Source organism: Palaemon carinicauda, unplaced genomic scaffold (genome assembly GCF_036898095.1).
Source record: "Palaemon carinicauda isolate YSFRI2023 unplaced genomic scaffold, ASM3689809v2 scaffold248, whole genome shotgun sequence".
Lineage (NCBI taxonomy): Eukaryota > Metazoa > Arthropoda > Malacostraca > Decapoda > Palaemonidae > Palaemon > Palaemon carinicauda.
In genome coordinates this window covers 58238-202416 of record NW_027170117.1, presented here as the reverse complement: position 1 = coordinate 202416, position 144179 = coordinate 58238, and the positions used below count along the sequence as shown (strand labels likewise).

General features: G+C 41.0%; 2 protein-coding genes across 5 annotated transcripts in view; one reads left to right on the top strand and one right to left on the bottom strand.

The window, feature by feature from the left end:
- Positions 1–35017: 35017 nt before the first annotated feature.
- MRG15 (MORF-related gene 15) lies at positions 35018–117634 on the bottom strand. Of its 4 annotated transcripts, none has more exons than XM_068368601.1 (10): positions 117467–117634; positions 102680–102873; positions 94392–94506; positions 88137–88232; positions 74187–74421; positions 66795–66842; positions 48840–49033; positions 46317–46489; positions 42572–42677; positions 35019–36947 (listed from the first exon to the last, which is right to left on the bottom strand). In XM_068368601.1, exons 2-10 carry the CDS (start codon positions 102849–102851, stop codon positions 36863–36865), a joined length of 1224 nt encoding a protein of 407 aa, XP_068224702.1. In that variant the 5' UTR covers positions 102852–102873; positions 117467–117634; the 3' UTR covers positions 35019–36862. The 4 variants fall into 4 exon arrangements, with proteins under 4 accessions (XP_068224704.1, XP_068224705.1, XP_068224702.1 ...); XM_068368602.1 differs by having other exon boundaries at positions 42572–42656; XM_068368603.1 differs by lacking the exon at positions 66795–66842 and having other exon boundaries at positions 35018–36947.
- A 6378-nt stretch (positions 117635–124012) lies between these two features.
- The window catches only part of LOC137636192 (uncharacterized), a 36447-nt gene continuing 16280 nt past the window's right edge, over positions 124013–144179 (top strand). The window contains exons 1-2 of the mRNA XM_068368599.1: positions 124013–124076; positions 136253–136450. Coding sequence (XP_068224700.1) covers positions 136256–136450 — 195 coding nt within the window. The 5' untranslated portion in view covers positions 124013–124076; positions 136253–136255. The remainder of the gene's footprint in view (positions 124077–136252; positions 136451–144179) is intronic.

The following is a 144179-nucleotide window of genomic DNA, read 5'->3' as shown; positions in this document are numbered from 1 at the left end:
GTCAAAGGGGTTGCTTCAGAAGGTCTCCTTTGTCTCCAAAGATCCTAATTGTCTTCATCCCTTCATAGGTCAAAGGGGTTGCTTCAGAGATCCCCTTTGGCTCCAAAGATCCCAAAGATCCTAATTGTCATTCATCCAACTAATTGCCTGAATCTTTATGTACTGATGATAAAAATACTAATAGAAAATAAACTAATGACGTACTTTCTCTTCCATGTTCACTCGCTACCCAACCTGACGGTGCTAAGCCTTAGCGGCTGCAGTAAAATCACCCGACGACGGAGTGGAGCTCGTGGCGGAGAACCTCCGAAAACTGAGGTCCCTTGACCTCTCCTGGTGTCCGAGGATCACCGACGCGGCTCTGGGAGTACATCGCTTGCGACCTCAATCAGCTGGAGGAGCCACGCTCGACAGGTAAGGTCAAGGGTCAAGGGTCAAGATTGATACGTAAAATCTGAGACCATACGAGAGGTAGAGGTAAGGGTTTCTCTCAACATGTCAAATTGAGAGCCAATTGACAGGTAAATTCTAAGACCATATTAGTACAGGGTTTTTGCTTGACGTGTGAAATCAAGAGGCACTTGACTGGTGAGGTCCAAGGGTCAAGGATCAATCAAAATCTAAAAATCATATGGCAGGTAGATCAAAGGTATTGCTTGACATGTCAAATTGCTAGCCGCTTGACCGGTAAGGTCACAGGTTATAATTTGCGGTAAAGTTGAGAGTCCAAAATGTGAGTCAAATTGTATTTTTTTTTTATTTATGTTAATCATTTCTCTTCCCAGTATAGTATAATTTTCCGAAAATGGCCATTGATGACCAAAAAGACAATTATGATTATAAGAATGATGATGAATATGATAACAACAGTAGTTATAGCAATAATAATATCAATCACAATAAAATATAGCATTAAAAACAATAACTATCATTAAAACAATAACAGTTACAATAACAATAATAATCCTTTCGACAGATGCGTCCTCGTCACCGACATTGGCGTGGGCTACATCTCGACGATGCTGTCTCTCACACGCCCTGTTCCTGAGATGGTGCTCCCAGATAAGAGACTTCGGAGTCCAGCATCTCTGCTCCATGAGAAATATCCAGGTTCTCTCTTTGGCAGGTAAGCTATGGGCTAAGGACTTCCCACTCGTCCGTACAATCGACGTCTCTGCACAGTCGACGTATAAGGACGATCGATGTGTCCAGTCGATTGGCAAATCTAGAAGGTTGATATATCTGGACAATTAATGTATCCGGACAGTCATTGCATCTAGATGATTGATATATTTAGACAATCATATCCAGACAATTAATATATGCGGACAATTGACTTATCCGACAAGCATCGTATCGACCATTAGCGTATCCAGACAATTAATATATGCGGACAATTGATATATGCGGACAATTAACTTATCCCGACAAGCATCGTATCGACCATTAGCGTATCCAGACAATTATCGTATCTTTATCCATGCAATCATTGTATTGACAATTAATGTATCCAGACAATCATCATACTTGAACAATTAATGTACCTGGACAATTGATATATTTAGACAGTCATCTAATCTGGACAAGTAACATATCCGGACAATTGCCATACCCATACAATCAACATATTCTGACAATTTACAAACTGCACGGTCAGCATGTTAGGACACAAATAAAACTTTAAATGCAGAATGAGGAGTAACTGTTGTATTCATTCATTTAGGTTTAGAATTGCAGGTAAAGCAATAACTATAGGCATATTTCCACGTTTCCCATCCCTAAAGTCAGTCTCAGTACCAAGGTGGTTAAGAAACAGTAAGATGTGGCAACACTGCTAAAGAAAATGTGGCAAAGCTCTTAATCTCCCTCAAGTGCCATCCATCTATAAGTGATGGCGCATGTATTTTGTAACTGAAAGCTTCATCGTAATTAAAATAAGTAACGGTAATTACTTATTTCCAGGCTGTTCCCTCGTCACCTCGGCCGGCCTCTCCTCGCTGGTCCAACTACGCCATCTTCAGGAGCTGGAGCTCACCAACTGCCCTGGCGCCACCCCCGAGCTCTTTCATCACCTCCATCTCCACCTACCAAAGTGCCTCATCATAGAGTAGGGGTGGCACCAGCGGCAGAAATAATAATAATAAAAATAATAAATAATGATAATAAAGGAAAACGTCGATGAAAACAGACTCGACAAGTTAAAAAAAAAAAGAAAACGGGTGTGTCAATAAACTGAGAAATTCTCTGTTTTAAGTGAAAACTGTCGTGTTTCCCAGATGATCTTTCCCCAACCCCCACTCCCTTTGTAGATGGTTAGACTTGAGTGTTCGTCAAAAGGCCTGATGGAAATAACGTGGCGTTTGGACACTGGCAGGCACGGTCCTGCCCCCCAACCCCTTCTTCTCCCTCCTCCCCCCAAAAAGTGGTGGGGACAATAAGCTGTACATAATACAAAATCTGTGGTGTCACAAGTTGTTTCGTGAATCAAGAATCTAAGACACCTCTGTAAAGAAGAAGATGAAGTAATCGTTTGTTTACGATTTACCTTCAAGGTGTAAGTGAGAGTTTCTGAAGACTGTAGGTTATATGAAGATATAAGTAAGACTTTATAAAGTCTGAAGACTATATCACGATCACATTTGGCTTCTCTTTGCAGCCCAGTGGAATGAACTTCAGAAGACACCGTACTCCGGAATGGTGAAAAACGCGTGGAAACGAAAACGGACTTAAGAAACTACCGGATAGGGTTTGGAGGGAAATATTATTGGACCATATATATTATTTTTCGGTTTCACTTTGTTCATTTCGTGTTTCTTGAAACAAAAAAAGATATATTTACTTTCCTGTGCTTGAGCAATGTCTTTCAGTGTGAGTAATCTAATCACTTTCAATCTGTGTTTTGTGAATATATTTACTTCAATATTTTGTAGGATATTCACCTTGTAACATAAATCGAACCATTTGCAACTTTTTATCTCTGGATTAAAACTGTGCGGATGGAATAATCATATTTAAAAACACGCAAATGAATGATCGTACGCTTGCGTACGCGTGTGATCTGTGGTTTATGTGTGTATGATATCGTAACTATATCATAGTTTTGAAATTCATGTTGAAATTAGCACAACTGACTTGTCCCCCAGAAGTCTAACAAGATGTGAATATTTTGGATCTGTTGTGATCGTCAGGTACTTTAGAAATTAAGTATTGTTTGAATTTTTGGTTTTGTTAATAACAGGCTAAACGTTATCTTTGTCATTTGAGATATGAAGCGACTTGCACAACTCCGAGTCAGGAATGACTGTCATGTGTTTGTAGAGGAGAAGGAAGAAGACTTAAATCTTAACAGAATTTAACCTAACCTAATTTAGGGCTTTGAATGCTTCTTGAGACATAGAGATTGCCAATGATTACCAATTTATTGGTAAGCTATACGCAAGTGGTAGGATTTCTCTTGCATCCAACATAAGCTACCGATAAGTTTAAACGGCTACCAAGGATCACCAATCAATTGTTAAACTAAACACCAGTGGTTCGATTTCTCGTATGTCCAATGTAGGCTACCAATAAGTTTGAACAGCTAATATACACTTTAAAACTATTATAATTGCAGAGGGTTAAGTATATATATATATATATATATATATATATATATATATATATATATATATATATATATATATATATATATATATATACATATATATATATATATATATATATATATATATATATATATATATATATATATGTATATAAATGTGGGGCAAATTCAAAAGAGTTTTCGTAACGTCGTGAACCAGATTTTACTGTAAATTGGGCTACTTAAATCATTTCAGGAAAGAGGACTTATAAGTCAACTTTTCATTAAAGATGTCATTATTCTAATAAGATAACTTAATTACGAGTGACACGATATTTATATATATCTGCATAAGAGAAACCTAATATTATTAAGATGATTTTTGTAATCAAACTAAAAATTATCGAGAAAAGTAAAATAATTTTACGCCTGTAACCCACGTACAAATGAATCTAGGCCAGTAACCCATTTCTCCCAGGAAGATAACATCCCAGAAGGCTATAATCCTTGATGTCTGGAATCCGCTAGGTGTGGATTAGGTTAGGTTAGGTTAGGTTAGGTCTTCCTTTTCTCCTAATTCTGTTTTGAAATTATTACATTAATGGTAACTTGAACGACTAAAGTTTATGCTCAATTGTCTTATTATAATTCAATCATTGAAGGTACTTAAAATTTCATTCTATAATAAACAAGTTTTAGATTAGATCAGTATGTTTGCTGTTTTAAGATAATAATGAATCTAAGTATATGAGTTTTTTCATGTCAGTGGTCAAAGTTAAACTCATTAGAACTTTTGTGTGTAAATTTTTTTTTATGAATATGCAGTATTTGTACATTTCTATGATTTTCTTTTTCATCTTTGCATAACTGTAGAACTGAAAGCACATTACGTATGGAGAAAACTGCATGGCATAACTGAATCACATGTATACTATACACAGACTCAGTTCCCTTTCTAAAGGAGACGGTGTAGTATCTGGGCGCGCGTCAGCACGCGCGCGCGCACACTTTTGTCTCATCGTTGTACTTACTCACAACTTTGCAACGGAAGATTATTCCGTTGCTACGAGGTTAGTCCTTGAAGAAATCACTAGATCTTATTTCTTTTTAATTAACTTTTATAAGAATTTCAGGTTTTACGTGATCCCCCGATGAGCGAGTTCAGTTGATAAGCCACCAGTTTAAGCCCCCCCCCCCCTCCAGAACGTTTGCTAATCTGAAACAAAAATGTTTTGAGAATTTAACTCATAGGCCCAGACACTTTTTAGAATTTGAATCAGTTAGGTTTTTTGATCGGCCATCAAACATCAACAAACGAACTCTGCCAATGTTATTATTATTATTATTATTATTATTATTATTATTATTATTATTATTAGCTAAGCTACAAGCCTAGCTGGAAAAGCAGAATGATGAGGGAAGGAAATAAGGAAACAGATTGAATAATGTGCCCTGAGTGTACCCTCAAGCAAGAGAACTCTAAACCAAGACAGTGGAAGACCATGGGACAGAGGCTATTGCTCTACTCAAGACTAGAGAACAAGGGTTTGATTTTAGAGTGTCCTTCTCCTTGAAGAGATGCTTATGATAGACAGAAAACATATTGGTTCTGCTCGCAGTTTGCAACTAGTCAGGCAGCGTAGCCTACGCTTCTATCAAAAACTTCTAATTTCTCACGCACATCTTCCAAACTCCCTCACATTGTCTTCCTGTAAAACAACTATTGAAAATTGAATAGCTATTTAATTTCATAAATTTAAAAAGTATTGAGAAGAGTCTACTGGAACAAGATCTGAAATTGTATTGGGAAAAATAGTAGGCTGCTTGTCACGGCGGACCAATATTACCAACGCGACTCAGAATTCCATTCCTAAATATTGATCCTTGGATGTAAACGACAGGTTTAATACATGTTGCTGTATCAAATCTCCTTTAAACATATGCTAAGGGAATAATGATTACAATTTGAAATGCGGTCGAACGCTTTGACGGTTTTACAGCTTTTGCGTATAAAGAAAATTTTTTATTTCATTTTATAAATCTATGACTTTTAGGAATGATTAAGACTGCCAGTCTTCATATATGTTCTTACTTATATATTTTAATGAATTTTCCACCAGAGGCTAGAAAAAATAATCCTTGGAAACTACCAGTTTTGTATCTTTACTCTTTTATAATTTATAAAAAAATAATTTGCCATTGTTATAAAAAATATTATATAAGACATCACCTTTTTGATATTCAATGCTATTTATATCATATGCTAAAAGATGTATTTCATAATATGATAATCTTATTTTATATTAAAAACGATGAGGCCGTAATTTAATTTTTGACTTCAGTTGGTTACCCAGTTCTTAAGAATTAGACCCTCAATAATTATTGTTGGTATTTAAAGTTATATTTGTATTATTGTTAATATTATTATGATAAATAATATGACTAATAGTTAACCTAACCTAACCTAACCTAACCTTCCCAACCTAACCTAACCTAACCCCTACAAGGTGGAGCCTACCCTTAACCATCTATCTATATTCAATGTTGGCAGAGTTCTTTTGATGTCTGTTGGCAGCATATGGTACAAACCCCTCGTAGAATCACCACAGATAACCCGACGCGTTGCGTCTCGTTTACGGAACGTAAACGATAGAGATTTCAGTTTCCACCGTATAGGGATAGTTGGGAGGAACTTAGGCCAGGAGAACAACCTCCTCATTCTTAGAGAGAAGTTTAGCTTTGAGAATTAGCTTCAAAGAATTCTTAGATTTTCTTTGAATAGGAAACATGTATTTCGACGAGCCGCCTTGGCTATCCTGGAGTAAGCATGACTCGAATATATATATGTATATATATATATATATATATATATATATATAAATACACATCATATGACAGCAGAAGCAGGTTCTGTAGGACACTGGGACTCCTGGCACGCCACGCTCGGAGGGAGCGCGCCGTGTCTCGCCCCTACTGTGTGACAAGTAACCAAATGGATAAGTGAAGGGAGCGATGGCGTCGGTGGTCGGCGGGGCTATTCATAGGATCTCTCCACTCAGTAAGAGTGTGACAGGGTGCAGTTTCCCGTAGCTGATAACCGTCATGACTGAGATGGTGTGGTCACGTGTTGAGGGTGGATGGCAGGGAGGGAGTGAGATGGGCTTGGGAGGAAAATATTGGTTGGAGATCGAGAGGGAGGCAGAGAATTATATGGCGAGATAAGGTGAAGGATGACATGGAGAAAAGAGGTTTGGTGGAAGGGGATGCCTTTGATAGAAGGCATTGGAGAGGGCACAATGCAGGGATGACGGTGAGAAAGGAGCGCAGTTCGCCGGAGCGACTTGTGCCAGGAAATCTTGTGTCGAACTGTGCATCTGCTGTATCCTACTGTATTTCTTTCATTACAGTCAGTCTCACAATGACTAAACACTTTCTCGCACCTGTAATTAATCTTTTATCTAACTGTACAGTCTCTACCAGAATGTGAGGAGTTTGCGATGTGTATAGTTTTGCAAAGCGGGAGACGCAACAAGAAACGATTTTGGCACAATTGCAAATCCTGTATATTAAGACGTTCAATTTGGGTTGAATAGACTCTATCATTTCTTCATTTGAATGCTGAGCATTTATTCAACTCTCTCTCTCTCTCTCTCTCTCTCTCTCTCTCTCTCTCTCTCTCTCTCTCTCTCTCTCTCTCTCTCTCTCTCTCTCTCTCTCTCTCTCTCTCTCTCTCAATATACAAAAACATTCCAAAATATGTGCCTCTGATGATTTTAACTTGATAGGTTAGGTCCGTTATCCCTTAAGTTTAAAAAATTGCATGCTCGAAAATATTGATAATAATAATAATAATAGAAACTTGTACCTTAACATTTGCATGATGCTTTTTTTGGTCTAGCCGTTGCGCTGGCCAGGATAATATCTCCCGAAGCGAGGCTCCTCAAAGGACGTAGCGTCAGGTCCACGCCCTCTGTTGGTCCCTAGAGACACGGCCAACATCCTAGACGATTATTTTGGATCAACTAGAAATCCTTCTATATGGATCCTACAAAACGGATTTTGAGCGAAGCGAAAAATCTATTTTTGGGTGAGATAGCCATGACGTCCTGATTGTAGTTAAATATACTCAAGGAAGCTACCGAAGGAACCTTCCATCAGGACGTCATGGCTTGAGCCCAAAAATTACTATACAGCTTTCGATACCAGCGTCAGTCGCAGATGGTAAACGAGATTTTAAGTTTTAAGATGGAAGTGGATGATCCAACAATCAGACATGGTAGCATGACATTGTTTTTTTTTTTTATTAACAGTGATGGCACAACGGAAGTATAGAGTTATACATTAAAATACACAATTTTCCGTGTATTTATGATAAATAAAATAACCCACAATGTATGAAAAATAGAAGTTTATTTAGCTTTCGAAGGGACCATCTCCCTTCCTCTTCAGAATACAAATGGTTAAAAAATTTTGAAAAAGAGGTACAAAAAGGTTCTTAAGAGATAAAAAGCCCGTTACAGTCTTAGCGAATATTAACAGCATTTCACGGTGGTTTGTTAATATTCGCTAAGACTGTAACGGGCTTTTTATCTCTTAAGAACCTTTTTGTACCTCTTTTTCAAAAATTTGTAACCATTTGTATTCTGAAGAGGAAGGGAGATGGTCCCTTCGAAAGCTAAATAAACTTCTATTTTTAATACATTGTGGGTTATTTTATTTATAGAGTTATACCTCACACCTTTCTCTCTCTCCAGCAGGACTGGAATTAGCATTAAGAGTTAATTATTGCAATTACTGTTCATTAGATGAATGAAAAGATTTGAAAATAAACTGCAATAGAATAGAGCTGGTAAGATATTGACAACTGTGAGTCATATGTAGTTTTGATTTGAAACCCCCCTCAGTTTTTTTGTTATAGTATTTTGTTTATTCTCTCCTTAGAGTTCCTTTCAGACTCAAATTTGTCTGCTCCTTTTATCAATCATTGTCCTTCGTACAAGTTAAAAGAAAAATAGGAATGAATCAGTCTTGTTATTTATTGTATATATCTAAATTGTGTTTGTGTAAGCGTATACAAAAATAAACTTACTTATAGTTTTTTTGGATTAAAAGTGTCATAACTGGATCTTTTTAAGCTTTTCAATAAAGACTAAATGGGAGTTTATCTTTATAAATTGTATGCACAATCTTGTGTGTACAGGTGAATTTCGAAATAGACACATGGTGCTTGGAGTAGCCTACCTTTTGAGGGCTATTAGAGACGGTTTCTTCATCCCCCAAAAAGGTGATTAAAACCAGGAAAAACATTTTCGAAGAATTTTTTCAGCCACTTAAGAGGCTTGTTGGCAACTGATGGAAATTGAGGGAGAGTAATAGCCTTCTTCAGTTAGATCAGACAGAAGTAGAATAAGAATTGAGGAGCCTCTGGTGAACATTGCAGACAAATCTGGACGACAAGCATCCTAAGTTTGGGTAACGTCCCTGACTGGTGAACGCCAGACTGGGGTTTGAGTCCCGCTCAAACTCGATAATTTCTCTCGCGGGTATAAGGATTATTGTCTCTTGGTATGACTCATCTGAGATTGTGGCCTGCTGAACACTTATAGTAAGGAGACTCTCGTCAGAACTCTCATCAGAATAGACTAGACGGCACGTATCTTAGGTTCACCGGTAATGTCCTTTCATCTGCCTACAACTGAGCTTTAATGCTATTGACATGTTCAGCACTACCCAAACTGGGTTTCCTCTTCCTACCCTTGTTCTTCCTTCGTACCGTCTATTACCAGCCATGATATTTGATTCGCTTCTGTGTGTTGCGTGTCCCGCTAATCAAGGTTCGGCATTTGAATGCAAGCTCTCAGTGATTGTACTTTATCAAGTTTGAACGACACCTGCATCTTGCATGTGTATAATTCACTGTGAGAAAGCATCAGAAAATCCTCATAGGTGGTTGAATGTTGTTTACTGTCTTCGCGAAAGTGGTTCCCGTATCTTTTGCTGGTAAATAGACGGGGGCTTTAATACCAGGCTTCAGTAATCAATTGCTGGTTTCAATTATTTGCTGGTACCAAAATACCCATGAAATAGGAGGTATCTCTGTCGCTCTAGTGTTCTTTGGAAACCCCCAGCCTTTGAATCCTCATCCTCCTTCTACCCAAATTTGCAGCCCATCCATCAAAAGACGGGCTACTGAAGCTTCACTTTGGCTGAGGTCCCTCCATCCTTTCCCTGCTTTACTTCAGACTTGGTCACCCGCAGGATAGAACTGAGCACCCAGTTTCTGTCTCTATTCCTCGTAGCCTCTCGGGGAAAGTGAAATCGGCGTCGTATACGTCTCTAGGTTTGTCCGTTGGCTGCGAAGGCGGTTACACATATCAGGCACCCTCCTTGTGACGAGACATAGTATGAGGAATTGTAGGGTTTTTCATGTTAAGTTCTGAATAGACAAGATCTTCAAGAAAGGCATATTGCTGGAGTTAGAGCCTTGAGGACTTTGTGAGCTCCATTGTGTGGCTCGCTCTCTCTCTCTCTTTTGGATATCCCACACTAACCATCCATCAGATACTATGATTGTATTTACTCTTCTTGTGCACTACTTATACTACACTGAGAAGTGAAGACAGTAGTTAGGCTGGGGTTGGATATAAAAGCCAGAGTTTGACATCTCGATTTGGAGTTGACACCAGATGGATCAGACAACTTGTGTACTTACAAAAAAATTGAATTGTTTTTATAATGATGATGCAGGTTTTAGTCTATTTTAAACTTCTTGTTCATTGGTGCAGTGCTTATTAATCCTTCTAAAATTTCTAATGATATATGTTTTGTCCTCTTTCCTCGAGTATCTTTTGTTGTCGCATCGACCGATGGGATCACATCCTTAATTTTCATTCTCCTCACGATGAAACTTTAATCATATGCTAATGGATATAGCAGTGCAATAACTGTATGCAGGAGTCCCCAAAAGGATATTATGATGAAGAAGAGTTCAATATTAGGTTCAGAGATACAGTGACTCAACACACAAACCCTACGAAGCTAGGATACGACTGGTAACTAATCCCGGACTAATTTGTGCGGTTACAAACTGAATGACTTTGTCGTTGATGTACTACAGTTTGACCTCGTTAGTGTTACTCGCGTCTGTGTTGATGACCAGTTCGTTTATATTCTCAATAACCTCATTCGTGGGATTTTATATCATTCTTGATGTGTCTGCACGACTGAAATGAGACGGCATTTCTGAAATGCGGTCGTCGACTAGGAATGAGACGGCATTTCTGAAATGCGGTCGAAATCAGTGCGGTCGTCGACTAGGAATGAGACGGCATTTCTGAAATGCGGTCGAAATCAGTGCGGTCGTCGACTAGGAATGAGACGGCATTTCTGAAATGCGGTCGAAATCAGTGCGGTCGTCGACTAGGAATAAGACGGCATTTCTGAAATGCGGTCGAAATCAGTGCGGTCGTCGACTAGGAATGAGACGGCATTTCTGAAATGCGGTCGAAATCAGTGCGGTCGTCGACTAGGGCTACGTATATGGGGTGCCGTTTGCTGGAAAAGTAAGAAAAAAAAATAATAAAAAAATGTAGCTTTTTAGTCTAAGGTGATAAGGTATGTAATAAGATATGATGTATAAATGAATGTCATGATTTTGTTGGGTCTATTTAATCTTAGTCTTATGAATTAACGGAGAAAGCTGTAAATAATATTTTGTACCTTTATCTTCAAGAAAATATTAGATATATATATAAATATATATAGACATATAAATGTATATAAAGTAAACTTAAAACAATACTAGAACTCTGTACTCAACAATAAGAAAGCTAATGTCATTTATACTCAGTGAAGTAACAGGAAAAGCCCTTCTCTCGCTTGCAAGCAGAGGAGACCACACACCCCCACATCCTTCATCCTACTCCTCCTTGCCCTTCCTAGTGGGAGCAGTTCCCTGCTACTTTAGATAATGTTCCTTGGCAAAGATGTAATCTGTTAGTCCTAAAATATCCTTAATCTCGACTGAAATATCAAAGGAAAAAAGAAATTACTTTTCTGAAGCATAATTTATCAGTGGGTCTTTTAACCAATTCTTTTTTTCTCTCTCCCTTTCGTAGTTGTTATCAATTCTAGCCTATTATTTGAGTGATTCCTCGTTCAGTATGTGTACTTGAACATGAATATATACACAGACGCAAACATGTGTATACATAGATGAACAGACAGAGTTTTAAGACACTTGGATCATACAGAAATACATACAGTAGATGCATGGACACAGTTTTAAGACACTTGGATCATACAGAAATACATACAGTAGATGCATGCACACAGTTTTAAGACACTTGGATCATACAGAAATACAATCCAGTTTCTGTCTCCCCAGCCCCCCTAATCAAATTGTTAGTCTGTAGTGTGTCAGAGAATAATGATAGTTTCCAAACACCCCAACATCTTTGTTGTGTTATTGAATGTCTTCTCTCTCTCTCTGAAAATTTAAAAAAACAAAATACTGACAGATTGATGTGAAAGCTATCTTCTCACCAGCTCATTAAAAAGGGATATTTTGTATATGTATTATTTCTAATAATGTTCTGTTATTTCTTTTCCTTATGTGATCAATGTGCGATAAAGATAAAGATAAAAATGTTACCTGAATGAAAACCTTATGTCCAGACACCTTGACTACATGTGTATGCTCTTCAAATACAGAATTATTGCAGTAAATAAGCCTGGTTTTAATTATGAACCTTAAATTATTGAACTTTTACCTTTTTAGGGTCTTGTGGAATGGTCATATACTTATTGTAGACCCTTAAAGATATTATAAGATGATTTTTTAGAAAATATTTGTGCTCCAGTTTCCTTGACGAAAAAAGAGAGAAGAAGAAGCGTCGAAGGTTTGTTTACATTTTACAACTTGACAAGACGTAGTTCAAGTAGCCATCTTCGCTCGTGAATAACTTCGTAATTATTATTATTCCAAGGTGGAAAACGAGTTAATTGCGAGCAGTACACCTCTCAGGATGCAATGTAGGTATTGGTAAATGGTATATGCAGTGTCTTAGAGCTCTAATTATGCCATTCTCTTACTCTGTGTGTACTTAGTTGGTTATGACAGGCGTAAACTTGGTTATCGCCTGTCAAATCGAATTACTTTATTGTGAATATGTTTATCTTTGAATTATATTATGAAGCTATTTTTTTGCTATTTACTTATTATGACTTATATCACAGGGGTTGAGTTTAGCCTTTAGTTAAGCTAAGGCTTAAAGTAAGGCTTGTAGGTTATCTTAAGGGTAATATTTCGGTAGAGTCCCACCCAGCCGTTACTGCTTGCCAGTACATATGAGCTTGATGTTTTTCTTTTTATGCGAGCGAAGCAAGCGCTTTGGAGCAAAAACCATTAAGAACTTAATCGAAATATTGCCGAAATCTAATGGCTTTTGCTCTGCCGTGCACTCGTGAAAAAAGAAAAACATCAAGTTCCTATATACTGGCAAGCAGTAATGCCTGGGTGGTACTCAATCAAAATATTACCATGTTAGGTGGGGAACCTTAGGTTAGATGGCATTCTTGTGCTTGTTCAAATTTTAATTGGTTAATATATGGTGTACATTAATTTCCAGCAAAACTGGTATTCGCTATAAGAAATAACAGAGCTGGCTAGTTTGACATTTTTTCCTCTATGACTAATTGGGTCTGAGATATAATAACTTGGGTATTGATTGGTTAAAATGTGAACAGCATTTCATTGTCGTTCGTAGCCGTGTACATCGTACTTGAAAATCCTGGACCCAATTGACCATATTTACGTGTATATTGGTCCCCTAAATTAACACTATTTAATCACACAGGTTTTCGTTCGCCCGTGGCTCGCCTCCCTCGCAATTTAACATTATTTCGCTACTCTGTTCTGGCAAGCAGTACATGAATGTGCCCCTTAGGCTATTATTTTGGTGTTATTTTAACCCTTTTACCCCCAGGCTCTTTGGAAATTTCCAACCCTTAACCCCCAGGGGGTTATTTTTTTCCCAGCACATTTTGCAGTATATTTTTTTTTAAATTGCTCTAACAGCCTTAAATTTTTTCATAGAGTGGTCAGGTTGGTCTCATTCTCTTGGAAAATGCCTGAATTTTCTAAAAAAAAATCATCAAATATATGAAAAAAAAAATTTTATAGCATTTTTTTGCAAGGACGTACCGGTACGTCCATGGGGGTAAAGGGATAGCTTTTGTGAAACGTACCAGTACTTCCTTCGGGGTAAAAGGGTTAATTATCTAATTAATCTCTTTGTTCAACTGGTTTTTGCTTGGCCGTGGCTTGCTTCCCTTGCTATTTAACATTTCTCTTCCCCTCTGTTCTGGCAAGCTGTAGATGGATGTGCTGCATACGCCAGCCATTTAGGAGACTATTTTTCATGTTATTTTAATTACCTAAATCGCTCATTTCAATTTGGTATATATAGACATAAATTAATATGGTGGTACTTTACATTATTTGATGATTTGAACATTGCCAAAAGAACAATGGCTTGCCATTATATGTTGATCTTCTGTCGTAAATATACCGCAATTCACCACCACTGCACTTTGTACGTAGTCCATAAAAATCCCTCAAGAGTCCTATGTTATGTGAATAAGAAATAAACTCCCTTTCATGAGTAAAGCACATGAATATAACTATTAATTTTTTAAGTTAAAGTTATAAAATGAATCACTTTTATATAAAGGTTGAACTTAGGTCGCTCTCGGAGGTACTATATGTTGCCATCTTCACGTTTCGGCTGCTAAAAACGAGAACTGACGGCACCATGCTTGATGCTCCCATTATTCTATTTGAATTTTGGTGTTAATTCATTCTTATTTGATAAAATAAATTTCTCGCAGATCAAGCAGGCTCTGATCGTGTCGTTTAAAATTACTGAACCTGCCGATTAGTTCTGTGTTCTGTGTTCCAGTGCTAAATTGCTGTTGAATTGATTAAAATGTTATCATGAGTAATTTCTGGGAAGTACGGGAGTCAGAAAACGTGTCGGGAAAGAGTTCGGCCAACATAAATTTTAAGGCAATTTTGATGGTTTTCAAAAAAAATATATCTTCCTTGTAAATACTTACCCGGGTTTGTTATGGCAACAACTACAAACCTTTCAGCTCTATACTGTGTAGATATATTTCTGCTACAGCCGAAACTAGCCGTAAAATATTTAGCGAGGTGCTACTACCCTCCGCTAGTTACACACAGTATCCAACACAAACCACTTTGTATTTCAGCTCGGAAGAGAACGCACGTTGTCTGATCTCCACTTTACTTGGTTTAAACACTGATTGGAGAACCAACTGGCTTTCCCTGTCTCATGTATGAAAGTGTGTGTGCATTCTTGAAGAATGTGAATTTTTCCAGGCAGGGAAAGGCGCTGTTGTGGCACGTTCATGTGCAGAGGGCGTGCCTGTACGTTTGTCTCCATGTAACGTGTGCAGGGAGTGGCCTCCCTCCCAGTGGCAGCTATTTGGTAAACATAGGAAGAAGAAGGCTAAGGTTCATCCTCGAAGTCGAAGAAACTCGCTATCTTACTCCTGCGGCTCAATCCCATTACGCCGACACTGCCCGATCGGTGTCCTTTAGAGATTAATCGGGTAAGAGTGGAGGCGCCCTGATGTTATGACAGCCTTGCATTTCGCAAGGCTCGGTTACTTCCCCTAGAAAAGCAATACAGATTTCCTCCGCTGGGGAATCTCTCTCCACTGATACAGTACGTCAGCTGTGGCCATCTTTAGAACTACCAGGTTCTCCTTGTAGGGAACGCCATCTAGAAGGTCTCTGGCTAGGGACACGAGGTGAGAGTGAGGCTCCCTCACCCAGGATGTCAACCAATCCTTCCCCTAGACCTCTGATACAATCTCTTGTTTCTATAGCCGGAGTAACCTCAGCTCAGAACAAATACTCTTTGGAGTATCCCATCGGAGGACTCCTTTGTGGAAATTCCTCAAGGTGCACACCTAGCTTCAAACGCATGGGATAGATGCCCTTCACCTGCCATCGTGGGCCCATCTTTCCGTTCGAGGGATGATCAGCCCACATCAGCAACAGGTGTTGATCGTTTTTCCCACCCGAGAGAAAGAAGACGTTCACGTGAATGGTCCCCCCTGAGAGGGTTCCTAAAACATGTCCGAGATTTGTCAGTACATGTACTACGCTCAAGCTCTTCGGAGCATAGCTTGACAGAGCTAGATGATGGGGGAGCTAAACAGATGTTTACAGATCACGCCGTCGTTAAGGACACATCGTACCTCTTTGCAGGAGGACAGACCAAATTCTACCTTTGAGCCTAGGGCTTCTACTCCATTCGGTGAAGAACCACCATGATACGTCCGATTCAGCAACCCCCTTTCCCTTATGCTGGAAGAAGTGAATTTAAGCAATACTCCCCTGTATGTCGGATTTTTGGCACTGTGTTGGCGGAGGATCTCGCTGAGTTACATCAAAAGGAAGAGCATAACAGGAAGATGAATTGGGGAAAGGTTCAACTCTCACTCAGAGCTATGCACCTAGGCCATCACTCGCCACCTCAACTTTCGGATTCGACAATATACTGTTCCCACCCGACAACAATGGAGGGAGTTAATCGCTCACTCACACCTACGCACTTAACCCAACACTAGCTAACAGTAGATGGTATTCAGCACACTCGCCATCTGGCAAATCGAACACCTCGCTCACCTTTCCAGAATTAGTCTTGTTTTAAACAATTTCAGGGAAAAGAACATTTTTACGAAACAGTAACTATGCAGGTTTTAGCTCGCTATACAGAAGAGAGACAGTATGTAGACACTCAAGTTGCATGCACATGTAGACACACATACTGCCTTGTCTCTTCAGAGATCTTCGTTTCAGGGAGTTCCTGACCAGCGCTCGCTCGATGCGCATTTGCCCTGCCATCAGAGCGCACCTGTGCAACGCTTTCCATATGCTAGAGCTTTTATAGATCGTCCTGCCGAGCGATCACCCATGCAGAAGAAACAAGGAACATCCTGAGAGATAAGCCCTGATTCCAAGAACTTGCGCAGGCACTCAAGCAACTGGTCTCAGGACCAGCTTAAACTCCTCTACCAGCTCATAGGAACACTGATTATTCCTTTGGAGGCCACAAGTTCCTCAGTAAGGAGTTCCCCTCCTTCTGACCCACGACGAAGGAGTGAACAACAAACCCCTCCATCCCGCCATATGCCCCTCTCCCCCTCTGCTTAGACCGTCAAGATATGATCAATATCTATGCTCTAAGTCTTCTGTCACTGGCCAAGACCCGGCTTAGGAGAGATTGGGCATTACTCCAATTATTCCTTGAAAGAAGAGAAGGGGTTAACGAGTGGATACGCCTCCCCCGAGGGACTCTATTTATCCCAGAACCAGCAGGGGCCCCAGGTCTCCGAGGGAGATCCCTCCGACGGAGAGCTACAGATTGATCTCTATAGATCTGGACCCGGTAGTTCCGAGTTCTTCTGCACCTGAGGAGCCTCCTCTAAGTGGGGCTTCTCTCAAGGACACTAGGCCGACAGAAGAAGTAAGGAAGGAAACAACTTCGCTTCTCGTGAATTTTACCATCCACTCGAAGTAACGTAAAGATACCAAAACGAGCCCAAAGAACTGGGCCTCGACCTTAGGGCAACGACCTTCTGAGGAACCTCCTACAGGTTACAGACTGCCTCCCACACAACTGGAGCATAGCGGTCTACCTCCTAGGTCCCAACTATCACATCCGAATCCTGTTAACGATGTACACCCTCCCCGGGCTCCTATGGATGAAAGTTAGGACCATTCTGAGGGCAAGCTGTCTCTTTCCACCAGCCCTAAGATCAACCCCCTTGAACAGAGGGATGCTGATCACATCTTCCTCCAAATCCTAGCATCATCATCAATTACGGGGTGTTCGATGTCGAACGGCCGTGGCCCTCTGCACAAAACTTCTCCATTCATTCCAGTCTTGAGCCTTCCTTTCCAACTCCACCATCATTAGCCCGCACATCTCCTTGATATTGTCACTCAATCTAGTTTTAGGCCTTCCTCTCGTTCTTGTACCATAGACTGATCCAATTAGTAGCGTTCTTTCCAGAGTATTGTGTTTCCGAACCTGGTGTCCAATAAAAGTTAGTTTTCTTTCATCCAAAATGTCAAGTAATCTTTTTTCGGTATTGATCTTTTGTAGAACTTCCATGTTAGTCTTTTTCTCAATCCAGCTTATCCTTAGGACTCTTCTGTAACACCATAGTTCAAATCCTAGCATGCATAAGGAAAATCAATAACTCGGAGGAACCGGATCCCATCCCAGTCAAGGGAAAGGACACAGTCCTAGACCTCTTATGAAACTCCTAGGTCAACCAAGGCTAAGGTAGCTTTACCTTGCTTGAGGTGGGTTAGGGGTGCCAGGAAGAGAGCCTATGCTCAGGTGGCAGGGGGTTCTCGATCCCTACGAGCAGTAAACTCCTCTCGCCTCCACCTTATGTCAGGCAGAGGAAGTTTTAGGACATTGTGGACGATGCCCTGTCCCCTCTCCCTCTGGATCCGGCATTTCTAGCCCTGACGCAGAATTTACTGTCGGACAAACTTACCTCCTTGTCAATAGGATTCTCTGCAGCTGACGCAGTGAACGTGAAGTGGGTCGCAAAGTGTTCTTTGCAAGCTGCTTCATGGTTGGCCTACTGGTATGTCCTTGCAAAAAAACTGCATTTACATTTTTTTTTTTTGCATATTTTTGATAACTTTATGAGAAACTTCAGGCATTTTTTCAAAAGAATGAGACCAACCTGACCTATCTATGACAAAAATTAAGTCTGTTAGAGGAATTTAAAAAATATACTTTGCAAAAAGTGCTTGAAAAAAAAAAAAACCGCCTGGGTGTCAAGGGTTGGAAAGTTCCAAATAGCCTGGGGGTAAAAGGGTTAATAGCTTGTCCTCTGTAGGGTGGCGAATCGTTTGCAACTCTCTCGCGAACTGACCACAAGTCAATTTCATACAGTGGCTTTCTTCTCCTTCCCCTCTGAACGATTCCCAGCCATGTAGCTTCAAAATATTGTAAAAATTCTCCTAATGTTCCATCGGTTTTTTCATTAACTCCATTAACTTATTGAACAGAGCACAAACATCACAGGGAGGAACAAATACAAGGGCCTGTATTGCCTTTATAATAAAAGCATTATTGTGCTCGTTACACCAGGTCTGCAACCCTAGGGCTTGGATTTTTCTCCACAAACACTACCTTAACCCTTTTATCCCCAGGCTATTTGGAAATTTCCAACCCTTAACCCCCAAGGGGATATTTTTTTCCCAGCACATTTTGCAGTATATTTTTTTTAAATTGCTCTAACAGCCTTAATTTTGGTCATAGAGAGGTCAGGTTGGTCTCATTCTCTTGGAAAATGCCTGAATTTTCTCAAAAAATTATCAAAAATATGAAAAAAATTATTTTTATAGCATTTTTTTGCAAGGACGTACCGGTACGTACATGGGGGTAAAGGGATGGCTTTTGTGAAACGTACCAGTACGTCCTTTGGGGGTAAAAGGGTTAACTTATTGAACAGAGCACTAAAATCACAGGGAGGAACAAATGCAAGGGCCTGTATTGCCCTTATAATAAAAGCATTATTACGCTCGTTATACAAGGTCCGCAATCCTAGGGCTTGGATTTTTCTCCACAAACACTGCCTTAAGTGAAAGAAGCATCCATGTGGATGCTGGGAAAATTATCCTCATTTGGTTGATGGCTGAGCATTCAAAATCCGTAATGGAAACAGGATCTAATTGCTTTTCATACAAAAACTCAAAAATAATGGAATAAGTAGTCTCATCTTTGTTTTCGGTAATGCAGTACACTAGCGGACACGCAAGCAACAAGGGAAAGGTTAAGGAACACGAAGGGAACACGAAGGGAACACGTGGTGCACAAGGGATGAGGAACGCAAAGGAACACGTGGTGCACAAGGAAAAAGGAACACAAGGGAACATGTGGTGCACAAGGAAAAAGGAACACAAGGGAACACGTGGTGCACAAGGGATGAGGAACGCAAAGGAACACGTGGTACGCAAGGTGATCGGACGGGATAAGTGAGAGAGAGAGCGGCGAGATGATATCTACGCCGCGACCAGGCGCTTACTGACGACTCAGACCTAGCAGCGCTGCCTCGCGCTGACCTCAGGTCGGCCCGGGGCGAGTATCCTTCCGCACCGTACTGCCCCAACAAGGTAGCGGAGAGAGGGGGAACTACGCAGAATTCTTGGTCGGTTAATGAGATCCAAGATGCTCCTAAGAAAGTTCGAGGTAAGTACTGTTAGGAAAAATACAAATTACCAAAATTTGTGATTTTGATCAATAAGACCGTGAATGATATATAGTTGTTTTCCATTAGGGGCCGACTTGAAAGTTCCATCACAGAACCATCTTCTATTGGACCTCAAAGTATCTCAATATTTTTACACCATTTACATCAATTAACCCTTTCGCCCCCAAAGGATGTACAGGAACGTTCTTGCAAAACACTTATTTACATATTTTTGCATGTTTTTTATATAACTTTAGGATAAACTTCAGGCATTTTCCGAAAGAATGAGACCAACCTGACCTCTCTACGACAAAAATTAAGGCTGTTAGAGTAATTTGAAAAAAATATATAGCAAAATGTGCTCGAAATTTAACCTTATGGCGCGGGTAAAAAGGTTAATAAGAATGGCTCTCCCCTTGTCGTTACTCAAGTTTACACCGCTAAAAATTGAATTGTGAACTCTCCTTATTGTCCGAGGTAGAGATTCCTTTTTTGGAAGCTTTCCAACTATGGAAACTGGAACATGTGCACTGATTTATTATAGACGATAGAATTTCTTCAGAATGGTCAGAATATATTTTAATCTTTTCTATAACTTTTATAGCATCAATATGATAACTGTCTTGCTGATGCCCTGTAGTTATTGCTCTGCCGTTACAATGGCGTCGTTTTTCGCATTTCCAATAAATTCGTTCGTTGATCACTATCGCGTATGCATAGCCTTCGTATAGCAGTTTCTTTCCACCCATTTGAGTCTTGATTATTTCCATTATGATGGGTTTGGTATAATGGAAATTTGAATTGAAACTTTGGGATCTCGAAGGAAGTTTACCTATTTGGAACTTTTCAACCCTTAACCCCCAGGCGTTTTTTTTTTTTTTTTTAAGCACATTTTGCAATAACCTGTATATATTTTTTAAATTGCTCTAACAGCCTTAATTTTCATCATAGAGAGGTCAGGTTGGTCTCATTCTTTTGGAAAATGCCTGAAGTTTCTCGAAAAATTATCAAAAATATGCAAAAAAAATGTAAATAGCAGTTTTTTGCAAGAACGTACCGGTATGTCCATCGGGGTAAAGGGATGAGTTTTGGGGGTAAAAGGGTTTTCTGGGTCGACCTGTGACGTCCGGTGAAAAGGGTCCTTCCTTATACTTTTCTGATATAAACCCTTCCAAATATACCAGAGAAAGATAAAAGCATGGCATGCAGAGGTTACTACCCTCGCGCGAACACCCAGTGGGCGTCGTTTATAAAGCATGGGCGTGTGAAAACCACTATTCACAGGCTGTCTTCCATTTAGATAATTCCCTCATCAAAGGGAAAAAGGGTTAATTATGTTGAAAACACCGTCCGTTCATTACATAGCTATTGTTACTAATCCAAAAGCTAGAAATATTCCAGAAGTAATGACCCACATGATTGGTGTGCTCGGCTAATCCATGTACCGCTTGCCAGAACAGAGGAAGAGTGAGGTTATGTATCCAGGGTTGCTGTGGCCTGATTGGTAACGTCTCTGCCTGGGGTTTGCCGGTCGGGGGTTCGAGTCCCGCTCAGACTCGTTAGTGCCATTAGTGCCTGCAACCTTACCATCCTTGTGAGCTAAGGTTGGGGGGTTTGTGGGAGCCTATAGGTCTAACTGCCGAGTCATCAGCAGCCACTGCCTGGCCCTCCCTGGTCCTAGCTTGGGTGGAGAGGAGGTTCGGGCGCTGATCATATAATATATGGTCAGTCTCTAGGGCATTGTCCTGCTTGTTAGGGCAATGTCACTGTCCCTTGCCTCTGCCATTCATGAGCGACCTGTAAACCTGTAAGTGAATCTAGTCGTGGTGGTGTATAAATCATTTGAGGAACGTGATATAAATTTAAGGTGACTAGGATTTGTTCCGGCACAAATATAAACCATTTTCCTTTACATGTAGAATATCAGCGAAGCTGGAGAATACGGCAGTTAACCCTTTTACCCCCAAAGGACGTACTGGTACGTTTCACAAAAGCCATCCCTTTACCCCCATGGACGTACCGGTACGTCCTTGCAAAAAAATGCTATAAATTTTTTTTTTTCATATTTTTGATAATTGTTTGAGAAAATTCAGGCATTTTCCAAGAGAATGGGACCAACCTGACCTCTCTATGACAAATATTAAGGCTGTTAGAGCAATTTTAAAAAAAATATACTGCAAAATGTGCTGGGAAAAAAATAACCCCCTGGGGGTTAAGGGTTGGAAATTTCCAAATAGCCTGGGGGTAAGAGGGTTAAACTTTTATAACGAGGTGTAAACAGGTGGCAGGTAATTACCGGCTGGGAGCAGGAATCCCCCACACTATATCTTACCCACTGAGCACTTACTTTGAATTCAGCCATCAGTGGGAACAAATATTCTTCCACTGGCTGGAGATTTTCAGCAAAATTAATCTTTTCTCTTTCCTGCATGTTAGCGAGTCTGCTGTGGGGATGCTTGTGGACATGCAGTCTTGTCTTGGAGTGTCGGGATGTTGCGGCACATTTATGAGTGTCAGGAGAAAGATTCCTACCGGCAGAGGACACTCCTGTGGGTATAAATGTCCTTGTGACGGTTGCGGGAGTGGTCATCCTCCCAGTGGCTGGCGTATGGCAGGAGGAGGAAGAGGTCCAAAAGGGATTCTTCACCTTCGAGGTCATCCTGGAAGTCGAAGAAATCCCAACCTCTTCTTCCGACCCCGAGAATGCTTCACTCCGACCCTTTCCCGTCGGTTTCCTCCAGAAGCTGAATGGAGAAGTGGTGGTTCTCTAACATTAGGCCAAGTCTTGAGACTGGAAGACCTTCCTTTTTTCCCTAGAGGGGTGGAAGGGCTTCCCCCTTGGAAGACCTTCCTTTTTTCCCCAGAGGGGTGGAAGGGCTTCCCCCTTGGAAGACCTTCCTTTTTTTCCCTAAAGGGGTGGAAGGGCTTCTCCCTTGAAAGGAGGCCTCATCAGATTTACAGGTTGACGACGCCCTGCGAGTTTTATGGACATACTTGGGACGGCAAGGCCTCCCTTCCAAGGCGTTGATAGTGAGGGTGCGGGCTTCGAAGGAAGCACAAGAGAGTTTCTGCCCCTGTGCCAAAAATTTTCGGCTTGTACCCTTCGAGGGGAGAGAAGACTCTCTCCTTCTCGGGCTCCTCCCACCTCCACACCAGTCTCGGTATCACCTCGTAAGATTAGCAGCAGAGAGATGCTTAGTGTTATGTCTCCTGTGCGCCCTCCCTCTAGGACTTGTGTGCTCCTGTGTTGGCACACAACATCTCTCTTGATAGCTTTGCAATCATACGCGCTCACACACCTGAGCTTGCTAGCTCTTCTGAGTATGCTATTCCTCCTGAGTGCATGCATGGACTATCTGACCTGTCCCCACTGCGTGATCCTCCTCTCCCGAGTCTGTTGTAGCAGCGGGCGTAGCACCAGCGCTCGCTAAACCCTCACGTTGCCTCGCTGGAGAACGCTCACCCTGCGAGATATTATGAACAGGTGAGTTAACACACATACGCTTCAACTTTTCTCGAATCAGACACGCCTCACCATTGCATTTTAACCCAGACGTGCTTAACCTTTGCTCGCTCCGCATGATCCAAGACGCGCCCCTGCAGCAGCACGTTCGTTTATGATGGAGCAAACTGCAGAAATAAGAAGCCTAGGATATCAGTTGCAATGTTAGACATGAATAGGAGGTAGAGTGTCTGGCCCTTTTTCCTCCCTTCCTTTCTAGGATATCAGTTGCAATGTTAGACAAGAATAGGAGGTAGAGTGTCTGGCCCTTTTTCCTCCCTTCCTTTCTAGGATATCAGTTGCAATGTTAGACAAGAATAGGAGGTAGAGTGTCTGGCCCTTTTTCCTCCCTTCCTTTCCTCTCTCTTGAGGTGAAACAATCGTCCCATTATTTGCTGGATCAAACGTTGATGCCAGTAGGCCTTCGCTGTTCTGTAATGGTATAGAAGGATATGCCCCCAACCTTCTTTACAAGTATGGTTTGTATGTAGAACCCATTACAGTACAGTGCTTATATCGGCCCTAAATAGACAATATTCCATTACAGGGATCCCAGGTTCTTCCACGACTCTCTCCAAAGACAGAAACCTACCTTAACGTTTACTCCGAGATCCTTCTCAAGATAAAGGTGGCCGGAGTTGGCACCTCGCACCTCCTATGGGATTTTAAACCAGCCAATTTGGTCATAGGATCTTCATATTAAATGAGTGTTTGTAGTCATTTAGGAACAAATCAAAAATTTTTAAAAGTAATTTGTATTTTTCCTAACAATACAGACCTGTAAGTCTCACTTCCTGCTTCAACCACTCTGCCAGCTCCAAATAGAGGTCAAAGTAACCACTAAGACACCTCATTAAAATTCTAACTGCTGAATTCCAACCAAGCTGAAATCGTAACTTTTATTAACCCTTTTACCTCCAGGCTATTTGGAACTTTCCAACCCTTAACCCCCAGGGGTTATTTTTTTCCCAGCACATTTTGCAGTATATTTTTTTTTAAATTGCTCTAACAGCCTTAATTTTTTGTCATAGAGAGGTCAGGTTGGTCTCATTCTCTTGGAAAATGCCTGAATTTTCTCAAAAAATTATTAAAAATATGAAAAAAAAAAATTTCATGGCATTTTTTTGCAAGGACGTACCCGTACGTCCATGGGGGTAAAGGGATGGGTTTTGTGAAACGTACCAGTACGTCCTTTGGGGGTAAAAGGGTTAAAGCACTCATGTTTGTATAGTTAGGAAAGATACAAAGCATTTTCAAAATTTGTGATATTTGATCAGTCTCTAGGACATTACTCTGTCCTTTGCCTCTGCCATTCATGGAAGACCACTTTAGCATGCAATCATATAAAGGTTAAAGGTGACTGGTTTCAGTTCCGGTTCCATCAGAATAGATGCTCACCAGAACGTCAGCCGGGCAAGCCCAACCCCCCCACTGTGGTGCCCTACCACAGCAGTAGCCTCCCCAGTAAACAGCTTAAACTCACGGTCCTGGGCGGGGATCGATCTCTTGCCATGCAAAATGCTAGGCAAACACGTTACCACCGTTTAGTCTCCCGGACTTTGTCCTGTCCCTTGCCTCTGTAATTAACGGAAGCAAGTTTTTCTGTTTACCCATCAATTGGGTGCAGTTGTATACTTCTCCTCGACCTGGAACGTGATATTCTTGAAATTCAGATCGAGTATTCCGACTTGAGTCTTGAAATGCAGATCAAGTATTCAGACTCGAGTCCTCTCAAATGGAAGGCAGGAACCTTCCTGATGCTGCAGACAACTTACCAGTGGGGCTTTTGGTCCCGAAGGAACACGGGGGAGATGAACGCACTCGAAATCTTCCCGACAGTTCTCCAGGTCTTTACTGGTAATTCTTCCCATGTAGGAGACTGGAACAGGTCACAGACCTTCCCATGTAAGAGGCAGACGGCAAGTACCGTAAATTCTGCCTCAGGAAGAAGACGTCTCGCATTTCCTGTACCTGAAGGATACATACTTCTAGATACCCATTCGGTCTAACAGAAATTCGAACTATCATCCACAGTCGTTCACACTTTTCTGGTGCTTAACCATTTTGCCCCCAGGCTATTTGGAACTTTCCAACCCTTAACCCCCAGGGGTTATTTTTTTTCAAGCTCATTTTGCAGTATATTTTTTTTTAAATTGCTCTAACAGCCTTAATTTTCATCATAGAGAGGTCAAGTGAGTCTCATTCTCTTGGAAAATGCCTGAAGATTCTCAAAATAATTATAAAAAAATATGCAAAAAAAAATGTAAATAGCAGTTTTTTACAAGGACGTACCGGTACGTCCATGGGGGTAAAGGGATGAGTTTTGTGAAACGTACCAGTACGTCCTTTGGGGGTAAAAGGGTTAATCAGTCAAGATTTGCCTCGTGGGTACTCTTGACATTTGTCCTCTGTCTCCCTCCAGGACAATATTGGTTTGCGAATATCCTGATGACTCCCAAGTACCACACGCTTGGCGGTATCCAGGTTTGTTGATGCTCTTCCTCAGAATGCTGGTACAGTGAACCCTCGTTTATCGCGGTAGATAGGTTCCAGACCCGGCCGCGATAGGTGAAAATCCGCGAAGTAGTGACACCATATTTACGTATTTATTTAACATGTATATTCAGACTTAAAACCTTCCCTTGTACGTAGTACTGTTAACAAACTACCCTTTAATGTACAGAACACTTAATGCATGTACTACAGTACCCTAAACTAAAACAGGCACAAATATTAAAGGCGATTTTATATCATGCGTTTCCTAAACACGCCAAAAAGCACGATAAAAAATGGCAACCAATGTTTTGTTTACGTTTCTCTGATCATAATGAAGAAACAAACGCATTTACTGTACACATCTGTGTATAGGTTAGTTTTTGCATCGATTATATTGATTATTCAGTACAGTATGTTGATTTTGTTATTACCAATATGTATATGTATATGGGTTATGAAAAAAATCCGCGAAGTGGTGAATCCGCGATGGTCGAACCGCGAAGTAGCGAGGGTTCACTGTAGAACTATTCTTTTTCTGCCAGCGGTATTTAGAAGTGATTTTCACTAAAGTCTGTTTCATCCTAGCTGGCAAATGGAGCCGAACCACAGTTTGAAAGCTCGTCGCTGATTGGCTGTTGGTTCAGGCATTCTCGCCTCATGCTGACCGATGACGAAGCAAAACATTGCATTTGTCCGTAGTACATAATGTTCATTTTTGCTTAATGCCTCACTTAGTTTGCATAATATCTACCTGGTTCTCTGGTCTCACACAGATTAAAGGTAGATGACGAGCATTAATGTGAAAAAAAATGTCCATGTCTTGAAAAAACATACGAAAAAATACAAGTTGAAGTGAAACGAGCACTGAGAAAACTTATTACAACTTTTTGTACATGCTCTTTTTTCACCTACAAATGTTATGCAAACGTAAATATAGGTGAATTTTATAGAAAAAATCCTCTTAATGTCATGAACCTAAAATAATACAATAATGCAAGGAAGGAACATGAAAGGTTCTTCCATTATCGCGTACCAATCACCTGGTAGGGACCATCTACAGCACCTATATGCTCTGGTTGTTCAAGGGTTGACAGGAATCCTAACTTTCATTCCTTTGGTTAGTAAACCAATCTTTGCGGGCAAGTCCAAAACAGAAGGATGACCTGGAGAGCGCGAGTAGTAGGTGTCGGTGGCGTAGCCCAACTGTAATCTCTAGGGCCTGTCACGGCCCTCCCCTTTGATGAAGGGATTATCTAAATGGAAGACAGCCTGTGAATAGTGGTTTCCACACGCCCTTGATAAATACACGACACCAACAAGGTGTTCGCGCGAGGGCTGTAACCTCTGCATTCCATGCTTTATCTTTCTCTAGTATATTTGGAAGATTTATATTAGAAAAGTGTAAGAAGGACCCTTTTCACCGGGCGTCACAGGTCTCTCCCTAGAAATAGATTTTTCCTTCGTCAAAATCCCTTAATTATAGGGACTCCCTCCCACCTCAGGACAAGTCTCCTATTGAAGAATAAAGGTTAGTATCCGTGTAGGAACAAATCACAAACGTGAGTCTTTCGAGTGTGACTGCTTCAACCACCTTACAAGGTGAAAGCAAATGTTGCGGACTAAAGGATGTGCTTACCCTCCACCTGCCAGCAATATAACCACCTCATTAAGTTTAACCGGCTGTTTCCACTTTTGCCAAAATCATACATACATACATATACTAAGGCACTTCCCCCAATTTTGGGGGGTAGCCGACATCAACAAAGAAACAAAAACAAAAAGGGGCCCTCTACTCTCTACGTTCCTCTCAGCCTAACAAGGGACTCAACCGAGTTCAGCTGGTACTGCTAGGGTGCCACAGCCCACCCTCCCCCGTTATCCACCACAGATGAAGATTCATAATGCTGAATCCCCTACTGCTGCTACCTCCGCGGTCATCTAAGGCATCGGAGGCAGCAGCAGGGCCTACCCGAATCATACTCCTGTTTAAGGCCTCGTGTTTGTGTCATTAGGAAAACAAATTACATTAAAATTTGTGATATTGGTCAGGTATTTATCAACTTGTGTTGTCTTTAGTAAAGCGGTAGTAGTTATTATACAATTAATGGCCGGGAATATTTAGTACCTCTGCCTCATCTGTTTTGCCCCATTTTGAATAATGTCCTGTTTGGTCCCCAACACCTTTCCTGTAAAAGGCTAGATCAGCGAATCTAATACGGCATAAAATACTAAAGAAATATTGTCTCTCCTGCTCTAGGGCCACTGTTTCAGCATGCCGGACACAGACTGGGTGTGTATAAGAGAGACCCACATGGTCAGAGTCTGTTTAACCTACCACAGCACCTTCAATGCTGAAAATCATCTGGCAACATATGATACATCGTCACCGAGAACCAATACTGTACGGGAGGCAAAGCTATTTGCGTACTAAGGCGTTCCAAGCAGGCACAATCGGTAACCACAATCCGGAAGAACGTAAGGAACCTTACGATTGGAACTTAAGCTTGTTCTTAACCCTTTTACCCCCAGGCTCTTTGGAAATTTCCAACCCTCAATCCCCAGGGGGTTATTTTTTTCCCAGCACATTTTGCAGTATATATTTTTTAAATTGCTCTAACAGCCTTAATTTTTGTCATAGAGAGGTCAGGTTGGTCTCATTCTCTTGGAAAATGCCTGAATTTTCTCAAAAATTTATCAAAAATAGAAAAAAAATTTTTATTGCATTTTTTTGCAAGGATGTACCAGTACGTCCATGGGGGTAAAGGGATGGGTTTTGTGAAACGTACCAGTACGTCCTTTGGGGGTAAAAGGGTTAAGGTGAATGTTACTGTACTCAAAGTAACTAGTTCACCATTTCCTACCCAGCTCTTATGCTACCAAACCCAACTCGCTGGAAGGTTTAAAGTATGAGGTACAGGAAGCATTTCTTTACCAAGAGAATTTAATCCTTCAGAAATTCGTGGAACAAAAGGGTGTTAAATGGCAAGCTGTATTCAATATTTTATTTAAACAATAGTTGTTCCCAACACGGAGTACTTACCTCGAACTACTTTCTTAGGAGTATCTGGGATCTCCTTCCAACCGACCAGTTTTGTGTAGTTTACCCTACTCCCGTTTTCTATGCGGGGTAACCTCTGGCGGAGTGATACGCGCCCCGAGGCGACCCCGGGTCAGAGAGCATGCTTGCTCAGGTCTCGATCCCCAGTAAGTTCTCTGGTCGCGTCGCGATAACATCTCGATGCTCTCTCCTTACCCAGTGCGACCCTGTGTCCCCGACCCCCCTTTGTGTCTCACGCGGTCCCCACGTGGTTCTACTGTGTTCATTCTTTACCCTTTCCCTCTGTGTTCGTCATGTAGGGCAGCTCAATATTTTATTTGAACAATAGATTTACATCTTCTCTGGTTATTCATTTTCAATGATTGATAAACTTGAAGCAGGTTTTGAAACTCAGATTGTGGTCTCTTTTGCCTGCTCGTTTAAACCCTCCAGATTTCCTTTGATAGTCTCCATACCAAAGCGTTGATTCTTTTATTATCAAATCCCAGGCGTTGCAGAAACTGGAAAGTCCTACCATGGATCAGCTGAGCAGCTTCTTGTTTAACTTTTGGTTGAGTGCAGTCTTATACTTCACCTCGACCGGAACTCGACATTCCCAAAGAATAAGAAGTCAAGAACCTTTTTCCTGCAGCCAGCTTACCAACAGGCCTTTGGATTCCGAAGGAACACAAGGGAGAGGAATGCACTCCAAGTCTTCCTGATTGTTCGCCAGTCTTTACAGCCAGCTCTTCAGATGGAAAACTTGATGGGGCCCGATGATCGAACATCTTCCTGTTCAAAAAGGAAGACTGTAAGTACTGTATTGTCTGCCATCTGGAAGCTGGCAAATCAATCTGCCATCATTATGAAGACTTTTTGCACTCTGTGAACCTAAAATACATGTATGTCTAGACAACTTTACCTACCCTTTTGTCCCTAAGAAATTTTTTCCCCCTTTCGTTCAAGACTCGCTCTTTTTGGTTTTTTGACAATTGACTTCTCCTGTCTCCTTCCACAACCCAATACTCCAAGACTGAATAAGTTTACCTCGTTTTGTCACGATCTGAGAATCGTATTCAATCGGTAACCAGCCGCTTGGCCAGGCAGGAAAGAGTGGAAGAGATTATGCAGACAACATTCGTTTCAGCCCTCGTCATTGGGGAACTCTTTTTCTACACGGGCTCCCACACTAGTGATTGCTCCCAGATTGTTGGAAGTATCATTTGTAAGTAGCCAGCAATTTCCCTTCCATAAGATTTCAGTCGAATAGGAAATGTGTGATAGATGGTCTTGGAGGCTGACTGACGATATGCTCTGTAGAAGAGTTCCACTTAAACCACACCTCTGGGGATCCTGCCGTTCATAGATAAATTCAAGGAGGTAGGAGCACACCTGAAGTACATGAGAACTTCAGGTAAGTGGTTTTCATAAGTAAAGCTCTTGCTTTTAACCTCCTTAAGGTCCAAGCAATGCTATTGCAATCTTCCCAGGCCTTCTCCATCACGAGGCTCAATACTACGCAGTACTCTAGAAGTTTTATTCCAGCTGTGACCAAGTTGTGGAATGATCTTCCTAATCAGGTGGTTGAATCAGTAGAACCTCAAAAGTTCAAAGTTGGAGCAAATGCTTTTTTGTTGACCAGGCGGACATGAGTCTTTTTATAGTTTATTTATGACATATTTGTTTTTGATGTTGTTAATAGTTTATATATGACATGTCTGTTTTGACGTTGTTACTTATTTTAGAATGATTTATTGTTAATTTGTTCTCTTCATTTCCTTATTTCCTTTCCTCACTGGGCTATTTTTCCCTGTTGGAGCCCCTGGACTTATAGCATCTTGCTTTTCCAAATAGGGTTGTAGCTTGGATAGTAATAATAATAATAATAATAATAGCATTTGAAGAACAACTATACAGTATCTTCATGAACTACTTCTACAAATGAAGGGATACGGCTTCAGGTCCTTTGCAATAGGGCAATCAAGTACGCACCCAGGCCACCAACAACATGATAGAGGTGTACATAAGATCCATTACAAGGAAGAGGAATGTTTTAGCAGACACGATCACCAAGAACACAGAGTAGGATCAGTGACTCCTCAATTTTGTGCATGGCAGAAAGGTTTCTTTACACTTTGGCGTATCACATCGAAAGAGCCATTCACCTCCCGGGTGATACACAACTTCCAGTATACTGTACTGCTCTGCTTTCCAGTTGTAGAATATCTTCCAGTCATCTTTTTTTTTGTGTCAGAGATTCTGGACACCTTTCAATACACTGATTACGCCTTAAACTTTCCACCCATTTACTTGATTTACCGATTACTGTACTCCACAATCTGTGGACAATATCCCGACGGCTCACAAATGCCACGCTTATTTGTTATCTTGAATAGCTGGTGCTCCTCAGAATACCGAGAGAACTACTATTGGCATCGTACAAGGGATACTTCATCGATAGTAGTCTGTGCAATGAATTGCAGTTCTCAGCTTCCTTGTTGAGGAAGCTTCCCACAGTGTCTGTAGTAAAAGGCTATTACTCAGACCTTTTCCTTCTTCAAAGGATCCCCCTGGGCTCAGGCACAGATTCGAGTGGTCCTCACTCTCCGTGAACTCAAGCCTATTTTTGACATCATTAGAGTTCTCAGGTTTCTTAAGCAGACCCTCCTGTACTCTTAACCGGATACCAAATAAAATTTGACCCTTTAACCTACTCACGAGCCTGAGCCTCGACATTATAACCCTTTTACCCCCAAAGGACGTACTGGTACGTTTCACAAAAGCCATCCCTTTACCCCCATGGACGTAACGGTACGTCCTTGCAAAAAAATGCTATAAATTTTTTTTTTTTTCATATTTTTTATAATTTTTTGAGAAAATTCAGGCATTTTCCAAGAGAATGAGACCAACCTGACCTCTCTATGACAAAAATTAAGGCTGTTAGAGCAATTTAAAAAAAATATACTGCAAAATGTGCTGGGAAAAAAATAACCCCCTGGGGGTTAAGGGTTGGAAATTTCCAAATAGCCTGGGGGTAAAAGGGTTAAAGGGCGTACCGTGTTATTTCGTATGTCACAGTATCCTCAATGTTGTTCTGGAGTTTGTGTCCAAGAGCCAACTTCTAGTTTGGCACAACTCCAGTCTCCTGACTTTTTCCAACTCTTCTCTGTCCTGTGAAGACACGGCGATAGTTCTCAGATCTCCTTGTGGAGCGAAAGAATTTTTCCCGGACTGAAAGATAAAGATATCCAAGAGCATTGCTGCTTCTGACAAATGAACCTTCAATAATGCTGATCCAATGAGATAGCCGGAAGTACCGAACCAGTTCATGTGAATGAAGTCAGGGGTATCAGATCTACCCTAACCTTAAGGAAGAACCTGTCACTGGTGCCAAGTCCCGAAGGTACTAGTCTGGTGCGACAGACATTTGCTGTCCACTACCGAAAGTAGTTTGCCCACAAGTCCATAGATGACATTATTCTTGGTCATGAGGTAGTTACTTTACAAATCATGTTGCGAACCTATTTTCCTCCCGGGATAAGTAGCATCTAAGATAGCAGATGCGACATATGTTTTGGAGAGGTAGAATGTCTGGCCGTTCTTATCCTTATCCCCCTCTTGCGGGTAAGTAGTCGCTCGGTTACGTACTATAGTCAATTCTTTTTAGCGAGGCAGATTTGCACCGATTCAATGGGGTGCCCTTTTAGCTCGGGAAAGTTTCCTGGTCCCTGATTGGCTGGACAAGATCATTCTAACCAATCAGATAGAAAGAAAATTTTCTGAGCTAAAAGGCCACCGCTGCGAGTCGGTGCAAATGTGCCTCATTAAAATAATTTTACTATAGATCGGATGCTTGGATGCAGGCGAGCCATACAACTGATTAACTATTCTTTACAGACAAGTTTTGTATTAAAGTAACTCTTCCATACTCCCAGACGAGGGTAACCTATTTCTCATAATGACCATACATTTAGACAGCATATCCTTTCAGATAAAGGCTCTTCTCTAAGACTAAAGTGCATTGATATTTCCAGGGTCATTAGCCTAAACCAGCCAGATTAGTTTTAGGAACTTCCTATCTTAGTTTAAGTTTCTGAATAGAGGTCGAAGGTTTGCATTACATGTCGGAACAAAAAAAAACATTTAATCTAATTGTATTTTTCCTAACTCCGTCTGCTCCCTCCTTGTCCCAGCCGGTGGACTCAGCGGTGCCTGTAACTTCAGGTTCAGGAAATAACTCCGACTCTCCCGGGTTTGGTGACAGTGGGGAGCAAGTCCTGGTTTTTTTTTTTTTTTCTTTTTCTTCTGGTCCACCTTTTCGAAAATAGGAAACTTAAGCCATTAGAAATTTTGTCATGAAAATCTAACTTCTCCAGTCTGTCTCTTACGGTTGCTGGCACCGTTATAGACGTCTGTCTTTTGTGGTTGCTGGCACGGTTGGAGACATCTGTCTTTTATGGTTGCTGGTACTGTTATAGACGTCCGTCTTTTATTGTTGCTGGCACCGTTATAGACGTCTGTCTACCATGCTTGTGTCACCAGCATAAACTTCTGTCTTTATGGTTGCTGGCACTGTTATAGATGTCTGTCTACCATGGTTGTGGTACCAGTATAAACTTTTGTCTTTTATGGTTGCTGGCACGGTTATGGACGTCTGTCTTTTAAGGTTGCTGGCATCATTATAGACGTCCATCTTTTATGGTTGCTGGCACAGTTATAGACATCGGTCTTTTATGGTGGCTGGGACCATTATAGACATCTGTCTTTTATGGTTGCTGGCACCGTTATAAACGTCTCTTATGGTTGCTGGCACCATTATAGATGTCTGTCTTTTATGGTTGCTGGCACAGTTATAAACGTCTCTTATGGTTGCTGGCACCATTATAGATGTCTGTCTTTTATGGTTGCTGGCACCGTTATAAACGTCTTATGGTTGCTGGCACCATTATAGATGTCTGTCTTTTATGGTTGCTGGCACCGTTATAAACGTCTCTTATGGTTGCTGGCACCATTATAGATGTCTGTCTTTTATGGTTGCTGGCACCGTTATAAACGTCTCTTATGGTTGCTGGCACCATTATAGATGTCTGTCTTTTATGGTTGCTGGCACCGTTATAAACGTCTTATGGTTGCTGGCACCATTATAGATGTCTGTCTTTTATGGTTGCTGGCACCGTTATAAACGTCTCTTATGGTTGCTGGCTCGGTTATAGACATCGGTCTTTAATGGTGGCTGGGACCATTATAGACATCTGTCTTTTATGGTTGCTGGCACCGTTATAGACGTCTGTGTTTTACGGTACACGAGTCGATTTGGTTGTTGCTCTGGTATTAGTCCTAGGGGGAGAAAACCACACATTAACCCCAAATAGGAGTTTTGATGAAGGAAAAAAGATTGGGGAGGTGATATGTGGTCTGCAAGACCTTCCCTCCTCCCTAACCTAGTGTAGGGAAGGGGACATTGAAGTCTCGGTGCAATTTAGGTCTCCCCTTTACCCACCGATTCTGTGCCTGGCATGTTGAAACACTGGGAGACAATATCTCTTTGGTATTTATAGGCCGTTGGGAGACAATATCTCTCTGGTATTCATAGGCCGTTGGGAGACAATATCTCTTTGGTATTTATAGGCCGTTGGGAGACAATATCTCTTTGGTATTTATAGGCCGTTGGGAGACAATATCTCTTTGGTATTTATAGGCCGTTGGGAGACAATATCTCTTTGCTATTTATAGGCCGTATTGGATACCCTTTTTTATTCTTATACTTATGACCATCTCAGTGGGATGTCTACTTGTTATTACATTTGTTTTGTTTGATAACAAATTCATCTGGAAGGGAATTCTCCAGCTTCTTGGTGAATCAACTCAGGAAGTTTTCTTAGCTTCTTAAAGTTGGTAACAATGACAGATTTATGCGCTATTCCTCAACTTGCGTCATATCTGTTGTAGCTCTGCAATTTAAGTACAGATAATTCTTTTATCTCACTACCTTATCAAAAGAAATTATTTTATTTGGTATAAATATAAGCAAACATATCCCAATTTTAAATACAATTAATGACAAAATTCATGAAAAATATATTCAAAACACTTATGTGTGATTTTATTATCCATTTTATTGTAAAAGTTTCATATAAAGATACATCATATAATGTAATACTCATAGAAATGTCCCCTTTTACACTATCGTGGAATTCGGTATTTCAAGGCTAAACAAAAAAAATGCTCGTGCCTAACTATGCCTCGGCAAACTCGTCGTAACTTTCTCGGTGTGCCGTGGCCACTGATGATTCGGTTTTGTGTCGTCACTTCATTGGTTTATCCTTTTGATGTAAAGATCAGTTGCGTTCTTTAGACAACACTTACGGAGAAATTAGTTCTTTAATTTCTATATAAATTCTTAAAAAGAGATTAGTTCTTCAAAATCTATATAAAATCTATGCTTTACATTTTTTTTTTTTTTTTTTTGTGAAAAATCTCTTGACACTTCCATCACCTGCACATTTCATGACGAGAGTAATCATTACTTTTCGCTGGTGTTATCGGCAGCGTTTACCTCCTTAACCCTTTTACCCCCAAAGGACGTACTGGTACGTTTCACAAAAGCCATCCCTTTACCCCCATGGACGTACCGGTACGTCCTTGCAAAAAAATGTTATAAATTTTTTTTTTTTCATATTTTTGATAATTTTTTGAGAAAATTCAGGCATTTTTCAAGAGAATGTGACCAACATGACCTCTCTATGACAAAAATTAAGGCTGTTAGAACAATTTTAAAAAAATATACTGCAAAATGTGCTGGGAAAAAAATAACCCCCGGGGGGGTTAAGGGTTGGAAATTTCCAAATAGCCTGGGGGTAAAAGGGTTAACGTGAAATCCAAGATAAGTGACGAATCACATACAATCAAAACCCCATTACGTAGCGTACCTTTACAACCACGCCGACCAAATCATTCGCCCTTCAGGCCTTCAGGGATATTACTCTCAGGCCATTGTTAACCTAATACATAACTAGTCCCAATGTTAAGAGTACCGCCGATACAAACCACGTCACGTACTTGTTAAAAACAGCGTACGGGATGCCACCTTCGACTCCGGCCGACATTTCTCTAGCTCCTAAAAACAACACTGACTGAAACATCAAGTTCCTAGATATACGATTAAAAAATATGATACACTATCACAGCAGAGAAGTCACAGGAAAAATAAAAAAAAAAAGGAAAATTTCTTGGAAAAATAATGATGTCTGCTCTTACAGATTTCATTTTCACAGTTCTAAATAAATACATTTCAGTCAAATGACCTTACGGTGCTCAAACCACAAACGTGTATTCTCTCGGCATTTAAAAGATTGAATTGGAAATAAATAGTTTAGTAATAGTACATGATGATGACTTTAGTGACATAAAATAGTGTATTTATAAAATGCTAATATCAGCAAAGTTTCAAAAAAATATATCCCTTTAAAGAGTATAAAACTTAGAACAGAGAACTTAAATTTGCTCGTCTTACAATAAAAAAAAAGGTTTACGCCAAGAACTTACTCGAGTCAGATATGGAAAACGTACGTCTTGGCAATGAAAAAAAAAAAATATGAAAAAATGAAACGTCTCCTTTTCATAACGCAAACTGGTTTTGGCGGCCACTCGTGACCGCGTCGTTTAAAATGGTAATGGCCCAAGACTTGCGGTTTAGAACACCTACTAAACTATTGAGCATCTTTCTCCTTCCTCGGGAATCGATCGTCACTCACGACACGATACTTGGAACAAACCATTCAATCATTTAAACACAGACATGACTTCCTTCATATTCCTCAGTTGAAACGGAAATCCCGGGATAAAGTTCCGGGAAGTCACGGTATAATCGTCATCGTTCCGTCGCTATTAACGGTAATGGAGGCTCCGCCTCCATCACGATCGCTCAATATTACAAAGCCCGGCGATGGTACTCGGGCGGGGCGACGCCGTAGTCTTGGATGGTGTAGTAGGTTTCCATATTCTTCACTGTGAATCTGGAAAATAAAGTATTTATTAATGTCATCATTTGATCCATCCATATACCAAGGCACTTCCCCCAATTTTGGGGGGTAGCCGACACCAACAATGAAACAAAACAAAAAAGGGGACCTCTACTCTATCATCATTTGATAAAATAGAAAAATTACATCTTGATTTAAATACAATTAGTAGAAAAAATTTAGATTTAGAATTCATTATTAATTTTTTTAATTTGTTCATAACATCTACATAGAAAAATGCTACCATTGCTGCTGTTAATCTTATCCAAACAAACCCCAGCTTCAGACTACGAGGGAAGGATTGGATCTTTTGCCCATAAAACGGGGAACTGGGCCTCCATTCTTTATGTCTCATGTAAGTATTGTACACTGTACGAGATATTTAACGTGTACTTTTTGTTACGTACTATACACTACAGTAGTAAGACCAGTATTATTGTGTGGTTCGGAAACATGGGCTGTAAGGTGAATAAATTAAACAATAGATTGAGAGAAGAGAGAATGCTGATGTGGATTATGGAAATATCACTGCTTGAAAAATTACAGAGGGATAAAGAGTGTCACGACTGAGATGGTGCGGACACGTGTTGAGAATGGATTATAAATAGGGAGTGAGGAGGGCTTGGGAGGATCCTGTTAGAGGGATAAGATCAAGCGGGAGGCAAAGAATTAGATGCCGAGATAAGGGGAAGGATGATATGGAGAACAACGGTTTGGAAGAGGATGCCTTTGATAGGAAGCAATGGAGAGGACGCATCCGGCAACCGACCCCTTAGTGTAGGGATAACAGTGGGAAAGAAGAATTCATAATGTCCACGGAAGAAAATGCGGAACTTTAAAAACTGCAAGTATCAAGTCACACTAGACAGTAATGGGTGTGAATAACTTTATTAATTTGCCCCAGATTACAGTTATGTTTAAATGATAAAGTAACTAATTGTGAAATATTAACATCATCTACAAATGTATACTGTACAAACCAATGAATAGACAATAAATACAGTTAAATTGACCAATTTTGTCTCACTAGAACATATAAACCTATAAAACTCAAGTACTATACTTTAGAATGTACCAACATGTAAAAAATTATATCTGAAAATGAAAATGGCAAAGCTACTGGGAATTATTTTTTTTCTTTGTCAGAAATTAAGTCCTTATAAACTTGTTATACAGATGAATACTTTTTTTATAACAAACTCATCAATCATATTGTTCCTGCATTCACAGTCTCAAATGCCCCGAGACGAGATGCATCTTGTATTTCAAATATTGTTGATTAACTCTCCGGTGGTCTCGGTTATGAGAAAATCACTGTAGTGTGTCAACTACTATACTAAAGGTTTGTATAGCTAAGAAAACTAACAAAATTACTTTTAAAATTTGTGATATCACCCTGCCTTTCTACGAGCACAACTAAACGGAAAGCGACAGTGGTGTTTTAATTGTCCTTCTCAATCGAGTTATGTCTCACAAAAGGGTCAATGATGACAGCATCCAACAGCTGGTTAATTATGCTGATGTTTTGAGACATAAATAACAGAGGAACAAAGATATGAATGTTTTTTTATATAGCCACATGAACGGATGATATACCAAGTGGCTCGTCACATCCTGAGAGGGTTAAGCATGAACCCATTATCAAGCATTAACTACACATTCTCTCAGAGAATGTGTAGTAGGTTGTATGGGAAACAGAAAGCAGGTGGGGGGCACTTCCACCAATCACAGTAAAGATACAAGGATGTGGAAGGGGGAACCTGTGAGGTTGGAGCTTGGAGGAAAAATGACTGGAGATGCCCTGACCCGGATTAAGGGAAGCCAGGTTTTTACCCTTCGAACTGTCAGTTCATGATCCTTCAAGTTAATCTCTGTCACAGTATTGGAATTTGTAGTCAGTTCTATTCAGACCTTTGTTTAGAGACGGTAACCCTTATTATGCTTTCATTAGCGATGGCTCCTTCCTATGCTGCTCTTGGTTGTACGAAAAATATAAGTTGCCTGCCTTTTGGCAAAGTCAGTAACAACAGTTGTGAGATTATCACAAGCTGTGTTCAATGTCATCCAAAGACGGCTATAAAGGTCAACGACTTTACTGTAGTTCATTATTCCAAGGAGTTTGTAACTGATTCACCAATAAGTTGAGCAACAAGTTTAACATTATTTTTTTTTTTTTTAATAAAGTATTACAGGAAGGGACCAACGCTAATAAAATAGCACAAGTAAATAGTTATCAGCTAAAAATAAAGGTCTGAGTAAAACAGACTTAAGTACCAGTACGCTGTCGGAGGATTAACTTGGGATTGAGATTTGACAGTTTGAAGGGGTGAATCTGGCCAAACCCTGCCCTCACGGGTTCAGGAAAGAATTCTGAGTCAGGGCATCTCCAGTAGTATTAATCCTCCTAGGGTTGGAGCCACCCCACCAATCACAATACTGTACCAGAATCGTTGATCTGGCTCCTATCATGGCTCCTATATAGATAGGAGCCAGATGAACAAAATCGAGACGCCCAGCTTTTTTGTAATGGTAAAATGGATCCAATAAAACATGTGGATTAATCAGAGGATAATTTAGATTTATAAATTTGGTTCAGTGTTCAAGTCTGTGAAGTCATTCACATGCTATTTCTTAACCCTTTTACCCCCAGGCTCTTTGGAAATTTCCAACCCTTAACCCCCAGGGGGTTATTTTTTCCCAGCACATTTTGCAGTATATTTTTTTTAAATTGCTCTAATAGCCTTAATTTTTGTCATAGAGAGGTCAGGTTGGTCTCATTCTCTTGGAAAGTGCCTGAATTTTCTCAAAAAAATATAAAAAATATGAAAAAAATAATTTTATAGCATCTTTTTGCAAGGACGTACCCGTACGTCCATGGGGGTAAAGGGATGGCTTTTGTGAAACGTACCAGTACGTCCTTTGGAGGTAAAAGGGTTAATAAACACTTCCAACCTCATATGACTACCATAATTAAAAATGAAATTAGGTTGCTTCCCACATAACTTAACGGACAAAAAGAGAAACTGATAAAAAACTTCAGGCCGGTGAGAGAGCGGTGAGAAAGTCTGCGCAGCTCGAGAGCCAGAATCAGAATGGGGGCTCTGAGCGCTGTCAGACCAAGACTACAAGTGGATACTAGGTGGTGGCCGGCTAAACCTCGATAACTCATTGGCCGTTACCGACTGTCGCCAGGATCTACCCCACCTTTTAAGATTTTCCCTTCTCCATCCAGGTAAGTCTCGCATAGGGGTCAGCTGACTGAAGCCACAGCAAATAGCTGATCGATCTTCCACAGGCAATACCGAGACAGATACATATAGTGATATTTGGCTGCAACAGTTACCAACAGTCGTCGTCGGCGCCCACTCGTGTCCAAGTATTGGGTTCTGTCGTTAGCCATCAGCCTCCTAGCTATGGGGTGGGTGCTTATACAAACGACAGAATGCCAGTAGCTGGGTATATTGTTTTGGGTGGTCGTGGCTTTGCAACGGCCACGCACACACACTTAGCCCACACCGTTTTCACCGCGGCTCAAGACATATGAGACAGGCGGCTTCTCCGATGTTGGTTGCATCGGGCTGCCGGGTTCTTGTTATGTCAAGGCCCGCCTTGTTGCCTGTCCGACAGGCATTGCCCTCTTCCGCCGGTGCTGGGAAGCTCCGCCGTTGGGGTCTTGTTTGGTTTGATTTTGGAGTTTTCCTTCTCCTAGCCTTTGCCTATCTTAAATAAAGGAGAAGGCCTATAGGGGGGTCCAGTCTTGGTTTGGTCTCTCAGAACTGGCCTTAGCGGTATGGTTGAGCCTGCCAGGGTGGATAAACTACCCCACCGCCATTGCCCAGCCCATCATTGAGACACTCAAGCCCCTCTACTGCAGCAAAGTGTTGGACCAACAGTCATGTATAAAGAAGCACCATCATTGTAACTAGTGGGGGTCACTGTTGGCATATTTCAAGGTCTTTCCAGTGTCCCTCTATTTCTTTCTGGTACCTTTTCTTTCATCTTGCCATCCCATTGTTTTCCAACTTTGATTTCCCAGTGCAATTGCATCGATCGTTAGCTTGTTAGCCCCCTACACCAGGCTACAACTGTATGCCTCTAATTCCACACGTCATCAAAATAATTGCAAACATGGATGACTAACCTTTGCATCTCCCTCCCCCCTCGAAATGAAAGATGTTGAATATCATCATCAGCAGTAGCAGATTTCCATCCAACAGAATCTGTATGTATTGCTGGGTGATGTCAAATCAGTAGTTATTCAAAAACATTCAAGTGATATAGAGAAACTATTGGGTTTTACCATGCAGCAACACTGTATATTCCATACTCATCGATATACAGGCAGCCAATAAATTTATTCGTCCTTTAGATTATTTTCATAATGCTTTGTAGCAATATGTGTGAGCACTGAATTTCATAACTACAGGAACTTCCATAATTAATCATATTTTCAAAGTGCAGTGTGGTCTCCTAGGACTTTCCTGTAAAAGGCTAGAACAGGGAATCCAATGTAATAATAATACCAAAGAAATATCGATTCGCCTTCTCAAGGACCAGCGTATAACCTTACAAGGCACAGATTCGGTGTGTATATAAGACCTCGCAAGTTCAAGCTAATTTGAACTTGCCACAATAGTTAACCCTTTTACCCCCAGGCTCTTTGGAAATTTCCAACCCTTAACCCCCAAGGGGTTATTTTTTTCCCAGCTCATTTTGCAGTATATTTTTTTTTTTTAATTGCTCTAACAGTCTTAATTTTTGTCATAGAGAGGTCAGGTTGGTCTCATTCTCTTGGAAAATGCCTGAATGTTTTAAAAAAATTATCAAAAATATGAAAAAAAAAAAATATATAATAGCATTTTTTTGCAAGGACGTACCGGTACGTCCATGGGGGGTAAAGGGATGGGTTTTGTGAAAAGTACCAGTACGTCCTTTGGGGGTAAAAGGGGTTAAAAGTTATCAGCTATGAGTGATGTCATACAGTACACAGCGGTCCCAGAAAGGAACCATCGTACCAGTCCTTGCCGGCATAGCTAGGTCACAACAACACCCCCAACAACCATTATTTCTTTCCGTACTTCTTCCAGGAACTTTTAACCCTTTTACCCCCAAAAGGACGTACTGGTACGTTTCACAAAAGCCATCCCTTTACCCCCATGGACGTACCGGTACGTCCTTGCAAAATAATGCCATGAAATTTTTTTTTTCATAATTCTAATAATTTTTTTGAGAAAATTCAGGCATTTTCCAAGAGAATGAGACCAACCTGACCTCTCTATGATGAAAATTAAGTCTGTTAGAGCAATTTAAAAAAAATATACTGCAAAATGTGCTGGGGAAAAAATAACCCCTTGGGGGTTAAGGGTTGGAAAATTCCAAATAGCCCGGGGGTAAAAGGGTTAACTATTGTGGCAAGTTCAAATTAGCCTGAACTTGCGAGGTCTCTCGTATACACACCGAATCATTGCCTTCCCCTTCTCAAGGACCCCTCATAGAAAATGGGTTTAGGGTAAACTACACAAAACTCTGGTCGGATGGGAGGAGAACCCAGATACTCCTAAGAAAGTAGTTCGAGGTAAGTACTTCGTGTTGGAACAAATAACTTTGGAGAGACTCACCTCAAAAAATCCTGCAGATGAAAATTCAACAACGCCACGCTTTTCGAGTCCAGCTGCGTGTAGGCTAGCATCTGACCCAGTCTCACTGGAAGGAAAAGTTGGGACACTGTATAGCGACCTAATTGGTCCTATTGCCTATAATTATACGACCAATTTAATAGTTTCTAATTAATTATATAATTTCATGAAATGACTAACTCAATAATAAGTACTGAACCTACAAGCTTGTGAGCTGGTAAAACCAAAGCCTTGGAAAATATAGGAACAATACATTATTATTATTATAATATTTATCATTATTATTATTATTATTATTATAATAATAATAATTATTATTATTATTATTATTATTACTAAGCTAAGCTACTACACTAGTTATAACAGGAAACTATAAGCCCAAGGGCTCCAACATGGAAAAATAGCCCAGCAAAGAAGAGAAATAAGTAAACTATATAAGTAATAAATAATGAATATAAAAATTCTTAAGCCAACACTGTAACAATATTAAAATAAATATATCATTATTATTATTATTATTATTATTACTAACTAAGCTACTGCACTAGTTATAACAGGAAACTATAAGCCCAAGGGCTCCAACATGGAAAAATAGCCCAGCAAAGAAGAGAAATAAGTAAACTATATAAGTAATAAATAATGAATATAAAAATTCTTAAGCCAACACTGTAACAATATTAAAATAAATATATCATTATTATTATTATTATTATTATTATTATTATTATTATTATTACTAGTTAAGCTACAACCCTAGTTATAACAGGAAGCTATAAGCCCAAGGGCTCCAACAGGAAAAATCCCAGTGAGGAAAGGAAATATATGAGGTGTAATGAATAATATAAATTATTTATTGTTTAATTTGTTCTCTTCATTTATTTATTTCCTTATTTCCTTTCCTCACTGGGCTATTTTTCGCTGTTGGTGCCCCTGGGCTTATAGCATCTTGCTTTTCCAACTAGGGTTGTAGCTTGGATAGTAATAATAATAATAATAATAATAATTAATCAACTGACAGAAGTTAAACTATTATGAAAGAGGCAATCAATATTATTGCGCACGTATCGAGACTTTTAAAGACTTGTGGTTAAAGCTATATCTTAAAAGCCATTTACAAACTTCTATCTCTAAATCCATCCATATACCAAAGGCACTTCCCCCAATTTTGGGGGGTAGCCGACATCAACAAAGAAACAAAACAAAAAGGGGACCTCTACTCTCTACGTTCCTCCCAGCCTAACAAGGGACTCAACCGAGTTCAGCTGGTACTGCTAGGGTGTCACAGCCCACCCTCCCACATTATCCACCACAGATGAAGCTTCATAATACTGAATCCCCTACTGCTGCTACCTCCGCGGTCATCTAAGGCACCGGAGGAAGCAGCAGGGCCTACCGGAACTGCGTCACAATCGCTCGCCATTCATTCCTATTTCTAGCACGCTCTCTTGCCTCTCTCACATCTATCCTCCTATCACCCAAAGCTTTCTTCACACCATCCATCCACCCAAACCTTGGCCTTCCTCTTGTACTTCTCCCATCAACTCTTGCATTCATCACCTTCTTTAGCAGACAGCCATTTTCCATTCTCTCAACATGGCCAAACCACCTCAACACATTCATATCCACTCTAGCCGCTAACTCATTTCTTACACCCGTTCTCACCCTCACCACTTCGTTCCTATCTCTAAATCACAGCCACATATTGGACCAATTCTCCGCCAGTAGAAAATTAGAGTCAAAGCCTTATAAAAGTATGAATGTAAAATGCATATCTACACCTAAAATTATTTCTTATTCATCACCTTAAAAAGAAGAAACTTAATTTTAGAAGTTCAAACTTGGTGCTATAAAATTTTTGTTGTTGACGTAAGTTGATTTGAAATACAGTAGCTATCTCGTTTCTTTTCCATTGCTTTCTTTTTTTACATAGTTCATTATTTTCCTTGGAGCCTTTGTAGGGTGACGGCCAGATCCCGTAGAAAACGGGAATATTCTGAACTGTGGCCGTCATTCTAAAAACGATTTTGGCGGGAGAAGCTAACTTAAAAAACCCACCTAACCTATGCTAAAAGCCGTGTCCTTACCCAGGGGGGCTGCGCCCCCCCGGACCCCCCCTTACACAACATATTTAAGATCCGTAGACCATCTCCAAACGTTTTTATTCTATACAAGATAACAGTCGGAGCGATAATAAACAAATTAGGACGCTTGGCCGTAGCGCTACAAACTACCCTCTTCCTTTTTTATAATGGGCTATATTCATTACTTTGGGCCCTTGGGACTGTAGCATTCTGGGTTACCTATTAGGGTTGTAGCTTGGCTTGCAATAATAATAATAATGATATTATCTTGTACCAAATATTTAGCAAACAGCATTTATCTTATTATTATTACTGGTCAAGCTACAACCCTAGATAGAAATGCAGGATGCTATAAGACCTAAATGGGCTCCCCAACAGGGAAAAATAGCCCAGTGAGGAAAGGAAACAGATAGAATAGTGTGCCCGAGCGTACCCTCAAGCAAGAGAACTCTACCCCAAGACAGTGGAAGACCATGGTACAAAAGCTATGGCACCACCCAAGACTAGAGAACAATGTTTTGATTTTGGAGTGTCCTTCTCCTTGAAGAGCTACTTACCATAGCTAAAGTCTCTATTCTACCCTTACCAAGAGGAAAGTAGCCACTGAACAATTAACCCTTTAACCCCCAGGCTATTTGGAAATTTCCAACCCTTAACCCCCAGGGGGTTATTTTTTTCCCAGCACATTTTTTAGTATATTTTTTTTTAATTGCTCTAACAGGCTTAATTTTTGTCATAGAGAGGTCAGGTTGGTCTCATTCTCTTGGACAATGCCTGAATTTTCTCAAAAAATTATCAAAAATATGAGAAATTTTTTTTTAGAGCATTTTTTTGCAAGGACGTACCGGTACGTCCATGGGGGTAAAGGGATGAGTTTTGTGAAGCGTACCAGTACGTCCTTTGGGGGTAAAAGGGTTAATAGTTCTTGATACATAATTCCCAATATATTATTAGAAGTAACAAAAACTACTTTCCTGATATTGACTCAAAAGACAAAAATAATATTTTACTGGTACTTTTTTTTATTAAATAGTGCATCATATTTTTTCCTACCATGTATTAATTTCAAGTTTTTTTTTTAGTTTAAATTCTTCAGAGGTCTTGATCAATTTTATACTTCATAATATACTACGTGAATGATATGTCTCTGTAGTATATATATGATATATTTATTTTAACGTTGTTATAATCTTAAAATATTTTATATTAATTATTCATTACTTATGTAGTTTATTTATTTTCTTTCCTCACAGGGCTATTTTTTCCCTGTTGGAGCCCTTGGGGTTATAGCATCTTGCTTTTCCAGCTAGGGTTGTAGCTTAGCTAGTAATAATACTAATAATAAGTAATTATTAATCTCAAACGATAAAAAAAAGTCCTTAAAATCCCAACAAACTTAGGAGACGGATTCAAGCAGCAATGAATTAAATTGAGACGGAGAAGTCAATGGGGCGGATGTTAAATCTGACTACCTTTCTTATAGTTTATTACTAAATATCCTTTCCTCACTAGGCTATTTTTCTCTAATGGAGCCCTTGGGCTTATAACATACTGCTTTTCTCAATTGGGTTGTAGTTTAGCTAGTAATAATAATAATAACAATAATAATAATAATAAAAGAATAAAGACAAGCAACGTAATCTTACCAAACAGTCTAATCAGGTGAATAAATCCGTATATACTGCTAACTTGTTTATCTTTATGCTCCTGGAGGATGTCGGCGTACTGCGGTCTCTCGAATTTGTACAGGAGTTGCGTGCCCAACATGACATTGAAGTATTCACGCAAGCCAGCGACCACTTCTTGAACTGCGCTTTCTCTGCAAGGAAGCGAATGCGTCAGCCGAGATAAAATTACGAAGGTACATTTCAAAGGTTTAAAGGTTTAAATGAACGGCAGAGGCAAGGGACAATGATAATACCCTGGAGACTGACCATAGACCTCTCTCCCTCAAACCAGGGTGGGCCAGGCAATGGCTCCCCAGACCCCGAATCCGTAGCTCACAAGGATGGTGTGGTTGCAGACACTACTAGAAAATATCAGGCTTGGGTAGAACCCCCGTCCAACATATCGCCAGCCAGGGACTTTCCAAATAGGCTAACATAACCCTAAACACTAATTCTTTTAAAAACCGTAGCTCACAAGGATGGTGTGGTTGCAGACACTACTAGAAAATATCAGGCTTGGGCAGAACCCCCGTCCAACATATCGCCAGCCAGGGACTTTCCAAATAGGCTAACATAACCCTAAACACTAATTCTTTTAAAAACTATAATTCTCTTAATTATCTTAGGGTTGCGATGGCCAATGTGGTACCATCCCTGACTGACGAATACCAGACTGGGGTTCGATTCCTGCTTAAACTCGTTAGTTTCTTTGGTCGCTGCAACTTCACCATCTTTGTGAGCTAAGGATGGGGGGTTTGCGAGAGCTTATAGGTCCATCTGCTGAGTCATCAGCAGCCATTGCCATGCCCTCCTTAGTCATAGCTTAGGTAGAGAGGGGGTTTGCACGCTCATCATATGTATTTATATATATGGTCAGTCTCTATGGCATTGTCCTGCTTGATAGGGCCATGTCACTGTCCCTTGTCTCTGCCATTCATGAGTAGCCTTTAAACCTTTAAACCAAGAATACAAATTTAGTCAGGAAGCAAACTGTCTCTTCGCATCTACCCTGACAATTGAGTCTTATTTGGCTGTATAAAAGAATGCAGGTTATAAGGTAAAATGAAATTCAGTTTAATAACTGCATATTAACCCTTTACCCCCAGGCTATTTGGAACTTTCCAACCCTTAACCCCCAGGGGGTTATTTTTTTCAAGCACATTTTGCAATATATATTGCTTAAATTGGTTTAACAGCCTTAATTTTTGTCATAGAGAGGTCAGGTTGGTCTCATTCTCTTGGAAAATGCCTGAATTTTCTCAAAAAATTATCAAAAATATGAAGAAAAAAAATTTTATAGCATTTTTTTGCAAGGACGTACCGGTATGTCCATGGGGGTAAAGGGATGAGTTTTGTGAAACATACCAGTACGTCCTTTGGGGGTGAAAGGGTTAAAATTATTGAGTTTTCCTATAAAATAATTATCGCAGATTTTGTGTATGAATTATGGCAATTATTATGGGAATGTGAACAACTCAATTTCAGATACGGGAATGTGAATAACTCAATTTCAGATACGGGAATGTGAACAACTCAATTTCCAGAGACGGGAATGTGAACAACTCAATTTCAGATATGGGAATGTGAACGACTCAAGGTCAGATACGGGAATGTGAACAACTCAATAAAAATATTCTTATTAGTGTACTCTACAGTATTCAATACTTATAAGTTAAGAAGAGAAATTGAATACACAGAATTAACATTAATATCAAATCTGGAAAAAAGTTAAAAAGTATTAATGGTAAACTACTGCTAAACATATAAACAAAACTAATAAATAAAACAGAATTAAGATCCTATATTGTTTATCATTCAGCCTTTTAAACTGTGTTTTATACTATAATTTTGCTGGTTTATCATGTATGTATATATAGGCTAGGAACAGGACAATGCCCTATACTCAATTTTTTTTAATGAGCCGCATTTGCACGGACTCGCAGCGGTGCCCTTTTCGCTCGGAAAAGTTTCCTGCTACCTGATTGGTTAGAATTATCTCGTCCAACCAATCAGCGATCAGGAATCTTTTCCGAGCGAAAAGGGCACCGCTGCGAGTCGGTGCAAATCTGCCTCGCTAAAAAGAATTGACTATAGAGACTGACCATATTAATATATATATATATATATATATATATATATATATATATATATATATATATATATATATATATATATATATATATATATATATATACACAGTGTATATATATATATATATATATATATATATATATATATATATATATATATATATATGTGTGTGTGTGTGATCAGCGCCCAGGCCTGGTCTCCATCTACGCTAGGATCAAGGAGGACCAGGCAATGGCTGCTGGTCTCCAACTACGCTAGGACCAAGGAGGGCCAGGCAATGGCTGCTGATAAATCAGCAGGAAGCCTTATAGGCTCTCCCAAACCACTTATCCTTAGCATAAAAGGATGGTGAGGTCACAGACACCACAAAAAACTATCCGACTTGAGCGGGTCGCCAGGGACTCGACTCACTTATTAGGCGTATTGCTTTTGGTGCTCGTCTTGGCCCGGATGTAATCGGCCAGTATGACGTCGACCGTGACGCGGGCTGGAATGATCGGGAGTTTGCGCTGGCGGTTAATGAGGTCCCAGTCGTCGACCAGCGCCGGCTTCAGCTCGTCGGGCAGCTTCACCCGGACTTCGACCGTCGTCATAAACTGTTCTTCCTGAAATAGGAATGAAGTTGTAACTTTTTTTAACGTCCCGCAAATATATCTATAACGCAAATGAGTAGAAAGAAACTTGGGGGGTAAAATGCTACTTGCCAATATATAAGACATAAATACAAGTTCTCAAAAGTTAATTTATTAAAATATTTTTGATGTACAGTTAGTATTCATCATAAAACATCTATTTATCCCAAAATAACGTTATTATAAAGACCATCTAAATTACTGTACGTAAAAATCACCACACAGTCTTAGGTTTGCTAACCTGATCAAGATGAAAAATGATATAAGATACTACATGTTTTGAAACATTGATCTGATGACAAAATGATAAAAAGCATCACTGCCTTCCTGTAAAACAAAATGTCTGCTAGCAACTATAAGGGTCCCATTCGAGATTTGCTTTTTGTTAGTCTACTGGATATACAAGGGTTATAAAATATTACTGAGATGGTTATATATATTAACCCTTTTACCCCCACCATAAGGTTAAATTTCGAGCACATTTTGCTATATAATTTTTTAAAATTGCTCTAACAAGCTTAATTTTTGTCATAGAGAGGTCAGGTTGGTCTCATTCTCTTGGAAAATGCCTGAATTTTTTCAAAAATTATAAAAAATATGAAAAAAAAAAATTTAATAGCATTTTTTTGCAAGGACGTACCGGTACGTCCATGGGGGTAAAGGGATGAGTTTTGTGGAAAATACCAGTACGTCCTTTAGGGGTAAAAGGGTTAATAAATAACATTATAAATAATTAGCACAATACAAAAATAAACTATTGGTTAAAGCCACAAACCTGACCAGTACACCGATGCAAAAATATAAATTTGGATAAAAAGAACCATGCCAAAACTACTACGGGAAAATATAATCAAGTTTGGACGTTTGACGTCAAAAAATAATAAATATAAAAAAAATGATAGCACAATACAAAAATAAACTATTGGTTAATGCCACAAACCTGACCAGTACACCGATGCAAAAGATAAATTTGGATAAAATGAACCATGCCAAAACTACTACAGGAAAATATAATCAAGTTTGGAAGTTTAACGTCGACAAAAGATATAAAAAAATGAAGCTGATATATATCTGTAAAGTTACTTTGGTAAAACTACCTAATACATTACTGCTTCCTTACCTTTCCGTACAAATTTTTACATTAGTCTGGCTACACTAAGGAAGGTCCTCAACTTTCAACCATTCGGAAAATTATAAAGATCCAACCGTCTATTTACCAATTTTGGGGTTTAGATGACATCAAACAAAGGAACAAAAGGGGACCTTTCCTTTCTCCACTTCCCCCCAGCCTGAAGAGGGACTCAGCCGAGTTTGGCTGGTACTGCTAGGGTGCCACAGCCCACCCTCCCCCATTATCCACCACAAGTGAAGTTTCATAATGCTGAATCCCTTACTTCATTTGTGATGGATAACGGGGCAGGGTGGGCTATGGCACCCTAGCAGTACCAGCCAAACTCGGCTGCGTCCCTCGTCAGGCTGGGAGGAACGTAGAGAGAAGACGTCCCCTTTCGTTTCTTTGATGTCAGCTACCCTCCAAAATTGGGGGAAGTGCCTTAGTAAATAAATACATAGATCTTTACTGTGATAAAACAATATTGTATCATTTAACACAATAAGCAAATTGAGGATATTCTGAACTTAAAAGACAATCCCAGGTGTATTTACACTTAATAAGGCTGGTTACACTACTTAAAAGATAATCCTATCTGTAACTACACTTATATGATGAAAAACCTATCAAAATTAATCTCTGATACTAAATGCATACTTGAACAGAAGTCTTAAGCCTTTCACCCCCAGTGGATGTACCGGTACGTCCTTGCAAAACACTGTTATTTACATGTTTTTGCATATTTTTGATAACTTTATGAGAAACTTCAGGCATTTTCCAAGAGAATGAGACCAACCTGACCTCTCTATGACAAAAAAGGGATTTTGACGAAGGAAAAATCTATTTCTGGGGAGAGACCTGCGACGCCCGGTGAAAATGTCCTTCTTTACACTTTTTCTGATATAAATCTTCCAAATATACCAGAGAAAGATAAAAGCATGGAATGCAGAGGTTACTACCCTCGCGCGAGAACCTTGTGGGTGTCGTGTATACATCAGGGGCGTGTGAAAACCACTATTCACAGGCTGTCTTCCATTTAGATAATTCCTTCATCAAAGGGAAGGGCCGTAACGAGGCCCTAGAAACCACACTAAATTTTGCTGTTAGAGCGATTCAATTCAAGATATAGCAAATTGTGCTTGAAAGTTCAATATACCTTGGGGGTAAAAGGGATACTACTTGCAAAAACACAATCCAAAATACATACATACATATACTAAGGCACTTCCCCCAATTTAGGTGGGTAGCCGACATCAACAAATGAAACAAAAACAAAAAGGGGACCTCTACTCTCTACGTTCCTCCCAGCCTGACAAGGGACTCAACCGAAATAAAATATGATAAGCAAAATGTTAGAAAAACAAGATTGAAATCTCACTGATCTAGACTAAAGTTCCTACTACACAACACGGATGACAATGTACTCCAACGAAAATAAATCACACCAAGCTAGAAGTCGACAGCAATATTTCCTATACAGTGAACCCTCGCTACTTCGCGGTTCGACCATCGCGGATTCACCACTTCGCTAATTTTTTTCATAACCCATATATATATACATATTGGTAATAACAAAATCAACTTACTGTACTGAATAATCAATATAATCGATGCAAAAACTAACCTATACACAGATGTGTACAGTAAATGCGTTTGTTTCTTCATTATGATCAGAGAAACGTAAACAAAACATTGGTTGCCATTTTTTATCGTGCTTTTTGGCGTGTTTAGGAAACGCATGATATAAAATCGCCTTTAATATTTGTGCCTGTTTTAGTTTAGGGTACTGTAGTACATGCATTAAGTATTCTGTACATAAAAGGGTAGTTTGTTAACAGTACTACGTACAAGGGAAGGTTTTAAAAGTCTGAATATACATGTTAAATAAATAGGTAAATATGGTGTCACTACTTCGCGGATTTTCACCTATCGCGGCCGCGTCTGGAACCTATCTACCGCGATAAACGAGGGTTCACTGTAGCCTAAACTATGAAAAGAATCGCTTGAAAAAATCAGGTCCACTAACAATTTGAAGCTTTCAAAGCACGCTTTGTAAATCATTCCACGGTGTACATTCAATTGCATGCGAAGGAATATATATAAAGGACATAGAACTCGGCCTGAGAAAGTGAAAAATTAAGGCAGTACGACAATAAAGCAAATTCTAATAAATGTAAACAAAATATACATTCCATTTGGTCTTTTTCCTAAATTGACGTCAAACTGAATTATTCTTATTTCCGTATAATTTAGAGCAGTGGTTCCCAAACTGGGGGGCGCGCCCCACTAGGGGGGCGTGAGGACGATACAAGGGGGGCGTGAAGTCATCTGCTCAAAATTACTTAAAAGAACAAATATCTGTCATTACATACATGCATCCATCTCACTAAATTTGACCAGAAATTGGGCCTTAGTCTCATAAGTATTTCCAAATATTATATGCCATGTTTTCAAATTATCTATTCTTCAAATTGCAACTCAATTTTACCAATTTGCTAATATTCAAACTTTTTTTCGCTCACTTTGAACCAAATGTTTCGTTTTTAGTTACTGGAATGTACTATTATTTGTTTGAGTGGCTTTTATTATTTAAATGTAATACACACACAAATCTTTTTTCCTGTAAAATGCTAAGAAATAAATGTAAGAATCATTTCATAAAAAAGAAAAGAGAGGAGTGGGGGCGTACGGGTATACTGGAAGCAAAAAGGGGGCGTCATGTAAGGTAGTTTGGGAACCACTGATTTAGAGTAATATTATACCTGACAACCTTAACGACAGCTACTCTTCGAGGGAGGAAAATGTTTTCTAACACTGTTTAATGAGTTTAAATATTTCTAAGCAACAAAATCTATCATAAAACAGAGATACTACATAATCCAATACAGTCTAGATTGAGTACTATAACTAGCCCTTGACTATACAAGTTCTAAGCTTTCCTTAATATATAGATATGTAGCTACTGAACAAGGGACATTATCAAGCACCTTGAGTAACATCTATGTCCCACCACCGAAAAATGTCACAGTGTATTGTACGGTTAGACACAAGAATTCGTGGTACGTCTCGCTCTGAAGCGCGCTCAGACATACCCTTACTGCGCGGTAAGTTCCAGTGTTTGACCCCGCCCACTACCTTGGCCATTTCTCCCTAAACTATCTGTTTGGTTATTCGCCACAAGGTTCGCCACAAGGTAAGGGTGCGACATAGTACACATTATTATTATTATTATTATTAGCTAGGCTATAACCCTAGTTGGAAAAGCAAGGAACATCTGTGCCCACCTGTACTTCCTCCTACAGTTGTAAATTACCTAATTCTAAAGGGAATTATCTAATACATAAACTTAACCCTTTTACCCCCAAAGGACGTACTGGTACGTTTCACAAAACACATCCCTTTACCCCCATGGACGTACCGGTACGTCCCTGCAAAAAAATGCATTTTACATTTTTTTTTTCTTTTTTTTTTTTTTTTTTTTTTGGATGTTTTGAGAAAATTCAGGCATTTTCCAAGAGAATGAAACCAACCTGACCTCTCTATGACAAAAATTAAGGCTGTTAGAGCAATTTGAAAAATATATACATGCAAAATGTGCTTGAATAAAAAATAACCCCTGGGGGTTAAGGGTTGGAAATTTCCAAATAGCCTGGGGGTAAAAGGGTTAACATGTTTTCAAGATCTGAATACTTTATACGGCTTATATAGTCTCTTCCGTCAAATCAAAATTCTAAACTTCTGGACGAAAAATTATTCCTCAGGACTGAAAAAACTCTGCGTCAAATCAAAATACAGTGAACCCTCGTTTATCGCGGTAGATAGGTTCCAGACGCGGGCGCGATAGGTGAAAATCCGCGAAGTAGTGACACCATATTTACCTATTTATTTAACATGTATATTCGGACTTTTAAAACCTTCCCTTGTACGTAGTACTGTTAACAAACCACCCTTTACACCCTGTAATGTACAGAACACTTAATGCATGTACTACAGCACCCTAAACTAAAACAGGCACAAATATTAAAGGCGATTTTATATCATGTGTTTCCTAAACACCTAAAAAGCACGATAAAAAATGGCAACCAATGTTTTGTTTACGTTCATCTCTGATCATAATGAAGAAACAAACTCATTTAGTGTACACATATATGTACGTATGGTTAGTTTTTGCATCGATTATATTGATTATACAGTACTGTATGTTGATTTTTTTATTACCAATGTTTTAGTTTACGTATTTTTCTTAGGACTTCCAAATGAAATCTTTTTCTTTATGACGCCGCCTGAAACGACGGCGTGTACGCTCAGTAAACAACCACGCTCAGAACAAACAAGGCATTTAACACGCATGATGATAGTGATAAATAATGATACAGTACATACAGTATTTACAGTACAAAGCATTTACAAAATATGTTACCTTACAAATATAAATTATACAGTACTTGTACGTAGCAAAGCAGGAAAACAATTTGAGAGAGAGAGAGAGAGAGAGAGAGAGAGAGAGAGAGAGAGAGAGAGAGAGAGAGAGAGAGAGAGAGAGAGAGAGAGAGAGAGAGAGAGAGAGATTGTTTTACGTACGTAAATGTAAATTTTAAACAAAAAAAATATGATAGGTTACAACATGTAGACTTTTAAAACCTTCCCTTTAACTTAATGCATACAGTACGTACATTACTAAACTATAAAACAGGTTAAAGTAAAAAATAAAGATTGTTACTGTACTCACCACGAAAGAAGTTCAAGAAAAACTTGAATGACGATGGCGATGAATTTGCTGCACAGTAGAAATGATGATGATGAAGCTGATGATGTGTTCTACTGTGCAGTCAATGATAGTATTTTACGTCTCTTCAGACGGAGGTGTCTTTTCCTGGGACACCTCTTCAACTTCTTCAATTTCTTCCGAAGGCGTACTAGCAGGAGGAACTGGCTCTTTTTTGCGAGGCTGAAAAAACATTGTGATCGGAAGTTGTTGCCGCTGCTTCTTTTTTCGATCCAAGAGCATCCTGTAGGGAGTCGTGATGTCATCGACCTTGTTGCAGAATTGCATCGAGCGAACCATATCCTCGTCCCACTCTTGCAACATTTCTTTCGCCTCCTTCATATGGTTGCAGAACTTGGCGAGCCGTTCTAATGTTAAGCCCGTTTCTTCTACATTTTCTTGGGTCTCTTCCTGGGTACCCTCACTCTCTTCCTCACTTGCCGATTTCGTCAGGTCTTCGAGGTCTGCGTCAGTTAGGGGCTGGGAATGGCAGTCCAACAACTCGTCGACGTCTTCAGTCGTCATGTCGCCAAACCCGTCACCCCCAATTATGGCAGCCAACTGCACAGATTTCCATATTGCAGAGTGTTGGATTTCCGACGGAGTAAATCCCTTGTCGTCGTAAACAATATCGGGCCACAGCTTCTTCCAGCTCGCATTTACGGTTGCAGGTTTCATCTCTTGAAGTGCCTTTTGAATATTCTGCAGGCACGTGGCTATGGTGTACTGCCGCCAGTACGCCTTCAAGTTGAAGTCTTCATCCTCGTCATCTTGGGCAGCATCCACACACGCAACGAGGTCCGCCAAGGTATTCTTCGTGTAGAGGGCCTTGAACGCCCTGATAACCCCCTGGTCCATTGGTTGAATTAATGACGTGGTGTTGGGTGGCAGGAACTCAACCTGAACGCCCTCACGCGACAGGTCAGTTGCGTGTCCACCAGCGTTATCCATAAGGAGAAGGATCTTGAATGGCAAGCCCTTCTCTAAGAGATATTCATGGACTTGCGGGATGAAACACTGGTGGAACCAGTTGGAGGTCAGCATCTTCGTAATCCATGCTTTTTGATTATGCATCCAGTACACGGGAAGGAGATTCTTATTTTTGTTTTTCAAAGCGCGAGGATTTTTCGACTTATAAATAAGCCCCGGCTTTAACAAAAATCCAGCAGCATTGCCACACATCACGAGGGTAACGCGATCCTTGAATGCCTTAAAGCCAGAGGCTTTGGCTTCCTCTTTGAACAGGAAAGTTCGCGACGGCATTCTCTTCCAAAACAAGCCGGTTTCATCCATATTAAACACTTGTTCCGGCTTGTATCCACCTTCAGCAATAATGTTCTTGAAAGTCTGGTTCACGTAAGTTTCAGCAGCGGCAGTGTCAGCGGAAGCAGACTCCCCATGCAGGGAAACGCTTTTCAGGGCGAAGCGTTTCTGAAACTTCGCGAACCATCCTTTGCTGGCGGAAAAACGTTGTTTCTGACGCTGGGAATCAGTGGAGGTCCCTGGTTGAGGATCATCTACATCATCATCTTCTTCAGCATGGTCGCCATCGTCGTCATGAGGTTCCTTTGCCGCAAAATTCTCATACAAGCTCAAAGCCTTTGTTCGGATGGTGTTCGTATCCAACGCTATGTTCTTCTTCCGACAGTCGGCAATCCACACAGCTAAAGCACCTTCCATGCGTACGATCGTTTTATTACGCGTTGTAACGACTCGCTTCGCTGATCTGCTAAAGGTGATTGCAGCAGTCTTTCTAATGTTCGCCTCGTCCTTCCTGATGTAGCGAACGGTGGATTCGTTGATGCCAAAATGGCGGCCGGCGGCCGCGTAACTTCTACCATCTTTTAACATGTCGAGAAGCGTAACCTTCTCAGCTATCGTCATCATTCTTCGGTGGCGTTTAGGCTCACTACCAGCCTTACTAGAAGCAGAACGCTTGGGAGCCATTGTAACAGAAAGTTCAACAAAAAGTTCAACTTAAAACAGTCGCACACAGCACAGATTAAACTTCACAAAGTTAAGAACGTCTACTCAGCAATACGCGGAAAGAGAAAGTGAACGATGCAGACCCGCGAGAACTGTGATGCTGGAAGTTGAAGATGCGGGCAAAACACCAATCACAGGCTAGATAACAAAACTTGAGTTTTGATTCGTCATCTGTCAGCGCTTGAACCAATCACAACCCGTCTTACAGTACATGGTGCGTTGGTTACTCATAGAAGATGCCCCGCGCATACTGAACGTACGTAGATTAAGTACAAGGGTACCGTAATAATAATAAATAATGATAATAATACTGTACAGTACAGTAATAATAATAATAATAATGATTAATAATAATAACAATAATAATTTTATTAACAACAACAACAATAATAATAATAATAACAATAATAATAAAAATTTACGTACGTACGCTATTTTACGCTCTCTCTCTCTCTCTCTCTCTCTCTCTCTCTCTCTCTCTCTCTCTCTCTCTCTCTCTCTCTCTCTCGTACGCTTACAGTACTTATTCGAAATGTGATTTTTGCAACAAAGAATATTATTGGATGCAGTACTGTACTACGTACGTATACATACAAAAGATTCATGGAAAAGAAGCACATCCATTACAGTACACACCATTCTAATATGGTATGACTGCATCTGATTTGCGTTTCATGTTCGATTTAATTTTACTACGTACTGAATTATCGTATGATCACATTCTCTTTTCGTGTTTTATTTCTTTCTGTGCTGAATTATATATCATATGTAATGCAATGAACAATCAGTAAGAGCAGATATTACTAATTACAGTATTAATGGAATTACAGGTAACAAAATATCGTATTTGGTTATCTTCAGATTTCGCGGTATTTTCGAATTTTCCGGAAAATCCGCGATATGTATATATATATGGGTTATGGGAAAACCCCGCTAAGTGGTGAATCCGCGATTGTCGAACCGCGAAGTAGCGAGGGTTCACTGTATGTTATTTTCCTTAGTAAAATAAATTTTTGAATATACTTACCCGATGATCATATAGCTGCATCCCTGCTGCCCGACAGAAAAAAAAAAACCTACGGGAGGAATACGCCAGCGATCGCTATACAGGTGGGGGTGTACATCAACAGCGCCATCTGTCAAGTAGGTACTCAAGTACACGATGTCAACAACGAACCAATTTTCTCCTCTGTCCCACTGGTTCTCTATTGGGGAGGAAGGGTGGGTCCTTTAATTTATGATCATCGGGTAAGTATATTCAAAAATTTATTTTACTAAGGAAAATAACATTTTTCAATATCAAACTTACCCGATGATCATATAGCTGATTCACACCCAGGGGGGTGGGTAGAGACCAGCATAACAAGTTGACATTATGAGCTAAGTATTCCGTATTTCATTTTAGCAGTTATTCAAAATAACAAGCATAAAATAAATAAGTACCTGGTAAGGAAGACGACTTGAATAATTACTCTGCCTTTTTTAAGTACGTCTTCCTTACTGAGCCTCGCGATCCTCATAGGATGCTGAGCGACTCCTAGGAGCTGAAGTATGAAGGGTTGCAACCCATACTAAAGGTCCTCATCAAAACCTTTAATCTAGGCGCTTCTCAAGAAATGATTTTGACCACCCGCCAAATCAAGTAGGATGCGAAAGGCTTCTTAGCCTTCCGGGCAACCCAAAAATATTTCAAGAGAAAGATTAAAAAGGTTCTGGAATTAGGGAATTGTAGTGGTGGAGCCCCCACCACTACTGCACTCGTTGCTACGAATGGTCCCAGAGTGTAGCAGTTCTCGTAAAGAGACTGGACATTCTTAAGTTAAAAGACGCGAACACTGATTTGCTTTTCCAATAGGTTGCGTCGAATATATTTTGCAGAGATCTATTTTGTTTAAAGGCCACGGAAGTTGTGACAGCTCTAACTTCGTGTGTCCTTACCTTCAGCCAAGCTTGGTCTTCCTCATTCAGAAGGGAATGAGCTTCTCGTATTAACAGTCTGATAAAAAAAAGGATAAAGAATTCTCTGACATAGGCAAAGATGAATTCTTAACTGAACACCATAAAGCTTCAGACGGGCCTCGTAATGGTTTTAAAATAGAACTTAAGAGCTCTTACAGGACATAATACTCTTTCTAGTTCATTTCCAACCATACGAAAAGTTTGGAATATCGAACGATATTGGTCAAGGCCGAGAAGGCAGCTCGTGTTTAGCTAGAAAACCAAGATGTAGAACATGTAGCCGTTTCGGATGAGAATCCGATGTTCTTGCTGAAGGCATGAATCTCACTGACTCTTTTAGCTGTGGTTAAGCATATCAGGAAAAGAGTCTTAAAGGTGAGATCTTTCAGGGAGGCTGATTGAAGTGGTTCGAACCTGTCTAACATAAGGAATCTTAGAACCACGTCTAAATTCCAACCAGGTGTAACCAAACGACGCTCCTTCGTGGTCTCAAAAGACTTAAGGAGGTCCTGTAGATCTTTATTGTTGGAAAGATCTAAGCCTCTGTGACGGAAGACTGATGCCAACATGCTTCTGTAACCCTTGATAGTGGGAGCTGAAAGAGATCGCTCTTTCCTCAGATATAAGAGGAAGTCAGCTATTTGAGTTACAGAGGTACTGGTCGAGGATACGGATACTGACTTGCACCAGTTTCGAAAGATTTCCCACTTCGATTGGTAGACTCTAAGGGTGGATGTTCTCCTTGCTCTAGCAATCGCTCTGGTTACCTCCTTCGAAAAACCTCTAGTTCTCGAAAGTCTTTCGATACTCTGAAGGCAGTGAGACGAAGAGCGTGGAGGCCTTAGAGTACCTTCTTTACGCGTGGCAGACGTAGCAGGTCCACCCTTAGGGGAAGAGTTCTGGGAACGTCTACTAGCCATCGAAGTACCTCGGTAAGTTATTCTCTCGCGGGCCAGAGGGAAGCAATTAGCGTCCACTTGTCCCTTCGTGAGAGGTGAACTTCTGCAGTACCTTGTTGACAATCTAGAACGGAGGGAATGCATATAGATCTAGATGAGACCAATCTAGTTGAAATGCATCTAAAAGAACTACTGCTGGGTCCGGGATAGGTGAGCAAAGTATTGAGAGCCTCTTGGACATCGAGGTTGCGAAGAGATCTATGGTTGGCTGGCCCCAGGTGACCCAAAGTCTCTTGCATACATCCTAGTGGAGGGTCCAATATGTTGGAATTATTGTCCCTTCCTACTGAGACAATCTGCTAAGACATTCAAGTTGCCTTGGAAGAAACTTGTTACTAGTGAAAAGTCTAGACCTGTTGAACAGGAGAGGAGGTCACTTGCGAACTCGTACCATGTCAGAGAGTAGGTCCCTCCTTGCTAGGTGATGTACATCAAAGCAGGGAGTTGACTGTGTTCACCTCCACTACTTTGCCTTGAAGGAGAGACCTGAAGCTTTTCCAGGTCAGACGTACTGCCAGAAGCTTCTTGGAGTTGAAATGCATTGTCCTTTGACTCGAGTTCCATAATCCCGAGCATTCCCTACCGCCTAAGGTCGCACCCCAGCCTACGTCCGATGCGTCTGAAAAGAGAACGTGGTTGGGAGTCTGAACAGTCAGGGGAAGACCCTAACAAAGGTTGATAAAGTCCTTTCATCCAGTCAGACCAGACTTATCTTCCGGAAACCGGGATCGAGACCGCTTCTAGCGTCTTGTCCTTTTCCAGTGAAGAGCTAGATGAAACCGAAGAGGACGGAGGTGTAGTCTTCCAAGTGACACCAATTGAACCACGGATGACAGTGTCCTAACCCGACTCATCCACAGCCTGACAGGGCCGTGTTCCTTCTTCAGCATCTTCTGGATGGATAGCAGGGCTGGGGGTTGATCGTCTTGTTCAGCCATGTCCTCATCAGAGGGTTCCTCATCCGAAACTGATGAGGAAACGGCAACGGAGTGGGCAACGTCTGACTCGCTGAATCCGGTCGCAATGGTGGATGCGTGACGGAGCCGGACACAAGATCATGGTACTGCTGCACAGTCTGTGAACTGTCAACCATGGGGAAGCGAGGAAGTACAGCGACAACCCGAAACTGTCTAGACTGTCTGGGTTGTGCAGACAACCCCTTATCGGGTTGCTGAGGTTGCCGCACTGAGTCACAACAAGCCACCTCTGCTGGTTGTTGAACGTCTTCCTAGTGACACACTGAACGTCCACAACCACCTCCGAGAGTCGTTTAATGTCACCGTGCGACTGGCAACCCACACTGGGTCGCACCGGAGGAGGAACCATCTCAACTGGCGGACGTGAGTAGGATATCTCAGCGTCAACAGGGCGTACAACCAACCGGTAGGAAGGTTGTTGGCAAGAAGGTTCTTCTCCGTAAAAAATCCTCTAGCAAGGACTAAGCTTGGACTGCATGTCTTGCAACAAAGCCCAAGGTCTATGGGAGCAGGTGTGGCAACAGACTGGGTTAGCGACTGAAGCGGAACCATTTACCCTCCCTGGAAGCATGTTATGCTTTAATTAAAGTCCATAGGAGGCTAAGCAGTTTAAGGCTCCTCTCCAAATGACAGAGTCCTCAAGGGAATATCAGAAGGAGGGAGAACAGCACTTTCTCATCTACAGGAACCATGTCCGAGAAAAGCTAGGTTATCTCAGTGAGGGTTTCACTGGTGCATAAGCAGCAGACCAGAAGGCAACGTTATGAAACTGCTTGACAGTCTGTGAACTGTCAAAAACTGAACTGTCAACCACAACAGGTGCGTGAGGACATACAGCACTGGTGTATTAGTAGCAGACCAGAAGGCAACGCCATGTAACTGTTTGACAGTCTGTGAGTTGGCAACAACCAAAGCTGTGTGGGGAAGCCTCAACTCCTGACTGACTAGTTTGCTGCGGGCGAGTGGAGGTAACCACAGTGTGTTGCGGAGGCTGACACACCGTGTCAAAACACGGCAGCTTGTGGTAGCTCACGCACGGCAACGGAGAGCTCCGTGTGTCTGTGGGAGTCAGCATACGTCTGGCAGGGTCGACTGCGCATGGGTGGAGGAGCTCCCACAACAAGAGTGTGGGAGCAGGCAGCCATGCCGGGCGCACAACCGTGGTAGGCTGTAGGCCAACGGGTGCATCGTCAACCTTCTCCGCAGTCGGAGTGGGAGCTGGCAACAACAAAAGCGGAGTGCTGGTGCGTGGGAGGGACTGCCGTGGGTTGCGGAGCATGCCGCATTGCGTCAAAACACGGCAGCTTGACAGCACCTTCCCACTGCTGATGCGGTAGCTCACGCATGTCAACGGAGGGTGCAGCATGAACATGCGTCTGGCAGGGTCGACTGCGCATCGGTGGTGGAGCTCTCACAGGTGGAGTGTGGGAGCTGGCGGCCGCAGTATCTGCTGAGCGCACAACCGTGGCAGGTTGTAGGTTAACAGGTGCAGTGTCAACCTTCTCAGCAGGATACTCCTGCATGAAGGAAGCAAGCTGAGACTGCAAAGTCTGCCGCATGGACCACTAGGGTCTACCAAAGACGGCAACAAACGGAGCTACTGTCCGTTGTGACTGAGGGTCTAAAACAGCTGGTGCGGCAACAGACGGAGTTACTGCCTGTTGCGGTACCACCTTGCCTCTCTTGGGAGGTGTGCAGTCGTCGGATGACTGCAGCGAGTCCGAACTGACCCAGTGGCTACACCTAGGCCGTTGGACTTGCGCGGAAGGGACCGACTTGCACTTAAAGCTGCAAGATTTGGTCCATGGTTTCTGCGAGAAACCTCTTCCGCAGACGAGGAATAAAAGGGCTCTCTCGTCTTTATGTGGGTGGGGCGATCACGTCGGCAACGTGTGTAGATACACCCGAAACCACCGAGGGAAACGTCTGTTCGTATATCAAGGCCTGTGGAACCCATAAGTCCTTCGACATTACTTCTCCCCTGGGCTTGGGAGCTTGTAAGAGGTATCGGACTAGGTGAACAACTGGCACGAACAGACGAACCCTCGAACGCAACATTGTAACACTTTGCGCATATCACTTTTGATTTTCTGTTTGCACTTATTTCACTGAAATCGAAACTTTAAGTGATTTGTACCTGAAACAAGCAATCCTATCCTTCATTAAAAGGTAGTAATTGCGAAAACAGTTTTACAATGCAACAGAAAAACATAATGAAAGATAAAGAATTCAGTGGCTGGAAAAGAGACTAAACACTAGATCAAATAAACTACGTTTAAAATCTCTCACCGCATAAAGCCTGGGAACAAGAATAAAACTCTAGAAACGTTTTACCTTCTTCCCCTACAGCGACTAGGGAGAAGAGTAAAAAACGAGAACAACGTTACCCGCTTGAACGAAACGTTTATTCTCCTCTCTCTCCCTCCGTCTCTATCTCTCTCTCTCTTCTCTCTTGACTTAGAACCTGAGAGAAGAGCCCAATATATATCGTTAAAACATATTATTTGCTAAAGGAAAAAACTGAAAGGTTTCCCAAATAAAAAGTTCCTTTATTAGAATTAAAACCATTTAAGCTAAGAAAGAATGAACGAAACGCTAGAATCGGTTTACTCTCACTGCAACGTGAAACCGTGAAATACTCTCTCTCTATCGTAACGATAGAGCGCATGTTGAACGTTCTGAACGTCAACAACTGCGGAGACTAAACTAAACGTTAGATCATCTTTGAAAACAGTACGAGACTATCAAAGAAATTCTTTCAAAAACATTAAAATTAAAAAAGTATAAATTCTTAAAAGGAAAATATGATATGACGGGCTCAATGTTAATTAACTTCGGTTCCAAGTAAGGACCGCCTACTATTAGGAAAGGTCGCATATAAACAAACATAAAAATTAATTTTATAAGTTTATAATAAATGGAAAGTTAATCGAAGAGGCCTATAAAGGCGGAGAGATATAAAATAAATAGATCTATAATTTGTTAAGCAAAATTACCAAAAACCTAAACACACTTCCGTCTAAGGGAAGGGTCGGCCATTTAAAAGTGAAAGAGAGTCCATACTCTCTTCGTCACCAAAATTAAATCTATCCAAAACGAGTTCAAGGTTTGAAATGAAGATAAAACCCCTGCATAGCGAAAGCTCAAAACTGGAATAGTGTACTTCACCAAAACGTTGTGAAAACAAATCCAGTTAGGGACGGCGTATTTAGTAGGTCTTGCCTGTGGCACGACAGAGGGAAAATTGGTTCGTTGTTGACATCGTGTACTTGAGTACCTACTTGACAGATGGCGCTGTTGATGTACACCCCCCACCTGTATAGCGATCGCTGGCGTATTCCTCCCGTAGGTTTTTTTTTTTCTGTCGGGCAGCAGGGATGCAGCTATATGATCATCGGGTAAGTTTGATATTGAAAATCTAAACTTCAAACTTCTGGACGAAAAATTATTCCTCGGGACTGAAAAAACTCTGTGTCAAATCAAAATTCTAAACTTCTGGACGAAAAATTATTCCTCAGGACTGAAAAAACTCTGCGTCAAATCAAAATTCTAAACTTCAAACTTCTGGACGAAAAATTATTCCTCAGGACTGAAAAAACTCTGCGTCAAATCAAAATTCTAAACTTCAAACTTCTGGACGAAAAATTATTCCTCTGGACTGAAAAAACTGCAACGCTATACAAAAATTTGACGTCCTAAGGAGTACTATTGCACGACAACTTTACTGACCCTTCTTAAACTAGAGCAGTGATTCCCAAAGTAGGCGGTGGATGGATATTGGTTGGACAGTGAGGCAAAAGGTGTATTAAGACCATTTTAGAAATAATATCTGCAGATTTCTACTGAATAATCACTTGTGTGTGTTTGCTTCATATAGCAGCACAAACACTAATGCAAAGAAATATAGTTATGCGATTTATAGGTCATAAAATTGACCTCCATCTGTTAGTGGAGTAGCTAATGATTTTAGCCTTCTAAAAGTCTGGCTGGGAGGAACGTAGAGAGTAGAGGTCCCCTTTTTTGTTTTGTTTCATTTGTTGATGTCGGCTAACCCCCCAAAATTGGGGGAAGTGCCTTGGTATATGTATGTATGTATGTAAAAGTGTTGTAAATGCTGTAGAAGCCATTCAGTAAGTGGAAGTCGTGGTTTAGCCCATGATCACTGGCAGTTCTATCCTCCGAGAGCCATATCATCGCTTACAACCCTTCCAGAAGGTTAATAGCTACATCACCACTTACTCTCACTGCACAGTCTCTATGTTAAAAAACACTTCCAGAATTCTCAAATCACTGGCCAAGGGGGCACCAGCCTTAACCACTTTAGGAACCACTGTCGTGAATGCAAGCTTCTATTTTTAACTATCTACATTTCAATTCTAACAAGGCATAGACTAAATCCTAATAACAGATATGGTTAGTCATACTACAAAATATATGAAGGAAAAAACCACAAATTCCCAATTAAACTCCCAAATAGAAAAAAAATCTATATAAGCACCTGAACATTGTTAACATGCAAGAATCAGGATACGATCTTAAATATTAGCATTTGTCTCGACAGTTAACTATTATGTCAACAAGACATTTGAATACATATCTTAATTTTGATAGCTATGAATCCTTTCTAAATTTGTATCAGCCAAAACATATTCATATATGTAATTTAATTTTTAGTTTTTCAACCATCCTCTTACGAATCAAGATGCTGGTATTTCTCTAGAGAACACACTGTGAGAAATACATTTACTATTCAATTTGTAGATCTAATTAATGTGACATATAAAAGCTTGTAAATGAATTCAGTACTGCCATCTACAGAACTCTTGGACTCTAGCTTGTACTTAAGGTTTGCAGCCGATGATGCTCACAGTTCCGTGATAGGATTCAACTTTCTAGAATAAGTCGAAATTGCCATGAAATGAATACGACATACAGACAACCATTACGTCTTTTACTACAAAATCATGTATAAGGATAAAATAAAACCTTTTAGAATAAGTCGAAATTGGCATGAAATGAATAAGACATACAGACAACCATTACGTCTTTTTCTACGTAATAAAATAAAATTAATTTACTCTTTATGAATATTTCCCTGGGCGATGCCTCCAAACTTCAATATAATTAAAATATTACCAAATGCCATTCAACTAAAACAAAAACCACAAGAGCTATTTAAAGTATCGACTTTACTATCATCCTATCATTTGTCGTACTGTCAATATTAACCCTTTTACCCCCAAGGGACGTACTGGTACGTTTCACAAAAGCCATCCCTTTACCCCCATGGACGTACCGGTAGGTCCTTGCAAAAAAATGCTATAAATATTTTTTTTTCATATTTTGTGATAATTTTTTGAGAAAATTCAGGCATTTTCCAAGAGAATGAGACCAACCTGACCTCTCTAAGACAAAAATTAAGGTTTTTAAAGCAATATAAAAAATATATATTGCAAAATGTGCTGGGAAAAAAATAACCCCCAGGGGGTTAAGGGTTGGAAATTTCCAAATAGCCTGGGGGTAAAAGGGTTAAAGTACCGACTTTACTATCATCCTATCATCTGTCGTACTGTCAATATTAACGTGATAATCTACTGCGATGGAGATGACTGAAGGTGACTAAACAAACACATCATCCTCTGAAGTTTTCCACTTCACAACCCACCATACCAAAGCATTTCAATCATTGAAGAAAACCCTTTATACAATATGGGAAGACTGTACAGTATTAAACAAAAGTATCCCTTTTATTTTTGGCTTTAGAGAGAGTAAAAGTTGCTCCTGATATTGAAAATAAAAAGCAAAAATATTTCCTGCATCATTCCTGAGGTCACTCGAAACTATAGACTAATTCTACGGACATGAGGAATCCCCTGCCTCAGAGGGACGGTTAGCTATCTACGACAGTCACGGGCTAGACACAGGACACGCAATGCACTTAGGAAGTAGAGTCAATGAGAGGAGAAGACATAGTTACATTATCTACAGTCCGGGAAACGACGTCTCTGTCCTGAGGTGCTCCAGTCTGCAAAAACAACAAGAGGGAAATTTGTGGTAGTATTATCAGTTTCAGTGTTAGGAAAATGGTCTGGTTAATTCTTAAATCAATATGAGAAAGTAAGAGTTGGCTGAATTAATGCCCGTACACTTCGCAAGGATATGAGATGTCCGACAGCCGCACAATGCAGCAGGCAACGGTGTGCTTAGCAAAAGCGAAACTGTTGGTAACAACGGCAGTAAAAAAAAATGTTGCCGAACGTATAAACACACGATCAAAAGCTTTTTTATTAATTTTTCATAGGGCAGTATAGCAAAATATTGCTTTTTGCTTGTTGGCACTTCGTAAAATTAATAAAAAATGCTTCTGATTGCGTGTTTACAATCTCAGCGACCTTGTTTTACAGCCAGCCGAGACAATAGTTCCTCTTTCGCTAAACAGCATTACCTACTAAAATGCCCAACATTCGGACATCATTCGGACATCTCCTTAGCTTGCTGTTGAGTGCACAGGATTTACTGACGCCAACTGTACTACCTTAAGTCTAAAAGACACCATTCAAGTCAGCAGTAGCCGCCTGTCTGTGCTCTTCTTGAGGTTACTCACTGCATCTGGTTCCCGTAGGAGGAAAATTGCAAAACAGTCTGCTACAAATATCTATTTAACCTGTAACTATTTTTAATAAAAAAACAAAAGGAAAATCTGCATACTCTAGTCACCTGAAACTATTTTATTGAATAGAAATGTAATTATTAATTAATATTTTTAGTAAGGAGACCTATTTAACTGTTAAGCATAATGGTAATAAAGAGTTTTCTCAGAGACACTTAATAACTTCATAGTGTGCTCAAAATTTTGCTTGGAAACAATAATATAATCAACATTTGTAGAGAAAATTTCTGAATTTCTGCATCTACTGTACAATACGTATTTAAATTTTCCACAACTTAAAAAGTACGTCATTCAATTCCTAATAGCATATCAGAAGTAACGTTTACAAACTGGAATTGAAAAAGATACAAGACTTAGTATATATCAATACATGCAAAGGATATTCTTAAGAGAGACGTGGACATGCGCCATTTATTCAACAACAGATGGCGATGAAAGAAAATAGATTCCACAATAAGATCCATCCATATACCAAAGGCACTTCCCCCAATTTTGGGGGGTAGCCGACATCAACAAGAAACAAAACAAAAAAGGGGACCTCTACTCTCTACGTTCCTCCAGCCTAACCAGGGACTCAGCCGAGTTCAGCTGGTACTGCTAGGGTGCCACAGACCAGATATGAACATACAGTAATCTACCAAGCTTTTCAAGTCTCAAAGAACATACCTAATACAACATGTGTAATGTGTATAAAATTACATGATTAAATCCATGACCCACGAGGTCAATGTAGAAGTTTGGAGCGAGTGTGAGAACGCCAAATCAGTCGTAAGCAGGATGCGAAAGTCAAGACCAATGTAACATTTTCCATGAAGAGTAAACAAAACAAACCGTGAGAAGAGTTGTCTCTCAATCGGATACAGGTGCCTTCCGGTATCAATGTTGTGTTTACATATATCATTAAATGCTGAGATAACTAACTAGACGATATCATCAATATGGATATTTTAGTTAGTTCTGAGCAAGCTGTCATACGGAATGGTCATCCGACCAAACCATCTATACTCCTGTGATGGAGATGTTAATAAACTGTTTTAAAGTTATGTTAACTTAGACTTATTCAGAAGAAGTAACCTACAAAGTCTAAACAAATAACACATTGAAGGGAATTTGATTGGAACAATTATGTGTGTTTATAACAGTACCACACCAACACATAGAGATGACATGTTTCACTGTTTGACAGCAGTAAAGACATGAACTATATCTCCACTCTCCCCACAATCTAATCCACGAGACTCAGAGAGACAGAAAAGGAGGTTAATGCATGGCAGAGCTACATATTTGAGAAGAATAATCTAAAAGCCCAAGAAGCCTTTGAGAATGGGGAACTTTGAAGGTACTCCTTAATACTTGACCCTTTGCCATTTTGCAAAACAAAACTTTTGACGAAGAAAATAGAATTTCTTACAAACTTCTGATGTGAGCATTTAAAAATGCAATCTGATTTTGCTAGTAAAAAAATAAGGTTGTGTTGGCTGATGTGGTAACGTCCCTGACTGGTGAATGCCAGACAGGGGTTCGAGTTCCGCTCATACTTCCTTAGTTCCCTTGGTTGCTGCAACCTCACCATCCTTTTCACCTAAGGATAGGGGTTTGCATGAGCCTATAGCTCTATCTGCGGCGTCATAAGCAGCCATTGCCTGGCCCTCCTTGGTCCTAGCTTGGGTGGGGAGGGAGCTTGCGCGCTGATCATATGTATATATGGTCAGTCTCTAGGGCATTGTCCTGCTTAATAGGGCAATGTCAATGTCCCTTACCTTCGGCATTCATGAGCGATCTTTAAACCTTTAAGTGGAAGAACCAAACAAGTTGCCTGAACTTCCAAAGACAAACAGTAATGACTCCTGTACTTTATACGAGTTACAGTTAAGATGACATTAACTTTGGTTCACAAGTTTCTTTTACCCCTTTTACCCCCAGGCTCTTTGGAAATTTCCAACCCTTAACCCCCAAGGGGTTATTCTTTCCCCAGCACATTTTGCAGTATATATTTTTTAAATTGCTCTAACAGCCTTAATTTTTGTCATAGAGAGGTCAGGTTGGTCTCATTCTCTTGGAAAAAGCCTGAATTTTCTCAAAAAATTATTAGAATTATGAAAAAAAAAAATTTTATAGCATTTTTTTGCAAGGACGTACCGGTACGTCCATGGGGGTAAAGGGGTGGCTTTTGTGAAACGTACCAGTACGTCCTTTGGGGGTAAAAGGGTTAAACTGCTATGAGTCAAATACGACAACTTACCGTCAAAGATAACGGTAACCCATCCATGAAAACTCCGGAATAATTAAATTTTAACAATACAGAGGAGAATTCAGCTAGTACCCAATTTCAAGATGAGAAAAAGTCCAAGTTACCGATATGACCAAATCGAACAGGGAAAATAAGCCAGTTAGGAAAGGAAACAGATAGAACAGTGCGACTGAGTGTACTCTCAAGCAAGAGAACTCTAACCCAAGACAGTAGAACACCATGGTACACAGGCAATGGCACTACCCAAGACTAGAGAACAATGGTTGGATTTTGGAGAGTCCTTCTCCAGATCTGACAGAAACAAATGACAAAACATGGGTAGCCTCTACAAGGATCTTCAACTGTTCTTCAGGAAGATAAGTTCCTAAGACTGCTAATTGAAAGGAAGAAAAAGTACACAAAAGAGTGCAAATGAAGAATAAACTTTTCATAACTTTATAAAATATTATTGTGAATCTACCACAGTGATTACTGAATACTGGTTACTAAGACAAAATAATAAGAATTATTTGTTACCCAGTCTTGGATTCCTTTCCACAATTGATGACCACAGATAAAAACAATAATCTCCAGCCGAGAAGTATACCGTCAACCGTCTCATTCCAATCAGGAACGACGAACGTCAACCCAAATGAAGTTCTACCCGTAGTTCTAAGAGGATTTAAATTCTCAAGAACGAGAAAAGGTAATAGTAGTCTTAAGAAAAGAACCAACGAAATCTTGTCAAGGAAACAACCAAAAGGTTCTTTTTACTGATTGAGCAAGTTTTGGAGCTATAAGTTTGTTATACCAGAATTTCACAAAATAAAACCTTAAATTTTGAGAGGGAGTTGAAAGTATCATGCTGAAGCAATCTTGAATACCTGAGAGATCATTAAAAAAGGGAATAATTCTTTCAACTTTGAACTAAGAGAAAATTTTATAAAAACAAATTTTTGCAATGTATTCACACATGCACAGAGATAATATCGACAAATCAAACTTTTAAATAATTTGTATTTTTCTTAACTATACATACCCAAGTCCTTTATTAGGAGAAAGATGGCTGATAGGAATTCAATCAAGTGCAAACAGCTTCGGAGACTGGAGGAATCTCTAAAGGTTTCAACTGACAGAGAAGTGTTATAAGGGGGAGTTTTCTAGGGAGCTCGAAAAACGTGCTAACGGATCTGGGTCCCACTCGTCTCGTGGTAAGACGGAGTGATCAATGCTCGGTGAATATACCAGAAAAATGATTGGATAATCCGCGAGCAAAACGCTCGGATAAATTGCCAGCAAAGTGCTCGGATAATCAGTGAGCAAAATGCTCGGATAATCAGCCACCAAAATGCTTGGATAATCTACCAGCAAAATGCTCGGATAATCAGCCACCAAAATGCTTGGATAATTTACCAGCAAAATGCTCGGAAAATCAGCCACCAAAATGCTTGGATAATCTGCCACCAAAGTGCTCGGATAATCTGCCACCAAAGTGCTCGGATAATCTGCCACCAAAGTGCTCGGATAATCTGCCACCAAAGTGCTCGGATAATCTGCCACCAAAGTGCTCGGATAATCAGCCACCAAAGTGCTCGGATAATCTGCCACCAAAGTGCTCGGATAATCTGCCACCAAAGTGCTCGGATAATCTGCCACCAAAGTGCTCGGATAATCAGCCACCAAAGTGCTCGGATAATCTGCCACTAAAGTGCTCGGATAATCAGCCACCAAAGTGCTTGGATAATCAGCCACCAAAGTGCTCGGATAATCTACCAGCAAAATGCCTGGATAATCTACCAGCAAAATGCCTGGATAATCTGCCAGCAAAACACTCATATAATCTGCTTGGATAATCTACCAGCAAAATGCTCGGATAATCAGCCACCAAAATGCTTGGATAATCTACCAGCAAAATGCTCGGATAATCTACCAGCAAAATGCTTGGTTAATCTTCCAACAAAATGTTCAGTTAATTTGCCAAAATAGTCAGGTTGAACAAGGGGACAGGTGAAGGAAGTGCCGATGAAGCCACGGGTGTTGGAAAGCGTCCTCAAACACCAGGAAATTCCTGTTTAGCCATGCGGACAACAGAGATCACAGGGGATCTTCAGACAAAGAGGCCTTTCTGTCGTACAAGGGGGCCGCTCTCAAATTACAACCTGAACCTAGCAACCAAATGTTTCTGATAGAGAATATCTCTTGCTGACAGCTTTACAGCGTTCTCCAAAGCCCACATGTTCACCTGCTTTGCAGTCAAGCAGAAACCTAGCATAGGTGTGACTTAGGTATGTTTACAATTTTTCCCAAAAGGTTAAAAGGCATTAAAATTGACTGGGGAATGAAATTCAATGTCAAACCAAGGAAATAAAAGTGACACTTCTATAAATCGTCGTCGTCGGCGGCGCCCACTCGTGTCCGAGTATTGGGTTCTGTCGTTAGCCATCAGCCTCCTATGAGAAAGAGATGAAGAAGGGTGGAGGAAACGACAGAATGCCAGTAGCTGGGTATATTGTTTTGGGTGGTCGTGGCTTTGCAACGGCCACGCACACACACTTGGCCCACACCGTTTTCACCGCGGCTCAAGACATATGAGACAGGCGGCTTCTCCGATGTCGGTTGCATCGGGCTGCCGGGTTCTTGTTATGTCAAGGCCCGCCTTGTTGCCTGCCCGACAGGCATTGCCCTCTTCTATAAACATGTGAAAAACAAAAGGTGGGGGGGCAACTCAGAAGCACAAGAAGTGTCAGTGAGAATACTTGACAGCTTAATACAATGAGGACAGTTTTAAGTTCACTTCAAAGCGTAATATTCCTGCCGTGTCACGTTCATCACTGAAACTTGAAGAAGCAAGCCCAGCTGATCTTGCATCTATTCATATAATGGTAAGGATAAGAGATGATCCCTCCAGAATATGGAATTCCATAGAAATGCATGACTTGCATCAAGAGTATTTGTACTTGGATTTCCTGTCATATCTACTTCCAGGTCTGAAGACTCAACTTCCACTGCTTCTGAAGTGCCTCGGGGGTGATATATCCTGCTACAATCAAAAAGAAAGAGCTACACAAATGCATATATTAGAGGAACACTATGGGAATATCACTGTTTGAAAAATTGGAAAAAGATGAAATGAGAATAGAGAGAATAGAAGGCTTAGTGGAAATGACAGAGAGGGAAGCAGAGATGCGGGTGTTGGGACCGAGATGGTGTGGGTACATGATGAGGATGGATAGTGGGGAGGGAATGAAGAGGCTTTGGGAGGAACCTGTTAGAACATCGAGAGGGAAGCAGAAAATTAGATGGCGAGATAAGGTAAAGGATGATATGGAGAGAAGAGGTTTGATGGAAGAGGATGACATTGATAGAAGGCATTGGAGAGGGCCGCATCACCGACCCCTTAATGAAGCGGTAGTAGTTTGTATTTGCGAAGGAACAAGTTCACACAGATGTAGATGGTATCAAGTCTTACAATATCCATTTGGACAACAATCAACATTAATATTTCAATTTTCATCTAGGCACTTGTCTGCCCAACTTATTCAAGACAGTCCTACAACCATACTGTCCAATTAGATTATTTTACATTACTTGACTAAATATATTCAAAGTAAAGTTTCATTTTCATCTTCACACAACCAAGCAACCCATTAACTATCAAGCATGACTTTGACCTACGAACATTCAAGGTTATTTTCAATAGATTTTATCTAGTGAACCCAGATGCAACGACAATACCTCCAGAAAAGTAATGGGAAAATGTAAAAGTGATACATGAGGTGCCTTCGTTAATATCTAACTTATTACTTCAGTAAAATATGAAAAGGAATACTCAAATACTGTACAGTCATCCCTATTGTATCTTGACACCATAATGTGATCAATATGCAATCTAGCCATGAAGTGACTACATCAATATGGCAGGTTCAAATACTTTGTAGAACAATTGCTTTGAAGGCAGGATGATGAAGTTTATTCCGAGGGTAACGTAAAAATCTTAACCCTTTTACCCCTAGGCTCTTTGGAAATTTCCAACCCTTAACCCCCAAGGGGTTATTTTTTCCCAGCACATTTTACAGTATATTCTTTTTAAATTGCTCTAACAGCCTTAATTTTTGACATAGAGAGGTCAGCTTGGTCTCATTCTCTTGGAAAATGCCTGAATTTTCTCAAAAAATTATTAAAATTATGAAAAAAAAATTTTTTATAGCATTTCTTTGCAAGGACGTACCAGTACGTCCACGGGGGTAAAGGGATGAGTTTTGTGAAACGTACCAGTACGTCCTTTGGGGGTAAAAGGGTTAATGTCTGCGGGACTTTTGAAAACAAGACTCTCCATGTATACCATTCCCCTTTTTCCACAACTGTTTCATTTACTACAAAACTACACAGAAAATATGAAATAGAAATCTATAATAAAAGAATAAAATATCCATTTAGAAAACGGGACGGACTGAAACACCCGAGCTTACGGCTTCAACGGACGGATCCAACTTGGCCCTCTTCCTCCTCGCCTCCGACTCGTCGCGGACGGGGCCAGAGTTGGTCGGCGTCGACGCGGCCGACCGCTTCCCCGGCCCGCTGCTGGACGGCGTGGAGGACCTCGAGTCGTCTCCTCCGCCGCTGCTCGTGTTTCCCGACCCGGCGCCGGGAGGCCCGCCCTGTCCTTTTTTCCTCTCTAAGGCTTTCTTGGTTTTCTTGTTTTTCCTGTGGGGGAAAAATCGGCGGATTTAACTTAAAATTATAACATCTAATGCAAATTTCTTTTTTCGTATAACAATTACAAAATGTACAATTTATAAAATATTTGGGAACAATTGTTAATTTATACATTGTTGACAGGAACAACTACTTTTCTAACGACTGTTTTTGTACAATAGTTTACGAACAATTGTTTGAACAAATGTTTTTTGAACAACTGTTCCCGAACAATTGTTTTTAAATAACTTGTTGAAGAAATGTTTTCAAAAAATTATTTTTGAACAAAAAAACTTGTTGAACAAATGTTTTCAAACAATTATTTTTGAACAAAATAAATTGTTGAACAAATGTTTTCAAACAATTATTTTTGAACAAAAAAAACTTGTTGAACAAATGTTTTCAAACAATCATTTTTTAACAAAAAAAAAAACTTGTTGAACAAATGTTTTCAAACAATCATTTTTGAACAACTGTTATTGAACAAATTTTGACGGACAATTGTTTTCGAATAACTGTCCGGATACGAGGAAAAAGATCCGTAACTTTCAATAAAGATTTGATGTAAAACTCTCAAGATATTTTTATCATTTTGTATGAAAAATCAATAGAAATTCTTTTGAATAACTAAAAAGAACAAAGATATTTACATTAACAAATCACATTTAAAAAGCCAAGCCGACTATAGCCATATTTATCATGGGTCTTATCTAAAAAGCTTGTCTCATAAAAAGGCCAAGGTTTGGGTGGATGGATGGAGTGAAGGAAGCTCTGGGTGATAGGAGGATAGATGTGAGAGAGGCAAGAGAGCATGCTAGAAATAGGAATGAATGGTGAGCGATTGTGACGCAGTTCCGGTAGGCCCTGCTGCTGCCTCCGATGCCTTAGATGACCGCGGAGGTAGCAGCAGTAGGGGATTCAGCATTATGAAGCTTCATCTGTGGTGGATAATGGGGGAGGGTTGGCTGTGACACCCTAGCAGTACCAGCTGAACTCGGTTGAGTCCCTTGTTAGGCTGGGAGGAACGTAGAGAGTAGAGGTCCCCTTTTTGTTTTTGTTTCTTTGTTGATGTCGGCTACCCCCCAAAATTGGGGGAAGTGCCATGGTATATGTATGTATGTATGTATAAAAAAATTGATTCAGGAAGGATTTTTGTATATCGTAAAATCTTTGAATAAAATTCACGTTAATTAAATTTGAAAGGAAGTTTCTATTTACAGAACATTATACAGTTTAAGTCACTTCAAATATTACTCAGAGATTTAAAACTGAAAGATATAAAATGATATCCAAAGCTAGTAATTTACAAATACAAAATTGATAATGTAATGATACAAGCACCTTCAAATATGAACACTGAACTTTGCAAGGATGAAAATTTCACATATAGAAAATAATAAAATTCCGCTAGGACTAAACAGTACTGACTTAATATTCAAAATACTATTTCTCTTATATTTTTCTTTAAAAATTCTGTTTACCACCTAACAAAAAATACACATACATACATACATATACCAAAGCACTTCCCCCAATTTTGGGGGGTAGCCGACATCAACAAAGAAACAAAAACAAAAAGGGGACCTCTACTCTCTACGTTCCTCCCAGCCTGACAAGGGACTCAATCGAAATAAAATATGAAAAACAAAATAATGCTGAATCCCCTACTGCTGCTACCTCCGCGGTCATCTAAGGCATCGGAGGCAGCAGCAGGGCCTACCGGAACTGCGTCACAATCGCTCGCCATTCATTCCTATTTCTAGCACGCTCTCTTGCCTCGCTCACATCTAACACAATAAACATCTATTTCCTTAATCTAAATCTAATTCCTTTCCTCAATGGGCTTACTTCATGTACTGTATATGTGATGTTCATACAGAAACATACGCACATTTCGTGCCTGACGACACAATGTTAAACTATTGTAGCAGCAGTAGGGGATTCAGCATCATGAAGCTTCATCTGTGGTGGATAATGTGGGAGGGTGGGCTGTGGCACCCTAGCAGTACCAGCTGAACTCGGCTGAGTCCCTTGTTAGGCTGGGAGGAACGTAGAGAGGAAAGGTCCCCCCCTTTTTGTTTTTGTTTCTTTGTTGATGTCGGCTACCCCCCAAAATTGGGGGAAGTGCCTTGGTATATGTATGTCTGTATGTACCTATATATCTAGATTATAAAGAGTAGAAAAAAGGTATGACAGTATAGGTTACACGCCAGAATTGATTAAATTTACTTAAATATCTAGAATATAAAGAGTAAAAAAAAAGTAAGTGGAAATAATGGTTTTAGATGGTGGGACAACAGGGATATAACTTGGCTAGCAGTAGTAGGACTAATAAGAATAGTAATAATTCAATGACTTATTTCCTTTCCTCACTGGGCTATTTTTCCTTTTCGGAGCCCTTAGGCTTATGGCATCCTGCTTTTCCAACTAGGGTTGTAACTTAGCTAGTAAAAATATTAATAATAATAATATTTCATTCATTTATTGCCTTCCCTCACTGGGCTATGTTTTTTTCTTTTTGGAGCCCTTGGGCTTATAGCATCCTGCTTTTCCAACTAGGGTTGTAGCTTAGCTAATAATAATAATAATAATCTATTGACTTATTTCCTTTCCTCACTGGGCTATTTTTCCTTTTTTGGAGCCCTTGGGCTTATAGCATCCTGCTTTTCCAACTAGGGTTGTAGCTTAGCTAATAATAATAATAATAATCTATTGACTTATTTCCTTTCCTCACTGGGCTATTTTTCCTTTTTTGGAGCCCTTGGGCTTATAGCATCCTGCTTTTCCAACTAGGGTTGTAGCTTAGCTAATAATAATACTAATCTATTGACTTATTTCCTTTCCTCACTGGGCTATTTTTCCTTTTTTGAAGCCCTTGGGCTTATAGCATCCTGCCTTTCCAACTAGGGTTGTAGCTTAGCTAATAATAATAATAATAATCTATTGACTTATTTCCTTTCCTCACTGGGCTATTTTTCCTTTTTTGAAGCCCTTGGGCTTATAGCATCCTGCTTTTCCAACTAGGGTTGTAGCTTAGCTAATAATAATAAGAATCAATTGACTTATTTCCTTTCCTCACTGGGCTATTTTTCCTTTTTTGAAGCCCTTGGGCTTATAGCATCCTGCCTTTCCAACTAGGGTTGTAGCTTGGCTAATAATAATAATAATAATCTATTGACTTATTTCCTTTCCTCACTGGGCTATTTTTCCTTTTTTGGAGCCCTTGGGCTTATAGCATCCTGCTTTTCCAACTAGGGTTGTAGCTTAGCTAATAATAATAATAATAATCTATTGACTTATTTCCTTTCCTCACTGGGCTATTTTTCCTTTTTTGGAGCCCTTGGGCTTATACCATCCTGCTTTACCAACTAGGGTTGTAGCTTAGCTAATAATAATAATAATAATCTATTGACTTATTTCCTTTCCTCACTGGGCTATTTTTCCTTTTTTGGAGCCCTTGGGCTTAAAGCATCCTGCTTTTCCAAGTAGGGTTGTAGCTTAGCTAATAATAATAATAATAATCTATTGACTTATTTCCTTTCCTCACTGGGCTATTTTTCCTTTTTTGAAGCCCTTGGGCTTAAAGCATCCTGCTTTTCCAAGTAGGGTTGTAGCTTAGCTAATAATAATAATAATAATCTATTGACTTATTTCCTTTCCTCACTGGGCTATTTTTCCTTTTTTGGAGCCCTTGGGCTTAAAGCATCCTGCTTTTCCAAGTAGGGTTGTAGCTTAGCTAGTAATAATAATAATAATCTATTGACTTATTTCCTTTCCTCACTGGGCTATTTTTCCTTTTTTGGAGCCCTTGGGCTTAAAGCATCCTGCTTTTCCAAGTAGGGTTGTAGCTTAGCTAATAATAATAATAATAATCTATTGACTTATTTCCTTTCCTCACTGGGCTATTTTTCCTTTTTTGGAGCCCTTGGGCTTATAGCATCCTGCTTTTCCAACTAGGGTTGTAGCTTAGCTAATAATAATAATAATAATCTATTGACTTATTTCCTTTCCTCACTGGGCTATTTTTCCTTTTTTGGAGCCCTTGGGCTTATAGCATCCTGCTTTTCCAACTAGGGTTGTAGCTTAGCTAATAATAATACTAATCTATTGACTTATTTCCTTTCCTCACTGGGCTATTTTTCCTTTTTTGAAGCCCTTGGGCTTAAAGCATCCTGCTTTTCCAAGTAGGGTTGTAGCTTAGCTAATAATAATAATAATAATCTATTGACTTATTTCCTTTCCTCACTGGGCTATTTTTCCTTTTTTGGAGCCCTTGGGCTTATAGCATCCTGCTTTTCCAACTAGGGTTGTAGCTTAGCTAATAATAATAATAATAATCTATTGACTTATTTCCTTTCCTCACTGGGCTATTTTTCCTTTTTTGGAGCCCTTGGGCTTATAGCATCCTGCTTTTCCAAGTAGGGTTGTAGCTTAGCTAATAATAATAATAATAATCTATTGACTTATTTCCTTTCCTCACTGGGCTATTTTTCCTTTTTTGGAGCCCTTGGGCTTATAGCATCCTGCTTTTCCAAGTAGGGTTGTAGCTTAGCTAATAATAATAATAATAATCTATTGACTTATTTCCTTTCCTCACTGGGCTATTTTTCCTTTTTTGGAGCCCTTGGGCTTATAGCATCCTGCTTTTCCAACTAGGGTTGTAGCTTAGCTAATAATAATAATAATAATCTATTGACTTATTTCCTTTCCTCACTGGGCTATTTTTCCTTTTTTGGAGCCCTTGGGCTTATACCATCCTGCTTTACCAACTAGGGTTGTAGCTTAGCTAATAATAATAATAATAATCTATTGACTTATTTCCTTTCCTCACTGGGCTATTTTTCCTTTTTTGGAGCCCTTGGGCTTATACCATCCTGCTTTACCAACTAGGGTTGTAGCTTAGCTAATAATAATAATAATAATCTATTGACTTATTTCCTTTCCTCACTGGGCTATTTTTCCTTTTTTGGAGCCCTTGGGCTTATACCATCCTGCTTTTCCAACTAGGGTTGTAGCTTAGCTAATAATAATAATAATAATCTATTGACTTATTTCCTTTCCTCACTGGGCTATTTTTCCTTTTTTGGAGCCCTTGGGCTTATAGCATCCTGCTTTTCCAACTAGGGTTGTAGCTTAGCTAATAATAATAATAATAATCTATTGACTTATTTCCTTTCCTCACTGGGCTATTTTTCCTTTTTTGGAGCCCTTGGGCTTATACCATCCTGCTTTACCAACTAGGGTTGTAGCTTAGCTAATAATAATAATAATAATCTATTGACTTATTTCCTTTCCTCACTGGGCTATTTTTCCTTTTTTGGAGCCCTTGGGCTTATACCATCCTGCTTTACCAACTAGGGTTGTAGCTTAGCTAATAATAATAATAATAATCTATTGACTTATTTCCTTTCCTCACTGGGCTATTTTTCCTTTTTTGGAGCCCTTGGGCTTATACCATCCTGCTTTACCAACTAGGGTTGTAGCTTAGCTAATAATAATAATAATAATCTATTGACTTATTTCCTTTCCTCACTGGGCTATTTTTCCTTTTTTGGAGCCCTTGGGCTTATAGCATCCTGCTTTTCCAACTAGGGTTGTAGCTTAGCTAATAATAATAATAATAATCTATTGACTTATTTCCTTTCCTCACTGGGCTATTTTTCCTTTTTTGGAGCCCTTGGGCTTATACCATCCTGCTTTACCAACTAGGGTTGTAGCTTAGCTAATAATAATAATAATAATCTATTGACTTATTTCCTTTCCTCACTGGGCTATTTTTCCTTTTTTGGAGCCCTTGGGCTTATACCATCCTGCTTTACCAACTAGGGTTGTAGCTTAGCTAATAATAATAATAATAATCTATTGACTTATTTCCTTTCCTCACTGGGCTATTTTTCCTTTTTTGGAGCCCTTGGGCTTATAGCATCCTGCTTTTCCAACTAGGGTTGTAGCTTAGCTAATAATAATAATAATAATCTATTGACTTATTTCCTTTCCTCACTGGGCTATTTTTCCTTTTTTGGAGCCCTTGGGCTTATACCATCCTGCTTTACCAACTAGGGTTGTAGCTTAGCTAATAATAATAATAATAATCTATTGACTTATTTCCTTTCCTCACTGGGCTATTTTTCCTTTTTTGGAGCCCTTGGGCTTATACCATCCTGCTTTTCCAACTAGGGTTGTAGCTTAGCTAATAATAATAATAATAATCTATTGACTTATTTCCTTTCCTCACTGGGCTATTTTTCCTTTTTTGGAGCCCTTGGGCTTATAGCATCCTGCTTTTCCAAGTAGGGTTGTAGCTTAGCTAGTAATAATAATAATAATCTATTGACTTATTTCCTTTCCTCACTGGGCTATTTTTCCTTTTTTGGAGCCCTTGGGCTTAAAGCATCCTGCTTTACCAAGTAGGGTTGTAGCTTAGCTAGTAATAATAATAATAATCTATTGACTTATTTCCTTTCCTCACTGGGCTATTTTTCCTTTTTTGGAGCCCTTGGGCTTAAAGCATCCTGCTTTTCCAAGTAGGGTTGTAGCTTAGCTAGTAATAATAATAATAATCTATTGACTTATTTCCTTTCCTCACTGGGCTATTTTTCCTTTTTTGGAGCCCTTGGGCTTATAGCATCCTGCTTTTCCAACTAGGGTTGTAGCTTAGCTAATAATAATAATAATAATCTATTGACTTATTTCCTTTCCTCACTGGGCTATTTTTCCTTTTTTGGAGCCCTTGGGCTTATACCATCCTGCTTTTCCAACTAGGGTTGTAGCTTAGCTAATAATAATAATAATAATCTATTGACTTATTTCCTTTCCTCACTGGGCTATTTTTCCTTTTTTGGAGCCCTTGGGCTTAAAGCATCCTGCTTTTCCAACTAGGGTTGTAGCTTAGCTAATAATAATAATAATAATCTATTGACTTATTTCCTTTCCTCACTGGGCTATTTTTCCTTTTTTGGAGCCCTTGGGCTTATAGCATCCTGCTTTTCCAACTAGGGTTGTAGCTTAGCTAATAATAATAATAATAATCTATTGACTTATTTCCTTTCCTCACTGGGCTATTTTTCCTTTTTTGGAGCCCTTGGGCTTATACCATCCTGCTTTACCAACTAGGGTTGTAGCTTAGCTAATAATAATAATAATAATCTATTGACTTATTTCCTTTCCTCACTGGGCTATTTTTCCTTTTTTGGAGCCCTTGGGCTTATACCATCCTGCTTTACCAACTAGGGTTGTAGCTTAGCTAATAATAATAATAATAATCTATTGACTTATTTCCTTTCCTCACTGGGCTATTTTTCCTTTTTTGGAGCCCTTGGGCTTATACCATCCTGCTTTACCAACTAGGGTTGTAGCTTAGCTAATAATAATAATAATAATCTATTGACTTATTTCCTTTCCTCACTGGGCTATTTTTCCTTTTTTGGAGCCCTTGGGCTTAAAGCATCCTGCTTTTCCAAGTAGGGTTGTAGCTTAGCTAATAATAATAATAATAATCTATTGACTTATTTCCTTTCCTCATTGGGCTATTTTTCCTTTTTTGGAGCCCTTGGGCTTAAAGCATCCTGCTTTTCCAAGTAGGGTTGTAGCTTAGCTAGTAATAATAATAATAATCTATTGACTTATTTCCTTTCCTCACTGGGCTATTTTTCCTTTTTTGGAGCCCTTGGGCTTAAAGCATCCTGCTTTTCCAAGTAGGGTTGTAGCTTAGCTAGTAATAATAATAATAATCTATTGACTTATTTCCTTTCCTCACTGGGCTATTTTTCCTTTTTTGGAGCCCTTGGGCTTAAAGCATCCTGCTTTTCCAAGTAGGGTTGTAGCTTAGCTAGTAATAATAATAATAATCTATTGACTTATTTCCTTTCCTCACTGGGCTATTTTTCCTTTTTTGGAGCCCTTGGGCTTAAAGCATCCTGCTTTTCCAAGTAGGGTTGTAGCTTAGCTAGTAATAATAATAATAATCTATTGACTTATTTCCTTCCCTCACTGGGCTATTTTTCCTTTTTTGGAGCCCTTGGGCTTATAGCATCCTGCCTTTCCAACTAGGGTTGTAGCTTAGCTAGTAATAATAATAATAATCAATTGACTTATTTCCTTTCCTCACTGGGCTATTTTTCCTTTTTTGGAGCCCTTGGGCTTATAGCATCCTGCTTTTCCAACTAGGGTTGTAGCTTAGCTAATAATAATAATAATAATCTATTGACTTATTTCCTTTCCTCACTGGGCTATTTTTCCTTTTTTGGAGCCCTTGGGCTTATAGCATCCTGCCTTTCCAACTAGGGTTGTAGCTTAGCTAGTAATAATAATAATAATCTATTGACTTATTTCCTTTCCTCACTGGGCTATTTTTCCTTTTTTGGAGCCCTTGGGCTTATAGCATCCTGCCTTTCCAACTAGGGTTGTAGCTTGGCTAATAATAATAATAATAATCAATTGACTTATTTCCTTTCCTCACTGGGCTATTTTTCCTTTTTTGGAGCCCTTGGGCTTATAGCATCCTGCCTTTCCAACTAGGGTTGTAGCTTAGCTAGTAATAATAATAATAATCTATTGACTTATTTCCTTTCCTCACTGGGCTATTTTTCCTTTTTTGGAGCCCTTGGGCTTATAGCATCCTGCCTTTCCAACTAGGGTTGTAGCTTAGCTAGTAATAATAATAATAATCTATTGACTTATTTCCTTTCCTCACTGGGCTATTTTTCCTTTTTTGGAGCCCTTGGGCTTATAGCATCCTGCCTTTCCAACTAGGGTTGTAGCTTAGCTAGTAATAATAATAATAATCAATTGACTTATTTCCTTTCCTCACTGGGCTATTTTTCCTTTTTTGGAGCCCTTGGGCTTATAGCATCCTGCCTTTCCAACTAGGGTTGTAGCTTAGCTAATAATAATAATAATAATCTATTGACTTATTTCCTTTCCTCACTGGGCTATTTTTCCTTTTTTGGAGCCCTTGGGCTTATAGCATCCTGCTTTTCCAACTAGGGTTGTAGCTTAGCTAATAATAATAATAATAATCTATTGACTTATTTCCTTTCCTCACTGGGCTATTTTTCCTTTTTTGGAGCCCTTGGGCTTATAGCATCCTGCCTTTCCAACTAGGGTTGTAGCTTAGCTAATAATAATAATAATAATCTATTGACTTATTTCCTTTCCTCACTGGGCTATTTTTCCTTTTTTGGAGCCCTTGGGCTTATAGCATCCTGCTTTTCCAACTAGGGTTGTAGCTTAGCTAATAATAACAATAATAATCAATTGACTTATTTCCTTTCCTCACTGGGCTATTTTTCCTTTTTTGGAGCCCTTGGGCTTATAGCATCCTGCCTTTCCAACTAGGGTTGTAGCTTAGCTAGTAATAATAATAATAATCAATTGACTTATTTCCTTTCCTCACTGGGCTATTTTTCCTTTTTTGGAGCCCTTGGGCTTATAGCATCCTGCTTTTCCAACTAGGGTTGTAGCTTAGCTAATAATAACAATAATAATCAATTGACTTATTTCCTTTCCTCACTGGGCTATTTTTCCTTTTTTGGAGCCCTTGGGCTTATAGCATCCTGCCTTTCCAACTAGGGTTGTAGCTTAGCTAATAATAATAATAATAATCTATTGACTTATTTCCTTTCCTCACTGGGCTATTTTTCCTTTTTTGGAGCCCTTGGGCTTATAGCATCCTGCCTTTCCAACTAGGGTTGTAGCTTAGCTAATAATAATAATAATAATCTATTGACTTATTTCCTTTCCTCACTGGGCTATTTTTCCTTTTTTGGAGCCCTTGGGCTTATAGCATCCTGCCTTTCCAACTAGGGTTGTAGCTTAGCTAATAATAATAATAATAATCTATTGACTTATTTCCTTTCCTCACTGGGCTATTTTTCCTTTTTTGGAGCCCTTGGGCTTATAGCATCCTGCTTTTCCAACTAGGGTTGTAGCTTAGCTAATAATAACAATAATAATCAATTGACTTATTTCCTTTCCTCACTGGGCTATTTTTCCTTTTTTGGAGCCCTTGGGCTTATAGCATCCTGCCTTTCCAACTAGGGTTGTAGCTTAGCTAGTAATAATAATAATAATCAATTGACTTATTTCCTTTCCTCACTGGGCTATTTTTCCTTTTTTGGAGCCCTTGGGCTTATAGCATCCTGCTTTTCCAACTAGGGTTGTAGCTTGGCTAATAATAATAATAATAATCAATTGACTTATTTCCTTTCCTCACTGGGCTATTTTTCCTTTTTTGGAGCCCTTGGGCTTATAGCATCCTGCTTTTCCAACTAGGGTTGTAGCTTGGCTAATAATAATAATAATAATCAATTGACTTATTTCCTTTCCTCACTGGGCTATTTTTCCTTTTTTGGAGCCCTTGGGCTTATAGCATCCTGCTTTTCCAACTAGGGTTGTAGCTTGGCTAATAATAATAATAATAATCAATTGACTTATTTCCTTTCCTCACTGGGCTATTTTTCCTTTTTTGGAGCCCTTGGGCTTATAGCATCCTGCTTTTCCAACTAGGGTTGTAGCTTAGCTAGTAATAATAATAATAATCAATTGACTTATTTCCTTTCCTCACTGGGCTATTTTTCCTTTTTTGGAGCCCTTGGGCTTATAGCATCCTGCTTTTCCAACTAGGGTTGTAGCTTAGCTAATAATAATAATAATAATCAATTGACTTATTTCCTTTCCTCACTGGGCTATTTTTCCTTTTTTGGAGCCCTTGGGCTTATAGCATCCTGCTTTTCCAACTAGGGTTGTAGCTTGGCTAATAATAATAATAATAATCAATTGACTTATTTCCTTTCCTCACTGGGCTATTTTTCCTTTTTTGGAGCCCTTGGGCTTATAGCATCCTGCTTTTCCAACTAGGGTTGTAGCTTAGCTAATAATAATAATAATAATCAATTGACTTATTTCCTTTCCTCACTGGGCTATTTTTCCTTTTTTGGAGCCCTTGGGCTTATAGCATCCTGCTTTTCCAACTAGGGTTGTAGCTTGGCTAATAATAATAATAATAATCAATTGACTTATTTCCTTTCCTCACTGGGCTATTTTTCCTTTTTTGGAGCCCTTGGGCTTATAGCATCCTGCTTTTCCAACTAGGGTTGTAGCTTGGCTAATAATAATAATAATAATCAATTGACTTATTTCCTTTCCTCACTGGGCTATTTTTCCTTTTTTGGAGCCCTTGGGCTTATAGCATCCTGCTTTTCCAACTAGGGTTGTAGCTTAGCTAGTAATAATAATAATAATCAATTGACTTATTTCCTTTCCTCACTGGGCTATTTTTCCTTTTTTGGAGCCCTTGGGCTTATAGCATCCTGCCTTTCCAACTAGGGTTGTAGCTTAGCTAGTAATAATAATAATAATCAATTGACTTATTTCCTTTCCTCACTGGGCTATTTTTCCTTTTTTGGAGCCCTTGGGCTTATAGCATCCTGCCTTTCCAACTAGGGTTGTAGCTTAGCTAGTAATAATAATAATAATCAATTGACTTATTTCCTTTCCTCACTGGGCTATTTTTCCTTTTTTGGAGCCCTTGGGCTTATAGCATCCTGCTTTTCCAACTAGGGTTGTAGCTTGGCTAATAATAATAATAATAATCAATTGACTTATTTCCTTTCCTCACTGGGCTATTTTTCCTTTTTTAAAGCCCTTGGGCTTATAGCATCCTGCTTTTCCAACTAGGGTTGTAGCTTAGCTAATAATAACAATAATAATCAATTGACTTATTTCCTTTCCTCACTGGGCTATTTTTCCTTTTTTGGAGCCCTTGGGCTTATAGCATCCTGCTTTTCCAACTAGGGTTGTAGCTTAGCTAGTAATAATAATAATAATCAATTGACTTATTTCCTTTCCTCACTGGGCTATTTTTCCTTTTTTGGAGCCCTTGGGCTTATAGCATCCTGCCTTTCCAACTAGGGTTGTAGCTTAGCTAGTAATAATAATAATAATCTATTGACTTATTTCCTTTCCTCACTGGGCTATTTTTCCTTTTTTGGAGCCCTTGGGCTTATAGCATCCTGCCTTTCCAACTAGGGTTGTAGCTTAGCTAGTAATAATAATAATAATCTATTGACTTATTTCCTTTCCTCACTGGGCTATTTTTCCTTTTTTAAAGCCCTTGGGCTTATAGCATCCTGCTTTTCCAACTAGGGTTGTAGCTTAGCTAATAATAATAATAATAATCTATTGACTTATTTCCTTTCCTCACTGGGCTATTTTTCCTTTTTTGGAGCCCTTGGGCTTATAGCATCCTGCTTTTCCAACTAGGGTTGTAGCTTAGCTAATAATAACAATAATAATCAATTGACTTATTTCCTTTCCTCACTGGGCTATTTTTCCTTTTTTGGAGCCCTTGGGCTTATAGCATCCTGCCTTTCCAACTAGGGTTGTAGCTTAGCTAGTAATAATAATAATAATCAATTGACTTATTTCCTTTCCTCACTGGGCTATTTTTCCTTTTTTGGAGCCCTTGGGCTTATAGCATCCTGCTTTTCCAACTAGGGTTGTAGCTTAGCTAGTAATAATAATAATAATCAATTGACTTATTTCCTTTCCTCACTGGGCTATTTTTCCTTTTTTGGAGCCCTTGGGCTTATAGCATCCTGCCTTTTCAACTAGGGTTGTAGCTTAGCTAGTAATAATAATAATAATCTATTGACTTATTTCCTTTCCTCACTGGGCTATTTTTCCTTTTTTGGAGCCCTTGGACTTAATAGCATCCTGCTTTACCAACTAGGGTTGTAGCTTAGCTAATAATAACAATAATAATCTATTGACTTATTTCCTTTCCTCACTGGGCTATTTTTCCTTTTTTGGAGCCCTTGGGCTTATAGCATCCTGCCTTTCCAACTAGGGTTGTAGCTTGGCTAATAATAATAATCTATTGACTTATTTACTTTCCTCACTGGGCTATTTTTCCTTTTTTGGAGCCCTTGGGCTTATAGCATCCTGCTTTTCCAACTAGGGTTGTAGCTTGGCTAATAATAATAATAATAATAATCTATTGACTTATTTCCTTCCCTCACTGGGCTATTTTTCCTTTTTTGAAGCCCTTGGGCTAATAGCATCCTGCTTTTCCAAGTAGGGTTGTAGCTTAGCTAGTAATAATAATAATAATCTATTGACTTATTTCCTTTCCTCACTGGGCTATTTTTCCTTTTTTGAAGCCCTTGGGCTTATAGCATTGTTGCTTTTCCAAATAGGGTTGTAGCTTAGCTGATATTAATAATAATAATCTATTGACTTATTTCCTTTCCTCACTGGGCTATTTTTCCTTTTTTGGAGCCCTTGGGCTTAAACCATCCTGCTTTTCCAACTAGGGTTGTAGCTTAGCTGATAATAATAATAATAATCAATTGACTTATTTCCTTCCCTCACTGGACTATTTTTCCTTTTTTGGAGCCCTTGGGCTTATAGCATCCTGCTTTTCCAACTAGGGTTGTAGCTTAGCTGATAATAATAATAATAATCTATTGACTTATTTCCTTTCCTCACTGGGCTATTTTTCCTTTTTTGGAGCCCTTGGGCTTATAGCATTGTTGCTTTACCAACTAGGGTTGTAGCTTGGCTAGTAATAATAATAATAATAATAAAAAGCAAAAACATGAAAAATAATAAGCAAACAACTAAATCAACATAGTACTAAAAATTTCTAAAAATTTCTGCTTAAGAATGAAAACCTCGCACCCTCCAGCAGGGAGAGCCGAAGACGCCGTCGAAGCCGTACTTACAAGGATGCCTCGTGTGCTTTCTGTAGATCCTTCTGTCGGCTGATGTTGGCGTCGTTGAGCTTCAGGACGCGGCTCTCAGGAACCCACTCGTCCCAGCTGCAACGGAAGAGAAGCTTAATAAAGGCAAGTTACAGATACAGAAAGATCCTCCACTCAAAAACAATCGGAAATATAAACTCAGGTCCCACTTAAAATAGCAAAGATACGATAAAGAAAACAATGTTATATAATTCAACCCTTTTACCCCCAAAGGACATATTGGTACGTTTCACAAAATTCATCCCTTTACCCCCAAAAGGACGTACTGGTACGTTTCACAAAACTCATCCCTTTACCCCCATGGACGTACCGTACATCCTTGCATTTTTTTTTCCATATTTCTGATAATTCTTTGAGAAACTTCAGGCATTTTCCAAGAGAATGAGACCAACCTGACCTCTCTATGACGAAAATTAAGGCTGTTAGAGCAATTAAAAAAAAATATACTGCAAAATGTGCTTGAAAGAAAAATAACCCCTGGGGGTTAAGGGTTGGAAAGTTCCAAATAGCCTGGGGGTAAAAGGGTTAATATAGTAAGCAAAACAAATTTGTAATAACCTGATATTTATTTCATATGAAATCTGACTATTTCTTGATTTTCGTAGCTGGAAAACATAGGCATGAAATTTAGGTTAGGCTACCCTAGGACAAAATTGGATTTACAAATACTGTATCTTCTTAGAACCAATTAAAAGTTGAGGACCAGTAAATTAAGAACCAAATAAACTACATCCTGGTAAAAATAACAATGATGTCTCCCTATTCCTAACAGGGAGTTGGGAAGATCGTTTCATAATCGGTAACATCCATCCATATACCAAGGCACTTCCCCCAATTTTGTGGGGTAGCCGACATCAACAAGAAACAAAACAAAAAAGGGGACCCCTACTCTCTACGTTCCTCCAGCCTAACCAGGGACTCAGCCGAGTTCAGCTGGTACTGCCAGGGTGCCACAGCCCAACCTCCCACATTTTCCACCACAGATGAAGCTCCATACTGCTGAGTCCCCTACTGCTGCTACCTCCGCGGTCATCTAAGGCATCGGAGGAAGCATACTCCATCAATTTGACGTCCAAACTCGCAATACCGGTAATGATGTTACCCAAATGTAATTAGTTTTCGTCTGGATATTCCCATTTATTTCTAGAGATTCGTCTTCAAGAACAACAGCCGTAGCGATACGTAAGAGTCGCAAGGTTATGATTACAGTGAACCCTCGCTACTTCGCGGTTCGACCATCGCGGATTCACCACTTCGCGGATTTTTTTCATAACCCATATATATATATACATATTGGTAATAACAAAATCAACATACTGTACTGAATAATCAATATAATCGATGCAAAAACTAACCTATACACAGATGTGTACAGTAAATGCGTTTGTTTCTTCATTATGATCAGAGAAACGTAAACAAAACATTGGTTGCCATTTTTTATCGTGCTTTTTGGCGTGTTTAGGAAACGCTTTTTCAATTAGGGTTGTAGCTTAGCAAGTAATAATAATAATGATAATAATAATAATAATTATTATCATATTAATAATATAATTACTGAATACCAATATCACTTCTCATCCAAATAAAAATCCAAACTTAAAACTATATTACAATATGTCAAACATGATCAAAAGAACCTCATGTTTGCAGACATTTCTATGATAATGTTGAAATATTTTCCCAATTCCAACAACTTTTTTTTTTAAAATATCTTCTAGAGGAAGAGCTATAAGAAGAAGAGTTCTTCCCTTTGCCTGCCAGTCTTCCTCGGAGACGAATTTGGTCACCCAACACCGATGTCCTCCCGGAGGAAGAAACTACATGGGCTTCCTCAACGGGGAGTGACGACTGATTCCATGAGGGACCTCGCACCTTATGCTTATATTACAAGTCTAACGAGCCCCTCTCCCTCCGAAGGGGAACGATTATATCCTTACCTTCGATCGTCTCAGGAGTCGGGTGTCCCAATTGGGATGGACTGTTCATAGAGCAGGTGCAAATAGCTACTTGTCATACCAGTATCACCTTCCACTGACTGACCCCGAAGATACCAATAGTAGAGGTAAAAACTCAAAAGTGAATTGAGAAGTATCGATCTATATTCACCCGGCCACCATTAGATTCAACGAGGCACACAACTAACAGATCCCCTAGGTACCAATCAGAAATGAGATCAGAATGAAGAAGCACATCATGGGAACAGAATAATCTTCCCTTGTCACGACAGGATATCAGGAAGGCGAGCATAACGACCAACCTTCCCCTGGTCTCTGTACTTTGATCCACTCGACTGACCCTAAAGGTACCAGTTAGCAGGAGAGCAATGTCTCAACCCTTCCCAAATGAAAAAGATGATTGTCAAGTCTGAATGAACTAAGCAAAAGGCCTTCCTAAGTGACCACCCACTTCGTGAACAACTTTCCAATGAAGAGAAAGCGGAGGGAGAAAACACTGCCACTCCACACTGTCCCATTCGTCAACTTCCCCGGAGAAAGCGGACAAGGAAGAGAAATTGGATGGCGAGAACACTGCCACTCCACGAGGTTCACACTCGGGGGTACATCCGACATGACCAACAGAAGATCATTAACGGAGCACGTAGGAAAGAGCAAGCGTTAAGGTCGCAACGGGATATTTCCTCCTGTGGAAGAGAAATTCTGAACAGACGTGTAACATTTCAATAAAAGTTCATAGTCTCCCTGATCAGCAGTGCGATATTTTCAACAGGGAAACTGCGTACCCTTCAGGAGGGAAACGACCGATGAATTATTTGGAAGATAGTTCAGTTATGACAGTGTGTAAGGGGGATCCACTCATCCCTTTCTGACTGAGGAAGACAATTTTGTCTAAGAACAGAGGGACAGTTAAGCGAGATGAAATTGATCAAAATTATTAATTCCTATACAAATAAAAACCTTTAGTCTTTCTAAGTAGGATTGTGAGTGATTGTGACGCAGTTCCAGTAGGCCCTGCTGCTGCCTCCGGTGCCTTAGATGACCGCGGAGGTAGCAGCAGTAGGGGATTCAGCATTATGAAGTTCCATCTGTGGTGGATAATGTGGGAGGGTGGGCTGTGGCACCCTAGCAGTACCAACTGAACTCGGTTGAGTCCTTTGTTAGGCTGGAGGAACGTAGAGAGTAGAGGTCCCCTTTTTTTGTTTTGTTTCATTTGTTGATGTCGGCTACCCCCCAAAATTGGGGGACGTGCCTTGGTATATGTATGTATGTATGTGTATGTACAAACAAGTCGAGGAGATGAAGTAACCGTTGGGGCCTGGTCCAGTATTACAAGCAGGTTTTAACTAGGTCCCAGAAGAACATAATCTCCCGGCAGTCCAACCATGGCTTATATGAAGCAATGAGTTTAGTATGCACTCTTCCAACCACTCACTTATAAATGGATAGGGGAGGGGCTTCTAAAATACCTGTTCTGTTTGAACCTTTATTCAAAGCAGTATAAGAATTATTTTACCTTTCATTCAAGACATACACTGGAAATCAATCATGAGACAATTTGCTTGTCAGTTCTTTGAAGAAGCAGCTGGGAGAACTACAGAAGTTGGTGAGAAGAGGAATCACAATATGACATAATACAAACTATAAAAGCACTCTAATAGTGCAGACCTCCACCACGGCAGCTTATTTCTCGAGACCAGCTTGCCTTCCCCAGAATCAATTTAGACCCTAGGCAAATTTGAAGTCTATGCGACAACCAAGTGCGAACTTGGAGTAAAGATTAGTTTTAATTCAGTCGACCTTTTGCTTGACCTTAATCTTTGATCTAGGACTTTCAAAACTGAATCACTTCCTTGTCTCGACATAAAAATTAATCCCTGAAAGTTTCACTACTCTGTGAGTGACACTGTGACAAGGAAGTTGTTCACAAATAGACAAACAGGGGCAAAAATAGAACCTCTTCCAAACTATGTTGGCGGAGGTATTAAGACTAAGAACTTGTAGACTACTTCCTGAACTTGAAAATGATGGTGGTTTGATGTCACCAGACTCCATGACTCTGTCACCTTATGTACAATCATAAGGGCATTGCTGCACAAGCTTAGCAGTCTTCTCCTTTACCAGATAATGTATAGACCTGCTTGAATGTTTCATGAAGCCATGGGACTGTTCTTGAACAATTCCTTCTTGTTTTTACCAGTTCCAACGAAGAGTCTACAGCAGTTGGTCCTGTATTCCTCTAATAAGTAGTGCCATTCAGGGCACCAACATGAGTACTACAGCAGTTGGTCCTGTATTCCTCTAATAAGTAGAGCCATTCAGGGCACCAACATGAGTAAGTTCGTTCTCTTGAAGAAGTTACCGCGAAGGTTGGATGTCTGGTGCGAGAAGAAAATAAGAATATTTCTTCCAAATGGTAATAGCCTACAGGACATTGCTTCGCCTCCATGATTGCTAACTCTGTTGGACTCACAAAGTCCGCTACTGCTGATTAACACAGGTCAACCACGGACAGTGCTGGAAAGAGGCCATCAAATCTAAAGAACCTTCTACTTAAATCTGATCCAGGTAGGGGAAGGACTACTGTCAACAAACACATACAGCTTTATCTAAAAAGCACAGTTTTCATTTGGGACACAGAACCCCCTTTGCCAAGTGAGCGAGTAAGGCAAGATCTGCTTTGATCGAGTAGCCTGAAGTGAATTCTCACATCCACAGACCAGAGAGTCCACCTGGATCAATACCCCTCTACCTACTACATCCATGACTGAAATAAGACTTGAAACCCTGAAAAACACCAAAACTGGCTCGAAGACGCCAAGGTAGCATTTCCTAGGTCGTGGGATGATAATTTAGCTCAATAACTTTCAAAAAGTACTGCTCCAACTTACGTTTCTCTGGCTCTTTGGACAAGGGACCACCCTACTTCTCTTGGTTTCAACCAGTCAGGTACTAGAACCAAGCAAGAACTCAAATGAATTTCAACACACAACAGGGACCAGTTACACGCAGACTTGTGGCCAAGTTCCGCTTTCAGGTGCACAGAAGAGCTAGCCATTACGTTATACCAGCTGCTCCTTTCTTGGATCCAGAGAACCCAAAACCAAGCAGGGGCAGAGATGGGGCTCTGTACAAGCAAAAGCTGTTACATCGGGCACCCACGATCCACCTTCATCTGGTATGGTGTCAGAGCTAAAGTTCTGGGAGGGAAAAAGGACTGATCACCAGTGCAGCAGTTATAGCTACAACACCAGGTTCACGCTCTGGTAGAACGACCCCAATGGTATTGCTGGCCGACTCTTCCTTACCATTTTGCAATAAGTGTCGAAGGAAGAGAAGTAGACTCTCTTCTCTGTCAGACAAACCTTTCTATCTAAACTACCTTCTTAATGATTCAATAGCATTTCGAGTTACACTGGATCATACTTCAAATCAAAAGGATCGAGAGTTTCTGTATACCTATGAAGCAATCAAACTGAACATTAAAAAGTATTGATAATTCAACTCTAACATACCATAATAATGTCAAACAGTGGACTGTTTTAACCCCCAATCAAATATAACTACATTGTGAATAGACTTCAATGGACAAACCAGGTTTTGTAGTGAGGTGTTCTTTATATAAAGATCCACATTTGTACACCTTCTTCGAGCGAAGATAAATCATTAGATACTTTTTTACTTGTATGCTAAATCTAGCAGATAAATATCTAATAGCAAAACACCTGTAATATGCTAATACTAACGATAGCAAATATCCAATCACTTCATTTCATAATGTAAGAATCCAGTTACACTAATAAGACAATTTCACTTGCTATAAAAAAACAACTGGCACATAACTTAGATGGAGGGACAGTGGAGTCCGACATCTTGAGGTAAATCCAGAAAAAAACGGCTATCAAATTGCGTGCTAAAAAAGGAGTCACGTCACTGGCGTGGGATTGTTAGTAGTAGTGGGATGTTGAACGGCACCTCGCTGTTCAGGGATTTTGACAGGAGATATCTAAATGGTGCGAGGCCTCTGGTTGTGATTTATCACGCCCCAGTATTATATCGACACCTTATATAGGTGAGCGAGCTGGGTTCAACCTGGCATCCCTAGGCAATTTTTTTTTTTTCTCTGGTAATATATAGCAGTTATATACCTTAGAAATGGTGCTAAAGGAGCATTTCACTGGGCGACACGGGTCGGAGCCCAGAAAAACAAATGTTAGTTCCTATACGTGTATCAACAATGTCAGCAATGAGGTCCACTTACTTTTTATTCCACCCCGCATAGTGAATAAAATATTTAATCTGTTTGTCCTTCACTTGAACGCGGAGACATTTGGCTTCGTAGATCAGGGGGCCGTGGAAACACAATACTTTTTCACCTGTAATACGAAAAATAAATTAGTTTTGTAACACAGTAAAGGACAGAGACATTATATTTGGAGTTTAAAATTCACTTTCTTATTCTTCCCTATCAAAACTCTACGGTAAATCCTCTAAATAAGAAAGAGATGAGCTCCAAGAGTTGAAAAGTTCTTCAACTCGTAACTCCAAAAAACCCACCAACATCTAGACACTATTATTTTCAACCAGCTGATCTTGCCAACGCTAGATAGCTAGATTCCTACATATATAGTATACAGAATCCATACAGATATTGTTACATGAAATTTTTTTTAAAAAAAAAAGCTCATTATTCTGTATTATCTTTAGAACTTCACTTAAACTTTTTACAGGTTCTTTGAACGTTTGAATCTATGGAATTCACTGTACTCAATCTCTCTCTGTCGCCATTCTATAATTTCCCACTGCATGCCCTCGTTCATCATAAAAACACTGTACCTATACCTCGTGTTTTCAAAATATCATTATCATCTTTTTTTGCATTTACCTGTACTGTACTGTACAAAAGTAGATGAAAATACAGACGACAAAGATGGACGATGACTGTACGTATACAGGTATAAAATGACAAATTCGTAGATAATTTGTATTTTTCCTAACCATACAAACCTTAGCTATTTAAATAGGGTATTACTTTCGGCGTAGCTGAAATGACGAGCCATTAGATTTTTAACGAGGGTTAACTACCCCCTCGCTAGTTAGCGAGGGGGTAGGGGAGGAGTAGCTAGCTACCCCTCCCCCCCTCACACACCGGTGAACTAGTTCACTTTGCTTAGAGGTAGGACTTATCACGGGGGACAGTGCTGGCGGGCACATAACTGTAAATAGTATAGTTAGGAAAAATACAAATTATCTACGAATTTGTCATTTGTTCCGTAACCGAAATACAAACGACGCTATTTAATATGGGTGACAACCCTTAGGAAGGGTGTTAAGTCCCAAGCCTTACTGGCTTTGGCTTTTTGCCCGGGGACTCAGTATCTGAGTAAGTAGGACTCAAGATAAGGAGTCCCTGCACCTCGAAAGTACCTTGCTCTGCAAGGATCGCGGCCTACGTAAGCTTGTGTGTGAAGGAATGAAGAGTGACTCGTCCTAAGAAGTTGACCTGGAGTCCTTTAGATGGAATTCTAGGCTAGGACGATCCCAATACCACCTTGTAAGGGTATGGGGGACGCGACAGTATTAAACTTAATACTAGGAACACAAGGAAGCATGGTTTACCTGCAGTGGTTTGAGGTCAGCTGTGCAGAGAACCCAGGATGCTGCTTTCCCCAAGAGAGGGGAGGATGAAGAAAAGAATAAGGGCCAGACATACCTTTTCATTCATGCAGACTAAAACCGGGTAACAATGCCCTCAACCTTCTGTTACTTGTCCATTAAGGAGCCTGAGGTTTAGACCAGCTGTTGAGCAGCCACCACAGGGCCGATAGAGAATGTATCGAGCCTCCTGTGGGTCACATCCTGCAGGTAGTGGGCTGTGAAGGTCGTTTGACGCTTCCAAACCTCTGCTTGTAGACCCTGCGTCACAGTAGTTTTTCTTGAACGACAGGGATGTAGCGATGCCTCTGGCATCATGTGCTCTAGGGTGACGTGACGGAGGAGGGTCTGGATTCAGGGAATGGTGGATGACCCTGCAAATCCACGCTGAGATAGTATTCTTAGTGACCCTCCTCTTCGTCCTTCCTGTGCTCACCAACAATGCTTGCACTCGAGGACGAACTACAGCTGTTCTTTTAAGATAGAGCCTCAGACTCCTTACTGGGCACAGTAGGAGATGGTCTGGGTCATCTGTTACAGAACGCAGACTCGAAATCCGGAAAGAGTCGAACCGGGGGTCCAGCACTCCTGGATTTTGAGTCTTAGCTACAAACTCAGGGACGAACCTGAACGTTACTTCCCCCCATCCCCTTGAATGGGCGATGTCACACTAGAGACCATGAAGTTCGCTGACTCGCTTGGCCGAGGCCAAAGCAAGTAGGAACACTGTCTTCCAAGTCAGGTGGCGATCAGAAGCCTGGCGTAATGGTTCGAACGGAGGTCTCTTAAGAGCCCTGAGGACACGAACCACGTTCCATGGAGGAGGTCTCACTTCCGACTGAGGGCAGGTAAGTTCATAACTTCGTATGAGTAAAGAAAGTTCTAGCGAGGAGGAAATGTCCATTCCTTTTAGCCTGAAGGCAAGACTTAAGGCTGAGCGATAGCCTTTCACTGCCGAGACTGAAAGGCGCATTTCTTCCCGCAAATATGCAAGAAACTCCACTATTGCAGAGATAGTGGCATCGAGTGGAGAGATACCCCTTCCACGACACCAACCACAGAAGGTTCTCCACTTTGCCTGGTAGACTCCTGCGGATGACTTTCGCAGGTGTCGAGACATCCTTTCAGCAACTTGTTGCGAAAAGCCTCTCTCTGTGAGGAGATACTGGATAGTCTCCAGGCATGAAGCCATAGTGATGCTACGGCTTTGTGGAAGATGTTGGCGTGTGGTTGCTTGAGTAGCTCGTGTCGAGGAGGGAGTTCTCTCGGGAATTCCGTCAGGAGCTGCAGAAGGTCCGGGAACCACTCTGCGTGATGCCAGAGCGGAGCTATTAAGGTCATTGACAGGTTGAGCCCCCTTCTCATCAGACAGAACGGGGGAAAGGTGTAAACGTCGATGTTGTCCCACCGTTGTTGGAAGGCATCTTGCCAGAGTGCCTTGGGGTCCGGGACTGGGGAGCAGTACAGCGGGAGCTTGAAATTCAAGGCTGTCGCGAACAGATCCACAGTCGGGGAACCCCACAAAGTCAGGACTTTGTTGGCTACTAGAGGATCCAAAGACCACTCGGTACTCACTATCTGCGATGCTCTGCTCAGACTGTCGGCGAGCACATTCCTCTTGCCCAGAATGAAGCGAGCCCATAGTGGAATCGAGTAGACTTCGGTCCATCTCAGTATCTCTACTACAAGATGGGATAGCTGTTGTGAAAAGGTACCTCCCTGCTTGTTGATGTAAGCCACTACCATGGTGTTGTCGCTCATCTCCACCACGGAGTGACCCGCCAGGTACGGTTGGAACTGTTGAAGAGCCAGATAGACGGCCTTCATCTCTAGCAGGTTTATGTGGAGGCACTTTTCTGATTCTGACCATAGGCCTGAAGTCCTGTGGTTCAGAACGTGGGCCCCCCACCCTTCTTTTGAGGCGTCCGAGAACAGCATCAAATCCGGGGGAAGGACGAGAAGGAAGCGCCACTCCCTTTCAGTGGTTCTTGTCTGTCACCCACCATTGAAGGTCCGTCCGTTCCGCACGACCCGTAGGGACCAAAATGTCCGGGGAATCGTGACCTTGATTCCACCGAGACTTGAGCCGCCATTGCAGGGATCTCATCCTGAGGCGCCCATTTGGAACTAGACGGGCCAGAGAGGAAAGGTGACCGAGGAGACGTAAGCACGATTGAGCTGGGAGTTCTTCTCGTCTGAGGAAAGGATCTGCGACCCTCCTCAGCCTTGCTATCCTGTTGTCTGATGGAAAGGCTCTGTGGAGATTGGTGTCCAAGATCATGCCTAGATATACCAGTCATTGAGATGGAAGCAGAGAAGACTTCTCGAGATTTACCATGATCCCTAGATCTTGGCAAAGTCCCAGAAGCTTGTCTCGGTGTCGAAGAATGGTCGAACACAGCACCTTGAACTGGTAGATCTTGTTGTCTAGGCTGAATCTTAAGTACTTCCTTGAAGACGGATGGATTGGGCTCTGGAAGTACGCGTCCTTCAGATCCAGTGTACACAAAGTCTTGTGGTCTCACTACAAGTCTGACCGTGTCTGCTGTCTCCATGCTGAACGGAGTTTGTTTGACGAACCTGTTCAGAGCTGAGAGGTCGATGACTGGTCTCCAGCCTCCAGACGCCTTCTTTACAAGAAAGAGTCGACTGAAGCAGCCTGGGGACCCGTCGACGACCTCTTGGAGAGCATCCTTCTTTAACATGGTCTCGACTTCTGCCCGTAGGGTTTGCCCCTTTGCCGATCCCATGGCATAGGAGCTCAACAACACTGGATTCGCTGTCAGGGGAGGAAGAGATGTTATGAACGGGACGCGATACCCTTGACTGATCACGGAGATCGTCCAGGAATCGGCCCCGAGTTGCTGCCAGCTGGTTGCACAACTTTGTAGGCATCCCCCCCACTGGTGGACATGCAGGGGGATTTCCAATCCTAGCATTTGCGGCCTCGGCCGCTCCCCCTAGGATTCTTGCCTCCCCTGGAGAACTTCTTGCCTCTCCTGTCTTTGACAGGAAAGGGCTGCTGTTTAGACACCGTTGTCTTCGCTGCCACTGCAGGTTTTGTCATCTCGGACTGGCGAGATTGTTGTCGAGGTGCTTGAGGTTTGTAGGACTTCGATGTGAGAGCCCTTTGGAGGAGAGAATCCTGATTGGATTTCCTCCACCTCTCAGCCACCGGTTCCACATCCTTGGGATCAAACAGGCTCTTTCCCATAAGGGAAGTGTGTTTGAGCTTGCTGACTTCGACCGGTTAAAACCTTCAAATGGAACCTCTCTACCACCGCATCACGTCGTGTCAAGATCGAATTGGCCCACAAGTTCGAGATTGGTGCGGGTGCCCGAGAGGAGGAAGGTCTCCAGGGCCTTCCTAGTGCTTCCCTTGGACAGATCCTCGGATCGCAAAAGGATGCCCAGAAACCCCAAGCAGACATCCAGCCACGAAGTAGCCTGCATGGCACACTTCGCGACCTTCTCCTGGTTTAGGATCTCTGTCGCCGAGAAAGTCACTTGCCGGCTAGAGAGCCTATCAAGAGGAACTCCCTTAGTAAGGTCTTCCATAGAGTGGTGCAACGAAAGAGCTAAACAAGACTCCTCCATGATCTCAAAATACCTCTTCTGATGGACACGAGGAGGCGGGAGGAGCTTGTTGCCAGCAGTGGAACGGCTGGAGGAGGCGAGCTCGGAGAGCTGGCCCTCAACCTTATCTCTGGCACTCTTGACACCTTGGGACCAGGGCAAAGCCGCACTGGCCTTAGTGGGTTTCTGAGTGCCAAAGACTCGGTCCAGGACCGTGTCCTTGCCCTCACGAGGGGGAATCTCCGGGTCCGGAAACTTGTTGAGATTCCTCATCAGAGTCAAGACCTGCCAGAAGACATGCTCTGACTCTCGCTGCTCTCCCCCTGGAGAATCAGCAGCGAAGTCTCCCGTCCCCAAAGGCCCTTCTTGGGGTACACGTGGACGTTCTCCGCGGGTCTCGTTGGCTCTGGTCGAGTCCTGGAAGAAGACTTCGGGATGGTCTTCGAGTCCTTCGGTTCCCTCCTAGGAGGAATACAGGACTCCAGTAACGAAGTCTGAGGGCTCTCCTCCGCCCCAACACGGGACGATTCTCCTGCTCGAGGTGGAGTTGCTCCCACTGGTGCGGTGGGAGAAAGTCTCACCTCGGAAGACTCCCCTGAGGATGGAAAAACCTCGTCAACAGGGGATGGAGAAAAAGTCTGCGGGGGGGGGGGAGGGGGGGGCCTTCCTGACGGACTTCTTGGGAGCCAGCTTAACCCGAGGAGAAGTCACCATGATCTCTACTGCTCTCTTCCTCTTCAGAGGGGTCGGAGCCGCCCTTGGTTTGGGGCCCAAATCAGAGAAGGCGGGCTTAACAGCCTGGACGACAGCTCTGATAAGGGACTCAAACCATGGCTGCTTACTGACAGACGCAGTGTCAGAGACTCCCTCTGGAGGGAAGGGAATCGGGCGATCCTTTGGAGTAGACTACAACATGGCCTGCCTGAAAAGAAAGGGAAGAAGATGGGTGCCTGGACCTATCTGAAGATCTCCCCTCCTCCTGCGAGCGCGCTGGTTTGTGCTTGCAGGGGGGGGGAGAGAGTGAAGACGACCTAGCTGCTCTCGTTCCTGAAGACTCGTTCGGTAGCTCGTGTTGCGAAACCTGGTGGGAATCGCGCTTCGGCTCGTGTTGCGAAAACCGATGAATCACGCTTGGGCTCGTGCGAACGTTCCGGCGCTGGCGCGCGTAGATGAAGGCGCGGGGGCACGTGGGAGCGCAGGCGAGGCTGGCGAGCAGGAGAATGATGGCGCGCAGGACGTGCAGGTGTGCGACTGCGCACAGGTGACGGTGCGCGTGGGCGCGTAGGTGAACTACAGCGAGCAGGCTTGTGGGCGCAATTGCATGCTGGGGAGTGATGGCGCGCAGGAGATCGATGGCGCACAGGGGCGCGGTCTGGCGAAGACAGAGGGCGCGCAGAAGGACCAGCAAGCGTGGAAGCGCGAGGAGGAGACTGCTCGTGGGCGCACAGTATCCCGGAAGCCTCTGGAAGGGCGCACGGTAGGAACTGGAACCAGTGCGCGCGATGGTGTGCAGGCGAGGGCTGACGGGTGGGTGAGTTCCGAGGGCTTGCAGGAGATCGCTGGCGAGAAGGCGAGGAGCGAGTCTTCTTTCCTGTGCTCAGATCTGAAGACCGAGGGCGCGCAGGCGAGCAGGAGGGGAGCGCTGGCGAGCTGGAGATCGTGGGCGCGCGTGGCGCATAACAGGATCAGGGCGTCCAGCTGTGTGCTGGCGAGTAGGAGATCGCTGGCGTGCAGGAGATCGTTGGCGCGCAGGTGAGCGCTGACGAGCAGGAGATCGGTGAGAGCGCTGGCGCGTTGATTCTGCAGCTGGAGCTCGCTGGCGCGTTGTCCCTGGCATAGGATGTCTCTGAGTCGTTGTCTCAGGAACATCAGGAACAGGCGAGCGCTTGCGCGCAGGAGAGCGAGGGCGCACAGGGGATACCTGGCACTTGAGGGTCTTGCACACATTGTGAGCAAGCCCCTTTTGCCCCGAAGGGACCGGTGCCCGTTTGAAAACGGGGTGCGTGGGCGCCCACAGCGCGTCAGCTGCCTGGAACGGTGAAGGAAGGTCAGCAAGTCTGGCAGGCGGAGGAGATCGCGAACGATCTGCAGAGAGGTCCAGTGATGCAGCTGCAACGGTCAAAGCACGGTGAGGATCCTCTGCGGGGGACTGCGAAGGTGAGGAGTCGAAAAGGCGCCTCCTAACTCCTTTGTGGGGAGAAGGAAGGCCTCGACGGCGAAGAGGACGACGAGTCTTGCGTCGGATACGTCCTCTGGGGGCATCAGGAACAACATCGTCAGTCCTCCGAAGAGGAGTCTCTGTTAGTGAACTCCCCCGAGGGGAAGAAACACCTGCAGGAGAGACCGTTGGACCTGACCCCTCCCTCGATGGATGTTCGGAGGAGGAAACTGAGCCTTCACCAACATCAGCACCCAAGGCAGAGGTTTGAACCAACTCGCCGGAAGCCTCTGCCACAACAACGTCGACGATAGACATAGGGTCAACCTCCGCTATCACCAGCGACTGTTTGACAGCTGCTCCCAACTGGATAAGGTCAAACGGCTTCCCTGGAGGGCGAACCCTTAAGCCCCAAGGAAGCCCAAAGCTGCAATAAATCATCATTAGCAACATTAGATAAATCCTCCCCCGGAGAAGGAAGAGGAGCTGCCTCGCTATGGGAGGCAACTCCCTCTCCGGAACCCTGAGGTTGGTCAACACAAGTACGGCCTACGCTACCACTCGACGGCCTCTCGGGAGAGACCGATCGAGTGGGAGCTTTGGAGGAGGTTCGGGCAACGAAAGAAGAGTCCTTGGAGATTTCCTTCTTCAAGGAGATCCTTGAAGGAGAAAGATCCCGCTTGGACTTCTTTCGGCACCGGGAAAACCTCTCCCACAGGGAGGTAGACCACTCCCTACACTCACAACAAACTTTATCCTTATCACACCGTTGGCCCCTGCAGAACGGACACAAGGTCTGGTAATCCGGGGCATTTCCGCATGATAAAGAGAGAGGCCAACTTCCAAACACACAACTGAAAGAAAAAGCAAAAAAGATTAAGGCTGTCAATATGCGAGGGTGAGAGCAGACACGTCTGTCCATCACCCGAGCCAGAAGCAAAGTGAACTAGTTCACCGGTGTGTGAGGGGGGAGGGGTACCTATCTACTCCTCCCCTACCCCCTCGCTAGTAGTAAACCCTCGTTAAAAATTTAATGGCTCGTCTTTTCAGCTACGCCGAAAGTAATACCCTATTTAAGTAGCGTGGTTTGTATTTCGGTTACGGAACAAACACAATATCAAAATCTCTATACAATGTGAAACTATCGAAGGACGTCTCACCTTCTGTAAATTTTGTCTTGGCAGACGTAGGGTCCCCCGACGAAGGAGGGACGGCAACCCCAGCTGTTGCTGCGGGGGCAGAGACGGGAGTGCTCTTCTCGCTGGGGGCAGGGGAAGGAGCGTTGGCCGGAGACTCTTGGGACACTGGTTGGGGTCCTTTGTTTGCGTGCATCCTTCACTGTACCCGGGAACAACTGGAAAATTAAGGGCTCGAGTCAGGCGATTGTTGGCACTATATAATTACTACTATTATTACTTGCTAAGCCACAACCCTAGTTGGAAAAGTAGGATGCTATAAACCCAGGGGCTCCAACAAGGAAAACAGCCCAGTGAGGAAAGGAAACAAGGAAAAATAGCATATTTATAATTATTATTACTATCCAAGCCACAACCCTAGTTGGAAAAGTAGGATGCTATAAGCCAAGGGGCTCCAACAGGGAAAATAGCCCTGTGAGGAAAGGAAACAAAGAAAAATACAATATCTATAATTATTATTATTACTAGCCAAGCTACAACCCTTGTTGGAAAAGCAAGATGCTACAATCCCAAGGGCTTCAATAAGGAAAAATAGCCCAGTGAGGAAAGGAAATAAGGACATAAATAAATGAGAGCAAATTAACAATAGATCATTCTAAAAACAGTAACAACGTCAAAACATATATTATCAATATTATTATTATTATTACTTGCTAAGCCACAACCCTAGTTAAAAAAGCAGGATGCTACAAGTCCAGGGGCTCCAACAGGGAAAATAGCCCAGTGACGAAAGGAAACAAGGAAAAATAGAATACTTTAAGAGTAACAACATTAAAATAAATATTTCCTATATAAACTATTAAAACTTCAACAAAACAAGAGGAAGAGAAATAAGATATAATAGTGTGCCTGAGTGTACCCTTAAGCAAGAGAACTCTAATCCAAGACAGTGGAAGACCATGGTACAGAGGCTATGGCACTACCCAAGATCAGAGAACAATGGTTTGATTTTGGAGTGACCTCCTCCTAGAAGAGCTGTTTACCATAGCTTAATGCTATCGTTATGGTTTGCGACGGGAAAACCACTATGACGACCGTAATACTAGGCATGCAGTTAATTCTAATAGTCAGGCCTTCTCCATCACGAGGCTCATTACTACACAGTCTTCTAGAAGCTTTATTCCAGCTGTGACCAGATTGTGGAATGATCTACAAAAGTTCCAACTTGCAGCAAATGTTTTAATGTTGAACAGGCTGATATAAGTCTTTTAATAGTCTATATATGAAATATGTTTTGATGTTAATGTTTTTAAAATATTTTATTCCAATAGTTCATTATTTCTCATATTCATTTATTTATTTCCTTATTTCCTTTGCTCACTGGGCTATTTTCCCCTGTTGGAGCCCTTGGGCTTATAGCATCTTGCTTTTCCAACTAGGGTTGTAGCTTAACTCATAATAATAATATGTTATTTTTATTAATAAAATAAATTTTTGAATATACTTACCCGATAATCATGTAGCTGTCAACTCCGTTGCCCGACAGAATTCTATGGAGGGATACGCCAGCTATCACAATACTAGAAGGGGGTGTACTTACCAGCGCCACCTGTGGCCAGGTACTCAAGTACTTCTTGTTGACACCTCCTCAATTATTCCTCGGTCCACTGGTTCTCTATGGGGAGGAAGGGAGGGTCGATTAAATCATGATTATCGGGTAAGTATATTCAAAAATTTATTTTATTAATAAAAATAACATTTTTCAATATTAAACTTACCCGATAATCATGTAGCTGATTCACACCCAGGGAGGTGGGTGAAAACCAGTGTACAAGATTAAAGGATAGCTAAGTATCCCATATTTCATATAACAGTTATCTCAAATAACAATGAAATAATAAGTACCTGGTAAGGAAGTCGAATTGAACCGTTACTCTGCCTCTTTTTTAAGTTCGTCTTCCTTACTGAGCGCAGCGTTCCTCTTGGAGGCTGAATCAACCCAAAGGTGCTAAAGTATATAGGGTTGCAACCCCTACTAAAGGACCTCTACAAAACCTCTAACCCAGGCGCTTCTCAAGAATGAATAGACCACCCGCCAAATCAAAAGGATGCGGAAGGCTTCTTAACCTACCGTAACAACCATAAAAACAACAATAAAAGCATTCAAGAGAAAGGTTAAAAAAGGTTATGGGATTAAGGGAATGTAGTGGCTGAGCCCTCACCTACTACTGCACTCGCTGCTACGAATGGTCCCAGGGTGTAGCAGTTCTCGTAAAGAGACTGGACATCTTTAAGATAAAATGATGCAAACACTGACTTGCTCCTCCAATAGGTTGCATCCATTATGCTCTGCAGAGAACGGTTTTTATTAAAGGCCATCGAAGTAGCTACGGCTCTTACTTCGTGGGTCCTTACCTTCAGCAATGCAAGGTCTTCCTCCTTTAAGTGAGAATGGGCTTCTCTAATCAGAAGCCTTATATAATACGAAACCCCGTTCTTGGACATGGGCCTCGAAGGTTTCTTGATGGCACACCATAAGGCTTCTGACTGTCCTCGAATAGGTTTAGACCTCTTAAGATAATATTTGAGAGCTCTGACAGGGCAAAGAACTCTCTCTAGTTCGTTACCTACCAAGTTGGAGAGGCTAGGTATATCAAACGATCTAGGCCAAGGACGTGAAGGAAGTTCGTTCTTTGCTAGGAATCCAAGCTGAAAAGAACATGTTGCAGATTGGGTCGTGAAACCAATGTTCTTGCTGAAGGCATGAACCTCACTGACTCTCTTAGCTGTTGCAAGGCAGACGAGAAAAAGAGTCTTGAGGGTAAGGTCCTTGAAGGAAGCTGACTGGAGAGGTTCGAACCTAGATGACATAAGGAACCTTAAGACTACGTCTAGGTTCCAGCCTGGAGTGGATAGACGACGCTCTTTAGACGTCTCAAAAGACTTAAGAATGTCTTGAAGGTCCTTGTTGCAAGAAAGGTCCAAACCTCTGTGGCGGAGAACTGAAGCCAACATACTCCTATACCCTTTAATCGTAGGGGCTGAAAGGGATCTCTCATTCCTAAGATGTAGAAGGAAGTCAGCTATTTGGGTCACAGAGGTATTGGTAGAGGATATTGAATTGGCTCTATACCAGCTTCGGAAGACTTCCCACTTAGATTGGTAGACTCTACGAGTGGAAACCCTTCTTGCTCTGGCAATCGCACTGGCTGCCTCCTTCGAAAAGCCTCTAGCTCTAGCGAATCTTTCGACAGTCTGAAGGCAGTCAGCCGAAGAGCGTGGAGGTTTGGGTGCAACCTGTCTACGTGAGGTTGACGTAGAAGGTCCACTCTCAGAGGTAGAGTCCTGGGGATGTCGACTAGCCATTGAAGTACCTCTGTGAACCATTCTCTTGCAGGCCAAAGGGGAGCAACCAGCGTCAGCCGTGTCCCTTCGTGCGAGATGAATTTCTGCAGAACTTTGTTTATTATCTTGAACGGTGGGAATGCGTAAAGGTCGAGATGGGACCAGTTCAGTAGAAAAGCATCCACATGAACTGCTGCAGGGTCTGGAACAGGGGAACAGTACAGCGGAAGTCTCTTGGTTATGGAGGTGGCAAACAGATCTATGGTAGGTTGACCCCACAAGGTCCAAAGTCTGTTGCACACACTCTTGTGGAGGGTCCATTCCGTGGGAATGACCTGATTCCTTCTGCTTAGGCGATCTGCTGAGACGTTCATATTGCCCTGAATGAACCTCGTGACCAGAGTGAGGTTTAGACCTCTTGACCAAATGAGGAGGTCCCTTGCGATCTCGAATAGGCTCCTCGAATGGGTCCCTCCTTGCTTGGAGATGTAAGCCAAGGCTGTGGTGTTGTCTGAGTTCACCTCCACCACTTTGCCTAGCAGGAGGGACTTGAAGTTCAGCAGTGCTAAATGAACTGCTAGTAGCTCCTTGCAGTTGATGTGGAGCAATCCCTGTTCCTCGTTCCACGTTCCCGAGCATTCCCGTCCGTTCAAGGTCGCACCCCAGCCCGAGTCTGATGCATCTGAGAAGAGATGAAGATTGGGGGTCTGAATAGCCAACGATAGGCCCTCCCTGAGAAGGAGATTGTTCTTCCACCACAGGAGAGTGGTCTTCATCTCTTGGGTGATTGGGATAGAGACTGCTTCGAGAGTCGAACCCTTGTCCCAATGAGCTGCAAGATGGAATTGAAGAGGGCGGAGGTGGAGTCTCCCTAGCTCGACGAACAGGGCCAGTGATGAGAGGGTCCCTGTGAGACTCATCCACTGTCTCACCGAGCAACTGCTCCTCTTCAGCATGCTCATGATGCACTCTAGGGCTTGGCTTATGCTGGGGGCCGATGGAAAAGCCCGAAAATCCTGACTCCGAATCTCCATTCCCAGGTACACAATGGATTGGGAGGGAATGAGCTGAGACTTTTCTATGTTGACTAACAGACCCAGTTCTCTGATTAAGTCCAAAGTCCAGTTGAGATTCTCCAGACAGCGACGACTCGTGGAGGCTCTCAACAGCCAGTCGTCTAAGTAGAGGGAGGCTCTGATGTCCGATAAGTGTAGGAATTTTGCTATATTCCTCATCAGATGAGTGAACACCATAGGAGCTGTGCTTAGGCCAAAACACAGGGCTTGGAATTGGTAGACAACCTTTCCAAAAACGAATCTCAGGAAAGGTTGGGAGTCTGGATGAATAGGAACGTGAAAGTAGGCATCTTTCAAGTCCAACGAGACCATCCAGTCCTCCTGTCTGACCGCTGCTAGGACCGACTTCGTCGTCTCCATCGTGAACGTCTGCTTGGTGACATACGCGTTGAGCGCGCTGACGTCCAGCACCGGTCTCCAACCTCCTGTCTTCTTGGCCACAAGAAAGAGACGGTTGTAGAAGCCCGGGGATTGATGGTCCCGGACTATAACCACTGCCTTCTTCTGCACAAGTAGCGACACCTCCTGGTGCAATGCTAGCCTCTTGTCCTCTTCTTTGTAGTTGGGAGAGAGGTTGATGGGAGATGTGGTCAGAGGTGGTTTGAGGCAGAATGGAATCCTGTAACCGTCCCTCAGCCAACTGACAGACTGGGCGTCTGCACCTCTCTTCTCCCAGGCTCGCCAGAAGATTTTGAGTCTGGCTCCTACTGCTGTCTGGAGATGCGGAGAGTCAGTTTTTTCCTTTAAATGTCTTGGAGCCTTTCCTAGACTTGCTCCTGTAAGAGTCTGGACGGGAGCTTCCTCGGCTGGGGGCTCTACCACGAAAGGGCGGTATGAACCTCGTAGCAGGGGTATCAGCCACTGGGGAGCGATAAGTCTTGGGGACTGAGGTAGCAACCTTAGACTTACGGGCCGATGAGGCTACAAGATCGTGTGTGTCCTTTTGTATCAGGGCAGCAGACAAGTCCTTAACCAGCTCTTCGGGGAAGAGGAACTTCGAGAGCGGAGCAAAAAGGAGTTGTGACCTTTGACAAGGTGTAATGCTGGAGGAAAGGAAGGTACACAGCTGTTCCCTTTTCTTCAAAACCCCTGATACAAACATCGACGCAAGCTCACCAGATCCATCCCTAATGGCCTTATCCATGCAGGACATTAATAGCATGGCAGAATCCTTGTCCGCAGGAGAGGTCTTCTTGCTGAGGGCCCCCAGGCACCAGTCTAGAAAGTTAAACATCTCAAATGCTCTAAATACTCCCTTCAGTAAGTGATCAAGGTCTGAGAAGGTCCAGCAAACCTTAGAGCGCCTCATTGCAGTTCTCCGAGGCGAGTCTACCAGACTTGAGAAGTCAGCCTGGGCAGAGGCAGGTACTCCCAAGCCTGGTGCTTCTCCTGTGGCATACCAAACGCTCGCTTTCGAAGTGAGCTTAGTCGGAGGGAACATGAAAGAAGTTTTGCCAAGGTGTTGCTTAGTCTGCAGCCACTCCCCTAAGATCCTTAACGCTCTCTTAGAGGACCTTGCTAGGACTAGCTTAGTATAGGTGGACTTAGCTTGTTGTATGCCCAGCGAAAACTCAGATGGCGGAGAGCGGGGAATAGCAGAGACAAAGTGGTCTGGGTAAACCTCCCTAAGCAGAGCCAAGACCTTACGAAAGTCAATAGACTGTGGAGAAGGCTTGGATTCATCCACGTCTGACGAGGGATCCAGGTGTGCCTCCTCATCATCAGACGCCTCATCACCAGAGTGTAGCGAAGAGATCGGACAAGAATGCTGAACAGCAGAGTCAGAACGAGTAGGAACAATATCAGTGGTTTCCTCTTCAAGTAACTGTTGAGGGAAAACCTGAGGCTCAGACTGCAAAGGCTGAATAAAAGACGAAGCAGAAGGAAGGCGCATGGGTGGAGGAGGCTGACTCCTGGTTGAACCCAAGGGTTGCGCTTGCTGAGCTGTTGGCGGAAGCGGAGTAGCAAGTTCCTGTTCCTGTGATGTGAGCGGAGCGCGATGAGGTAAAGGCTGCGCAGAACAAGGTAAATGTCTCGCAAGCTGAGGCTCCTGAGGCGCAAGGCTAAGGTGTAGTGGTGCTTGCCTTGTGGAGGGTTGAGCTCGCTGCAGCGAGAGCTGAGGAGACTGACTCATGGACGGGAGAGGTTGTTGTACCTCAACCGAGTGTTGCACCACTGGTGGAGCAGCAAGTGGAGGCAGAGGAAGAGAGGTATAATCCTCCTGATCCCATTGTAAAGGTTGCCTTAAAGAAGGCAGAGGCTGAACACCACTGGGAACAGCAAACTCAGAACGAGGCTCAACATCGTACGCCTGGCAGGTGGTACTGCGATCAGGCGGAGCGAGCGCAGGCGGAGGGAGTGTAGGCGGAGGCGGAACACTCTCAGCCCGACACTCACGCATCAAGTCCGAAAGCTGTGCTTGCATGGACTGAAGAAGAGTCCACTTGGGGTCGGCAGAAACTACAGTAGGCTGAGGTAAAGCCTTAACAGTCGAGCTCTGTTGTGGCAGAACCTTACTCCTCTTGGGCGGAGTGCAGTCGACAGATGACTGCGGCGAGTCAGAGCTGAGCCAATGACTGCAACCTGGCTGAGCACTCGCGGACTGGACTCTGCGTTTAAGTGGTCTCGAGACCTGAGACCAACGTTTCTTCCCTGACAGTTGATCAGCGGACGAGAAAAAGACGGGCTCAATCGTCTGCAGGTGGGAGTGACGGTCTTTGGAAGACACGCCCGCAACCACCGAGGATACTTCTGTGCGCCTAACAAGGCCTGCCGAACCCTTATGCCCTTCGACATTGCTTCTCCCCTGGGCTTGGGAGCTTGCAAGAGGTCCCGGACTGGGAGGACGACTGGCTCGCACAGAAGTATCCTCACGCACCACACTGGCACTGACACTAGCACTTGGCACTGCACTGACACTAGCACTCGTCACAGCACTGGCACTAATTCCACCCACTGCACTCTTGACCTTAAGTTCCTTGACTTCGGCCATCAGAGACTTATGGTCACTTACCACTGACTCTACTTTATCGCCTAAGGCCTGAATAGCACGCAAAACAACAGACATATCAGGCGGAGGGCAAACAGTAGGTTCGGGGGTAGCCACTACAGGGGTAGGAAAAGGTAGGGGATCATGAGGTGAGGAAAAAAGTGAAGAGTGAGAAGAACTCCTCCTAACTCTACCTCTCTCTAACTTAGATGAATATTTCAAAAGACGGACAAATTCCAGTTCCGAAAGTCCGGCGCATTCCTCACATCGATTTTCTAACTGACAGGGCCTGTCCCTACAGTCAGAACAAGCGGTGTGAGGATCTACCGAGGCCTTCGGAATACGCCTATTGCAAGACCTACATCGTCTATGGGAGGGGGCTTGCGAAATGTCAGACATCTTGAATCCAAAGAGTTAGCCAAAGGGGGTTCCAAAATCAAGCAAAAGATCGTTAACCGTTAATCAGGACTATATAAAAGCTATCTAGCTAATATAAGAAGGTTTCCAGTAAAGCGACAGCCGAAATCTGAGAGAATACTTCACCAATTAGCCGTGAAAATACTCGAAGATCATAAGCGTATCCCAGAACGTCTTGCCGGAAGCACGACAGAGGAATAATTGAGGAGGTGTCAACAAGAAGTACTTGAGTACCTGGCCACAGGTGGCGCTGGTAAGTACACCCCCTTCTAGTATTGTGATAGCTGGCGTATCCCTCCATAGAATTCTGTCGGGCAACGGAGTTGACAGCTACATGATTATCGGGTAAGTTTAATATTGAAAACATAATAATAATAATAATCACAATAATAATAATAATAATAATAATAATAATAATAGTATTCAACAAAAGCTACTGTATACAAATTTGAGTCCTTTCCTTCCATTTTAAATATTAGAAATAAATTCAAATTTTTTCCTACATTTTCTGAGTCATTTTTATATTTCATTTTTCTTAACTGCAAACTTGAGTCTTTTAATATCATTATAACTTTGGCAAAGCTGGAACACCCATTATGATCTAACGAGGTAGTTAGCGAGGTAGTTAGCTCGTCAGTTAGACCTTTAGGACTCGAAGAGATGGTTGGGGAAGGAAGAGAACACTGACACAAACCATTGTCAATCAATAGAAGACTCATCGTTAGGAATGAGGAAATCCATAAATAAAACAAATTCTACCTGGTTCTACCTTTCTGGGAACTGTCTGCCAATGTTTTCATGTTGAACGGGCTGACATTTTATGTTTCCCTTATCTTGACAGTGTGCTCTTAACCCTTTTACCCCCAAAGGACGTACTGGTACGTTTCACAAAAGCCATCGCTTTACCCCCATGGACGTACCGGTACGTCCTTGCAAAAAAATGCTATAAAAATTCTTTTTTTCATATTTTTGATAATTTTTTGAGAAAATTCAGGCATTTTCCAAGAGAATGAGACCAACCTGACCTCTCTATGACAAAAATTAAGGCTGTTAGAGCAATTTAAAGAAAATATACTGCAAAATGTGCTGGGAAAAAAATAACCCCCTGGGGGTTAAGGGTTGGAAATTTCCAAATAGACTGGGGGTAAAAGGGTTAATCAACGATGCCCCACCATTCTTTGGATGCCTTCGATCCAGAGTATTCGATAACAACAACCTAAAGATGGATACTAAAGTCTCCATCTATGTAGCTGTACGCCTCTCCACCCTACTATAGGTGCAGAATCCTGGACTGTCTATCGTCACGGCATAAAGCCTACGGAAGCCTTCCATATTAGGTGATTACAACGTATCCTTGTTATAACATGGAGATAAAAGTCCCTCATACAGAAATATTAAAATGTGCCAAATCATTAACCCTTTTACCCCCGGGCTATTTGGAAATTTCTAACCCTTAACCCCCAGGGGGTTATTTTTTTCCCAGCACATTTTGCAGTATATTTTTTTAAAATTGCTCTAACAGCCTCAATTTTTGTCATAGAGAGGTCAGGTTGGTCTCATTCTCTTGGAAAATGCCTGAATTTTCTCAAAAAAATTATCAAAAATATGAAAAAAAAATTTTATAGCATCTTTTTGCAAGGACGTACAGGTACGTCCATGGGGGTAAAGGGATGGCTTTTGTGAAACGTACCAGTACGTCCTTTGGGGGTAAAAGGGTTAAGTATAGAGGCCACACTAGCAAAAAGAGAGTTACTGGACATATTATACGTACAGTATGCCAGAACACCGCCTCCTTTGTCAGGTCTTGTACGGACAGCTCCCTATTGCACAGCAAAACCGAAGGGGTCAAATGAAAATATATAAAGATGACAAAGGCAATACAAAACCTAAGAAATGTAACATTAATCCAGATCTCAAAATAAGAGATTCCAACAGACCACAGTGGCTTTCGTTATGCAATGCAGGGGGTAACTAAACTAGAAGGTGAAAGAATCCTAGCAATATAGCAATGCAGGGAACAGAGGCAAAATCATCCTATGGGAGTCCTCCCGCTGAACCCCAACTGGACCTGCAAGATGTGCGGTAGAGTCTGAGGTTCTAACATTGGTCTGCACAGTCATACACAATGGCATCAGCGAAAGTTAACACTAATTGAATCATCATCACTATATCATTTACTCCATACAAAAGAGGACCATAACTCCTTTGCCAACTCGTCGTTAACCTCTGGCAAATGTTCCGTTCCTCGAATCTCTTGTGGAACTGCAGATATGAACAGATGCTCGCACAGTAGTTTCCCTGTTTCGAAAGCGTCAACTAAAGGCTTCATGCTGTGAAGTTGCGTTCCGACTCCCTTCTTAAGCTTTAAAAGACCCAGCTCGATATCATCGCTCGTTTGCAATATTCAAATTCGCATGTGTGATCCCACAGACATTCGAAAAGTAATGATATATCTCCCTTGGGGAGACCGACCCGACAAGTGTGGGGAGGGGTAATGATACATATATGTCTCATGCTCATATCCCATTGGAGAAGATCAAGGACGAGAGGGGCTGTTCGCAGTGCCCCCTTCTAGAATCAGGTCTGCATCCCGAGTCACGACCTCCCTGAAGTTCGAGAATACCTTCTGGTCTGTTTTTTTGGTCCTCACTGAAGATCCTACTTTCTCTGAGAAAAGTGGGAAGGGGTTAGTTGTAAACATTATATTCTCCGAGGTGCCAGGGAACTCAGCATCTGAACGGAATATATTCCGTTAGGAGACTGGACTATCTGAACGGAATATATTCCGTTAGGAGACTGAAGACTTTCCCTACCGGGAACTCTGTCAACACAAATTCGATCGAGGACAACCAATAATTGTCGACGGAAGAAAAGACTCTGGGTGATATCAAACCACAGTGAGTTCGAAGACGAGTCACTGACACGAGTGAACGGACACCAAAGGCCAAGCCTCCAGTAGTCAGCAAGGTCTACCGGATAGACATGCAAGTCATAATTATGATTGTAGCTGGAGGAAGCCCACTCTAGCTCTCGCAGGCGTAAGGTTTCCTCTCAAAGAAGGGATTCCATTATGCTCCATCGTTAATGTGCGTGCCTTACGGGTGCATCTTGGAATATTTAGGAGAGAAGCGTTTTATTGACATACAAAGTATTGAGGCGCTTTTAGAGGGGCGTGCATGGTAGTTACCCACCATTTACAAAACCCTAAAAGAACTGTGTTGGTGTGTGAGGAATTCACACGCTACCACAACAGGCTCAGGAGAGAAGGGGCTGTCAAGCGGAGACTAGAGTCAAACCACATGAGCGCTCAGAAGAGTCCATGTGCTGAGGCATGTGCATGCGACCATGCCTACATGTGTTGAGAGACATGTTGCTCGCTAACACAAGGCTCCTTGAGAGAAGCAGGCTTCTCAATTATGGGCCCCAGTGGCGAGCCATGTCAGGGTAGCCTGCACAAAAGGGTGAAGCACGTGCGTGGCAGCTCCTGTCCGTAACCTCTCACAGTTCGAGTGCACGCCAGCAAGGTGTGTGGTGGGGTAGACGTGTGTTACTGCTTCAGACGCAGGAGAGGAGGGTAGTGGGAGGTAGGTAACACTATGACTGCCTCTGTCCCTGGTAAGAAAGATGGTAAGGAAAGGGAGCATGAATCAATGGGTTTGCGTGAAGTTCTATTACTTGTTGAGTGTTTTAGTGTTAGAGCCCATGTTCTCTCATTTTAGGCATATTAGGAGCACTCTAAGCACAGAAAAGGTTTGGCGCCAAGGGTTTCCTTGTGCTAGCAATGTAGAGCGTTCATCAGTAAATGATAATTTAAGGACCATACACTGCGCACTCGTAGACGTATTACACGCATCAAACCGAAGGAATCTCCACTCAGGAAGGAGCTGGTTCCTTCTGATAACGCCTTCTTCCGAACTATTAAGGGGGAGGACAATTGGGATGTCTGCCTCAAGGTTGCTATCATGAGGCATCAAAGATCATTCCCTTTTTGAGTCAATTCCAAAAGTTACTCTGAAGAAACTTTTCAAGAGTTAACTTTAACTGTAGATATGCAAAACAATGGCAAAATGATGGAAAATTAGAAGCCAAGAACTCCAGCCAAAAGCAGAATGTCCGTTCTCACTGACAGGTGAAATTGTTATGGGTGCTCAGTGAGTAAGCAGGTAACTATAGTCAATTTCTTTTAGCGAGGCAGATTTGCACCGACTCGCAGCGGTGCCCTTTTAGCTCGGAAAACTTTCCTGATCGCTGATTGGTTGGACGAGATCATTCTAACCAATCAGCGATCAGGAAACTATTCCCGAGCTAAAAGGGCACCGCTGCGAGTCGGTGCACATCTGCCTCGATAAAAGAAATGGACTGTAGCGGCCACCTGCTTACATCTCGTCATAAAAGTTTAACTGCAGTGTACTCCAACTTCGCTAACATTCCATCCCTTGTAAAGAACAAGGGTATGTACCAACCGTGTGTCACACGATCATACATAAATTATTTTGTATATAAAATCTCTCTCTCTCTCTCTCTCTCTCTCTCCTTCTTCTATTATGCTTGTATCTGCGCTCGTCCCTCGCACTAAAAAGAACCAGAACAAACATGTCTATGTGTCGCCTATGTAACATTATCATTTCCTCGAACATGTATTTTCCTGTTGCCTTGAGGTTTTGTATATAAAGGAGAGTGTTCTTTAATAATAATACTCAGTTGATTGCTTCCTGCCTTTGAGTCCTAACCTTTCTCTCGGCCCGTCACAGGTATGTATTTGTTCTAGAACAAATGAGATCTCCTATACTGTATTTTGCTGATCTGTTTTATCATCTTACGTCGAACAAGACTCAATATGGAACATATACCTGTTCAAAATGTATTAAAAGTAAAAACTTTCCAAACTATCATCAATACTAGCCAAAGGACTAATGCACTTACTGGAACAGAAACGAAGAGATAACGTTAAAATTGAGAGCAATGCTAGCAAGAGAAGAACAAAGAACAATTAAGTTTTAAAGTGTTATTTTGGTATACCAACATACAAGTAAATACACACAATTCAGGTAGGTAGTTTTCTTAGTACGATGAATACGGCAACAAACCACTCCATAGAAAACGGAATAGAAAAGGCCCGTTTTCTATGCGTCCAGAAGCTCAGTGTTTCAATCGGAATTCATTTCTATAAGAGTACTCTATTTTAATTGTTAACTTTTTTACTAAATGACTGGTTGATAGTTTCAATAATATAAATATAAAATAACATTGTTACATGTTGTATCTAAAGCTGTTCAGAATGTCATTGATGACAATATCTAGTGCAAACCCATAGCTTTTCCGTTAAGGTAGTCGACCCGGTGCTATTATAGTATGGTATCTACAGCCGGTTTTGCTATCTACCACCATTTTCTGACTGTAGTATGATACCTACCATCAGTCCCTAAGGATATGGTCTACTTGCTAATCCGCCTCTAATAAGGAGGATCACTACCGACTTCATAACCTAACCTAACCTACAAACTGCTTATAATTATGCACCCATGTTATCCTACCAATAAGTATTATTAAACTATCATTAAAATCCAATGAGGATAACATACTGGTGGTAAGTAATCTGTTTGATAATCCTCATCAAACAGGAGGATTAACATTGACGGTAGATAACATACTTTGAGGTAGATACCATACTATAAAAAAATTCGACGGTAGATAGCATACTATAATAGCACCATAGACCCTCTATAAGCCAAAACCTATAGATTTCAGCCAGAGATTGTTATAAAAACCTTCAAAACACCATAAAATAACTAAGTGATATTTAACATTTTCTTTGGGGTGTATGTATGATAGCGGCCACCTGCGTGTATGATGACGGCCGACTAAGAATACGGAATTGTAAAGGGGGGGGGGAGTTGCCGGGGGGCGTTAGCCCGTGTTGGGTAAGCGTTAAGAACATGGCTTGTAGGTTAGGTTAGGTTAGGTTAGGGGGGAAAGTTTAGGTTAATATGTGTCCATTTCTAATGCACGCTAGAGGAGCTGGCCGCTGATATACAAAGGCTCCTTATTTTCTCCATAAAATTTACTGTACTATTCTATAATTTTACCGTTTGGGCCTCTACTGCTTACATAATATGTTGGAATAAGATCAACCGACGGCTCGACCCATTGTTCTACAAACCCAAAACTTTTAAAATTAACTATCAGACCCTATACTTTCCAAGTAGTTAAAACCAATTCAGAGGGGAGGAGTAAAAACGGCAAAACCAAGATTTTATCATTTACCATCCGAGTCGCGTTTGACGCGCGGGCGTGTAGTAACGCGGTTGAGTAGGCCTAAGCTGGAAATAAGAAATGTGGCTTGCCTAGGGTAACTATACGATGAAATGGTAATGAATTTGAGGCACATGGCAGCCATTCTTTGGCTATATATATATATATATATATATATATATATATATATATATATATATATATATATATATATAATATATATATATACGTATATATATATTTATATATATATATATATATATATATATATATATATATATACATACATATATATATACATACATATATATATATATATATATATATATATATATATATATATATATATATATAAAATGTATGGATTATTTAATTCTATCCAAGGTCCCAACCTTGCTATTCTAATTATATAAATGACAAATATATCCTAATAATCTGGGACAATTATTTAAGTAAATTCTTAAGTATTAAGTATAAATTATAAAGTAAAAGACAATGTAAATGAAACTACCAGATAAAATAGATAACATATCTTAAAATAAAATGTTTTCTTGATGTTATAATCATCAATAAGGTAAAATTAGCTATAGAATTAACTTAATTCATTATTAGCTTTAAAATAATTGAAATAAATTAGTAAATTAGATAAAAAAAGATAAAAAATAACGGACAATGACTCAAGATCGAACCAAACAGAACAAACACAATGGCATTATTTCGCCTTAATTTCACCTCTTCCGTTATTTTCCCGACTTGCCCGGTGAATTCGACCTTCTCCACGACCCTGTCGACTTCATCCACTTGTAAAATGTCGAATCGTGTCGATATTCTTCTTCAAATAAGGAAAAAATGCCGGGTTTTGTCGACCAAACTGGACCTTCGGTCGAAGCTTGTTGTTGTGGGAGATGGCAGGGTTGCCAGGTTTTCTAAATGAGAAAAGGTCAATTTTAATTAAACGCGGCTTTAAAAGGCCGAGCCATTAGTAGAAAAAAGGCCATATATATAGTATTTACGACCCAGCTTTTTTTCAAGATATTACTAAAGGCCAACTAATTTTTAAAAAGCCAAAATTTAAGATTTTTTGGCCTGAAAAAAAGCCCAACATGGCAACTCTGTCTGGGAGATGGCAGGGTTGCCAGGTTTTCTAAATGAGAAAAGGTCAATTTTAATTAAACGCGGCTTTAAAAGGTCAACCCATTCATAGGAAAAGGTCAAAAATATAGTATTTAAGGCTCGGCTTTTTTTCATATGACTAAAGGCCAACCTATTTAAATAAAAAAGGTCAAATTTGAGTTTTTTTTTGGCCGGATAAAAAGCCAAACTGGCAACTCTGGGAGATGCTACGATGGTTATCGTACTTTTATAGTTATTTTATTCCTGAAAATTGGTTAAAATGTTAATAATTCTTCATTAAAAAGCTATTTTTTAATAAGATTAAATTATTCAAACGTAAAATATCATCTTTTTTATTTATTCTTTCACTTAAATCAATTAAAAAATCTTTATTCATATGATTTATGTTTGTAAAGTTCTCGTACTTTTATAGTTATTTTTTCCTGTAAATTGGTCAAAATGTTGATAATTGTTAATTATAAAGTTGTTTGTTAATAAGATTAAGATATTTAAATGTAAGATATTATCTTTCTTATATATTCTTCCATTAAAATCAAATAAGAATTATATTTTTGTGTTTTATGTTTATCAAAACTGTTTTTCCTACAGTTTGGTATTTTGTTATCAAAATAGATGATGCATTTTTATCATAAAGTTCTTTCTAAATAAAAATGTTATTTTACGAGCAAAATATTATAGCAATCTTTAAAATCAAATAAAAATCAATGAGTTGTTACTTAAAGAGCTGTTTCCTTGGCCTTGCAAGACATTAAGACCCTATCACTATCACAAAATCTATTTTTAGTATATATTCTTAAGCATTTAGAGTATCACACAACATATACCTTGTTTATTGTCAAGTCTACATTATCTAAGCACTTAATAAAACATGAAAGTCTTCAGTTTCTTCTTGAAAGCCTTCATATCTTCAATACTTTTGCATTCAGATCACCCATCATGACTAACTTTAGCTTACCACCTATAGTCCATTTCTTTTAGCGATGCATATTTGCCCCGACTCGCAGCGGTGCCCTTTTAGCTCGGAAAAGTTTCCTGACCCCTGATTGGATAAAACTATCTCGTCCAACCAATCAGCGATCAGGAAACTTTTCCGAGCTAAAAGGACACCGCTCGCTGCGATGCCCTTTTAGCTCGGAAAAGTTTCGTTATCGCTGATTGGTTGGAATTATCTCGTCCAACCAATCAGCGATCCGGAAACTTTTCTGAGCTAAAAGGACACCGCTCGCTGCGATGCCCTTTTAGCTCGGAAAAGTTTCCTGACCCCTGATTGGTTAAAACTATCTCGTCCAACCAATCAGCGATCAGGAAACTTTTCCGAGCTAAAAGGGCACCGCTGCGAGTCGGTGCAAATACGCATCGCTAAAAGAAATGGACTGTAGTGTTTAGGCTACACAAAATGCCCTTAATGTATCTGTTTTTCGTTATAAAACACTTATTTGTATAGGATTTTAATGGTTCTCTAAATACAAACTGGATGCTTTGTGTGTCTTAGTAAATGTCTTTTACAAATTAAATGTATTTATTATTATTATTATTATTATTATTATTATTATTATTATTATTACTAGCCAAGCTACAGCCCTAGTTGGAAAAGCAAGATGCTATAAGCCCAAGGGCTCCAATAGGGAAAAAATAGCCCAATGAGGAAAGAAAATAAGAAAATGAATAAATGACGAGAACAAATTAACAATAAATCATTCTAGAAACAGTAACAGCGTCAAAATAGATATGTCATATACAAACTATTAACAACATCAAAAACAGATATGTCATATATAAACTATAAAAAGACTCGTGTCAGCCTGGTCAACATATTGGTTGAAAAAAATAGGTATAAACTGCACTTAGTTGAACAAACTAGATAAACATGTAGCGAATTGAAAGATATTGCAAAGGTTATGATTTAGAATTGAATAGGTTATCAGAAAAGACAGCAATATATACTAAAAATGTCATTTATATATAATCTGTTGGTATCAAAATAATTCAAATTCGAGAATTGATAAATGATAAATTATTTCGTTCAAGATGAAACTGAAGAATTAATTTTTCTCTAATTACTTTGATAATGTGGATTTGACAATAAACACTAGTTATGCAGTGTCTTTTTATAGTTTATTTATGACATATTTGTTTTTGATGTTGTTAAGAGTTTATATATGACATGTCTGTTTTGACGTTGTTACTTATTTTAGAATGATTTATTGTTAATTTGTTCTCTTCATTTATATATTTCCTTATTTCCTTTCCTCCCTGGGCTATTTTTCCCTGTTGGAGCCCCTGGGTTTATAGCATCTTGCTTTTCCAACTAGGGTTATAGCTTGGATAATAATAATAATAATAATAATAATAATAATAATAATAATAATAATAATAATAATAATATACAAAATACCCAAGAATGTATATGATTAACTAAAAGTCCTGTAGAGAGTAGACTTCCCCTGAATGATAGGATCAGGAAAGCAGTCCTTAAGGTAAGTAAGTAAGTAAGTCACAAGAAAGAAACATACAGGACACTTTGTATGAATAGTACGTGGTAAGTTAAGCTTGGGTGTGATAGGTGATCCGAATGCAAAAGTATAAATATCAGGAAAGATTATGGTGTAGTATGTTGTGCTTGGTAAGTTTAAGGATAGAGGCTTTGGAAATCTATTCTGGAAAATAGTTTTACTTTTGGAAATACCAGATAAGTAGGGGTAAACATTAGAAAAAAAATAATATAATTAGTTAAACCACATAACTGAGGAGAGTGAATTTACTGAGAAGGCTGAAATAGAAGCCTTATATAGAGTAAGATGTAAGAATCAAATAATTGATTATAAATAACAGGAGAGTTTAATAATAGGCCTATTGGTATATTAGGTCTCAATCACAGGATCTATAGGCCTAAAAATTCCAAAAGATATAGACATAGGGAACAATAAAAACTGGCTTAAATAATGGATAATTGATCAAAATAAATTTTAAAATTAAAGTAATGCTTAGTGGTTTGAAAAATCATCTAAAAAATCATTTTTTTTGTTAAATCTTAAACGACTATAATTCACATTTCGATAAAAATCTATTTTATGAGAGCACAGATAAATTTTGAGATTATTTAAAGCCCAAAGAGAATTATTCAAACAAGATATTTCTGAAAAACTAAAAATTCTCGTAAAATTTTAAATTATTTAAAAATTTATTACAGTTAAAGTACTAAATATGTGGCAATACTTATGGTATCTGTATTCAGTTATAAGTATGGCAATAAAAACATTCCTAAATATACAATCTATTCACATATCACAATGAGCAAATTTACTCAAATAAGAAATATAAAGAATATATAACATAAATCAAATTTGAAACATATATCTGATATTGAAATACAAAGTTTAGGATTTAAAACTGAAAAGCCATAAATCTATAGATTTGCAAATATTTTACTTAACTAAATTATTGTTTGTAGTAATTTCATTCTTTTAGTACATATATGTTCTATAATACGATTTCAATAGATCAGGCTATAAAACTCCATATATCTATTGAACACGCTATATTGGAAGAAATAAATGAATGTATGAACCTAGATGAGAGACTACATAAATTGTTAGATCCATGTTGACACTGTAGGAAGTTAATTCATTGAATATATTAGTAAAACATTGATTTTACTTAGTAAAACATTGATTTTCCTTAGTAAAACATTGATTTTACTCAGTAAAACATTGATTTTACTCAGTAAAACATTGATTTTACTTAGTAAAACATTGATTTTTCTTAGTAAAACATTGATTTTACTTAGTAAAACATTGATTTTCCTTAGTAAAACATTGATTTTACTTAGTAAAACATTGATTTTCCTTAGTAAAACATTGATTTTACTTAGTAAAGCATTGATTTTCCTTAGTAAAACATTGATTTTACTTAGTAAAACATTGATTTTCCTTAGTAAAACATTGATTTTCCTTAGTAAAACATTGATTTTCCTTAGTAAAACATTGATTTTCCTTAGTAAAACATTGATTTTACTTAGTAAAACATTGATTTTCCTTAACAATAATGTATGAAAACTTATAAAAATATGAATGAACACTTGTCTATGGCATAAGTTACATTGAAAAGATATGATCTTTGAGTGAGAAAAAGAATTGTTCAATATGGATGTGTGTGGTTATAAGAATTGGTGTAAAACAATTAAATTATGATTATTGTTTAACTCAAATCATAAACTTATATATTTTTAAGATGTATTTGAATAAATTCTCATAATTCATGGTTCCTAACTATTTAGAGACCATGATAGATAGGTGTAAAGCTTCTAAGCTTATACTTATTACTACAATTAAGCTTTTTATATGTACCATAAATAACATTATTAATAAAATTCTTAATAATTATATATAATTAACAGTAATTGGTAATTTAATTGTAAAAATCAGCCATAGAAATCAAAATTAAATGATAACTTCTCACTCGGATGAAACTTAATGAAACAACTTAGATTTTAAGGTATTGCTATTTTAGGATAATCTACTATTAAATGGTATAATATAGATAGTAAAAAGGATAAAATATACCACAAAATCTATAAAAAAAACAGAAAAGAGTCTTCATTTAACAAAAAACGAAGTCCAAAATATGTCTCACTCGAATGAAAATTAATTAAACAACTTAGATTTTAAGGTATTGCTATTTTAAGATAATCTACTATTAAATGGTATAATATAGATTGTAAAAAGGATAAAATATACCACAATATCTATAAAAATACAGAAAAAAGTCTTCATTTAACAAAAAACAAAGTTCAAATATCTGTCTCACTCGAATGAAAATTATTTAAACAACTTAGATTTTAAGGTATTGCTATTTTAGGATAATATACTATTAGATTGTATAATATAGATATTAAAAAGGATAAAATATGCCACAATATCTATAAAAAACAGAAAAAATCTTCGCTTTAACAAAAAAAAAAAAAACTTAATCAAACAACTTAGATTTTAAGTTATTGCTATTTTAGGATAATCTACTATTAAATGGTATAATATAGATAGTTAAAAGGATAAAATATACCACAAAATATATAAAAAAACAGAAAAAAGTCTTCATTTAACAAAAAAAAAAAAAAAAAAAAAACTTAATCAAACAACTTAGATTTTAAGGTATTGCTATTTTAGGATAATATACTATTAAATTATATAATATAGATATTAAAAAGGATAAAATATACCACCATATCTATAAAAAAACAGAAAAAAGTCTTCATTTAACAAAAAATGAAGTCCAAATATCTGTCTCACCAGAATGAAACTGAATCAAACAACTTAGATTTTAAGGTATTGCTATTTTAGGATAATCTACTATTAAATGGTATAATATAGATAGTAAAAAGGATAAAATATGCCACATTATCTATAAAAAAAACAGAAAAAATCTTCGTTTTAACAAAAAAAAAAAAAAAAAAAAACTTAATCAAACCACTTAGATTTTAAGTTATATTTTTAGGATAATATACTATTAAATGGTATAATATAGATAGTAAAAAGGATAAAATATGCCACAATATCTATAAAAAACAGAAAAAAGTCTTCACTTTAACAAAAAATGAAGTCCAAATATCTGTCTCACTCGAATGAAAATTAATTAAACAACTTAGATTTTAAGGTATTGCTATTTTAGGATAATCTACTATTAAATGATATAATATAGATATTAAAAAGGATAAAATATGCCACAAAATCTATAAAAAAAACAGAATAAAGTCTTCATTTAACAAAAAAAAAAAACAAAAAAAAAATTTAATCAAACAACTTAGATTTTAAGGTATTGCTATTTTAGGATAATATACTATTAAATGGTATAATATAGATAGTAAAAAGGATAAAATATACCACAATATCTATAAAAATAACAGAAAAAGTCTTCGCTTTAACAAAAAAAAAAAAAAAAAAAAAACTTAATCAAACAACTTAGATTTCAAGGTATTGCTATTTTAGGATAATATACTATTAAATGGTATAATATAGATAGTAAAAAGGATAAAATATACCACAAAATCTATAAAAAAAACAGAAAAAGTCTTCATTTAACAAAAAACAAAAAAAAAAAAAAGTCCAAAATATGTCTCAAGGTAACACGAAGATAACAAAGAAGAAGAAGAACTGCAAATGTAAACAAACATCAAATGTAAACAATGGCTTCTTTGATTTGACGTATTTCACAGGTAAATTTATTCCTCGTACTTTTCAGACTTTATTATGAGTTTAAAGACTTTTCAGACTTTGTCATGGGATTAAGGAATACCCTATTTAGTATTTGGTATATATAAGAATTGTTATTTTACCGGAAAATAAGCACAATATCAGCTATATTAGGGTGACCCGTCTAAACCTTCAATTCTTTAAGGTAACAACCCGGCCTAACCAATATTAATAACTTGTTTTATTATATTTTAATAATGGATTGGATTCATGAAATTTTGGACATATGGTAATGCAATTTTGAGGGTAATGTCAATTGCATGGGGTGTATGTATGATAGCGGCCACCTGTATGTATAATTATGGCTAGGTTGGAATACGGCAGTGTAAAGGGGGGGGGTCATCAGCCCCCCCATTAGGTAAATAGGTAAGGACACGGCTTGTAGGTAAGGTTAGGGGGGAAACTTTAGGTTAATTAATGTCCATTTTTAATCCACATGGAAGGAACTGGCCGTTAATATACAAAGGCACCGTTTAACCTAAAGATAATAAGGGTTCTATATATATGTATATATATTATGTACATGTACAGATTTATATGAAATCATAAAAAAAATTGCTGCTTTGAAACCAAGAAAAAATCATCTGACAGTAAATATATTTAATGTATTAAATATTTGTAATAAAGGAAATGAGAAGTGTTCCCAATATATTTTTAAATACAGTACTTTAAACTGTTCTGATACAAATACCTGGGGAAAATTATATTTTTCAAATGATAGACTTTCAAAATTCCAGAAATTATGACTGAAAAACCACGATTTAAAAGGGAAACAAATTTTAGAGCAATACCTAACCTAATGTAGAAGCCATATCCTTATCTTCCAGGGGGGATATGCCACCCCCTTCGACACCTTTTAATCTGCCGTGCCTTCAGCCTAAGACTAAGTCTCAACCCTGTGTTCGTTTTCTACCAGGCTTCACTCCTGAAACTGTTTTTCAGATGTATCTTATAGTTTAATTCGGCCATAATACATGAAACAAGTGTTTCCCAGACGTATCTTGTAGTTTAACCCGTCCATTAAACTTGAAAAATACATATGTCCGGAGTTTAAGGACATCAAAACTGTTCTAAATACTTGTAAATACACAAATAACACTTCTTATTTCTTCCAAAAGGTAAATGGGCACTTGTTTCGGATGTCATTAATCAGATAGCTTTCTTAAATACATATCAAAGAAGAACTGTTTCAAATGTGTGAAGTAGTTGGGGGAGGAGCTAGTATTAAAAGGGTGGAGTTAGTATAGATACTGGAGGATGGAGATTAGTCATGAGAAAGTCATATGACAAAAATAAAAGTTATTTTTCAATATTAATCTTACCCGATAATCATGTAGCTGTCAACTCCGTTGCCCGACAGAATTCTACGGAAGGGATACGCCAGCGATCGCTATACAAGAGGGGGGTGTACTCACCAGCGCCACCTGTGGCCAGGTACTGCAGTACTTCTTGTTGACACCACCTCAATTTTTCCTCTGTCGTGCCTCCGGCTAGACCTACATGGATACGCTGTTGATTCTGGAGTTTTTTGCACACGATTTGGTGATGTATTTGCTCTAGAGTTTAGCTTTCGCTATTCAGGAAGTTTTATCATTAGCTTAGCTAGCTTTTGGAATTAATTTGATTAATTATGGTGACGAAGAGAGTATGAACTCTCTTTCACTTTTAAATGGCCGACCCTTCCCTTAGACGGAAGTGTTGGTGTCTAAGAGAGTATAGACTCTCTTTCTTAATTTTGCTTAACAAAAGTTATAGATTTATTTTATATCTCTCCGCCTTTTATAGGCCTCTTCGATTAACTTCCTTTTATTATAAACTTATTAAAATTAATTTTTATATTTGTTTATATTCGACCTTTCCTAATAGTAGGCGGTCTTTTCTTGGTACCGAAGTTAATTAACATTGAGCCCGTCATTTCGGTTTTACCTGTTAACATATTATGCTATTTTAATGTTTTTGAAAGAATTTCTTTGATAGTCTCGTACTGTTTTCAAAGTTGAACTAACGTTTTGTTTTGTCTCTGCAGTTGTTGACGTTCAGAACGTTCAACTTGCGCTCTATCGTTACGATAGAGAGAGAATTTTCACGGTGTCACGTTGCAGTAAGAGTAAACCGTTTCTAGCGTTTTGTTCATTCTTTCTTAGCTTAATGGTTTTAATTCTAATAAAGGAACTTTTTATTTGGGAAATCTTTCAGTTTTTTTCCTTTAACAATAATATGTTTTAACGATATATATGATTGGGCTCTTCTCTCAGGTTCTAAGTCAAGAGAGAGAGAGAGAGAGAGAGATAGAGACGGAGGGAGAGAGAGGAGGATAAACGTTTCGTTCAAGCGAGTAACGTTGTTATCGTTTTTGCTCTTCTCCCTAGTCTCTTTAGGGGAAGAAGGTAAACGTTTCTAGAGTTTTATTCTTGTTCTCAAGCTTTATGCGGTGAGAGATTTTAAACGTAGTTTATTTGATCTAGTGTTTAGTCTCTTTCCAGCCACTGAATTATTTATCTTTCATTAGATTTTTCTGTTACATTGTAATTCTGTTTTCGCAATTACTAACTTTTAAGGAAGGATAGAATTGCGTGTTTCAGGTACAAACCACTTAAAGTTTCGAGTTCAGTGAAATAAGTGCAAACAGAAAATCAAAAGTGATAAGTGATAAGCGCAAAGTGTTACAGTGTTGCGTTCGAGGGTTCGTCTGTTCGTGCCAGTTGTTCGCCTAGTCTGGGACCTCTTACAAGCTCCCAAGCCCAGGGGAGAAGTAATGTCGAAGGACTTATGGGTTCAGCAGGCCTTGATCGACGAACAGACGTTTTCCCTCCGTGGTTTCGGGTGTATCTACACACGTTGCCGACGTGATCACCCCACCCACACAAAGACGAGAGAGCCCTTTTATTCCTCGTCTGCGGAAGAGGTTTCTCGCAGAAACCATGGACCAAATCTTGCAGCTTTTAAGTGCAAGTCGGTCCCTTCCGCACAAGTCCAACTCCTAGGTGTAGCCATTAGCCCTGGGTCAGTTCGGACTTGCTGCAGTACGACAACTGCACACCTCCCAGAGAGGCAAGGTGGTATCGCAACAGGCAGTAGCTCCGTCTGTTGCCGCACCAGCTGTTTTAGACCCTCAGTCTCAACGGACAGTAGCTCCGTTTGTTGTTGTCTTTCTTAAACTCTAGTGGTCTATACTGCAGACAATGCAGTCTCAGCTTGCGGTGTTGATGCAGGAGTTTCAGGCAGAGAAGGTTAATACACCTCCTCCTGCGAACGCTCCTCCTCCTCTGCGCAGTACAATCTGCCAGACGTATGAGGTTGAGGTTCCTCTAGCTACCTCCATGCGTGAGCTGCCGCGTTGGGAGTTGCCAGATACCAGCGCTGTGCAGCAACCTCCACTTTCCTTGAGGCTGGAGCCTCTTACCACGCAGCAACCTCCTCAACAATGGGGGCAGGAGCCTTATGCCTTACAACCTCCTCTTCCCTTGAGACAAGAGTTTCTTGCAGTAAGACCATCCTCGAGGCAGCAACCTCTTGAGGTACGACAACCTCTACCATCCTTGAGGCAGCCACCTCAGCTCTCGCAGCTGCAACCTCAACTCTCGAGGCAAGCACCTCAAGAACCTCAACTCGTGAGACAGGAGCCGCGTTCTGCGCAGCCGCCACCTCAACTCTCGCAGCTCACACCTCAAGAACCTCAACTCGTGAGTCAAGAGCCTCTCTCTGCGCAGCCACCTCAACCCTTGAGGCAAGCGCAACTCTGGAGGCAGGAACCTCATGCTATGAGTCAGCCACCTCAACGCATGCATCTGCCACTTTCTCCTCAGCTTGAGCCTCTTCCCATTCAACTTGAACCGCAGTCTATGCATGAGCCTCTCTCTGCGCAGCTACCCCCTCAACCCTTGAGGCAGACGCAACTCTTGAGGCAGGAACCTCACAGGATCAAACCATGAATCCTCCTCAACCCATGAGGCAGGAGCCTTCTGCTATGCGACATCCTATGGGCTCTCGTGGCATGGTTGGTTTCGACCTGGCCTTTCATTAGAAGGGGCTAGTGTTCGATCCCAAGTATGAGGTAGAAATTTATTTCTATTTGAACACGATGTTGTGTTGATATTTATCCATATTGACTCATTTGAGGTAATTTGAATGAATTACTACCAATTGTGTCACGTGGTGGCCCGGGGAAATCTGGTAAAACTCTCTGGTTAAGAGACTGATGTCTCACCAGGTAATCCTCGGACAGCTAGATTACTGTCAGGTTCAGATTTCTTTTAAGCAGCATGAGCCTCATCCCATGCAGCATGAGCCTCATCCCATGCAGCATAAGCCACACGCCATGCAACATGCTCTGCTTACCTTACAGCATGCTCTACATACAGCATGCTCTGCATACAGCATGCTCTGCATGCCTTGCCGCATGCTTCTCAGTCACACATCTTTGGTTGTTGCCAACTCACTAGACTGTCAAACAGTTTCATAACGTTGCCTTCTGGTCTGCTGCTTTTGCACCAGTGAAACCCTCACTGAGAGAACTTGGCTTTTCTCGGATATGGTCCCTGTAGATGAGAAAGTGCTATTCTCCCTCCTTCTGATATTCCCTTGAGGACTCTGTCATTTGGAGAGGAGCCTTTAGCTGCGTAGCCTCCTATGGACTTTTATTTAAGCATAACATGCTTCCAGGGAAGGTAATGGTTCCACTTCAGTCGCTAACCCCGTCTGTTACCACACCTGCTCCCTTAGACCTTGAGCTGTGTTGCAAGACATGCAGTCCAAGCTTAGTCCTTGTTAGAGGATTTTTTGTTTACGGAGTCAGTGTGTCACTGGGAAGACGTTCAACAACCAGCAGAAGTGACTTGTTGTGACGCAGTGCGGCAACCTCAGCAACCCGATAAGGAGTTGTCTGTACGACCCAGACAGTCTAGACAGCTTCGGGTTGTCACTGTACTTCCTCGCTTCCTCATGGTTGACAGTTCACAGACTGTGCAGCAGTACCATGATCTTGTGTCCGGCTCCGTCAGACGACTGGCTTTTAAGAGCTCCCACAAGTCGTCGCTGTCTGGAGATTCTCAGATGGACTATGGATCTGACCAAGGAACTGGGCCTCCTGGTCAATTTTGAGGAGTCCCAGCTCGTCCCATCCCAGACCATTGTCTACCTGGGTATGGATCTTCAGAGTCGAGCTTTTCGGGCTTTTCCGTCGGCCCCAAGGATCTTCCAAGCCCTAGAATGCATCCAGAGCATGCTGAGAAGGAACCGATGCTCAGTCAGGTAGTGGATGAGTCTAACAGGGACACTTTCATCGCTGGCCCTGTTCATCGTGTTAGGGAAACTCCACCTCCGCCCCCTTCAGTATCATCTAGCTGCTCACTGGATAAAGGACATGACGCTAGAGACGGTCTCAGTTCCTGTTTCCTAAGAGAGGAGGTCTACTCTCGCGTGGTGTAAGAACAGCTTTCTTCTCAAGGAAGTCTACCTTTGGCTGTTCAGAAACCCAACCGCCGTCTCCTCTCGGACGCATCAGACACGGGCTGGGGTGCGACTTTGGACGGACAGGAATGCTCGGGAACATGGAATCAGGAGCAAAGGACACTTCACATCAATTGCAAGGAGTTGTTGGCGGTTCATCTGGCCTTGATAAACTTCAAGTCCCTCCAGCTTAACAAGGTGGTGGAGGTGGACTCTGACAACACCACAGCCTTGGCTTACATCTCCAAGCAGGGAGGGACTCATTCGTGGAATTTGTTCTAGATCGCAAGGGACCTCCTCATCTGGTCAAAAGATCGAAAGCTCACGCTGGTAACGAGGTTCATTCAGGGCGATATGAATGTCATGGCAGATCGTCTCAGCCGGAAGGGTCAGGTCATCCCCACAGAGTGGACCCTTCACAAGAATGTTTGCAGCAGACTTTGGGCCCTGTGGGGTCAGCCAACCATAGATCTGTTCGCTACCTCGATAATCTAGAGACTCCCGTTGTATTGTTCTCCGATTCCAGACCCAGCAGCAGTTCACGTGGATGCTTTTCTGCTGGATTGGTTCCATCTCGACCTGTATGCATTCCCGCCGTTCAAGATTGTCAACAGGGTACTTCAGAAGTTCTCCTCTCGCAAAGGGACACGGCTGACGTTGGTTGGCTCCGCTCTGGCCCACGAGAGAATGGTTCATAGAGGTACTGCAATGGCTGGTCGACATTCCCAGGACTCTTCCTCTAGGAGTGAACCTTCTACGTCAACCTCACGTAAAGAAGGTACACCCAAACCTCCACGCTCTTCGTCTGACTGCCTTCAGACTTTCGAAAGACTCTCAAGAGCTAGGGGCTTTTCGAAGGAGGCAGCCAGAGCGATTGCCAGAGCAAGGAGAACATCCACTCTCAGAGTCTATCAGTCTCAAGGGGAAGTCTTCCGAAGCTGGTACAAGGCCAATGCAGTTTCCTCAACCAGTACCACTGTAACCCAGATTGCTGACTTCCTGTTACATCTAAGGAACGTAAGATCCCTTTCAGCTCCTACGATCAAGGGTTACAGAAGTATGTTGGCAGCGGTTTTCCGCCACAGAGGCTTGGATCTTTCCACCAACAAAGATCTACAGGACCTCCCTAGGTCTTTTGAGACCTCAAAGGAACGTCGGTTGTCCACTCCAGGCTGGAATCTAGACGTGGTCCTAAGGTTCCTTATGTCATCAAGATTTGAACCTCTCCAATCAGCCTCTTTTTAGGACCTCACATTAAAAACTCTTTTCCTCGTGTGCTTGACTACAGCTAAAAGAGTAAGTGAGATCCACGCCTTCAGCAGGATCATAGTTTTCACATCTGAAACGGCTACATGTTCCTTGCAGCTCGGTTTTTGCTAAACGAGCTTCCTTCACGTCCTTGGCCTAAGTCGTTCGAGATCCCAAGCCTGTCCAACTTGGTGGGGAATGAACTGGAGAGAGTACTTTGCCCAGTTAGAGCTCTTAGGTACTATCTAAAAAGGTCTTAACCTTTACGAGGACAATCAGAAGCCTTATGGTGTGCTATCAAGAAGCCTTCTTTTCCAAGGTCTAAGAACTCAGTTTCTTACTATTCAGGCTTCTGATTAGGGAAGCACATTCTCATCTGAAGGAAGAAGACCTTGCTTTGCTGAAGGTAAGGACACATGAAGTGAGAGCTGTGGCTACTTCAGTGGCCTTCAAACAGAACCGTTCTCTGCAGAGTGTTATGGATGCAACCTATTGGAGAAGCAAGTCAGTGTTCGCATCATTCTATCTCAAAGATGTCCAGTCTCTTTACGAGTACTGCTACACCCTGGGACCATTCGTAGCAACGAATGCAGTAGTAGGCGGGGGCTCAGCCACTACATTCCCATAATCCCATAACCTTTTAACCTTTCTCTTGAATACTTTTTATGGGTTGTACGGTCGGCTAAGAAGCCTTCCACATCCTTGTTGATTTGGCGGGTGGTCAATTCTTTCTTGAGAAGCGCCGAGGTTAAAGGTTGTGATGAGGTCCTTTAGTATGGGTTGCAGCCCTTGATACTTCAGCACCTTAGAGTTGTTCAGCCTCCTAAGAGGAACGCTGCGCTCAGTAAGGAAGACGAACTTATTAAAGGCAGAGTAATGGTTCAAGTCGACTTCCTTACCAGGTACTTATAATTTCATTGTTATTTTGAATAACTGATAATATGAAATACGGGATACTTAGCTTCTTGATATACATGTACACTGGTTTTCACCCACCTCCCTGGGTGTGAATCAGCTACATGATTATCGGGTAAGATTAATATTGAAAAATGTTATTTTCATTAGTAAAATAAATTTTTGAATATACTTACCCGATAATCATGATTTAATTGACCCACCCTTCCTCCCCATAGAGAACCAGTGGACCGAGGAAAAATTGAGGTGGTGTCAACAAGAAGTACTGCAGTACCTGGCCACAGGTGGCGCTGGTGAGTACACCCCCCTCTTGTATAGCGATCGCTGGCGTATCCCTTCCGTAGAATTCTGTCGGGCAACGGAGTTGACAGCTACATGATTATCGGGTAAGTATATTCAAAAATTTATTTTACTAATAAAAATAACATAATTATACTGCAAAATGTGCTGGGGAAAAAATAACCCCTTGGGGGTTAAGGGTTGGAAATTTCCAAATAGCCTGGGGGTAAAAGGGTTCAAGAGGTGATGTACAAACCCAAATGGTCTAAGCTGGCATGTGAAAGTCTCACGATTAAAGCAATGGCTCGCCTAACAGTCTCAGCATGCTATCATAAAAAAGGTTTAGGAGAGTTAAACGGAATGAAATAGTATGAGAACTATTGTTTGATTTTGGAGTGTCCTTCTCCTAGACCAGCTGCTTGCCATAGCTAAAGAGTCTCTTCTACCCTTAACAAGAGGAAAATAACCACTGAGCAATTACAGTGCAGTAACCCCATGGGTGAAGAAGAATTGTTTGGTAATGTCAGTGTTGTCAGGTGTATGAGGACAGGAAAATAAGTAAAGAATAGGCCAGACTATTCGCTGTTTGTGTAGGCAAAGGGAAAATAAACCGTAACCAGAGAGAAGGATCACATGTAGTACTGTCTGGCCTGTCAAAAGACCCCATAACTCTCTAGCGGTACTGTAGTATCTTAACGGGTGGCTGGTGCCCTGACCAACCTACTACCTATATGGTTAAAAACTAGAGTGGCACTCAGTAGAGCGCAGACCTCTGCCGCGGCAGATTATTTCTCGACCCTTTGCTTGACCTTTGACCTTAACATATATTAATTGGCGGGGATTTTCATACACTCAAATATAAACCAAGTTTTGAAGTGTGACAACGATGTCCAAACATATGGCTGATTATGCAAATTGGACATTTTGATTGACTGTGATCATGACCTTTGACTCTGAACTTCCAAATTTTAATCATTTCCAGCCTTTTACATAACAGTTAATCCCTGTAATTTTTATTACGTTTACGATTAAAATTGTGGCCAGGAAGCGGTTCACAAACAAACACACACACACACAAACAGGGGCAAAAACATAACCTCCTTCTAACTTCGTTGGCGGAGGTGAAAATCCAGATTACTTGAAAAATTTCCGATTTTCAGATAATTCCAATCTTCCTCTCCTGCCTCAGCCAAAGAAGCTATTTGGTAGAGTTTTATATCAATGTTTGAAGGAAACTTCAAGCATTCTTACCTACACTGGAACTTAGTCCTGGGGCTAGTTAACCCTTTTACCCCCAAAGGACGTACTGGTACGTTTCACAAAAGCCATCCCTTTACCCCCATGGACGTACCGGTACGTCCTTGCAAAAAAATGCTATAAAAATTTTTTTTTCATATTTTTGATAATTTTTTGAGAAAATTATGGCATTTTCCAAGAGAATGAGACCAACCTGACCTCTCTATGACAAAAATTAAGGCTTTTAGAGCAATTTAAAAAAAAATATACTGCAAAATGTGCTGGGGAAAAAAATAACCCCTTGGGGGTTAAGGGTTGGAAATTTCCAAATAGCCTGGGGGTAAAAGGGTTAATCCAGAGGAACGCATCATAACGTCTTTCCTTCAAGACTGTCTCTTCTCTGTTGTAGCAAGAGGTAGGACCTATAAGGACTCTCATCGTTTCAATTATGGAGGGATGGGGATCCTGCTCCTTCGTAGTAAGGAGACATTATGGAGACCCAGTCCCAGCTCGAACCTGTTCCGTCCTACAGACATTTACATCTGAGATGCCCGAGGTCTTGCAGGATTTAATGTCACTCACATGAGTGCTGCGACTCTAGCACTAGCAGGACTTAGGAAGCTTCCAGTTGGTGTTCCTTCTAGCTCTGTGAGTCTTCTGATAGTAGGTCTTGAAACTCTCTCTCTCTCTCTCTCTCTCTCTCTCTCTCTCTCTCTCTCTCTCTCTCTCTCTCTCTCATGATTAGCTCACGTGAAAACTCTTCGCCAGCTAATTTGGATATTGAAAAAATAAGATGTGCAATTTCGGAGTAGCGAGTTTCTGAAAGCCTTTGGCACCAACAGATGATTTCTTTAAATGTTACTCTGTTTTTCAATAATTACTTTACTTTTTCCTTTTATTATACTAATGAAATATAAATTAGTTATAACAATGATAATAGTTATATTGAAAATTTAAAAATGATTACGTATATATGACAAGTGTTTCACAAGAACATTAATTTCACTTCTGAAATTCTTTACATGCCTCTGCCATGTCGAGGAGGAACTCGTGAGTCTAGCCATGTCAGCATGCTCAAAGATCACCCCTCAGAGGACTTTGAACCGAATATAGCGTCTTAAAATTTCAGACTACCATCGCCCTAGTATTTTTACAATGTTGCCCAAAGACCCATAGCTCTTCTTCCTTTAACCCTTTTACCCCCAAAGGACATACTGGTACGTTTCACAATACTCATCCCTTTACCCCCATGGACGTACCGGTACGTCCTTGCAAAAAAATGCTATAAAAAATTGTTTTTTTCATATTTTTGGTCTCATTCTCTTGGAAAATGCCGGAATTTTCTCAAAAAATTATCAAAAATCTGAAAAAAAATTTTTATAGCATTTTTTTGCAAGGACGTACCGGTACGTCCATGGGGGTAAAGGGATGGCTTTTGTGAAACGTACCAGTACGTCCTTTGGGGGTAAAAGGGTTAAGGATTGGTCATTTATGCGAAGGAGCTCCATCTAACAGGTAATACTGTTTTTGGGAGAAACTCCTCCATCTTCTTTACAATGCGAAGGATGGGTCTGTTTCTTCCATCCATATTAGCCTAGATGTATGGTCTGTTACTCCCAATGTTATCACCTTTATAGAGAGATAGGCGTTCCGTGACCCATTACTGACTTTTCCAAAGGAATTTATATCTTTCCCAAATATACGAAGTTGTGACCTTCAAGTCAAACTAACGACCTGAACTATCCCACTCAATCCTTGAGACAAAGGTCAATAGAGACATCTACCTCCTGTGAATTAGTGCACCTACCTTGATTTTGGCTGCTCATGTTAAAGATATGCCCGTCGTTAAAGGATTCAGTTTTTGTACCTTAAACAGCCCTTTCAGTCTTGGTATAGCTACTAACTTTGGCCTCGCAGTAAGGCCAGCTAATGAAAATATATGGCATAGTCTTCAATCAAAAGTGCATAAAAGAGGGTCACCTGCTAAAAAAATAACAGACGCCCCACACGTCTCGAACTGTCAACCTAAACTGCTTGTAGGAAGGTGAATGGTACAACATATGAACATACGCTACCAAGGTCTAAGAGATGTCAGGCAGGGCAGCCGATCGGGACCACGGTCTACCCCAAAGCCAAAGCAAAATCCTTCAAAAAGAAGGCAACCGTGCTCACCCCATACAAATTAAAAGCACATTAATAAAAGAAGAAGAATATAGAGGGTCAGGAAGTGTGACACATGTGGGGTAGGGCTTCCCCCTTCGTTCCATTTGTCAGTAACCGAATAATTTGTTAATGACTCATTGGCCATCTCAGCACAGCCAAAGACATATCACTTTTGTAAAGGACTCAGGATTGTAGAGCTAGGAAAAATACAAATTTGTCATGTTCATCGCTTCTCTTCCAGCTTCCAGAATTTACGCATCTCCACCAATTCATCATTTATGATGCAATCTTTCCCATCTATGAATCTTATTGTTCTGAGTTGCATCTTATCAAAATATCTTCTATAGTCTTCTTACTTCACTGTAATTGTTCAGTGGCAACTTTTCTCTTTGTAAGGGTAGAAGAGACTCTTCAGCTATGGTCAGTAGCTCTTCGAGGAGGAGGACACTACAAAATCAAACCATTGTTCTCTAATCTTGGGTAATACCATAGCCTCTGTACTATGGTCCTCCACTGTCTTTTGGGTTAGAGATCTCTTGCTTAAGGGTACACTCTGGCACACTATTCCATCTTATTTCTCTTCCTCTTGGTTTGTTAAAGTTTTTATAGTTATATAGGAGATATTTATTTTAATCTTGTTGTTCGTAAAATATTTTATTTTTCCTTGTTTCCTTTCCTCACTGAGCTATTTTCCTTGTTGGAGCCCATGGGCTTATAGCATCCCGTTTTTCCAACTAGGGTTGTAGCTTAGCAAGTAATAATGATAGTAATAATAATAAGTACTTTTGTAGATTATCTGTGATGATGATAATTATTCTACGATTAATTATTCTTCCTTTTCCATTTTCAGACGATGTCTTTAGCCCCACCCGTGCCCAAGAAATTCAGGGGCGAGGTCCCCCAGCAAGGGGATCCTTTGCCAATACCTATAGCATCCTACACAGGATTCCCAAGTTCGGCTGCCTCGTGGAATTATTACAAGGGCGTCTACAAAGACGGTTTGGTGATAGTCACGGACCTCAACCAGATTGCTTCGTTGTGGCACAATGTAGGTTATTTTTTAATGTATGACTTGCCAATTTAAAGTTTTAAAATATTTGCCACTTGTATGTCACATTAATAACTAGAGGGGCACTCCCAGCCACTGACGGGAGGAGTAGGAGGAGGAGGAGGAGGCAAGCTAGCCTCAACTTGGTGCCGGTCCCAATGGGGAGGGTTGGAGGAGGAGGAGGCAAGCTAGCCTCAACTTGGTGCCGGTCCCAATGGGGAGGGTTGGAGGAGGAAGAGCAGGAGGAGGAGGCAAGCTAGCCTTAACTTGGTGCCGGTCCCAAGCCCGGGTAAATGGGGAGGGTTGGCGGCAGGAAAGGCATCCGGCCGTGAAAAATTATCCAAAACCAATATGGCCAGAAAAGATTGGGAGAATAGAAGGGGTTAACCGGTGATGAAGTGTGGCACAGAGGTAGATGGAGAACGCTGGCCAGAAACATCGACCCCACATAGAAGTGGGAAAAGAAGCAGACAAAGAAGAAGAAGAACTAGAGGGTCACTCAGTAGAACGCAGACCTCCGCCAGGGCAGCTTATTTCTCGGCATTTTGGACTAATTTTGGACGTTTTGCTCGTCTATAACATTGATCTTTGACAGCTCTTTACATAACAGTTTAAAATCATTGCAAATTTCTTTACTTTACGATTAAAATTGTGGCCGTATGGTTGATGACTGAAATTTGACCTTTTGCTTGACCTTGACCTTCGACTTTAACATGTATTAATTGGCGTGGATTTTCATACGATCAAATATGAACCAAGTTTGAAATCTCAGTGACAACGATGTCCAAACTTACGGCTGATTACGTGAATTGGACATTTTGCTTGACTGTGACCTTGACCTTTGACCTTCCAAAATTTAATAATTTCCAGCTTTTTACATAATTAATCCTTGCAAGTTTCATTACTTTACAATCAGTTATTAAAATTGTGACCGAGGAAGCTGTTCACAAACAAACACATAACCTCCTTCCAACTTCATTGCAGGAGGTAATTAATAACTGAACAATGCTAATGACCATATATCTAATTTCCTCATTGACCCTTTTACCCCCAAAGGACGTACCGGTACGTTTCACAAAACTCATCCCTTTACCTCCATGGACGTACCGGTACGTCCTTGCAAAAAACTGCTATTTAAAGTTTTTTTTAGCATATTTTTAATAATTTTTTGAGAAACTTCAGGCATTTTCCAAGAGAATGAGACCAACCTGACCTCTCTATGACAAAAATTAAGGCTGTTAGAGCAATTTAAAAAAAAATATACTGCAAAATGTGCTTGAAAAAAAAATAACCCCCTGGGGGTTAAGGGTTGGAAATTTCCAAATAGCCTGGGGGTGAAAGGGTTAAGAAATCGTTATAATAGTGATAATATAAACATATATTAATACTTATCAATATCAATATTTATAAAGAAAGATTTAGTGACTGGAATGATTTTTTTTATTTATCAACAGTAAAGCTTTTGCATTCTGAAAAGCAATTAATTATTCTTTTTTATTAGTCTATCATTGTGAGACACACACCCTTTTACCCCCAGGCTATTTGGAAATTTCCAACCCTTAACCCCCAAGGGGTTATTTTTTTCCCAGCACATTTTGCAGTATATTTTTTTTAAATTGCTCTAACAGCCTTAATTTTTGTCATAGAGAGGTCAGGTTGGTCTCATTCTCTTGGAAAATGCCTGAATTTTCTCAAAAAATTATCAAAAATATGAAAAAAAAAAATTTTATAGCATTTTTTTGCAAGGAGGTACCGGTACGTCCATGGGGGTAAAGGGATGAGTTTTGTGAAACGTACCAGTACGTCTTTTGGGGGTAAAAGGGTTAATAATGATAACTTGATTGTATATAGTTTTTATTGTATTATTTTTGTTTTATTTTATTATTGCAATTCTGTTTTTAGTTTGATTCTCCATTTACTTTAGTTTTACATTAATGTAAGAGTGTCCTCTATTATTATTATTATTAATTGCTAAGCTACAACCCTAGTTGGAAAAGCACAATGCTATAAGCCCAGGAGCTCTAACAGGGAAAAGAGCCCAGTGAGGAAAGGAAACAGGGAAAAATAAAATTTTTAAGAAGAGTAACATTAAAATAAATATCTCCTTTATAAACTATAAACATAAACAAAACAAGAGGAAGAGAAATAAGATAGAATAGTGTGCCCGAGTGTACCCTCAAGCAAGAGAACTCTAACCCAAGGCAGTACAGAGGCTCTAGTAAATATAAATTTAGATAAACAAATACTGTTAACCCTTTTACCCCTAAAGGACGTACTGGTACGTTTCACAAAAGCCATCCCTTTACCCCCATGGACGTACCGGTACGTCCTTGCAAAAAAATGCTATACAAATTTTTTTTTCAATATTAAACTTACCCGATAATCATGTAGCTGTCAACTCCGTTGCCCGACAGAATTCTATGGAGGGATACGCCAGCTATCACAATACTAGAAGGGGGTGTATTTACCAGCGCCACCTGTGGCCAGGTACTCAAGTACTTCTTGTTGACACCTCCTCAATTATTCCTCTGTCGTGCTTCCGGCAAGACGTTCTGGGATACGCTTATGTTCTTGGAGTATTTTCACGACTTTGGTGAAGTATTTCTCTTTGATTTCGGCTGTCGCTTTACTGGAAACTTCTATATTAGCTTAGTTAGCTTTTGGAATTAATTTGATTAATTATGGTGACGTAGAGAGTATGAACTCTCGTTCACCTTTCAATGGCCGACCCTTCCCTTAGACGGAAGTGTTGGTGTCTAAGAGAGTATAGACTCTCTTTCTTAATTTATTTTATATCTCTCTTCGATTAACTTCCTTTTATTATAAACTTATTAAAATTAATTTTTATATTTGTTTATATTCGACCTTCCTAATAGTAGGCGGTCTTTTCTTGGTACCGAAGTTAATTAACATTGAGCCCGTCATTTCGGTTTTACCTGTTAACATATTATGCTATTTCCGCCACAGAGTTTGAAAGAATTTCTTTGATAGTCTCGTACTGTTTTCAAAGTTGAACTAACGTTTTGTTTTGTCTCTGCAGTTGTTGACGTTCAGAACGTTCAACTTGCACTCTATCGTTACGATAGAGAAAGAATGTTCACGGTTTCACGTTGCAGTAAGAGTAACCGTGTCTAGCGTTTTGTTCATTCTTTCTTAACTTAATGGTTTTGATCCTAATAAAGGAACTTTTCAGTTTTTTTCCTTTACAATAATATGTTTTAACGATATATATGATTGGGCTCTTCTCTCAGGTTCTAAGTCAAGAGAGAGAGAGAGAGAGAGAGAGATAGAGACGGAGGGAGAAAGAGGATAAACGTTTCATTCAAGCCTGCCAGGCGTACGAGTAACGTCGTTATCGTTTTTGCTCTTCTCCCTAGTCTCTTTAGGGGAAGAAACTAAACGTTTCTAGAGTGATCTAGTGTTTAGTCTCTTTCCAGCCACTGAATTATCTTTCATTAGATTTTTCTGTTACATTGTAATTCTGTTTTCGCAATTACTAACTTTTGAGAAAGGATAGAATTGCGTGTTTCAGGTACAAACCACTTAAAGTTTCGAGTTCAGTGAAATAAGTGCAAACAGAAATCAAAGTGATAAGTGATTAGCGCAAATGTCAGTGTTGTGCGTGAGGGTACTTTTGTGCGCGCCAGTCGTCCTCCCAGTCCGGGACCTCTTGCAAGCTCCCAAGCCCAGGGGAGAAGCAATGTCGAAGGGCAGAAGGGTTCAGCAGGCCTTGATCGGCGCACAGAAGTATCCTCGGTGGTTGTGGGCGTGTCTTACCGAGACCGTCACTCCCACCCGCAGACGATTGAGCCCTTATTTTTGCTCGTCTGCAGAAGAAATTTAGGGGAGAAAACGCTGGTCTCAGGTCTCAAGACCTTTTAAACGTAAAGTCCAGACCTATGCCAGACGTACATAGTTAGAGTTCACAGTCATTGGGTTAGCTCTGACTCTCCTCAGTCATCAGTTGAATGCTCTCCGCCTAAGAGGAGTTAGGTTCTGCCACAACAGAGCTCGACTGTTAAGGCTTTACCTCAGCCTACTGTAGTTTCTGCCGACCCCAAGTGGACTCTACTACAGTCCATGCAAGCACTGCTTTCGGACTTGATGCGTGAGTGTCGGGCTGAGAGTGTTGCGCATCCGCCTCCGCCTACACTCCCTCCGCCTATGCTCGCTCCGCCTGATCGCAGTACCACCTGCCAGGCGTACGATGTTGTGGACTCTACTACAGTCCATGCAAGCACAGCTTTCGGACTTGATGCGTGAGTGTCGGGCTGAGAGTGTTGCTCCTCCGCCTCCGCCTACACTCCCTCCGCCTACACTCGCTCCGCCTGATCGCAGTACCACCTGCCAGGCGTACGATGTTGTGGACTCTACTACAGTCCATGCAAGCACAGCTTTCGGACTTGATGCGTGAGTGTCGGGCTGAGAGTGTTGCTCCTCCGCCTCCGCCTACACTCGCTCCGCCTGATCGCAGTACCACCTGCCAGGCGTACGATGTTGTGGACTCTACTACAGTCCATGCAAGCACAGCTTTCGGACTTGATGCGTGAGTGTCGGGCTGAGAGTGTTGCTCCTCCGCCTCCGCCTACACTCCCTCCGACTACGCTCGCTCCGCCTGATCGCAGTATCACCTGCCAGGCGTACGATGTTGAGCCACGTGCTGAGTTTGCTGTTCCCAGTGGTGTTCAGCCTCCGCCTTCCTTAAGGCAACCTTTACAATGGGATCAGGAGGATTTTACCTCTCTTCCTCCGCCTCCACTTGCTGTTCCACCAGTGATGCAACACTCGGTTGAGGTACAACAACCTCTCCCGTCCATGAGTCAGTCTCCTCAGCTCTCGCTGCAGCGAGCTCAACCCTCCACAAGGCAAGCACCACAACACCTTAGCCTTGCGCCTCAGGAGCCTCAGCTTGCGAGACATTTACCTTGTTCTGCGCAGCCTCTTCCTCATCGCGCTCCGCTCACACCACAGGAACTGGAACTTGCTACTCCGCTTCCGCCAACCGCTCAGCAAGCGCAACCCTTGGGTTCAACCACTCATGCTAGGAGTCAGCCTCCTCCACCCATGCGCCTTCCTTCTGCTTGTCTTTTATTCAGCCTTTGCAGACTGAGCCTCAGGTGTTCCCTCAACAGAGTCTTGAAGAGGAAACCACAACTATTGTTGTTCCAGCTCGTTATGACTCTGCTGTTCAGCATACCTTACCTCCATTTTCAAACCATGGCAAAAATATGAATCATGAGTTATGAATGTAAGGTAAACATTATGTTGATTTTTAATCCCCATGCAAGCATGCATAAAGCACTCTAGCACTGGTCATGGAATTTCTGAGAAATGTTAAACGCCATGCACACGCTCTGCTTTCCTTACAGCAGGCTCTGCTTACAGCAGGCTCTGCTTTCTACATGCTCAGCATACAGCATGCTCTGCATTCAGCATGATCTGCATACAACATGCTCTGCATACAGCATGCTCTGCATTCAGCATGCTCTGCATACAACATGCTCTACATACAGCATGCTCTGCATACAGCATACTCTGCATACATCATGCTCTGCATACCTTACCGCATGCTTCTCAGTCACACATCTTGGGTTGTTGCCAACTCACTAGACTGTCAAGCAGTTTCATAACGTTGCCTTCTAGTCTGCTGCTTTTGCACCAGTGAACCCTCACTCAGAGAACTTAGCTTTTCTAGGATAAGGTCCCTGTAGATGAGAAAGTTCTTTTCTCCCTCCTTCTGATATTCCCTTGAGGACTCTGTCATTTGGAGGGAGCCTTTAGCTGCATAACCTCTTATGGACTTTTATTTAAGCATAACATGCTTACAGGGAAGGTTATGGTTCCACTTCAGTCGCTAATCCCGTCTGTTACCACACCTGCTCCCATAGACCTTGAGCTGTGTTGCATGACATGCAGTCCAAGCTTAGTCCTTGTTAGAGGATTTTTTGTTTACGGAGTCAATGTGTCACGGGGAAGACGTTCAACAACCAACAGAAGTGACTTGTTGTGACGCAGTGCGGCAACCTCAGCAACCCGTTAAGGAGTTGTCTGTACGACCCAGACAGTCTAGACAGATTCGGGTTGTCACTGTACTTCCTTGCTTGCCCATGATTGACAGTTCACAGACTGTGCAGCAGTATCATGATCTTGTGTCCGGCTCCGTCAAACGACTGGCTTTTAAGAGCTCCCACAAGTCGTCGCTGTCTGGAGATTTTCAAATGGACTATGGATCTGACCAAGGAACTGGGCCTCCTGGTCAATTTTGAGGAGTCTCAGCTCGTTCCATCCCAGACCATTGTCTCCTTGGGTATGGATCTTCAGAGTCGAGCTTTTCGGACTTGTCCGTCGGCCCCAAGGATCTTCCAAGCCCTAGAATGCATCCAGAGCATGCTGAGAAGGAACCGATGCTTAGTCAGGCAGTGGATGAGTCTAACAGGGACACTTTCATCGCTGGCCCTGTTCATCGAGTTAGGGAGACTCCACCTCCGCCCCCTTCAGTATCATCTAGCTGCTCACTGGATAAAGGACATGACGCTAGAGACGGTCTCAGTTCCTGTTTCCGAAGAGATGAGGTCTACTCTAACGTGGTGGAAGAACAGCATTCTTCTCAAGGAAGGTCTACCATTGGCTGTTCAGACCCCCGACCACCGTCTCTTCTCGGACGCATCGGACACGGGCTGGGGTGCGACACTGGACGGACAGGAATGCTCGGGAACATGGAATCAGGAGCAAAGGACACTTCACATCAATTGCAAGGAGTTGTTGGCAGTTCATCTGGCCTTGATAAACTTCAAGTCCCTCCAGCTAAACAAGGTGGTGGAGGTGAACTCCGACAACACCACAGCCTTGGCTTACATCTCCAAGCAGGGAGGGACTCATTCGAGGAAGTTGTTCGAGATCGCAAGGGACCTCCTCATTTGGTCAAAAGATCGAAAGCTCACGCTGGTAACGAGGCTCATTCAGGGCGATATGAATGTCATGGCAGATCGCCTCAGCCGGAAGGGTCAGGTCATCCCCACAGAGTGGACCCTTCACAAGAATGTTTGCAGCAGACTTTGGGCCCTGTGGGGTCAGCCAACCATAGATCTATTCGCTACCTCGATGACCAAGAGGCTCCTCTTGTATTGTTCTCCGATTCCAGACCCAGCAGCAGTTCACGTGGATGCCTTTCTGCTGGATTGGTCCCATCTCGACCTGTATGCATTCCCGCCGTTCAAGATTGTCAACAGGGTACTTCAGAAGTTCGCCTCTCACAAAGGGACACGGCTGACGTTGGTTGCTCCCCTCTGGCCCGCGAGAGAATGGTTCACCGAGGTACTGCAATGGCTGGTCGACGTTCCCAGGACTCTTCCTCTAAGAGTGGACCTTCTGTGTCAACCTCACGTAAAGAAGGTACACCCAAACCTCCACGCTCTTCGTCTGACTGCCTTCAGACTATCGAAAGACTCTCAAGAGCTAGAGGCTTTTCGAAGGAGGCAGCCAGAGCGATTGCCAGAGCAAGGACGACATCCACTCTCAGAGTCTATCAGTCTAAATGGGAAGTCTTCCGAAGCTGGTGCAAGGCCAATGCAGTTTCCTCAACCAGTACCACTGTAACCCAGATTGCTGACTTCCTGTTACATCTAAGGAACGTAAGATCCCTATCAGCTCCTACGATCAAGGGTTACAGAAGTATGTTGGCAGCGGTTTTCCGCCACAGAGGCTTGGATCTTTCCTCCAACAAAGATCT

Bases quoted from the DNA above. Each gene is read 5' to 3' on its own strand.
- MRG15 (XM_068368601.1), bottom strand. From the start codon at position 102,851: ATGCACGCAAACAAAGGACCCCAACCAGTGTCCCAAGAGTCTCCGGCC. The intron at 94,507-102,679 runs GTGAGACGTCCT...TTCGTATTACAG, and splicing joins CAAGACAAAATTTACAGAAG to GTGAAAAAGTATTGTGTTTC. The intron at 66,843-74,186 runs GTAAGCTCGGGT...TTGTTTTTGCAG, and splicing joins TGGATCCGTCCGTTGAAGCC to ACTGGAGCACCTCAGGACAG.